The sequence below is a fragment of the Nicotiana tabacum genome, chromosome 9, assembly GCF_000715075.1.
Source record: "Nicotiana tabacum cultivar K326 chromosome 9, ASM71507v2, whole genome shotgun sequence".
In the NCBI taxonomy this organism is placed as follows: Eukaryota; Viridiplantae; Streptophyta; class Magnoliopsida; order Solanales; family Solanaceae; genus Nicotiana; species Nicotiana tabacum.
The window spans coordinates 11786969-11931147 of NC_134088.1; the positions used below are offsets into that span (position 1 = coordinate 11786969).

The window sequence follows — 144179 nt, forward strand, 5'->3', positions numbered from 1 at the left end:
ACATATACAATACTGAGTGATTGAGTATTATGAAAGTGTGAATACACGAGGCTTCCAGTATGGTGCATCACGTACAACATGTACATTGGCATGTAGATATAGAGAGATCATATTCCTTATATCATTCAGAATTGATCTATCTTATTTGTATTGAGTTTAACTGTTGAACTTGAAAGCATGCCTACATTTCCGTATTGTTATTTCTATTCTAAATTGAGCCTACCTAGTTCATTACTACTTTCAGTCCAAAGGTTAGATTTGTTACTTATTGAGTATGATTGTAATCACGCTACACTCTGCACCTCGTGTGCAGATCCAGGTGCTTCCGGTCACGACGGTTGCTGAGTTGCGGAGTCCGGACCTCCGGAGATTATCGAGGTGGCTATTTGGCATTCGTAGACCTTGACTCTCCTCCCTTATCTTTCATGTTATGTTTCAGTTTTTATTTTCTAGACGGTGTACCAGACTATATCTTTATGTAGATGCTCATGTACACGGTGACACCTCGGTTTTGGGAGAGATTATGTATTGAAATGACTTCCTATCCCGTTTTAAAAAGATTTTCCTTAAATTAAACTGTTTTCGTATCTTTCAAAGCTTTAAAGTGTTGGAAATGTCTGAGTAGTCGGCTTGCCTAATACTATGATAGGCGCCATCACGACAGGTTGATTTTAGGCCGTGACAAATATATGATAATTGTATATTAATTTATTAGTATTATATCAGGTATTGTTTTGGGTAATAATGTACCAGATACAAGTTAGATACAATTGTGATACAAGTATATGTTTTAGGCATTAATGTATCCGATAAAATTCAGATACAAATATGATATAGTTATCATACAATTTCTGCAACTTCTTCTTTTTTGAGTTTCAATATTAAATTTCACCTAAAACCAACTCTATACTTAACTAATCTCCCTCAAAATTAAGATATAAACGCCAAAGCATATTCTCAATCATTTGTAAGAATATCTTATCCAAATAAATTACAAAATCTGAAAATATGAATATATATATCGAATTCAAAACTTAAAGGTTTTATTTTAATGAAATGGCATTGGGAATAATTCTGGCAACAATTTGAATGTTTCTTTATTTTCAGTGTTGTCCAGTCTCCCAGCAAAAGGACGATGCTATTGACGTTTTTTAATAATATAAAACTGTCGCAATGGTGGGAAGAGAGACGATGAAGATTCTGGCGTAGATTAAGGGATTTTGATGTAGAAAAAGGAGAGAGAAGAGGAGAGAAAAAAAAATGATGTAATTGAATCTCTTAATTGAAGACACTAATAATGAGGTGGGAGTAGAGGCGGAGCTAGCCTATGAGGTGCAGGTTCGGCCGAACCCAGTCACTTTTACTTAAATATTGTATTTGTACTAAAAAAATCATTAGGTATGTATAAATATTTAATTGCGAACCCCGTAACTAAGATGAGTTATAGTTCCGTGGCAAATTTAGAACCAATTAACTTCAAATCTTGGCTCCGCCTCTGGATGTGAGCCTTTTAAGGAGTAATGTATATAATTTGTAAGAAAAATCTAATTACTTATTGACAACTACAAAACATAGAGAAAATAAGTAAATAAATTTCTATTATAGTATATATAGGAAAAACTCCCGTTAAAAATCTTCAAAATCAAATCTCCCTCAAAAATCATTACTAACAGTAACAGGCAACAGAAGCTATGTTTCCGTTCCCCTCCTCTTTATGCAGGTTGAACGGTTTTGCATTTTATTTATTTGTTTCGAACAGCACTTATGCACCCAAGTTATATGGAGTATTATTGATCAGAAGGGTTCGTTCAAGTTAGGCAACCTTGGCTTACGTTCTTTAATTATAATGTATTGTATTGAATTGTACTATATTGTTTGATAAATATAACGTTTGAATAGATTGTATCGCTTGCCGTCATTTCATGATGTCACGCACCAACAATATGAAAAATAAACTTGTAATATTATTAAGAAGAAATAGGATACTGAGTAGAATTATTATATAAAAAATTGGGTAAAAGATAAAATATGATTATTTAATAATATGAAAGGGCAAGATGCGAGAAAAAAGCAAGATAACTATGCCAACATATCAAATTCGTCGTTCCATAAAGTAGTACTTTTCGTTGTTACGTAACGACGGATTTAACGATATGATACAATAAAATTTAAGTAACAATTAAAACAAACATTATATTTAAAATAACAATACGATACAATACAGTAGGTAACAATCATCCAAACAAGCTGTAAATAAAATCGTAAGTCAATAGGAATTTCCCCCCTAAAAGAGTAGTTATTTTCTATAGGAAATAATTTTTTAATGTTTTATTGGTGAACGAAAAATATATTAAAAAAAAAGAGTAAATAGGAATAATAATGTTAGCATAAATCGGATAGAAATAGTACCTCAATATGGGTTGGAAAAGTCGAGGTAGTAGATGACTTCGCGTACCGAACCGTTAGCCCTAATCCCTAAAGGAAAAGGTGTTGTATTGTCATTAGGAAATAGAAATTGTACTCTACTTTAAACCCTATATATACATATAAATAAATCAAACAACCTATTATATGATAGCACTCATGCACGTACACATTATTTTCTCTCACTCGATAATAATTATGATGAGAATTATAAATTATAGGCATGTTATCATGTTTCTCCTCATAATCACCATATCTATTGCTGCAGTTCGCTGTTTCACTATTCCTTCTATGCTACTAGACTAGATAAAGCTGGCCCGTGTAATAATTTGTACAGTAATAGTTTATCCAAGAAGATATTGTTTGCATTTAAAGTAAAACTTCTTGCATTTGGAGACGGCAATAAATACTTGGTAGACTTTGGCCTCAAGGACAAAGCTATGTGCAAATCAAAGCTTTCAAGGCAATATAACATTCATCAGCCAAGCTAACATCTTTTTTGTTTCCTTTTTCTTTTGATTTATAGTTGGTGCAAATTTCATAAATACAACTATAGAACTAACCATAAAGTTTCAAGATTAGATAGATTTTGTGCTCCAATACTAATTGAAAAAGTATCTGACATAATCAACTTGAATAAATGGCCACAACAGATTCATACTGTGTGCATTCATTGAGGACAAAATAAAAAAGACAGCCCTATGCACTAAGCTCCCGCTATGCACGAGGTCGATTAGGGAAAGGGTCGGACCACAAGGGTCTATAGTATGCAGCCTTATCCTGCATTTCTGCAAGAAGCTGTTTCCACGGCTTGAACCCGTGACATCCTGGTCACATGACAATAACTTTACCCGTTACCCCCAAAATATTATTATGAGATATCTACACTGTGAGCACGTGATTTTTGTTTTCGCGACAATCACTCCAAAAAGAAACGAAAATAATAGCAATTGATCTTGCTGTACAATTTCTGGATTTTTACGTGGCATTTTGTTAATTATCTATGATTTTTGCCTATTTTCTTTTTTTTATTATTTTATTGAAACAAAACATAAAAAATGTGTTGTCATGTTAGTTTGAACCGTAATCCGGTCATTAAATGGAAAATCATAAAATATGCATTTTTTGTCCTGATTGTTGCCTTGGTTGATTTTACTTACTTTAAATATTTTAATATGCGTGTAATAATTACATTAAATGTTCATTAATAGTGTTTAATTTTATTTAATTAGGCTTTGTGTTTAAGAAAAATTAGAAATAAAAAGAAAGGGTGCAATTTGTTTTAAACAAATTTGGGCTGATTCCCCATTTCAAAATCTGAGGCCCAAACGAGCAGCCCAAGCCACCAGTCCAAACAGCCCATCTCCAGGCCACAAAAACGACGTAGTTTGACACCAAAACTACGTCGTTTCAATGCCAACCCATCTCGACCATCAAACCAAACTGATCCAACGGTCCAGATCTCTCACCCATAATCCCATTACTCGACCCGTTACCCGAACCAACCCTGACCCTTGCTAAGCCAAACGACACCGTTTCGTTTAAGCCTTCAGATCCAAGCCGTTGATCCCGATTGATCCAACGGCTGAGATCAATCCACCAATTCCATATATAAACTTTCCTATCATACCCTGCCCCCTATCCAAGACCCCCGCCTTCGTCCTCACCACAAACCCCGGAACCCTAGCCGCCCCCATTTCCCTTCACCAAAAACCCGGCGGCATGAACGCCGGTGGCCCTCACCTTAACACCATAGATGCACCTCACCATCCTGAACCCAAATCCACCAGCCACTTAGCTCGAATCCCCTCCCACCTTCTCGAATCTTCATTTGAAGATTCGAGTCGGAACCTGACTTACACCGATCTACCCTAGATTCATACCAGATAGTCCCCGGACCTCCCTCGTGACCAAACCATGCTTGGTTTGGTCCGAATCTAACCAAGGGAACCCAAAACCCAAATCTACCCTTAGGAACCCTAGAAGTTCTCATGCCTGGTTTGTGTCCGTTTGAGCCAAAGTGATTAGGTTCTAATGGACCTTAATCGAAGTGTTCTCAGTTGAGAACACTTCGATTAAAGTCCGTTCAACCCTAAGAAGGGTCTATTCAAACACGAGCTGGTTTTCTGATTTTTCTTTCAAGGACTTTAAGGTAAGTTTGTTTTTCTTTTTTCAGTTCATGTGTTTGTTAAAGGTCTGTTTGTATGGCCAAACGTCTTGTTTTAATTTGTGTTTTTGAATTTTACCAACTGTTTTTGCCCGCCTTGCCTGAACCTCTGTGTTTGATCGAGTCTTTCCTCTATTCACTGATAATGTGTATATGTGTATGTGCTGTGCAATCAATTGAACTTTAAATTTGACTGATTAATCGATTCCCCAGTACAATTTTTGTTTAAGTCAGTACAATTCGAATCATGTGTTTAATACTGTTAGATGTTCTGATCATGGCTTTCGATTGTACATGTTATGATTAGTATAGTCGAGTCGACATATGTCGTCGATTAATTTCAGTTGTTCGAATGGTAACAATTTGATCTATTGCATGCTGGGACTTTGTTTGAATCAAAGTAAGAATCAAGTATGGCTACTTATAGTTGCTGTATTTGAATCTGAAAATGAAAAGATTGGATTGTTAGCTGCAATCTGAATTGGTGGCATGTGCTTTTGTGCACAACATGTGCATAAAGGCCCTTTTGAGATGAAGAATAACTTGACAGCATGTGCTGTCAGGATTATATTCCTGCTGCCCATGTCTGCTTTTAGTTTAATAAGGTGATTAAAAGGGTTTGTCAGGGAATATCATGGGAGGGTTTATACTTAAATAGTTGAGTGGAAATTGAAAAGAGGAGAGACCACATGGAGGGGGGTTTCTGATGGCTTTACAGGCTGTTCAATATGGCCTGAGCTTAGGATAAAAGGGGGCAGAACTTCCATTAGCAAAGGGGGAGGAGACTGGATTTTGAGGGATTTTAGAAAGCATATATACGTAGAGAAATAAAAGAAGGAAGGCAGACAGATTGAAGGACTTTCTGGATTTTTAAATACACATACAGAGAGAGATAGATAGAGATAGAAAGAGAGCAAGAAATAAAAACAGACAGGCAATCAGAAACTTTTTGTTGTTTGTTTGAAGCTCATCTGTTGGCAATCTGTTAGGTAGTATTGCTTCTTCTAAGTTTCAATCGAGATTACTGGTAGTGTTTGTTGCATTGGTTTATCTCGGAATTGGATTGTCTGGAGTTCTGTTTCTACTACACTGTGTGCTGCTATCATTTGGCTACTTTCCCGTCAGGCTATAGTTCCATTCTTGCACTAGAACTTGTTCTGCTGTGTTGCTTTGATTGCTGCTGTTATTCTGACTCCTGCTGCTGCTGATCTTCCCTGTTATTCTCCTCTTCTTCTTTGCATTTCAGCATTCCAGGTACACATTTCGAGTCCCATATTGGCGTAGCTGAAACAGTTTGAAAGCATGAAATGAAAAAGGTTGAAGAAGTTCAAGTATTTGTTGTAATATTCATGGTATATTAATGGGTCTGTATAATTGATTAGTTTATAATTCAATAGTATGAAAGTATATGTTAACTGATACTCGATTGAGTTTAGTCCTTTGTGTTTTAGTTTGTAGTTGTTTGTTAGTACGGGGAATGTATACTCCAACCTTATACAATGCTGTTTTGTTTTATTTTAGTCCTTTTGTCGGGTCCCGTTAGGCAGTACATAGGATCACGTTCAAATCCCATTAGTAACAACGTCTAGTAGCTAATTCCTTTAATCTAGCCTAAATAAGTTTAGTTAAATTCAACTCAAGAAATGTTTGAAGTAGTTGTAGCGTTTCACCAGCTTGTATGTAATTTTCATTAGAATTAAAGGCAGGTTCCACGAGATACTGCATTCTTCATCTTGCAAACAAATTAACCAAATGAATCAAATGATTGACAGGAAATCCGGATTTGGTTAAAAGCATGCAAGTAAATTAGCACGTACCTTTTCCTTTTCTATTTTAGAGACAAACATAATAGAAAATGTAGCCACTTTAGGATATCTCTTTTAAAATAATGAGATGAGACCCGTTCAAAGAAAGATACACATTGCGAGGCCCTCAATAATTAATCATAATAAACATTTAGAATTTGGAGATGGGCGGTCTAGTGAATTTCCTTGCCTTCTCCAAAGACAATAACACGTTAGACTCTTTAGGCGCGGCTTAATTAAATTACATTCTTAAATTCGGGTGCACATTGATGTGACCCAAATCCAAATCTCAACGGAGTCAAAATGTATCGACAACCACGAGTGCATTGATTGTGACGTGGTTCGAGATGCATTTTCACGACGTTGCAATTCTATAAAAATAAATGATCATAATAAAAGCGGTTTAAATTTAATAAAAGCACGTAAGTCATAACATGTATCTAAATCAGATATTTAGCCATTATAACAATTTAAGCGACTGTGCTAGAACCACGGGATTCGAGGGTGCCTAACACCTTCCCTCGGGTCAACAGAATTCCTTACTTAGAATTTCTGGTTCGCAGACTTCATTTGGAAAAGTCGAAAATTTCCTCCATTTGGGATTCAAGATAAACCGGTGACTTGGGACACCAAAAGCCAAACCTTTCCCAAGTGGCGACTCTGAATTAAAATAAATAATCCCATTTCGAATATTGTCACTTAAATTGGAAAAACTCCCCTCGCGCATTTAACCCTTCGGGGCGGGGCGCGCAAAAAGGAGGTGTGACAGCTCTGGCGACTCTGCTGGGGAATTTTTTTTTAACCCAGAACCATTGGTTCAGGGTTCAAGAATTCGAGCTTAGAATAATTGTTATATTTGGCTTTATTATCTGATCTTTATTACATGTTTTTGCATAACGTGCTAAATGTTGTTTTTTACCGCTTTGATATTATCTGAACTGTATATAAACTGTGCCGAAACCCTTCTCTTCTTACCTCCGGGGAGAAGCTCGCTGGTCGAGACTCCCTATTCTGTTAGTGTCGATACCTGAAATAAGAAAGAGGTCGGACAAGTTACAAAGCCGGACGATCCCGCGGGTCCCCGATACGTAGCCCCCTCCTCGACTCGAGTTGTCCGCTCGGGTACACAGTCTAGAACAAATACCCAGGTTATAAACCTAGTATAATGAAACTTCATGCCGGATCCCTAGTAGGAACGCTTATTTGCATCATATTGCATTTGACTTAGGGGGCTCAACACAGGGGTTGGGTCCGTCTAGGACAGACAACCTGAAATGAAAAGACCATCCTGCTGCATCCTATTTGTTTTGCGCATTTATTTGCTTCAGTTCCGCATGCTGGCCGGTTTCTAAAAAAGGGGAAAAATAGAAGCGTAGGGAGATAATTACTTATTTTGAAAAATAAAACCAATGTCCGAGTAGTGTCAAAACCTCGCCGGAATTTTTCTAAAAAAAAAAAGAAACAAAAAAAACAAAATTTGTCTTCTAGTTTGATTTATTAAAAAAAATATATATATAAAAATTTTCTTTTAATCACTTTCAAAATAAAAAAAAGGGTATTTATTTAAAGGTAAAAAAAATGGAAAATTCATAATTCAAAAAAAAATGTTGTTTCTTTCGTAGTACCTCTTTTATAAATTCAGACTAATAGTCCAAATATTTCCTTAAAAAAAAGAAAAATAAATATTTTCTTTAGTCTTTATCTCTTTTCAAAAGAAAATAAAAAAAAACATATTCTTGTTTTCTGGGTTTAATTGATTTTCTCTATTCACGATGTACCGAACTACGCCGGTTTGATTCTCACACGGTGTGAGATACGTAGGCAACTCTCATCGGGTCCAACCTCCCATTTTGCAAAAAAAAAAATAAAAAAAAAAAAAAAGAAAAATAAAATCTCTTAAAAAAAAGGGGATCTAGATAATTTTTAATTTTTGAGTCTAATAAAGTTTTTTTTAATAATCACCCTAAATAAATGTGCAGGATGAACACAATGCAAAATGAACACTTTTCGATAATGACTAAAATCCCTGTCAAGTTGCGGCTATGGTGGAATGATCTAGGTGTTGAAGGACAAGACGAGGTCAAGAAATATCTGAAAGGTCTCACGGGTTTACTGGAAATCCTGCCTCGAGGGGATATCATAAGAGCTTTGGTCAGTTACTGGGACCCGGTGCACAATGTTTTCCATTTCTCCGATTTTGAACTCACCCCGACTCTGGAAGAAATGGCTGGGTACATCGGAAATGCTGAACTTCCATTAAAGCATAAATACCTGGTCGCCCCAAGGGTCGTCACAGTGCATCGGTTCTTAGATTCACTAAAGATACCTAGGACGGTCCACAACCCGGATCTGGCTGCCGGTTTTTGTACTCCATGCTTCATATATGATAGGTACGGTCATGAAGGAAGATTCAACAATCCAATCAACAAGCTGTGCATCAAAGGTATTCGTCAGAAGTGGGACAAGCACAGACGGGTAGCTTTCATGATGATGTTCCTAGGTCTTCTAGTATTTCCGAGGAAAGACGGAAACATTGATCTGAAGATATCCGGGGTCGTCAGCACTTTAATCACGCAAAATAACAGTACTCTCGCGCCAATGGTGGTATCTGATATCTTTCGAGCTCTTACAGCTTACAAAGCTGGGGGAAATTTCTTCGAAGGTTGCAACTTGCTGCTACAGATGTAGATGACTGAGCATCTCTGCCATCGTTCCGAGATTTTGGGCCATGGTTCCCCAGAAAAGACTTGCATAGAAGAATTTTACACGAGAACCAAAGAGATCGGTTTGCCCAAAGGAGTCATGGCATGGACCTCGTTCTTTCAAGCTCTTACTGCCAGCCAAATACAGTGGACATTGGGATGGTTGCCTATTGATGAGGTCATACATATGCGAGCAACTAGAACTCATTTCTTACTGATGGGACTTAAGAGCAATCAACCTTATGCGCCCTGCCGAGTTTTGAGACAGCTCGGAAGATGCCAGACAGTACCACATGAGGAAGATCTTAGCACTCAAACAATTGAGATAAGTCCTGACGGACAATTTCCAGAAGCGAAAATTCGCCAGATCTGGAGTGAGTGTCAATATTTGGAATCTGATACTTGCGTGCGGGATCGGGCCAAAAGTGAGGTAGCGCCGGGTTACCTTGCATGGTACAGAAGGGAACTCAAGCATGAAAGGCCGGCTAAGAGACCCCACATCCTGAAATTCGCCGAGTCATCAAAAAGGCAGTGGGATTGGTTGGCAAAAGAAAAAGGCTATCATATCGAAATCAGCAGGTTGAAGCAACAGGTGGAAAGCTTGAAATATGAGCACAACATGCAAGTCACTACCGATCTGGGGGAACGAAACAGGTTGACTCAGGAAAACGAGATGCTCAGGGCCCAGATCAAACGGATGAGGATGGACGTTGATAAACAGCCAAGGAATCGATCGGACGAGCTGTTGATAAAGAGGTTAAAAGTGAAGTCAGGGAATGGCAAGAGGGATTAGAGAAATCTAAAAACGTCGTAGCAGAGCTCAAGGCACAGTGGGATACAAGAGCAAATAAGCATCACCGATACTTGAATCAATTGAAAGGCGACCACGAGAAAACTGTTGCTAAAATAAAGAGAGAGATGGCTACACTTGAGATCAAAGCAGCTAATCAGGCCAAGGATTTCCAAATTGAGAGCAGATACTGGTACGACTTTTTAGCCCAGATGAAGTTAGAAGTACGGCGACTGAAGAATCAGCATATACAGGATGCTCAGGTATTCAAGATGTGTAGCGATCAGATAAAACGCCTACTCATAAAGAAGAAGAAAACTAGAGATAGGATCAAGGCCATTGCCCATGCCATCACCAGACGATGTCTACTATTTGAGAACATGACCAGCGTTACCGTCCTCTCGGCAATGATGAGTTATGTCAAGCAGACCATGCATGAGTTGGAGCAGCTTGAGAGGGATCTCACACCTAGGACCGCGGCGAGGCCGAATGATGCCCCGCGGGCACCAATGTTCAAAACCATAATGTACTCATAAGTCAAGCATCTTCTGCCTGTTTTTCCCATTAGTTTGTTTTAGTCTATTTTAGTCTAGGTTTATTTTCAAAGTTTGCTCTTTCTTTTGCAAAATGTAGTTTGTAATAGACCGTTTCAACAATAAAAGGTTGCTTCTTTTACGCTCATTTGTGTTTTTGAACTACGTAATGATCTGATTCACGTGGCATCGTGATACGTAGGCAATCCTCATCGGATCCGGTCGCGGTTTAACCAAAGAGAAAAATTGAAAAAAAGGGGGGAAAATAATAAAAAGCCTAAAAGAATGCCGGAATGACGCATGCTTTCGTCGCAAACATGTATGAATCCATTTAACTGTATAGGTGCATCATGCCCCAACGTGAGATTGCTTATCTGTTATTTGATTCGAATTAACCGTTCGTTTGTCATTGAGTTTCTTCCAGGTTTTGGAAAAGGTGGTTGGTTTGGTGAAAGTCTGGCCTCGCACTCATACTTCACGAGGTCAAAGAGGAGTGTTCAACTACCTGTTGTTAAGTCCGGAAGCAGTACTCACACTTACTTCACCAGGTCAAGAGGCAGTGTAGAAATGTCTTCAGAGATTCCGTTGCCAACAATCCCTGTTTCCGAGGAAAGTTCTATCTCGGCCGTCCTCACGCCCGAATCCGCAACTGCGGAGGAAAATAGAATCTTGCGGCTTCGTATGCTGGAAATGCTTGATGACTGGAATAATGGAAAAGAGCCACCAAGCATCGTTCCTGGATTCCCTGAGTTATTCTCCAGGACAAGCGGGACTTCTAATGTCCCCATAAGTTATCCTGCTACCCCATTCGGATACCCAGCCATTTCAGCCTTCTCTGCTGGATCGCCCTCTGAGTCTCATCCTCGGGTGCCAACGACGGATGTAAACACCAATATCTTTACTGCACCACCTTGCCCGATCACGACACAACCTGTTGCATACAAGCCGACTTTTGACTCGTCCTCGTTTACATTCCAAGCCCAATCCTTCTCGATGGAACCAACTAGGTTCGCTACCAGCACTAATCCTCCACAGCCTCAGTGCGAGCTTGCACCTGGGCAGGATCAGAACCCCAGAATTGTTGAACAAAATGAGATGGCCAAAAGAATGAGAAGCCTTAAACAGAGTTTGAAGAATATGCAAGGTTTGAGCGGACAGAAAAGCGTCTCTTACGCCGACCTATGCATGTTCCCTCACGTTCACCTACCAGTGGGTTTCAAGACCCCAAAGTTTGAGAAGTACGACGGGCACGATGACCCCATTGCTCACCTAAAGAAATATTGCAACCAATTAAGGGGAGCCGGCGGAAAAGAGGAATTGCTAATGGCATATTTCGGGGAAAGTCTGGTGGGAATAGCCTCGGAATGGTACATGGACCAGGACATGTCCCGATGGCATGTCTGGGATGATCTCGCTAGAGATTTTGTGAGACAATTCCAGTATAACATCGACATCGCACCAGACCGAAATTCTCTGTCGAACTTGAAAAAGAAACCTTCAGAAAGCTTCAGAGAGTATGCTATTAAGTGGCGCGAGCAGGCGTCGAGGGTGAAGCCTCCCATGGATGAAGTGGAAATGGTCACTACCTTTCTCCAGGCTCAAGAGTCTGACTATTTCCAAAACATGATGTCAGCCATGGGAAAGCCGTTTGCAGAAACAATTAAGATTGGAGAGATGGTGGAGAATGGTCTGAAAACAGGTAGGATTTTGAGTCAAGCAGCCATAAGGGCGACCTCCCAAGCCGTCCAAAGCGGGTCCGGAGGAATGGCAAGAGGGAAGAAAAAGGAAGAAACGGCCATGGCAGCCTCAGGAACAAGGGAATATCGTAATCCCCGACCCCGTTTTCCGGAAAGAACCCCACAACACTACTACCCCCACTCAAATTTGGCATATGCTCATCAACCCTATATGGTCATGAATGCCCAGCCTTATGTCCATCCGCCGCAACAAGCCAACCGAGGCCAAGCTCCACTTCCCAGAAATCAACCTCCTTACCGCAACCACTATAACCCACAACCTCCGCAGAATAACTTCCGCCCTCAGGAGCCGCCTAGAAGGCGGACTTTCACGCCCATCGGTGAACCATACTCTACTTTGTTCCCGAAGCTAGTCTAGTTGGGCTTCCTGCAACCAGTCCCTCAAACAAGGCAAAACCCGACGTCACCTTCTTACAAAGCTGGAGTCAGATGCGCCTATCATTCAGGGGCCGAGGGGAACGATACAAATGACTGCTGGTCGTTGAAAAGAGTGGTCGAGAATTTGATAGAGCAAGGGAAAATAGTGATAAGGGACGAGGAGGTCCCAAATGTGACTAACAATCCATTACCTGCTCACAATAACGGGCCGCTGATCGGGATGATTTGCGAAGACAAAGAATTTGACCCTGCTTTGAAAGCTATAATCGCCATTGTCAACGCAGGGAAAAAGCCTGAAACAGCCCAGAAACTAGAAAAAGGGGAAAAGGCCAATACTGCAAAGCGCAAGCCCGAAAAGAAGGTGGAGAAGAAAGCGGTACCGGTAAAGGATAGAGTTCTTACATCCCACGAGGTCGAGCAGAGAAGTCGCAGAACTTCGAGGTCAAAAAGGCAAAACCTATGTACGTACCAAAAGGGGCCTATGTGGTCCGGGAGACAATTCAACCACCTCGGCTGAATGAGCCAATGGTTATCAGACGCGTGCCACAAAAGCTGATGACAAACCCGTCCACAGTACCGTGGAACTATCAAAAGACGTTGGTAACGTACAAAGGTAAAGAAGTCACGGGGGAACTTCCCGAAAATACTTTCATTGGAAGGTATTCAAACGCCCAAGAGCTGAACAATGCCACACGAAGACGCTTCCCACCAAAGAAGCCTGTAAGCGTTGAAGAAGCGGAAGTATTCTTCCAACAAATGAAAATGCCGGATTACGAAGTGATAGATCAACTGCGCAAGTGCCCCGAGCAAGTGTCCATGCTATCATTGTTGATGAGGTCGGTCGAGCATCAAAAGATCTTACTGAAAACCCTGAATGAAGCATACGTGCCAGTTGAAACCTCAGTTGAACAACTGGAACAGATGACAGAAAGGTTCTTCGCCGTTAACCAAATCTCTTTCAGCAAGAATGACTTACCTCCAGAAGGAGCAGCTCACAACAAAGCCCTGCATCTAACCGTTAAATGCGAGGACTACTATGTCAAGAGGGTGATGTTGGATAGAGGTTCAGGTGTCTACATTTGCCCGCTCTCCACGCTACAAAGAATGGAAATTGGGACCGGAAGAATCCGACCCAATAATGTCTGCGTAAGGGCTTTCGACGACATCAAGAGAGATACCATGGGGGAAATAGACCTGTTGTTGGTCATAGGACCAGTCGAGTTTGAAGTAACCTTCCAGGTGCTCGACATGGATACATCCTACAATTTTCTCCTCGGCAGACCTTGGATCCATGCGGCAGGAGCTGTGCCTTCCACTCTTCACCAGATGGTGAAGTTTGAGTACGAAGACCGAGAGATCGTGGTCCATGGAGAAGACGAGCATGCTATTTATCGGGACCCATCCATCCCATATCTTGAACCAAGAGAAGGGAGCGAACACACGGTCTATCAAGCTTTCGAGATTGTACTAGCAGAGCAGCATGAAGAGGGAATACCTTGCCCCCAGCCTTTCTTGTCTAACGCCTCGGTTATGGTGGCCAAAGAGATGATCCGGCACGGATTTAGGCCAGGGAAAGGGCTTGGACGAACCCTTCAGGGAATAACAAAACCCATCACTTTGCCGACCACCAAGAAAACGTTTGGACTAGGTTTCAAACTCACTACAGGAGATGAAGAGTGGGCAAAGAAAAGGAAAAATGAGGGTTGGAAATTACCTCGACCATTGCCGGATTTATATGAAACTTTCATCAGGCCAACGTACACCGAAGAAGAAGACGATGAGATCTTCACGGCTGAGGAAATCGAGGAGATATGTGGGGCAATGAGAGAAATGCTCTACGAGACTCACATGGTTCAACCAGGTGAAGGCACAAGCACTACTGAGATGCTGTACGTGGGGCCGAAACGCCAAACTTCGAAACTGGGAGGCCACGCCATTCCCGACTAGACGGAAGTCCGGGTAGACCTGTCCTGCCACCTTTCCTGTGTCACAAGTTATCTCCAGGACATAACTTGAACGTTTTCTTCCTTTCAATTGTTGTTTTGAATTCCTAAGTTGTAAACATTGTTGTCTTCCAACTTCCCAAAGAAAATAAAAAAAATCATCATTGCTTTCCCATTTTTTCTTTTGTTCTGATTTTTGTTATTTTTCCTTTTATCTTTCCTTTCAGTTATAATAATGCGGCTTTAAATATAACATGCTTGCGGACTTCACGCCCAGATCACAACGAGCTTTTTAACTATGAATTAATGAACCCAGAACCAGAATATGATGAAGAAGAAACTTTTAGGGAAATAAACCGAGAGTTGGAACATTTTGAGAATAAACGTAAGCCAAATCTGAATGACACCGAACTGGTTAATTTAGGAACTCCTGAAGAAATCCGGGAGACCAAAATAAGCATTCACACGGACAAGAAAACATGAGAGGCGATAATTCAACTTCTTTTTGAATTTAAAGACGTGTTTGCTTGGTCATACGATGACATGCCGGGATTCGGTGTTGATCTAGTGGTTAATAAATTGCCAATTCATCCTGATTGTCCTCCAGTTCAACAAAAGCAACGAAAGTTCAAAACTGAGGTCAGTGACAAGATTAAAGAGGAAATCACCAAACAACTGAAAACGGGAGTGATTCGGGTAGTCCAGTATACAACATGGTTGGCAAATGTGGTTCCAGTACCGAAAAAAGACGGGAAAACTCGGGTATGTGTATATTACCAAGATTTGAACAGAGCGAGTCCCAAAGATAATTTCCCACTGCCCAACATCCACATCCTCGTTGATAATTGCGCCAAACACGAGATACAGTCTTTCGTAGATTGTTACGCTGGATATCATCAGGTATTGATGGATGAAGAAGATGCCGAAAAAACTACTTTCACCACGCCTTGGGGCACCTACTGTTATCGGGTCATGCCATTTGGTCTGACGAATGCTGGGGCTACTTACATGAGGGCCATGACCGCCATTTTTCATGACATGATGCATCAAGAAATAGAGGTGTACGTGGACGACGTGATAGTCAAGTCCAGGACGCAGGATAATCACATCCAAGACTTGAGAAAGTTCTTTGAGAGACTGAGGAAGTATGACTTGAAGCTGAACCCAGCCAAATGTGCTTTCGGAGTTCCATCGGGCAAGCTTTTGGGCTTCATAGTGAGCAGGAGAGGTATCGAATTAGATCCAACCAAGATAAAATCTATCAAGGATCTACCTCCCCCAAGAACGAAGAAAGACGTGATGAGTCTGTTGGGCAGATTAAACGATATCAGTCGATTTATTGCCCAGCTGACAAGCACGTGTGAGCCCATATTCAAGCTGTTAAGGAAAGATGCGGTGATCAAATGGACGGCTGAGTGTCAAGAAGCCTTTGATAAATTCAAAGAATATCTTTCGAATCCCCCAGTTTTGGTCCCTCCAGAGCCAGGAAGACCGCTGTTCTTGTATCTGACAGTCTTGGAAAACTCTTTCGGTTGCGTCCTCGGGAAACATGACATAACCGGAAAGAAAGAACAAGCGATCTACTACTTGAGAAAGAAATTCACCGGCTACGAGGCCAAGTATACTCTGTTGGAAAGAACGTGTTGCGCTTTGACATGAGTTGCTCAAAAACTGAGACATTATCTTCAAGCTCACACTACCTTCCTCATAAGCAGGTTGGATCCTTTGAAGTATATATTTCAGAAACCAATGCCTACTGGAAGACTGGCTAAGTGGCAAATCTTGCTTACTGAATTCGACATAGTCTATGTTACTCGCACGGCAATGAAAGCCCAGGCGCTAGCAGATCACTTGGCCGAAAATCCGGTCGATGAGGAATACCAGCCATTGAGTACCTACTTTCCAGATGAAGAAGTAAACACCGTAGAAGTGGTCTCGGAGGACGCTCATGTTTGGAAGTTGTTCTTTGATGTAGCTGTAAACGCCAAAGGTGTAGGGATCGGGGCAATTTTGATTTCGCCATCCAGTCAGCATTATCCAGCCACAGCTAGACTGCGTTTCTTTTGCACAAACAATACAGCTGAGTATGAAGCCTGCATCATGGGCATGCATATGGCGATCGATCAGGATGTCGAAGACTTACTGATCATGGGAGATTCTGACCTGATTATCCGGCAAGCCCAAGGTGAATGGGAAACTCGGGATGTCAAGCTTATCCCTTACCGACAGCACGTGGAGGACCTCGGCAAGCGTTTTAAAACAATAGAGTTCAGGTATATCCCGAGGTGTCACAATGAACTAGCGGATGCACTTGCTACTCTGGCTTCAATGCTACCCTACCCGGGCAACGCCCACGTCGATCCTTTGGAAATCCAAATCAGGGAAAGACACGGTTACTGCAACGTAATCGAGGCAGGATCAGATACGCAGCCTTGGTACCATGATATCAGGAGGTTCTTGAAGAAACCATTAGGCGACATGCAAGTGGTTTCTTTCTGAGCGGTGAATTGTTGTACAAGAGGACCCCGGACCTCAACCTACTAAGATGTGTCGACGCCGAGGAGGCAAGAAAGATCATGCACGAAGTACACGCAGGAGTGTGCGGACCCCACATGAACGGGTACGTCTTGGCAAAGAAAATCCTTCGAGCAGGTTATTACTGGATAACCATGGAAAATGACTGCTTTAGTTTTGTTCGGAAGTGTCATCAGTGTCAGGTGCACGGTGATTTGATTCATGCACCTCCGACGGAATTGCATCCCATGTCTGCACCTTGGCCATTTGTCGCCTGGGGCATGGACGTCATTGGACCAATCGAGCCAAAGGCTTCAAATGGACACAAATTTATACTGGTTTCCATCGACTACTTCACAAAATGGGTAGAGGCTGTCACTCTCAAGTCGGTCACTAAAAAAGCTGTAGTAGATTTTGTACACTTAAATCTTATCTGTCGTTTCGGTATTCCTGCGACTATCATTACAGATAACGCAGCAAACTTGAATAGTCACTTGATGGGAGATGTATGCGAGCAATTCAAAATAACGCATAGGAATTCTACTCCTTATCGGCCAAAGGCCAATGGCGCTGTAGAAGCGGCGAACAAAAACATCAAGAAGATTTTGAGGAAAACGATCCAAAGTTCCCGACAGTGGCATGAGCAGTTACCATTTGCATTGTTGGGATATCGCACTACGGTACGCACGTCAGTAGGAGCAACTCCTTATCTTTTGGTTTATGGGACCGAGGCTGTGATACCAGCAGAAGTAGAAATCCCTTCGCTTCGAACCATTGTTGAAGCAGAAATCGAGGACAGCGAGTGGGTCAAAACTCGATTAGAGCAATTGACTTTGATCGATGAGAAGCGAATGGCCGCGGTTTGTCACGGCCAGTTGCACCAACGAAGAATGGCCCGTGCTTACAACAAGAAAGTCAGACCTAGGAATTTCGAAGTAGGTCAACTGGTACTGAGGCGCATTCTGCCATATCACCAGGAAGCAAAAGGGAAATTTGGTCCAAACTGGAAAGGCCCATACATCATCAGGAAGATATTGCCAAGAGGAGCATTGTACCTAGGTGACATTGAAGGAAATGATCCCGAAACAGCAGTGAATGAGGACGCAGTAAAAAGATACTATGTCTGAGTGACGCCCCAACGATCCTGACACATTTGAAATGCTGAAGGTTTTATTCCCACTATCAACTCTCTCTACAAGCCTTTGAGCCGCTTACAAAAAAAAAACATTGATTGAGGCCTGAACTACGTTTGACTTGATTCCGAAAGGATACGTAGGCAGCCTCTCCCTGAGGTTCAGTCACACCAATAATAAAACCCCATTTACCCTGAAATTGAAACCGGGGCACATCAAGCGGTTTAGAAGTTAGTATCATCTACCTCTCTTTACCAAGCACAAGCCTTCAGATCAATTACCAAAGATAGCGGGAAGCCAAGAAGCGTCACGAATGGAGGCCGACACACTCTAAATTGAGAGAGATAAAATGAGAGAGTCTCGTCGGTGAAAACCTTCGGGCACCGCGAGGTGACGGGAGTAGAGAAACCAAAATGAGAGAGCTTGTTTAGTAAAAACTCGCAAAGAGTGCTATCAAGCGATGACAGGAAGAGAAATGAGAGAGGTCAGCCAGCGAAAACCCGCAAAGGGCGCTGTTGGCCGAAAGAATGACTCCACCCAAGGAGGTCTCGGCAAAGTTCCACCGGTTGGGGATCACAGATCCGTTTTGGTTCGGGGGAAACACAAGTTCATTGAAGGTCAGGCGTCCAGTCCAAAGAGCATGTCATGTCCATTTAAAGCCAGCATTGTCTTCCTCAGATAAGTCTTTCTCGTCCCGAAAGGGACACTCCTTTTCTGAAATTTGCTTTCTCCTTTCTTTGTTTTTCTTCAAATCCCTTTCATGTTTAACCCCCAGTTCCAGATATACCGGAAAGGACAGGTGGCAGGTTTGGTTTCACGGAATTCCGTTTCATGAAGGAAAACACCTCGTTTCGTTGGTACGTTTGTCCAAACCTGATGAATCATGATGTTTGACTGCGTTCGAAGTAAAGAGGAAAGAGAGAAATTTCCCCAGCAAGTCCGCCTCGTACAAATCCCCACAGGGTTTCCCTTTGTACAAATCCGCACAAAGAATCTACTGCGTAAATATTCCCCAAAGAGTCTGCCCCAACGAAATCCACACAGATTTTCTCTCTTGTACAGATCCCCACAAGGTCTTCCCTTTGTTAATAATAATAATAATAATAAAAAAAAAGATTTCCCCAGCAAATCCCCAGCGAATCCCTTTGTAAAAATTCCCCAGCGAGCTTACCCCAACAAATCCTGGAAAGTCCCCAACAAATCCTGGAAAGTCCGCTTTGAAACAAATCCCCAGCATGTTCCCGTTGTACAAAAATCCACACAAAGAATCCACTCTGTAAATATTCCCCCACAGAGCTTCCCTTTGTACAAATTCCCACAGAGTATCCCCAATAAAATCCCCGTTGAGAATCCCCAAGCAAAACGGGACACAAAAAGAGGAGCATTACAAGGCAAATCATCACGGAATTTGGAAATACAAGCCTGAGCAGTGCAAAAGGGTTTCGCCATTTGAATCCAATCAATGGCAGGATTTCTCAACAGAAATAAGGACGCAACAAAGCAATGGAAACAATCGAGGTCACCGAACCAACCGTCATTTCCGAACTAACAATTGTTCTTTGTTTGAGAAGTTGAAACAGGTATAATCCAAGACAACCGTGCAAGAAGCAGGTGTCACCTAACGAAGAAGGTACATGATTACAAGAAACAGTTTGGCAATAAGGAATCCACTCGAAAGGTAAGTTTCCGCGAGATTCCCTTTTATCTTCTACTAAAATAAGAAAATTCAAAAAAAAAAAGGTCAGTTAGTATCCTCGAACTTTGTCCCCAGCCAGTCAGCATTAGGGTTTAAACCCTAAACTAATCTTTTCCTTCAGTCAGCATTAGGTTTTTAAACCCTAAACTGAACTCTTTCCAGCCAGTCAGTATTAGGGTTTTAAACCCTAAACTGAACTTTTTCCATTCAGTCAGCATTAGGGTTTTAAACCCTAAACTGAACTCTTTCCTTTAGTCAGCATTAGGGTTTTAAACCCTAAACTGAACTTTTTCCATTCAGTCAGCATTAGAGTTTTAAACCCTAAACTGAACTCTTTCCAGCCGGTCAGTATTAGGGTTTTAAACCCTAAACTGAACTTTTTCCATTCAGTCAGCATTAGGGTTTTAAACCCTAAACTGAACTCTTTCCAGCCAGTCAGTATTAGGGTTTTTAAACCCTAAACTGAACTCTTTCCTTTAGTTAGCATTAGGGTTTTAAACCCTAAACTGAACTCTTTTCCTTTAGTCAGCATTAGGGTTTTGAACCCTAAATTGAACTTTTTCCTTTAGTCAGCATTAGGGTTTTAAACCCTAAACTGAACCTTTTCCATTCAGTCAGCATTAGGGTTTTAAACCCTAAACTGAACTTTTCCTTTAGTCAGCATTAAGGTTTTAAACCCTAAACTGAACTTTTTCCATTCAGCCAGCATTAGGGTTTTAAACCCTAAACTGAGCTCTTCCATGCAGTCAGCATTAGGGTTTTAAACCCTAAACTGAATTTTTCCTTTAGTCAGCATTAGGGTTTTAAACCCTAAACTGAACTTTTTCCTTTAGTTAGCATTAGGGTTTTAAACCCTAAACTGAACTTTTTCCATTCAGTCAGCATTAGGGTTTTAAACCCTAAACTAAATTTTTTCCTTTAGTCAGCATTAGGGTTTTAAACCCTAAACTGAACTTTTTCCATTCAGTCAGCATTAGTGTTTTAAACCCTAAACTGAACTTTTTCCATTCAGTCAGCATTAGGGTTTTAAACCCTAAACTGAACTTTCCTTTAATCAGCATTAGGGTTTTAAACCCTAAACTGAACTTTTCCTTTCAGTCAGCATTAGGGTTTTAAACCCTAAACTGAACTTTTTCCATTCAGTCAGCATTAGGGTTTTAAACCCTAAACTGAACTTTTCCTTTAATCAGCATTAGGGTTTTAAACCCTAAACTGAACTTTTCCTTTCAGTCAGCATTAGGGTTTTAAACCCTAAACTGAACTTTTTCCATTCAGTCAGCATTAGGGTTTTAACCTTGAACTTAACTCTTTCCTTTAGTCAGCATTAGGGTTTTAAACCTTAAACTGAACTCTTCCCTTTAGCCAGCATTAGGGTTTTAAACCCTAAACTGAACTTTTCCCTTTAGTCAGCATTAGGGTTTTAAACCCTAAACTGAACTCTTTCCTTTAGTCAGCATTAGGGTTTTAAACCCTAAACTGAACTTTTCCCTTTAATCAGGATTAGGGTTTTAAACCCTAAACTGAACTCTTCCCTTTAGTCAGCATTAGGGTTTTAAACCCTAAACTGAACTTTTCCCTTTAATCAAGATTAGAGTTTTAAACCCTAAACTGAACTTTTTCCATTTAGTCAGCATTAGGGTTTTAAACCCTAAACTGAACTCTTCCCTTTAGTCAGCATTAGGGTTTTAAACCCTAAACTGAACTTTTTCCATTCAGTCAGCATTAGGGTTTTAAACCCTAAACTAAACTTTTTCCTTTAGTCAGCATTAGGGTTTTAAACCCTAAACTGAACTTTTTCCATTCAGTCAGCATTAGGGTTTTAAACCCTAAACTGAACTTTTCCATTTAGTCAGCATTAGGGTTTTAAACCCTAAACTGAACTCTTTCCTTTAGTCAGCATTAGGGTTTTAAACCCTAAACTGAACTTTTCCTTTCAGTCAGCATTAGGGTTTTAAACCCTAAACTGAACTTTTCCATTCAGTCAGCATTAGGGTTTTAAACCCTAAACTGAACTCTTTCCAGCCAGTCAGTATTAGGGTTTTAAACCCTAAACTGAACTTTCCATTTAGTCAGCATTAGGGTTTTAAACCCTAAACTGAACTTTTCTATTCAGTCAACATTAGGGTTTTAAACCCTAAACTGAACTCTTTTCCTTTAGTCAGCATTAGGGTTTTAAACCCTAAACTGAACTTTTTCCTTCAGTCAACATTAGGGTTTTAAACCCTAAACTGAACTTTTTCCTTCAGTCAGCATTAGGGTTTTAAACCCTAAACTGAACTCTTTCCTTTAGTCAGCATTAGGGTTTTAAACCCTAAACTGAACTTTTTCCATTCAGTCAGTATTAGGGTTTTAAACCCTAAACTGAACTTTTCCATTCAGTCAGCATTAGGGTTTTAAACCCTAAACTGAACTCTTTCCAGCCAGTTAGTATTAGGGTTTTAAACCCTAAACTGAACTTTCCCTTTAGTCAGCATTAGGGTTTAAACACTAAACTGAACTCTTTCCTTTAGTCAGCATTAGGGTTTTGAACCCTAAACTGAACTTTTTCCATTTAGTCAGCATTAGGGTTTTAAATCCTAAACTGAACTTTTTCCATCCAGTCAGTATTTGGGTTTTAAACCCTAAACTGAACTTTTCCTTTAGCCGACATTTGGGTTTTAAACCCTGAACTGAACTTTTCCCCAGTTAGTCAGTATTAGGGTTTCAACCCTAAACTGAACTTCTCCCCAGCTAGTCAGTATTAGGGCTCCAACCCTTAACTGAGCATTCTTACCTTATGGCAATATTAGGGATCCAATCCCGAAGTTGCATTTTGTGGTCCAATCCCTTCATCAACTTTGTAAACTTCCCGGCAACTAACTCACGAAATTCTCCTAGTAGAACTGGGGCAGAAAATTTCGTTCGTTTGTTTTTCCCCGCAGGTCTGACCTCGAGACATATGGATGGAGACGACCCACAAGATGAGTCTCATCTCAGAATGAAAGAAGAAAAAGACAAAAAGAAGATGTGCCGAGATATTCGGAAAGGCGAGGGACGGATCGTTCAAAGGTTTGATCAAGGTCGCGAGTTCTACCAACCCCGTCTTACTCAGTGTCGCAGAAATAAATAGGCGCCTACAACTTGCAAGCATCAAGATTCAGATCGGAGTCTACAAGCAGAATCAGCTAAGACCCAAGATCAAGTCGCCAAAGGATCATAGATAGGAATCTTGTAACTAGCGGTTGACATGCATACGTAGTTAGTACAGTTTCAATTTTCCTTTGTTTGTAATAAGGGAGTCGGTAAGCAGCAACAGCAGCGGCAACAGCAGTAACGACAAGAATTGCAGTCCCATAGTAGTCCCAGCTACCTTCCCGAACTACATTGACCTGATTCCTGTTTAGCCCAGGATATGTAGGAAATCTTTGAAGCAAAGATTTGGTCAGACCTTTCAAAACATGCTTCACATGGAGTAGTCTAATATGAAAAAATCGCTCATATCTGCTCACTTTATCTTTGCATGAAAACTCTTCGTGTTTCCGAATAAAGAGGGGCAGCTGTGAGCACGTGATTTTTGTTTTCGCGATAATCACTCCAAAAAGAAACAAAAATAATAGCAATTGATCTTGCCGTACAATTTCTGGATTTTTACGTGGCATTTGTTAATTATCTATGATTTTTGCCCATTTTCTTTTTTTTTTATTATTTTATTGAAACAAAACATAAAAAATGTGTTGTCATGTTAGTTTGAACCGTAATCCGGTCATTAAATGGAAAATCATAAAATATGCATTTTTTGTCCTGATTGTTGCCTTGGTTGATTTTACTTACTTTAAATATTTTAATATGCGTGTAATAATTACATTAAATGTTCATTAATAGTGTTTAATTTTATTTAATTAGGCTTTGTGTTTAAGAAAAATTAAAAATAAAAAGAAAGGGTGCAATTTGTTTTAAACAAATTTGGGCTGATTCCCTATTTCAAAATCTGAGGCCCAAACGAGCAGCCCAAGCCACCAGTCCAAACAGCCCATCTCCAGGCCACAAAAACGACGTAGTTTGACACCAAAACTACGTCGTTTCAATGCCAACCCATCTCGACCATCAAACCAAACTGATCCAACGGTCCAGATCTCTCACCCATAATCCCATTACCTGACCCGTTACCCGAACCAACCCTGACCCTTGCTAAGCCAAACAACACCGTTTCGTTTAAGCCTTCAGATCCAAGCCGTTGATCCCGATTGATCCAACGGCTGAGATCAATCCACCCATTCCATATATAAACTTTTCTATCATACCCTGCCCCCTATCCAAGACCCCCGCCTTCGTCCTCATCCCCTTTCCCCACGAAACCCTAGCCTCCCCCTTTCCCCTTACCATTAATCCCGGCGGCATGAACGTCGGTGGCCCTCACCTTAACACCACAGATGCACCTCACCATCCTGAACCCAAATCCACCAGCCACTTAGCTCGAATCCCCTCCCACCTTCTCGAATCTTCATTTGAAGATTCGAGTCGGAACCTGACTTACACCGATCTACCCTAGATTCATACCAGACAGTCCCCGGACCTCCCTCGTGACCAAACCATGCTTGGTTTGGTCCGAATCTAACCAAGGGAACCCAAAACCCAAATCTACCCTTAGGAACCCTAGAAGTTCTCATGCCTGGTTTGTGTCCGTTTGAGCCAAAGTGATTAGGTTCTAATGGACCTTAATCGAAGTGTTCTCAGTTGAGAACACTTCTATTAAAGTCCGTTCAACCCTAAGAAGGGTCTATTCAAACACGAGCTGGTTTTTTGATTTTTCTTTCAAGGACTTTAAGGTAAGTTTGTTTTTCTTTTTTCAGTTCATGTGTTTGTTAAAGGTCTGTTTGTATGGCCAAACGTCTTGTTTTAATTTGTGTTTTTGAATTTTACCAACTATTTTTGCCCGCCTTGCCTGAACCTCTGTGTTTGATCGAGTCTTTCCTCTATTCACTGATAATGTGTATATGTGTATGTGCTGTGCAATCAATTGAACTTTAAATTTGACTGATTAATCGATTCCCCAGTACAATTTTTGTTTAAGTCAGTACAATTCGAATCATGTGTTTAATACTGTTAGATGTTCTGATCATGGCTTTCGATTGTACATGTTATGATTAGTATAGTCGAGTCGACATATGTCGTCGATTAATTTCAGTTGTTCGAATGGTAACAATTTGATCTATTGCCTGCTGGGACTTTGTTTGAATCAAAGTAAGAATCAAGTATGGCTACTTATAGTTGCTGTATTTGAATCTGAAAATGAAAAGATTGGATTGTTAGCTGCAATCTGAATTGGTGGCATGTGCTTTTGTGCACAACATGTGCATAAAGGCCCTTTTGAGATGAAGAATAACTTGACAGCATGTGCTGTCAGGATTATATTCCTGCTGCCCATGTCTGCTTTTAGTTTAATAAGGTGATTAAAAGGGTTTGTCAGGGAATATCATGGGAGGGTTTATACTTAAATAGTTGAGTGGAAATTGAAAAGAGGAGAGACCACATGGAGGGGGGTTTCTGATGGCTTTACAGGCTGTTCAAAATGGCCTGAGCTTAGGATAAAAGGGGGCAGAACTTCCATTAGCAAAGGGGGAGGAGACTGGATTTTGAGGGATTTTAGAAAGCATATATACGTAGAGAAATAAAAGAAGGAAGGCAGACAGATTGAAGGACTTTCTGGATTTTTAAATACACATACAGAGAGAGATAGATAGAGATAGAAAGAGAGCAAGAAATAAAAACAGACAGACAATCAGAAACTTTTTGTTGTTTGTTTGAAGCTCATCTGTTGGCAATCTGTTAGGTAGTATTGCTTCTTCTAAGTTTCAATCGAGATTATTGGTAGTGTTTGTTGCATTGGTTTATCTCGGAATTGGATTGTCTTGAGTTCTGTTTCTACTACACTGTGTGCTGCTATCATTTGGCTACTTTCCCGTCAGGCTATAGTTCCATTCTTGCACTAGAACCTGTTCTGCTGTGTTGCTTTGATTGCTGCTGTTATTCTGACTCCTGCTGCTGCTGATCTTCCCTGTTATTCTCCTCTTCTTCTTTGCATTTCAGCATTCCAGGTACACATTTCGAGTCCCATATTGGTGTAGCTGAAACAGTTTGAAAGCATGAAATGAAAAAGGTTGAAGAAGTTCAAGTATTTGTTGTAATATTCATGGTATATTAATGGGTCTGTATAATTGATTAGTTTATAATTCAATAGTATGAAAGTATATGTTAACTGATACTCGATTGAGTTTAGTCCTTTGTGTTTTAGTTTGTAGTTGTTTGTTAGTACGGGGTATGTATACTCCAACCTTATACAATGCTGTTTTGTTTTATTTTAGTCCTTTTGTCGGGTCCCGTTAGGCAGTACATAGGATCACGTTCAAATCCCATTAGTAACAACGTCTAGTAGCTAATTCCTTTAATCTAGCCTAAATAAGTTTAGTTAAATTCAACTCAAGAAATGTTTGAAGTAGTTGTAGCGTTTCACCAGCTTGTATGTAATTTTCATTAGAATTAAAGGCAGGTTCCACGAGATACTGCATTCTTCATCTTGCAAACAAATTAACCAAATGAATCAAATGATTGACAGGAAATCCGGATTTGGTTAAAAGCATGCAAGTAAATTAGCACGTACCTTTTCCCTTTCTATTTTAGAGACAAACATAATAGAAAATGTAGCCACTTTAGGATATCTCTTTTAAAATAATGAGATGAGCCCCGTTCAAAGAAAGATACACATTGCGGGGCCCTCAATAATTAATCATAATAAACATTTAGAATTTGGAGATAAGCGGTCTAGTGAATTTCCTTGCCTTCTCCAAAGACAATAACACGTTAGACTCTTTAGGCACGACTTAATTAAATTACATTCTTAAATTCGGGTGCACATTGATGTGACCCAAATCCAAATCTCAACGGAGTCAAAATGTATCGACAATCACGAGTGCATTGATTGTGACGTGGTTCGAGATGCATTTTCACGACGTTGCAATTCTATAAAAATAAATGATCATAATAAAAGCGGTTTAAATTTAATAAAAGCACGTAAGTCATAACATGTATTTAAATCAGATATTTAGCCATTATAACAATTTAAGCGACCGTGCTAGAACCACGGGATTCGAGGGTGCCTAACACCTTCCCTCGGGTCAACAGAATTCCTTACTTATAATTTCTGGTTCGCAGACTTCATTTGGAAAAGTCGAAAATTTCCTCGATTTGGGATTCAAGATAAACCGGTGACTTGGGACACCAAAAGCCAAACCTTTCCCAAGGGGCGACTCCGAATTAAAATAAATAATCCTATTTCGAATATTGTCACTTAAATTGGAAAAACTCCCCTCGCGCATTTAACCCTTCGGGGCGGGGCGCGCAAAAAGGAGGTGTGACATACACCACGAAAATTGAGCGTTTACAAAAGTCGTGCATTATTACTTTCCCATGGCAGAAACATGTAGTGTGTGAATCTCTCACATCACTCTATCTCCTAATGCTAATTGGAAAATGCAGTGTCACCTCGAATGCAGGATAAAAGCTGCACAAACTACTAACCTAAGTGAAATGTGTTGAAGATAAGAGATAAACTTAGAAACAATAAAGATAAAATGCAAGGAACTATTTTGCTATCTATTGTATGCAAAATAACAAAATTCAACAGTTGTTTATCTTATAAAACTTCGAGTTTCTATATAAAAATAAATAGGTAAATTCATCTTAGATTCACCAGAAAAATGTATGTTCAAGCAGGGGCGGACCTAGTGCATAGGCTACGGGTTCCCGGGAACCCAGTAACTCTTGCGTAGACCCTATATTTATATTAAGAAATTCACTAAATATTGATAAATATCTGACTGTGAACCCAATTATTATTGCATATTAATCTAAAATTACGATAGGAACCCATAAGCCTCAAATCCTGGATCCGCCTCTGTGTTCAAGCCTATTCAAGCCCAAGCCAATAGAACTACATTTCTCATATCTACCATGCCATATAGTTCATGATGGTTTACAATCTTAGCATTTTGTGAGCATGACTTCATGTTAAAGGTTTAGTTGAGATAAAACAAAAGGAAGGTTTAGCGGAACCCATAATTTTTTAATTTTTTCCCCAACATCAGCAGTTCTCCAGCAATGCAACAAATACATCTTAAATGGGAGAAATATTCTACTTCTCCACTCATTGATAAACAAAATTAAATGAAATAATGTTTTAAAAACCAACTCAAGCAGAAACCAAACTTAAACCTTCCAAAATAGAAATGGTTCAATAGGAAACCAAGAAAAGAAGAGCATAAGTACAAGAATTAAGAGGGATTTAGCTAGAAATCACTGAAACTGAAATTTGTAGCATTATTTTTACAAAAACTGCACCAATTACAGTTAAAGCTCCTATTGGAGATATTTGGACAAATGCACCAAGTAAACTAAAATTTTGAATGGTAATGAAAACAAAGAAAAATAGAAAAAAATACCGGAATCAAAAGGGATTTAGCTAGAAACTACCAAAATAGCAAAGTTAAAAATGGCAGCAAATTACATTTCTACATAAATGCACCAACTAAAGCTATATGACTGTAATTCTCCACCGAATTTTGATATTAAACCTAAATTACTATATGCAGATTAGTTTTGGCCATGAGTTAATCATGAGTTTTTGCAGAAATATAAGAGCAAGAAAAGGAACAAATTGTTTATTTTATTTCTTTAAATATCTTGCTTTAACATAGATCATGTTCACGTATCCACTGAATCCAAATTAAATTAAAGTTGAATACAGTAAGACATGCACAACATGCATATTCAAATAGGCCGTGATCAGCTCCTATCCGTAGATTGCCTTTGGGAGTTTGAAGACGCAACAGGACAAGCGAAATATCCGAAAGAGCAGCCAACATTGTTCCCAAGCCTACTAAGAAAAGGGGCATGTGTTTAGTCTCAAAAATCTTAAGAGGCAGGTCTCTAAAGTGGACCTTGCATTCTTTCAAACTGATCTTATTAGTAGAATTGGGTGGTAACTTAAGATGATAATACCAAAAGTTATTTTTGCAGCAAAAGATCAATCTCTTTGCGTGTTTAATGGAGAAGCTCATAAGAAATAATATATCAACTTCTAACCTCATAAATAGAAATTGTAGGATTTTGAAGACCCTTTTTCACACTACTAGAAATCCGGAAAAAAGCGATCAAAGTTGGTCGCTTACAAGTCACAAAGCGTCCAAACTGACTTGGTCGCTATTTTGTTGGTCGCTAATTAGTGACCAACTTTGGTCTCTAAGGTAAAAGGACCAAATATTCCGGGTAAACAATATACCGACCAACTTTGGTCTCTAAGGTAAAAGGACCAAATATTCCGGGTAAACAATATACCGACCAACTTTGGTCGCTTTAATATTTTAATAATATAAATTTAGCGACCAAAGTTGGTCTCTATAATTAAATTACATTTTTTTATTTATTATTATTCAAAATATAGCGACCAACTTTGGTCTGTAAACCAAATATTATATTTTAAAATCTGAAAAATAGCAACCAAAGTTGGTCGCTTTTTTTTTTTTTTTTTAAACATAAGCGACCAAAATTGGTCGCTAATTTCAAGATTTTTTTTTAATAGAATAACGCCAAAGTTGGTCGCTTTTTAGGAAATCTGGGTTAATTAACGACCAACCTTGGTCGCTATTGCCCAGAAAATATTTTTTTAAATAGAAAAGAGACCAAAGTTGGTCGCTTTTCTGGGTATAATTTTGGCAGAAACTGCCTGTTTTGGCAGCTATACCACCTGCCAGCATACCAAATTCCCTAAATAAGAATATAATTCAATTTATAAACTACAATTTCAATACCAAAATCTCCACAACAACCCAAAAACAACAACAACAACACAACAACAACAACAACAATAACACAATTCAAAAAACACAGTAAAACCAACAAATTAAAGTTCAATGGAACTAACAAATTAAACTAAGTTAACGCTTATTACACCTAGTTCAAAATCGGTTCTATTTGTCTAGTTCAAAGTATATAAAAGTCAAGGTGTGTTTTGTACAACATCATTATCATCACCGTCTGATGAACTTTAATCACCAAGACGGTATATAGAAGGGTCTACTTGTCTTGGACGGGAAAACGATCACGGGGAGGACGGGAGGAACGAGCACGGGGAGGACGGAAGGAACACTTACGTCTAAGTCGAGCCTCTGGCGATGACTCACGAGACCGGGGAATCGGAAAACCTCCAGAAGCTAGGAGAGATTTGAGCTGCTCTTGCATGCCCTGGTACTGAGCTTGCATGCCAATGTACTGAGCATCTTTAAGCTTTTCTCTTTCCTTGGCCGCTTCTAGCTCGGATGTGAGCTTTGTCACAGTCTCCCGCATAGCGGAGAGGCTCTCCCCATCAAGTTTCTCGCCTTGCGAGGAAGTCCCTATTCCTTGCATTCAACACTTATAGCGATGAAATTTCTTAGTAGGAAGCCCGTATACCTTCCCCCATTTTGGACTGCCAGCAGCCTCCGTCCACATTCTTTCAGCATCCTCGTTCGAAGGTTGGATTGGCTCGCCCGACTCATTAGGTGGCTGAACACGTATGAATTCCTCCACGTCAGCTGTGAAGCGACCCTATACGAAAAATTACATTGAATTAGTATTTCAAAATTTATATAAAAGTAAATTAAAATACTTAATGAAAAGTGAAAACTTACATGTACAATCGAGGCTCGGCCCTCGACCCACCTTTCTTGATCCGTCTCTTTCTTCTTCTTTACAATATGAGTCTCTTTGAACAGCTCATCTTGGTTCATTGGATGCCCCAACTTCTTTTCCTGAAAACTCATAAATTTTAGTTAATAAAAAGAATAGATATACTTTGAAAATTAAAATAAATTAAGCAATTACGTACCAATCTTCTTTTTATTGCCCCTAGGCTGATTGCACCTACAGTGTGCAAGGATCCTCCCTTCTCAGATGCACGAGCTATCTTTCCTTTTTCGCTCTTCTCTAAGAACTTTGCGGTAAGCCATTGCCTTTGCAAATCCTCCCATATATTTTGAAGCAACCAATCAAGCTTCTGGTTCAACTTTCTAGCTTTGGAAAAAATATGTGACAACCGCTTTGCGAGCTTTGTGATGAAAATTTGCAGCCACTTTCGCGCTATAGCGGTGTTCCCATACACACTTGCTCTGTATTTCAAAAGTTAAATATTATATGGGAATGTCATAAATATAAATAATTATACTACTTAAAAGAACATTTATACCTTAAATTGATTGAAAATTTGCTCCTTCAGCGAGAATGGGAATTCACTCCAAGTCGCATAAGGGCCATCATAAAGCTTTCTGGTGGCTTTGGTGATTATCCTCATAGTAATATTACTCGGGATGGACCTGCAATTTAATAAAAAAATACATTAATATCTTAGTACAAATTGTACAAAACAATAAACGTAAAAATAACAAATAACTTTTATCCATCACCCCCAGAGACTATGATGATCCTACCATATTGATCATAATTTACCTCCTCATCATCATCATCATCACCGTCCGAAGCATGTATATCAGAGGCATGTGTGGAAGGTGTAGGGGGTCAGAGCTACTATCTTACAGGCGAAGTCCTGAAATAGATGAAGTCACTGATGAAGATGGCTGCGATCCCTGTGACTGCGACATAGCTTGATGGATCGCAAGTGGCTGTGATACTGATGTCTATGACCTGAGTGGCTGTGACACGGATGGATGTGATCCATGTGGATGTGACATGGATGGATATGATCCATGCGATGCAGATGGCTGCGATCCACGTGGTCGTGAGGCAGCTGGACTATATGCCGGACGTATAGTCCTATGGCCCTGTGATGAAAGACCCGATGTCTGCACGAAGATGCAGGGCTGATGATGCCGTGGCAGCTCAGAATAGCTCTGGGGTGGAGGATAAGACCTAGGCATAGGCATAGGCATCTCTGAAGAGGGTGGAAAAGATGCAGTATTATCTTCTACCCTCCTCTTTGCCTTCCTAGCCTTTTCTTGACCCCGATAACCAGTAGAGTCATTGTTATCTCGACCCTTGCCTGTCATTTGCATAATATAATACATATTTAGATTGAAACATATAAGAAACTATCTATAAAACGAGAGTTATTAAAGAAACCAACTTTTTAAAGCTCATCGACGTATTGTTCCTCGTCCAAGAATTCTTTTTCCTCACTAGTTTGAGCTTCATCAATTGATTTTTCTTCCTCATTTTCTATAATTCTTACTTCATTTATATCAACTTCTTCTAATATGTGTTCAGGATGTTCCAAATCGTTTTTTAAAAGTTCGCCCACTATTTGGTGAACATTGGAGATATCGTTTTGATATGCAACATCTAACACATTCTCGACTTCCACCCTACATACAAGCTTAGTTTTTATTACAACCCACCAATCGGACTTATTCCGTCGCAATGGATAAGGAGCATAATACACTTGCCTAATATTATGTGCAATTATGAAAGGATCATAGCGATCATACTCCCTCGTTTGATAAACCTCAATTATGTTGTATTGATTGTGTACTCTTGTTCCTCTTGTTGGATTTGGGTAAAACCATTTGCATCTAAAGAGTATCAATTTCTTAAATGCCCAACATGTATATTCTAGTTCTATTATTTCTTTGAGCACACCATAATAATCAATATCTCCAACTTGGTTGCCATCACCACCTTGAACCCACACCCCGATGTTGTTGTTATTTTTATTTTTAGAGCAATACTCTGTATGAAACTTATAACCATTCACAACGTACTTAGACATTGTTGTGACCTGAAGCCCAGGTCCCCAAGATATATCTTTCAAAAATTTATTTACACCATTATTTGGATCATTTACCTACATATTGTTAAAAAAATTCATAAATTAGCATAACTTCCAAACATTGTTTACCTACATAGTGTTAGAATATTATAAGGATAAACTTACAAATTGTTTAAACCACGTATCAAATCTCGTATATACATCATCATGGCCAAATTGACCCATAAAGTGACTGTAATACATCAAATATTTTTAGTAGTTGCATTGAGATGTAGTCACAATAAATTTTATATTTTGATAACTACTAAATCAATACTTACTTGAGAAATGGTACAACTTCGGGACAATATAGCAACATATGAAGTGTAGTTGACTTGTACTCCATATCACTCAAACTTCTCTTTCTAACATCCTTAGAACATCGGCCTGGTTGATTGAATATGGACATAGGCAGATATAATGGATCATTCTCACCTTCGACCGTGTGCCTATTGGGCATATTCCTAGCACATGACACATTACTCTCAAAATAATAAGAACAAAAATGAGCAGTTTCCCTTGCAAGATAAGCTTCGCATATAGATCCTTCAATCTTATTCCTCTGCTTACCAAATTGTTTGCATTTGCCAATTGTCCTACATAATTTCAGGTTAGCCAAGAACATTAAAATAAAACAGAAAATTACATCAAACTTATAATATTACCTCTCAAAGGGATACATCCATCTGCATTGAACATGCCCTCCAAGTTGTGCCTCGTGTACAAGGTGGATTGGAAGGTGTTCCATCACATAAAAAAAACCACATGGAAATATCTTTACCATCTTAGTAGAAGTTACGCGAATGTTCTGATCCATCCGGAGTAGGTTTTCTTCCCTTAATGTGGAAGAACACAAGTCTTTGAAAAACAAACTAATCTCTGTGATGGGTTTCCAGATTCTTTCAGGCAAACCACAAAAAGCAATAGTCACTAAGGTCTCCATGAATACATGACAGTCATGACTTTTCAAATGGCTCAACTTCCCTACCTCCATATCAACTTTTTTTCCAAGATTCGACACATAACTCTCAGGCATCTTCAATTTCGTTACCCAATCACAAATTTGCAGTCTTTCCTCCAAAGTGAATGTGTAACTTGCTTTGGGCTTGAATATCTTACCATTGTTTTCTATCTGCAAGTACAATTCAGGCCGCCTGCAATATTCTTGTAAGTCCATTCTACCCTTCGGGTTAACCTTTGTCTTACCTTTAACATCCATCACTGTGTTGAACAAATTGTCAAAATAATTTTTCTCAATATGTATGACATCAAGGTTGTGACGGAGAAGATTATACTTCCAATAAGGCAACTCCCAAAATATACTCTGTTTCGTCCAATTATGAGTAACACCGTATCCGGGGAATCTATAAGGTGGAGCTTTAGTAACTTTACTGAAGGTCTGGACCCTCTCCCAAATTTCCTCAGCTGAAAGTATCGGAGGTGAAGAATAATATTCCATTTTCTTTTTGAATGCATTTTTCATCCTTTTAAACTCATGATCAGGAGGTGTCATGACCCCGGTTCGCCCTCCGTGAACCATCGTGATGGCACCTAGCCCTCTACAACTAGGTAAGTCTAAATTGTGGAAGATAACCAAAATGCGGAATATAAACAAATTAGAACAGAATGAAGAGTGATAAAAACAGTGTTAAAAAGTGCTGCTCAGCATACACAATACAACATTTCTCAGAACCATGTACACTATCCCAAAACTCGAAAACTCACGGAACCACAAGCCTTTGGATATCTACAATGTCTACTCCAGAACTATCTAACAAGGGAAAGAAATACATAAGGGAAAATGTTTTAAAGCTAGAATAGAAAGGGACTCCTTAGTCTGTGGAGGCAGCAGATGTATCTCGAAGTCTCTAGAGCAGTTGCCTCGCCTCACGCGTGATAAGACTGAGTCGCAGTACCTGGATCTGCACATGAAAAACATGCACAGAAGGGGCATGAGTACACCTCAGCGGTACTCAGAAAGTGCCAAGCCTAACCTCGATCGGGTAGTGACGAGGAAGGTCAGGTCCCTACTGAGGTTAAATAAAATATAAAGATCAACAGTATAGAACAGAACGGTATAAATAAGTACAACAGTAAAATAACACAGGATGTACAGGACAACAACAACTATACATAAGCAAGATAAACACAAAAAGGAAATACAACTCAGTACTGTCACACCTCCTTTTTCCGCACCCACTAGGGGGCGCAGGGGAGTTTTTTCCAATTAAACGACAATCGAAACGGGATTGGTTTATTTATTTCAGAGTCGCCACTTGGGAGATTTAAGGTGTCCCAAGTCACCAATTTTAATCCCGAATCGAGGAAAATAATGACTCTATATTATAGTCTGCGTACCAGAAATCCGGATAAGGAATTCTGTTAACCCGAGAGAAGGTGTTAGGCATTCCCGAGTTCCGTGATTCTAGCACGGTCGCTCAATTGTTATATTCGGCTTGATTATCTGATTTTATACAAGTATGAACTTATGTGCAAATTTTAACTTTTAACCGCTTTATTATTATTGTTTTTACAAGAATGTGAACATCGCTTAAAACACGTCTTTGGATTGCGTCACATGAAATGCACCCACAATCCGGAACGCATTTTATTTGATGTTTTGAGATTTGGATTTGGGTCGCATGAAATGCACACCCGAGCTTAAGAAAGTAAATTATTAAACACGCGCCTAAAGAGACTATCGCGTTATTATTTTGCGGAGGCCGTGAAATTCGCTAAACGACCCTCCTGAATTCTAAGTAATTTTAAACAAGTATTTACTGAGGGCCCCGCAATTTGTGTTGTTATTCGGCGAGGCTCATCTCATTCTTATTTTTTAAAAGGAATTTGCAACGTCATGGAAATGCATCTCATACCACGTCACAGTCAATGTACCCGTGATTAGAGACACATTTCGATTTCGTTGAGATTTGGATTTGGGTCACATAAATGTGCACCCGAGTTTAGGGAGATAACATTATTAAAGGCGCGCCTAAAGCAACTAGCGCATTATTATTTTCGGGTAGGGCCGCAAAATTTGCTAAACGGCCCGTCCCGGAATCTAAGCATTTAATACATATATTTTGTGAGGGCCCCGCAATTTGTCCCTTTTATTTGGCGAGACTCGTCTCATTTTTATTATTATTATATTTTTTTATTTTTATTTCGTTTTATTTTTTTATTTTTTAAAAAAGGGTAAAATTAAAGTTACTACATTTTTATTTTTATCTATTTAAAGAGTTAATTCAAAGTTATTAAAATATATTGCAAGCCATGTTGTACGTAACGCACTAGTGGTTTATGACAAGTTCTATTTAACTATGTTCCAAATTGGAGCTGGGTCACATGAGATGCACCCCCGGTTCCTTTTAATCTAATTAAATACGAACAACAATATTGCTACAAATCACTAATTTGACGCTGTTTATAAACTATCATTCTTTTTCCTCTTAATCTTGTTTAATGAAATATAAGTTGATAATCTAACAATAAATGACAACCATCTAACAATTAGGGATAAACGAAAATATAGAATTAATAACAGAACATAACATATACAGTCAGCGATAAACTAACATGACGAGATAAACTTTAAAATACGGCAAATGTATTACTACTACTCAAATTTACCGAGACAAGACATGGAAGCAAAGAACACACCGAGACAACAAAATAACATGAATACTCACGTTTAACAGCAACGTCGAGTTTCAACATCTCGAACTCGCCAACAACCTTGACGTACCGGACCTCGACGAAACAAAGTCGACCTCGACGGAACTCATCCCGGACAGAACTTCTGGGCTGTTTTGTTGAATGTTTTCGTTAGGTTTCAGCTTGTGCGTATGTGTGTTTTCTTGGTCAGTCATGGCAAGGGGGAAAGGTCGTTCATGGCTGGACGTTGCAGGCAGTCGTTTGGACGTGGGGGTGCGACTGGATGGTCACCTTGGGCAGTGACGACGCAACAAGAGCTGGGCTTCGTTCGTGGTCGAGGACTAAGCTGGTAGCGACTGGTTTTTTGGGTTTAACTTGCTTGGAGGAGAAGAACGAAACGCAGCAGCAGCATCAGCAGCTGCTGCTCGACAGGGTTTAATGGAGGATCGAGGAGTGGTCGTGTTTGGTGGGGGTGACGACGGGGTGCGAGATGGAGGTGGTTTTCGTCGATGGTTATGGCGCTTGGACAGTGGGTTGGGGACAGTAACGACGGAGAGGAGCTGTCGGGTTTTTTGCGTGGTTGGTTGACGATGGCGGAGGGTCAGTGATGGTGTTGATGGAGGAATCGCGTTCGGACAGTAGGGTGGTCGCTGTTGTCGTGGGACGGAGAGGGGATCGTTTGTGGTGGTGTCGGACGGTGGTGATGGAGGAGGAGGGTGGTCTTTGGAGTGGAGGTGACGGGGTAAAAGTCCTGCAGTAGGGTTCTTCTTCTTCTTTTGAAGAAGATGATCAACAGTAGTATATCTTTCCAAAAATCGAAAATACCCCCTTGTCAAATGTGTTTGTCCGTGTTTTGTAATGTTTTGCCAAGAAAAATGAGCCCCACGCGTGGTGGGGTTCCCCATGTGTCCTGGACACGGTTTATTATGGGTTAGGTCCGAAATTAGGCCTAAAACCGGGTAGTTTGAACCCGAATATTATTCTTTTGCCCGGACCCGAGAAATAGGAAAACGTTGCTTAACTAGTCCTATGTAAGCAAAATAGCTACTAAAATAAGACTAATTATTTAAAACAAAACTATATTATTTTCTTAATATTTTTTCAAGATTTAAAATAACTACAAAATATTAATAAAACTATTTTTTTTGTAATTTTCGTTTTTTATATAAAGATAAAACATAAAGTAATATTTTTGTATTTTTCCAAAATTAAAATGACTATAGAATATTAATAAAACTATTTTTTGTAATTTTCGTTTTTTAATAAAGACAAAAATAAGAAGTAATATTTTTTTGTATTTTTCAAAATTATAATGACTGCAAACATTAATAGAACTATATATATTTTTTTGTAATTTTTGAATTTATATAAAGTACCAAAATAAAGTACAATTTTTGTATTTTTCAAGTTTATGAGAGATACATAAACTAAAATTTATATATATTTTTTTGAAATTTTTCTTTTTGCAACGAAATAAAGTGAAAATAGTTAAAATAGCTATACTAGACCCAATTTCACATATTCACGCTAAAATGTGAAAATTCTCGGGGAGGGTCAAAAATCACGTGCTTACAGCTGCCCCTCTTTGACTGGAAACACGAAGAGTTTTCCGACAAAGAACGACTAGACGTGTTTTTGACCCGACCATTACTTGGACGGACTACACTTAAGGAAAGGGAGGGAATGTGACCGAGCCCTGGTATCTGAGCTGCCTACATATCCTTGGTTATACAGGAATCAGGCCACGTGTAGTTCGGGATGAGAGAGATAGTGAAGTGTACCGAGGTGAAGAGCCGATCGAGGTGCCGTTCCGTTGAGGTTCCGGTCCGCGGTCCTGTCATTACAACAAAAATGAAAACTGAAAAAGACTAACTAAGCCTATCAGCTACTAGTTACAAGGATTCCTATCTCCTAAGTCTTCTGAAACTTGGTCTTGAGTCTTGAATGGTGCTTCATACAGACTTTGGATCTAAACCTTGATACTTGCTAGTTGTAGGTGCTAGTTCTTGAGCAGACCACATTTGTTCTCCACTTCCGTATTTTGGGCTCTTCTCTTTCTTCTTTTTTTTCTTGTTTTGTTTTTTTTTGTTTTTGTGACCAGCTTCTGTTGATCATCCCAGACTATTGATTCGCGTTCTTGAGGCGAGCTTCTAACTTGGATTGAATGTTGGGGATTTCTGTTGTAATCCTTCTGCTTTCCAGTGGGTCACTGCTTGATCTTTGTCAGGCGGACTCCTGACTTCTTCGATCTTTGACATACCACAAACTCCGTTCTACAGGCGGGTCCCTGACAATCAAAACAAACAAAACAAACAAAATTTCCTAACCCAGTTTGCATTGGGGAGGTTTGTGAGTCGTTAGCAAAATCGTAGCCCACTGATACTACTGATGCAGTGCTGAGAGTGAACTAAACACTAGATTAGGATGTATTCCCTTGTTATACAGGTGGGCGCCTAACTTCAATGCTTGAAATATAAGGACTGGAATGTATTCCTCTGTTCTATGGGCGGGCTCCCAACTTCAACACTTGAAAAGTAAAGACTGAAATGTATGCCTCTGTTATCTGGGCGGGCTCCCAACTTCAACACTTGAAAGTAAAAACTGAAATGTATGCCTCTGTTATTATGGGCGGGCTCCCAACTTCAACACTTGAAAGTAAAACCAAAATGTATGCCTCTGTTATTATGGGCGGGCTCCCAACTTCAACACTTGAAAGTAAAACAAAAAATGTATTCCTCTCGTTATACAGGTGGGCGCCTGGATTTAGGAAAATGACTCTTTTTTCAAACGTTTTTCTTTTCTCTTTTTTTTTCTTTTTTTTTTCAATCGTTGTTGTTTTTGTTTTTTTTTTCAAATTCAAACATTTTTTTTTGTATCTTAGGAGAAAGATTCATCAGACTAAGATTTTGATCCTAGGAGAAGGTTCGTCAGACTAGGTCTCTATCTTAGGAGAAAAATTCATCGGACTAAGATTTTGATCCTAGGAGAAGGTTCATCAGACTAGGTCTTTTGTTTTTGGTATCTTAGGAGAAAGATTCATCAGACTAAGATTTTTTGTTTTTGGTTATCTTAGGAGAAAGATTCATCAGACTAAGATTTTGCTTGCTTTTTTTTTTTCAAAAACAACTTAGGAGGAAATGCATCTCCTATGGGTAAAACTTAACTTTGAGGAAGTGCTTCTCCTATGGGTACAATAAACTTAGGAAGTGCGTCTCCTATTGGGGATAACTGTTCTTAGGTAGTGCGTCTCCTACTGGGTGAAACTATTCTTAGGAAGTGCGTCTCCTACTGGGTGAAACTATTCTTAGGAAGTGTGTCTCCTATTGGTACAATGGATCTAGGAAGTGCGTCTCCTATCGGTGAAACTTTTTTAGGAAGTGCGTCTCCTATCGGCGAACTTAACTTAGGATGTGCGTCTCCTATCGGTGAAATCAACTTAGGAAGTGCGTCTCCTACTGGTGAAACTTTTTAGGAAGTGCGTCTCCTACTGGTACAATGGATTTAGGAAGTGCGTCTCCTATGGGTAAAAATAAACTTTAGGAAGGAAATGTATGCCTCTGTTATCTGGGCGGGCTCCCAACTTCAACACTTAAAATAAAAAGACTGAAACCAACATATCCTATTTGAGGGCGGATGAACTCGACATATCCTATTTGAGGGCGGATGAACCCGACATGTCCTATTTGAGGGCGGATGAACCCCACATATCCTATTTGAGGGCGGATGAACCCGACAGATCCTATTTGAGGGCGGATGAACCCGACATATCCTATTTGAGGGCGGATGAACCCAACATATCCTATTTGAGGGCGGATGAACCCAACAGATCCTATTTGAGGGCGGATGAACCCAACAGATCCTATTTGAGGGCGGATGAACCCAACAGATCCTATTTGAGGGCGGATGAACCCGACATATCCTATTTGAGGGCGGATGAACCCAACAGATCCTATTTGAGGGCGGATGAACCCGACATATCCTATTTGAGGGCGGATGAACCCGACAGATCCTATTTGAGGGCGGATGAACCCAACAGATCCTATTTGAGGGCGGATGAACCCGACAGATCCTATTTGAGGGCGGATGAACCCAACAGATCCTATTTGAGGGCGGATGAACCCGACAGATCCTATTTGAGGGCGGATGAACCCGACATATCCTATTTGAGGGCGGATGAACCCGACATATCCTATTTGAGGGCGGATGAACCCGAAATATCCTATTCGAGGGCGGATGAACCCAAAATATCCTATTCGAGGGCGGATGAACCCAAAATATCCTATTCGAGGGCGGATGAACCCAAAATATCCTATTCGAGGGCGGATGAACCCAAAATATCCTATTCGAGGGCGGATGAACCCAAACTATCCTATTCGAGGGCGGATGAACCCAAAATATCCTATTCGAGGGCGGATGAACCCAAAATATCCTATTCGAGGGCGGATGAACCCAAAATATCCTATTCGAGGGCGGATGAACCCAAAATATCCTATTTGAGGGCGGATGAACCCAAAATATCCTATTCGAGGGCGGATGAACCCAAACTATCCTATTCGAGGGCGGATGAACCCAAACTATCCTATTCGAGGGCGGATGAACCCAAACTATCCTATTCGAGGGCGGATGAACCCAAAATATCCTATTCGAGGGCGGATGAACCCAAAATATCCTATTCGAGGGCGGATGAACCCAAAATATCCTATTCGAGGGCGGATGAACCCAAAATATCCTATTCGAGGGCGGATGAACCCAAAATATCCTATTCGAGGGCGGATGAACCCAAAATATCCTATTCGAGGGCGGATGAACCCAAAATATCCTATTCGAGGGCGGATGAACCCAAAATATCCTATTCGAGGGCGGATGAACCCAAAATATCCTATTCGAGGGCGGATGAACCCATCTTCAAAAGCTTGGAATTGTCTTACCTCCGACTGTCTTTCTTAGAATCGTGTTGTCTTGCTATCTCTTAAAACTTGAATTGATTTCCTCGTTCCTTCGAGAAAATTTTCGACAAATGGCAGGAAATTTTCTGCCCCAGTTTTGGTGCTTTTCCTTGTGGCATGTTTTTTCGCCATTAACAAGATTTCCTTTTCCTGCTTCAAATCAAAGAAAATTTGTTAGTTTTAACACATTGTGAGTGGTCGTGCCACTCCTGCTGGGGATGGTTTCTCCCTTTCTCTCTCCCCCGCTTTGTGCTTCATTACACTATCAAAACTTGCTGGGGGTTATTTTGCTGGGAATGAATTTTCCTTTTATTTTCTCAACTGTTGTTTTCCTGTTTTCCTCCAACTACCCTTGGAAATTTGGTCCTCTTGGGATCTAGACCCATTCAACATTTGGTCTTGCGACCAACTTCTTTTTGCTTTATCGTCTTATCTTTGGCATGTCCTATTCGCATTTTGCTTTGCATCATTTTGGCAACTGGTAGTAAGATCTGAAAATCCTTTTCAAAAATAAACTGTTGGGGAGGTAAAATCTTTAAACCAAGAAATGAAAAAGTGAAGAATTTCAAAAATAGAAAAAGAAGAAGTCTTTCTGAACAAATGCTGGGGAAAAGGAAAGAAAAGAACTTATCTGAATGATATAACCGATCCCAACGATCATGTCACGCATTCCGGATTAATCAACCCAATCTATTTGTATCAATCAACCCTTCGGACGGCCTCATGTTACTGAGGATAAACATGCACTCAACTCTTTGCCAAATGCGGATCCTTCTCGCCAATCTTGTCTTGTCGCCTCATAGTGCCCTTAGAGGGGTTTTCACTAATAAGACTCTCTCATTTCTCTCAACTCTTGTCGCCTTATGGTGCCTGTGAAGGTTTTAACCGATAAGACTCTCTCATTTTATTTTATTTTTCAACTGGGGATCGGAGTGATGCCGATATGACTTTCTGTTGGGGATTCTTTCGGCTATCAATTCATTTCCAGCTTGTGATCTTCTTCTTTGCTGGGGATCAGAGTGTTATCCCCGACATCCATTTGCATTGACTTAGCACTTCTCAGTTACTGATCGGGAGGTCTTTTTGGACGTCAATATGGGTTTTCGTGTATGGTTAAAAGAAAAGGGGTAACAAGAGGTTCAAAATGATTTTGATGGGTAAAACATTACAACTCTCGGAATCAACTTCTGCCCCAGTTTTTCTTGCTTGGGGATTTTTGTTTTTTGTTACACTATGACCGAGCCGTGAGGCGCCTACGTATCCTTCTTTGAGGAATCAGGTCAAACGTAGTTATCAATTCCTTTGTTTGTTTGTTTTTTTTTGTGACTCTTCTTTTGTTTTTATCATCATTACTTTTTTCTTCTTCTCTTTTCTTTCATTTTCATTACTGATTCCAAAAGAGGGGTATGAAAAAAAATAAATAAATAAGGCTCAAAAGGGGAAGCAAAGGTTAAAGTGTTTGGATAGAAGAAAGAATTGCCTCCGTCATTTCATTCTCTGATAAATGCTAAATACCAACAAACAACAATTACAATCATACATAATATCTCTTAACTGTGTCAGAATTGATAACCATGTCGACGCATTTCCCTTCGATATTTGTTGATCACAAAGCGTCATTGGGCTTGCTCTGTTTAGATTGCAATAATCAACATACACCCGGATCAGGATATCGAGCGACCCGAATAACCTTATCATTCAGCTGTTTGGTTACTTCTTCCTTAATCTTCACACTTACGTCGGTTTTAGACTTCCTTAATTTTGCTTGACGGGGGGAAATGTCGGGTCAGTGGGCAATTTTTGAACCACTAAATTGGTGCTTCAACCCGGCATGTCGTCGTATGACCATGCAAAATGTTTTGAATTCAGTAAGTGCTTTGATTAGTTCTTCCCTGGTGTCATCCGCATCCCTAGATTGACGGTTTCCGTGTCAGTTGGGCCCTCTTTTTCAAATTGGCTCAACTCTCTGTTAATTTCTTCGAAGGCTTCATCCTTATCGTATTCCGACTTATCATCACAATCTTGTACTATAAGTTCGAAATCAGATTGATTTTTAGACTAGGTTGAAGATCCGTCGTGCATGCCATGTCATTAGAACCAGTATAAAGAAAACTGTTCAGGAGAGAAAAATAAGAAGAAAAATTAAAACAAAATAAGGAATGAGGAAAAAAACTTTCACTTTATTAAAATACGGGATAGCAAGGTTTCACACTTTGGCGAGCACAAGAAAAAAAATCTGGATTACAACTCTGGAATAATCCAGACAACAAAAAAAGAAAATCAGAGCCCACTACCAAGACTCCCTTCGTATAAGAAGAGGAGTAGCCATTCAATTGTTGATCTTTGCTTTCAAAATAAGGAATCTTTGCTTTCAGCCTCTGGTGTCTGAACCTCAATCTTGTTGGTGTCAATAAGATTCTGTACTGCATGTTTCAACTTCCAACACTTCTCGGTATCATGTCCGGGAGCCCCCGAACAATACTCACAGCTTACCGAGTGGTCCGTATTTTTGGGAAGGGGATTTGGCAATCTGGGCTCAACAGGACTCAACAAACCTAACTGCCTTAATTTGTGGAACACGACAGTATAGGTTTCCCCCAACTCAGTGAATGTTCTTTGGATTCTTTCATTTTTGAAAGCCTGATTTCCCCGAAAACCTGCCCCTGGAGGGTTCTTGTAGGCTCTTGGCGGTGGATAGGTGTTTTGCGGTGGTGTATGTGTGTTCTGGGGAGCCGACACGCGCCATTGCGGGCGAACCGGAGTCCGAGTATATGTTTGGGCTTGGTGCACGGGGAAGTGTGGTTCTTGAGGTGAATAGTGGTGTTGAGGTGGGCCGTATGGGTAGTTTGGTTTGTGGGGTCTGGGTTGGTTGTAGTATGGTTTACCAGACCTGGACCAACTGTTTGCCTCAATCGTGGCAATTTCTTCTTTCTTCCTCCTTCCCAGGGCACCTCCCGTGTCGTTCTGAATAGCCTGGGTCGTTGCCTTGAGCGCTGAGTAATTCAGGATTTTGTCAGACCTCAGACCCTCCTCTATCATGAACCCTATCTTTACCACTTCATTGAAGGATTTCCCAACCGTCGTCACCAAGTGACCAAAGTAAGTTGGATCCAGTGTCTGCAGGAAGTAGTCCACCATTTCTCCCTCTCTCATGGGAGGATCAACTCTGGCAGCTTGCTCTCTCCAGCGGAACCCGAACTCGCGAAAACTTTCCCCGGACTTCTTCCCGGTCCTCAACAATGTGAGACGGTCAGGGACTATCTCGAGATTGTACTGGAAATGACCTGCGAAAGCCTGCGCCAGATCATCCCAAGTATACCACCTACTGGATTCTTGCCTGGTGTACCATTCTAGTGCCGAACCACTCAAGCTTTGGCCGAAATAAGCTATCAGTAGCTTATCTTTGCCACCTGCCCCTCTCATTTTGCTACAGAATCCCCGCAAATGCGCCATGGGATCACCGTGCCCTTCATATAAATCAAATTTAGGCATCTTGAACCCAGCCGGGAGTTGGACGTCCGGGAAAGGGCATAAATCCTTGTAGGCCACGCTGACCTGGTTGCCCAATCCGTGCAGGTTCCTGAAGGACTGCTCCAGGCTCTTGAACTTCCTCGTCACCTCATCTTGTTCGGGGATTTTAACCGGCTTTTCAATCTCTGCCGGTACCTCTAAGTGCGGGTTGTAGGTATGGGGTTCTGGTGCATGAAATGTGGGCTCAGGGGGATAGTATTGCGTATCAGGAGCCTGAAACAGTGGCTCGCTGGTCGTTCTTTGCAGGGTGGCTGATGTGGGTCCCACAAAAGTGGGAACATTTGGTGTTGGGAGAGGTTGATGGGGTGGTGGAGCTTGGGAATCATGGGGGCTTCTCTCCTGATGATAACGGTGATTCGGGAGGCTTGTTGAAGGGCCGGAGTGGGGGTATTCGGGCACGTGCCCTAGTGGCTCAGGGCTCTTTTGTGCTTTGGCTAGAGCTAGCTGCATTGCATTCATCTCTAGTCCCATCCTTTCTATCTTTTCCATCGCTTCCTTTAACAACTGGCTCATCGGCCTTTCTTCCTCGGTACTATTCTCTGAAGTAGTCATGCTTGTTGTTATCGGTCCTTTGGATCTAGTTTGGTAAGGGTGTGTTGCCAGAATTCTTTAACAACTAACTGTTTGAGATTCGGAAAACAACAAACTTGTTAGCGTTTAGAGTTTAACAGATTTGATAACAACACATTGAGGATGCAATGCCCCTAGGGGGTTAACCGTTTCTAACATGCTTTGCTTCAAACAACATGCGTCATCCCGGCTTGCTTATTTGCCCCTTTGAAGTACTTTGGGAACCCCTGTATTTTATTCTATTTTGTATTTTCTTTTTCTTTATTAATGGCGGTCGAATCTTATGTGGATTTCCTACGTATCACGTCCCCGCGTGAATCAGACCTTGCGTAGTTCGGACCAATAAAAGATAAACAATACTCAACATTTTTCATTTTCATATTAAAACAAACTGGGTTTCAAAGGTTTGAAGATGACCTACAAACTCGAAAATCGAACAACCCACGTGTTCTAATTAAAAGATTTACAAACTCCAAAGCAAATGGCCAGCTGCCTTTCTCCGTTCGACAAATGCAACCGAACGATTATTTCTGCAAACGTGGCCCCTTCCAATTTTCACATGAATTTTGAGGCCGGAGAGGATTATTTTGACACTTTACAAACTTGTCCATTCTTTTACGAAAATAACCTTTCGACAACTGAAAGATACTGTAACGCTATTTCGGCAAGAACGGTTTAAGACGCGGCCGAATCTGGCTCGGCTTATTATGACAAAATTTGAACGGTATTCACCTGACCGTCGACTCTTTTTTTCAAATTATAATAAAAACTTGGTGGTGCAAAACACGGCCCTTCAGCGTCTCGGGGACGAAGCTTTTTAAGGCTGTGTGGGTCAACTGGACCAAACTCCTAGACATGACCCAAAAGTGGCTGTTTATGCAAAGTCAGCTTTCCGGCGTCCCTTTCGGGAACATTCGGCTATGTCTTGATAAAACAGCGTCACCCGACTTCTTTATGACAAAAATTAAAATTTGGCATATATATTTTTTTTATGATTATTATTTGTTTGTTTTTGGCCTTTTTAGCAAAACGGTGGGGTTGGACCCGATGAGGGTTGCCTACGTATCTCACATCCGGTGAGAATCAAACCCGCGTAGTTCGGGCAAAAGAACTACTTTAAAAGAAGAAAGGAAGCATTTTTTGATTGATTTTCTTTTTACAAGAAACACTTCTAAGATATATTTTGAATTTTCATTTGCTCTTTTTTTTCTTTATTCTAAAGAAGAAGAAGAAAATATTTTTTTCGGAATTTTGCTTTTAATAAAAGAAATGCTTCTCAAAATGTTTTTTTTTGGATTTTGAATTTTCTTTTCAATTTTGAAAAAGAATCAAAATATTTTCGGATTTGTTTTTTTTATATATATATTATATATTTTTTTGAAAACAATTAGAAAGACTTCCTAGAGAAGCCAATAATGGAGAAAATATTTTTGGATTATTTTAATTTTGTCATTTTCATAAACAAATAAATAACACATATTTTAAAAACAAGACTCTTTTTTTTCATTTTTATGGCAAGACAAACAATTTTCTTTTCTATTAATGTTTTTTTTTTAATAAAACAAACTAATAAGACATATATTTTTTATTTTATATTCTCAAAATTTCGGCAGAGTTTCGACACTACTTGGACATTTGTTTTTTTTTCTTTCTAAAAATAAGTAGTTATATCTCTACACTGTCATTTCCTCATCTTTTCACGATTTTCTAATTTGTGGAAAATGATGACAACATACAAAATCTTTTGAATTTTCATGCCTTGTTTTTATATGTATTTTTCTTTTTTTATATTTATTGTTATTTTCAAAATGTGGCATGGGAAACATAAGGATTTCCAAGACATCTTGGATTTCGCAAATGTTCCCCATGCGCTTTTTCCAACATATGAAGCGTGGGGGACATATGGGAATTCCAAGACTTCTTGGATTCCACAAATGTTCCCCATGTGTTTTCCCAAAAAGCAAGCGTGGGGGACATAGGGAATTCCAAGGCTTCTTGGATTCCACAAATGTTCCCCATGCTTTGATTAAAATAACATCATGCTGGAAATGACCAAATGACCCATTTGCCCTTGACTGAATACAACATGTAGCACATAGGATGCCATAAGATGGTCTATTATTTTCAGGTTGTTTGTCCTAGACGGACCCAACCCCTGTGTTGAGCCCCCTAAGTCAAATGCACATGATGCAAATAAACGTTCCTACTAGGGATCCGACATGTGGCTTTGTTATACTAGGTTCAGAACCTGGGTGTTTGTTCTAGACCTGGCTTACCCGAGCGGACAGCTCGAGCCGAGGGGGGGCAGCGTACCGGGAATACAGAAGCTTCACCGGCTTAGCAACTTATCCGAACCTCGTTCTAAATTGGGATTTGACACTATACAGAAAAGAAGTCATACGAAGTACGCCCTTCTTCATGATTTAGAAGACTTAGAGAGAAGATGGGTTTCGGCACAATTTATATACAGTTCACATAATATCAAAGCGGTAAAAGCAACATTTAGCACATTAGGCTCAAAACATGTAAAAAATCAGATAAAGCCAAATATAACAATTTATCTAAGCTCGAATTTCTAACCCTGAACCAGTGGTTCTGGGTTATCCAATCCCCAGCGGAGTCGCCAGAGCTGTCACACCTCCTTTTTCCGCACCCGCTAGGGGGCGCAGGGGAGTTTTTTCCAATTAAAGGACAATCGAAATAGGATTGGTTTATTTATTTCAGAGTCGCCACTTGGGAGATTTAGGGTGTCCCAAGTCACCAATTTTAATCCCGAATCGAGGAAAATAATGACTCTATATTATAGTCTGCGTACCAGAAATTCGGATAAGGAATTCTGTTAACCCGGGAGAAGATGTTAGGCATTTCCGAGTTCCGTGGTTCTAGCACGGTCGCTCAATTGTTATATTCGGCTTGATTATCTAATTTTATACAAGTATGAACTTATGTGCAAATTTTAACTTTTAACCGCTTTATTATTATTGTTTTTACAAGAATGTGAACATCGCTTAAAACACGTCTTTGGACTGCGTCACATGAAATGCACCCACAATCCGGAACACATTTTATTTGATGTTTTGAGATTTGGATTTGGGTCGCATGAAATGCACACCCGAGCTTAAGAAAGTAAATTATTAAACACGCGCCTAAAGAGACTATCGCGTTATTATTTTGCGGAGGCCGTGAAATTCGCTAAACGACCCTCCTGAATTCTAAGTAATTTTAAACAAGTATTTACTGAGGGCCCCGCAATTTGTGTTGTTATTCGGCGAGGCTCATCTCATTCTTATTTTTTAAAAGGAATTTGCAACGTCATGGAAATGCATCTCATACCACGTCACAGTCAATGTACCCGTAATTAGAGACACATTTCGATTTCGTTGAGATTTGGATTTGGGTCACATAAATGTGCACCCGAGTTTAGGGAGATAACATTATTAAAGGCGCGCCTAAAGCAACTAGCGCATTATTATTTTCGGGTAGGGCCGCGAAATTTGCTAAACGGCCCGTCCCGGAATCTAAGCATTTAATACATATATTTTGTGAGGGCCCCGCAATTTGTCCCTTTTATTTGGCGAGGCTCGTCTCATTTTTATTATTATTATATTTTTTTATTTTTATTTCGTTTTTTTTTATTTTTTTTTTAAAAAAGTTTAAAATTAAAGTTACTACATTTTTATTTTTATCTATTTAAAGAGTTAATTCAAAGTTATTAAAATATATTGCAAGCCATGTTGTACGTAACGCACTAGTGGTTTATGACAAGTTCTATTTAACTATGTTCCAAATTGGAGCCGGGTCACATGAGATGCACCCCCGGTTCCTTTAATCTAATTAAATACGAACAACAATATTGCTACAAATCACTAATTTGACGCTGTTTATAAACTATCATTCTTTTTCCTCTTAATCTTGTTTAATGAAATATAAGTTGATAATCTAACAATAAATGACAAACATCTAACAATTAGGGATAAACGAAAATATAGAATTAATAACAGAACATAACATATACAATCAGCGATAAACTAACATGACGAGATAAACTTTAAAATACGGCAAATGTATTACTACTACTCAAATTTACCGAGACAAGACATGGAAGCAAAGAACACACCGAGACAACAAAATAACATGAATACTCACGTTTAACAGCAACGTCGAGTTTCAACATCTCGAACTCGCCAACAACCTCGACGTACCGGACCTCAACGAAACAAAGTTGACCTCGACGGAACTCATCCCGGACAGAACTTCTGGGCTGTTTTGTTGAACGTTTTCGTTAGGTTTCAGCTTGTGCGTATGTGTGTTTTCTTGGTCAGTCATGGCAAGGGGGAAAGGTCGTTCATGGCTGGACGTTGCAGGCAGTCGTTTGGACGTGGGGGTGCGACTGGATGGTCACCTTGGGCAGTGACGACGCAACAAGAGCTGGGCTTCGTTCGTGGTCGAGGACTAAGCTGGTAGCGACTGGTTTTTTGGGTTTAACTTGCTTGGAGGAGAAGAACGAAACGCAGCAGCAGCATCAGCAGCTGCTGCTCGACAGGGTTTAATGGAGGATCGAGGAGTGGTCGTGTTTGGTGGGGGTGACGACGGGGTGCGAGATGGAGGTGGTTTTCGTCGATGGTTATGGCGCTTGGACAGTGGGTTGGGGACAGTAACGACGGAGAGGAGCTGTCGGGTTTTTTGCGTGGTTGGTTGATGATGGCGGAGGGTCAGTGATGGTGTTGATGGAGGAATCGCGTTCGGACAGTAGGGTGGTCGCTGTTGGTCGTGGGACGGAGAGGGGATCGTTTGTGGTGGTGTCGGACGGTGGTGATGGAGGAGGAGGGTGGTCTTTGGAGTGGAGGTGACGGGGTAAAAGTCCTGCAGTAGGGTTCTTCTTCTTCTTTTGAAGAAGATGATCAACAGTAGTATATCTTTCCAAAAATCGAAAATCCCCCCTTGTCAAATGTGTTTGTCCGTGTTTTGTAATGTTTTGCCAAGAAAAATGAGCCCCACGTGTGGTGGGGTTCCCCATGTGTCCTGGACACGGTTTATTATGGGTTAGGTCCGAAATTAGGCCTAAAACCGGGTAGTTTGAACCCGAATATTATTCTTTTGCCCGGACCCGAGAAATAGGAAAACGTTGCTTAACTAGTCCTATGTAAGCAAAATAGCTACTAAAATAAGACTAATTATTTAAAACAAAACTATATTATTTTCTTAATATTTTTTCAAGATTTAAAATAACTACAAAATATTAATAAAACTATTTTTTTTGTAATTTTCGTTTTTTATATAAAGATAAAACATAAAGTAATATTTTTGTATTTTTCCAAAATTAAAATGACTATAGATTATTAATAAAACTATTTTTTGTAATTTTCGTTTTTTAATAAAGACAAAAATATGAAGTAATATTTTTTTGTATTTTTCAAAATTATAATGACTGCAAACATTAATAGAACTATATATATTTTTTTGTAATTTTCGAATTTATATAAAGTACCAAAATAAAGTACAATTTTTGTATTTTTCAAGTTTATGAGAGATACATAAACTAAAATTTATATATATTTTTTTGAAATTTTTCTTTTTGCAACGAAATAAAGTGAAAATAGTTAAAATAGCTATACTAGACCCAATTTCACATATTCACGCTAAAATATGAAAATTCTCGGGGAGGGTCAAAAATCACGTGCTTACAAGTACCAATAATAATAATCGGGGATCTCCCAGGATACCGTCCTGTAGTCCCATATGTACATATCCAATGGGTCTCTCGGGATTCCGTCCTGTAGTCCAACTCATAGTACGCGGGGATCTACCGGAATCCCATTCCGTAGTCCCAAATGTAAATACCCAGTACTGGGGGAATCTACCGAGTGCATTCCCGTAGTTCCATATAACTGTGAAGGGGGATCTACCGGAATCCCACATCCGTAGTCCCAAAATAAACATACAAGGGGAACTACCAGAATCTCACATTCGTAGTCCCAAAATAAATACACAACAGCAACAGGAAAATATACAGAAATGACAAAAGTTCATATTAAAGGCAGCAAGTGATTCTAGTCTAGTATGACGCACAAAATTTTGGTAAGGCAGGTTGAGCAAATAAAGCAATTAAGTCACTTAGACATGTTTTCCTAAGCTAATAACAATCTTAATAGTGCAAGTAATAGAAACAGGAAAGGAAACATACTAGTAATTACTTAAAGAAAACCGGATTTCCAACAATTAGCACAAGTATGCACTCGTCACCTCACGTACCAAGCATTTCAATTACGAAATCCTAAGGGGAAGGTCCCCCACACAAGGTTAGACAAGCCACTTACCTCGAACCGGCTCAATAATCAATTCGAAACCACACTATTGCCACGAGTACTCAACTCCAAATGACCCAAATCTATTCAATTCATTTTCATAACGTAAATAACACTTCAAGTAATTGATTCTACAAAGAAATTCTAAGCTAATACGTGAAATTAGGTAAAATGACCAAAATACCCCTCGGACCCATGTCTCGGAATCGAGTAAAATTTACATTTTTAGAATCCTCACACTCTCCCGAATTCATGCATACCAAAATTATCCAAATCTAAGGTCAAATTCCCAATCAAAATTCGAATTCTATGTCTAAGAACTTTCTTCCAACTTTTCCCCAATTTTCATCTCCAATCCGAAATTAAATGATGAATTCATGTTTGGATTAATGGGTACAAGAAAAAAGGAGTTAAGAATCATTACCAATCGATATCTCTGAAATTCCCTCAAAATCTCGTTCAAATCCGAGCTCCCAAGCTTACCCTTCTGGATCAGCCTTGTCATAGGTGATGAAATAGATTAGAATCCCTCAACAAATCGATGATAATAACCTTCCAAACGAAAAAATATGGATATCTGTAGATGAGGACTGCCTGGGCCAACTCTGTACTATTTCCACCTTCTTCGGATCCACCTTTATCCCTTCACTCGATATTACATGACCCAAAAATGCCACGGAATCCAACTAGAACTCACATTTTGAGAACATTGCATATAACTTCTTTTCTCTCAAGGTCTGAAGCACTATCCTCGGGTGCTGCTCATGATCTTCCCGACTACGGGTGTACACCAGAATGCCGTCAATAAAGACAATAACGAACGAGTCAAGATAAGGCCGGAATATACTGTGTATCAAATGTATAAATGCTACTGGGGCATCGGTTAGCCCAAATGACATCACAAGAAACTCGTAATGACCGTACCGAGTCCTGCTAGTAGTCTTTGGGATATCTGGCTCCCGAATCTTCAATTGATGATAATCTAAATGCAAATCGATCTTGGAAAACACTCGGGCACCCTGTAACTGAACAAATAGGTCATCAATACGAGGTAAAGGATACCAGTTCTTCACTGTAACTTTGTTCAACTGGCAGTAATCAATGCACATACGCATAGAACCATCCTTTTTCTTTACAAACAAGATAAAAACATCCCAAGGTGACATACTAGGCTGAATGAAGCTCTTATCAAGAAATTCCTGTCACTGTTCCTTCAACTCCTTCAACTTAGGAGGATCCATAGGATAAGAAGGAATAGAGATGGGTTGAGTTCCCAGTAACAAATCAATACCCAAATCAAAATCTATGTGGGGTGGCATGCCCGGAATATCAGCTGGAAACACATCAAGGAAATTCCTCATTAGTAGGACTAAATCAACTATAAGGGGTATCAATACTGACATCTCTCGTATAAGTTAGGTACGCGTCACACGCCTTCTTAGCTATTCGCTAAGCTTTAAGAAATGAGATAACTCTATTGGGAATATAATCTAAAGTAACCCTCCACTCTAATCGCGGTACACCTGGTATAGCCAGCGTCACAGTCTTGGTGTGACAATTAAGAATAGCATAAAGGGGAGACAACCAGTCCATGCCCAAGATAACATTAAAATCTACTATGCTGAGCAGTAATACATCGGCTTTGGTCTCAAAACCACTAAGACTGATCAAACACGACCGATACACGCGATTCACAACAAGATAATCTCCTACAGGAGTAGACACATAAATAGGGGAACTCAAAAAATCCAGAGATATGCCCAAATGCGGGCAAAATAAGATGACACATAAGAATAAGTGGAGCCTGGATCGAATGGAACCGATGTGTATCTATGACAGACCGGAACAAAACCTATAATGACATAATTGGAAGTAACAGTCTCTCTATGAGTAGGAAGGAATAGTATCTGGCCCGGCCTCCCCCTCTAGGGCGACCTCTACCTACCCGACCTCCATCTCTAGCTAGTTGAGTAGGTGGAGTGGCAGCTGGTGCTGTAATCATAGCTTGGGAACCCTATGGAGCACGTTGTGGCTGAGAAGTGTGTGGAGGTGCACCCCTCCCAAGTCTGGGGAAAATCCTCACCAAATGGCAAGTGTCGCCACACTCAAAACAACCTCGATGTTGATGTAGCTGTGGGAACTGTGTGGTATGGGTACTTTGAGACCCCAGATTCCGAACACTTGAAACATTGTGCGAAGCCTAAAACACAAACTGAACTGGCTGACCCACAAAACCTCTACATGTCATACCCTGCCTCCAAATAAGGACTAGTGGATCTCTCTGGTCTATGAGGTCTTATCGCCTCCCTGTACTCTCTCTCTCTCCTTACCTCATCTATCCTCTCTCTCCTAGACCTACCTGTTCTCTACTCGGTGAGCGATCCTTACCACCTGCTGAAATGGGACCACAGGCTGTGTCGCCATGATACCTAGAACCTGACCAATGTGAACTTGCTGCTCTGGAGTATGGGCGGCAGGAGTCTAGGTCCCTTCCCTAGTCTGTGAAGTAGCTGGTACAACCGGAATCAACCCCACCTGAACCAATGTACCAAACATGCTCAGGAACTGTGCTAAGGTCTCTTGAAGTTCGGAGGTAACAACAGGCGTAGTAGGCATCTCAGGTGTCTGCGCTCCGACTGGAGCTACTGGTGGCTCCTCTGTGGCAGCTCGCAGGGTGCTCTGGTTGTACCACATGCGCGTCCTCGGCCTCGGCCTCTACCCCGGCTCCGACCTCTGGCGGCTTTAGCAGGGGGCACGGGTGCCTAGTCATCTCTGGTTGCACGTGTCCTCACCATCTTGAGAGAATAGAAGACATAATTTTAGAATTTTGAAGTCAATAACTTTGCATGATAAAGGAATCAAATGAATTGAAATTTTCCTAAAAGTTCCATAGCCTCTCGGAAATAAGTACAGACGTCTCCGTACCAATCCGCGAGACTCTAATAAACTGGTTTGTGACTTACGACTCCTATGAACCTAGAGTTCTGATACCAACTTGTCACGACCCAAGTTCTCCCTCCGCGAACCGTCATGAAGGCAACTAGTCTCTACGACTAGGTAAGCCTAACATTTTTGCAGAAATAAGACAAAAACATGAAAAATAACAATTTAACATGTAAATTTGAATAAGGAATTTAGATGCCGCTCGGCATATACAATAATCACTCTTGAACAGAACATATACGCTCCCAAAACCCGGAATATCGTAAGTCACAAACTACAGAAAGAAAACAGTATTTCTATACTCTAGAGTCTAACAAAAGGAAATACAAGGAAGTGTTGATATGGGGGAAGAGTAGATAAGGACTCCGAGGTCCGCCGACGCGGTAGATATACCTTGAAGTCTCTACAACTAGCTCGCCTCACTGATAATGCGGCTGATAAATGGTACCTAGATCTGCACACGAAAAACATGTGCAAGGGAGGGCATGAGTATACTACAATCGTAGCCAATAAGTGCCAAGACTAACCTCGGTCAAGTAGTGACGAGATCAGGTCAGGGCCCTACTGGTATATATATAATAAAATATAACAGAATGAGATATCGCAGTAAAAATAAATACTGAAATTTAACAAGAATGTATGCATAGAAGAACAACAGCTCCAACGCAGAGATAACATCAGGGGATCTACCAGGATACCGTCCGTAGTCCCAAACGTAAATGTGCAGGGGGATCTACCAGAATACCGTTCCGTAGTCCCAAACGTAAATGTGTAGGAGGATCTACCGGAATACCGTTCGATAGTCCCAAAGTAAATATGCAGTGGATCTACTAGAATACCGTTCTATAGCCCCACAGTAAATATGCAGGGGGGTCTATAGGAATACCATTTCATAGTCCTAAAGTAAATATGCAACTCAACTACAAAAATAACAATTACAACAAGAAAACCACAATTTAGGCTAAGTCTGAGTCAAGGAAGAACGAGAAATTTCACTAAACATGCTACACAGAATTCAGATAGGCAGTTAAGGTACATAGGCATGTTTTTCTAAACTAAACAGGATAATTATATAGGCTAGTGTAGCTCAATTTAAGGAAAACAGATATTTTACTTAATAAAAATGGAGTTTTTCAATAAATAGCCCGTGTATGCACTCGTCACCTTGCATACACAGTGCTTATATATATCAAACAGTACCAAATCCTAAGGGGAGTCCCCCCACACAAGGTTAGGCAAGTCACTTACCTCAAACCAAGCTTAAATCAATCCGAAATAATGCTCTTTCCATGAATATCCGGCTCCGGATGGCCCAATTCTAGCCAAATCAATTACATAATGTTAATATAGCTACAAACAACTAGTTTAGCTAATGAAATCAAAACTAAGGCAAGAAAATAGAAAAATGCCCAAAAATCCTCCCCAGGCCCACGCCTCGGAATCGGGTAAAAGTCACAAATTATGAACACTCATTCACTCACGAGTTCACTCGTACAAAAATTATCCAAATTCGATGTCAAAATCCCAATCAAAAACCAAATTCTTAGTTGAAGAACTTCTACAATTTCCCCCCAATTTTCTCAACCAAATTCCTTAATTAGATGATGAAATCAACCTTAGATTAGTGTAATATAACCATAGAGGAGCTAAGAATCGTTAGCCAAAGCTTTCTCTGAAAAACCCTCAAATAATCGCCCAATCCGAGCTTTTAAAGTTCTAAAATTGAAAATGGGATAAAACCCTCCACTTGGCCCTTTTACTGTCTCGCTTTTGCGAGGGACCCACCGCATCTGCCAGAATTCCATTCCAGGTGCGTATTTCACTTAAGAAAGCTGGGTCCGCATCTTTGGAATGGAGGGTCGCACCTGCGTGTGCGCGCCTACGGCTTTTTGGTCGCTTCTACGGTCTTTTACCGCTTCAGCGGTCTTTTCACCGCATTTACGGGCATCGCAAATGCGGAATGAACCTTGCACATGCGACCCCTAGCATTACTCCATTTTTCCTCTTCTGCGCTTCTCCCTCCGCACATGCGATCCCGCACCTACGGCCTCCCTACTGCAGGTGCGAAAACACCAGAAGTCTGAAGACTTCAGCAACAACATACATTCAAATCTTGGTCCGTTAAGTACCCAAAACTAACCCGAGGCCCCCGAGACCTCAACTAAACATACTAACAAGTCCTAAAACACCATACGAACTTAGTAGGTCTCTCAAACCACATCCAACGATGCTAAATATACAAATCACCCTCCAATCCAAACTTAATAAACTTGAAACTTCCAAATTCGACAACCGATGCTGAAATCAACCAAACCATGTCTGTTTGACCCTAAATTTTGCACACAAGTCACATGCAACACTGCAGACCTATTCCAACTACTGGAATCGAATTCCGACCCCAATATCAAAAATTCCACTACCGGTCCAAAACTTCAAAAATTCAACTTTCGCCATTTCAATCCTAAATAAGCTACGAACCTCCAAAACACAATCTGGACATGCCCCTAAGCCCAAAATCACCCACGAAGCTAATAGAATTGACAGAAGTTCATTTCGGAGCTATCTTCATACTGTTCCGACTATGGTCCAAATCTTAAGACTTAAGCTCCCATTTAGGGACTAAGTGCCCCAAAACACTCCGAAACATAAAATGAATCATCCCGACAAGCCACAATAGCAGCAATAGATAACAAGGAAGCAGTTAATAGGGGATCGATGCGCTAATTCTCAAAACAACTGGCCAAGTTATTACAAATCGTGATGGCACTTAACCCATCCCACTGGGTAAGCCAATTAATAATAAACCATGATATAATAATAATGATAAGAGTAAAAAATGAAATAACTAAATTTTATATAATTTTCCAAGGAATGGTAGTATAAATCATGAGCTTCTAAGACTTAGAGTTTACAAAAATGGTATGAAATAAATACATCAGCTGTTCGAAATATACATAAACAGGTTTATAAATCTAAAGATACCAAGAACATGAGGTAGCTATAATTGGAACACATGTACATCTTCAGTGCCATCTCTCGCCACTCGCAGCAACATCAGCTCCAAAATTTACACGCAAGGTGCAGAAGTATAGTATGAGTACAACCGACCCCATGTACTCAATAAGTAATAAACCTAACCTTAGGTTAAAAGCATTGACGAGCTTAGACAACGATTAGAGTCCAACACCAATAGCCAAGAAAAACTCATAACAATAATGAAAGCAGCACAAGTAATAACTCAAAGATGTGAAACTCAGCTCATTCACAGCTACGGGAAAATAGACATGCTTTTCAAGTAAAACAGTAAAACCCAAAATTTTCACCGAAATTACCAAAATATGAGTAAATCAGAAAAACTATGATTTGTCCCAAAAAACTTTCAATGACATATAAGATATTTCATTCTTAGATAGCATGAGAAAGTACATCTCTATGCCTATATGTCAAGGTGCATGTGAAATCATGAATGTAACAAAATCGGGTAGTACGAGGAAACACATCTTTATGCATGTATGTCAAGTATGTATGTCGAATGCAATGCATCACAGTAATGAACTCATTTTAAGGCCCCGGGAAATTTCGCTAAGTAATTTAGGATTTCGTGGTGCCATGTAGGCTAATTATAATGTTTTATGTGCTATTAACATGATGTGCATCAATTGGATTTGGTAAATAAGTGTATAAGTCTTATAATAAGTAAGGTGGGGTCCAAGGAGAGGCCTAAGTGTAATCCAAATGGGAAAATTTCATAATAGGCTAAGATTCCAAAGGTACTTGCACTAGTCCAGATTTTGAACGAGCATATCTATATATATATAAGGTTTTATGTGATGAACAACCTATCATATGAAAGTTATTCGAGTCTAGTTTCCAACTCTTCAAACTGTTTGTCATTTGGACATTCCTACACAAAGTTATGATCAAATTACCAAAGACTGGAAAAATGCGATCATGTGTCGAATCTGCGATCGCAAATATGTCGCATTCTTGACTCTGCGATTGCAGATCTATCGCAGAATGGGCCAGTGTTGCCCAGTTTTGGGTACCTATTTTTCGATGAATTATGCGGCCCACATTCTTGTTTTTCGGTCCATTCTGCAATCGCAGACCCGGTTTCGGGGGTTTACCCCATTTTTATAAATAGGTTTAGGGGCTTCATTTGGGGTCATTTTTTACTGATTTTAGCGAGAGATGAGAGCATATAGAGAGAGAAAGGAGGGGCCTAGCTTCATAATCATCCAAATCTTTATCAAGTCTTCAAGAATCAAGGAAGATAACCATAGATTGTCCTCCATCCGGGTAAGTCCTACTTCCAAAATTTCATGCAAGAAGTTAAAGGTTCAAATATGTTATGAGGGTTAGAAATAGGCCATGCATGTGTGACTAAGTTGTAGTATGTGATGTTAAAGAACTAATATGGGTAGTTCATGTTAAAATTGGTTAAGGTAGGAAGGAATTGATATTTCTAAACCTTGTAGTCTACTTCACATGTTAGGTGTTTGATTAAATTCCTAAGAGAGTTACACCATGGGTAATCTTCCTAATTATTAATTGATTTCCACTATCTCCTTATAGATTGTTATAGCTAGAGATGTTGGTGTATTGTAGAAACTTAAGGGAAAGCTCTTTGAGGTATGTATGGCTAAAACCCTCTTTTATTAGAAATCGAGCTCCGTTGGTGTATGTGCAAATGTGGTAAGGCTGAAATTGGATTGATGAATTGATTATTATTTCACATGAATTGGTTTTGCAACTGTGTATACGTGATAAGGGTGCCTCAATATGTTTAATATATTATTCTTGCTAATTTAAAGATGTGTGAAGAATATAAACCATGTGTTGGAATGCCTATACCTCAATGTCAGGATTTAAACTGAGATTGTCATGCCAACTATGTGAAATTTTATCTATGTTTACACTTGAATTGCTCTTGTTTGTACTTGTTATCCTAAATTGCAATGTTTGTATTAAAAGTGGACATGATGTGATAATTGTGGCCCCAAGTGCCGATGAACTGATACATGTGAAGCCAAATATTGAAGTGAGATGGTTAACGAAAAAGGGTAACGTCTTGGTGAGATGGCTTAGCCGATCGGGCCGTGATCAAATGCCGTGTTATACACACATGGTGGTAATGTAATGATAATTGAAATTGGAAAGTGAGAATGAAATAAGGGTAACGTCTTATAAGACGGCTTAGCCGATCAGGTCGTGATCGGACTCCGCTCAAGAAAGTGGTGGTATTGTGAATGATGATGAACAATATTAAAAACCCCAAATTAAAACTATGAAAATTATGTGAAAGCTATGTGATTCCTTTTATTTGATGATATAGTGATTGTTTAAAGCTTTTGTTGAATCCTTATGATTTCTTTGTCCTTGTATGGTTGTTCTTTCTAATGAGATGGTGTTTAGTTATACATACTAGTGCTATTCGATGGCACTAACGTTCCTTTTGCCGGGGGTGCTACGTCTTTAAATGGATGTAGGTGTTTCTATAGCAGGTAGTGTTGCTCGCAGCTAGTGCTGCATCATCCTTTCAGCTGACTTGATGAGCCCCACTTCATTTTGGGGTCCTGTTTCATCTGTTTATCATGTAGTTTGTATTTGAGGTATAGCCGGAGCCTTGTTTCCAGCATTTCCATACTATTCTTCAATTTTATTTAGAGGCTCCGTAGACAGGTTGTGGTTGGAGTTTGGTAATGGGGAATTGAATTAGAAATATTCATATTTGGCAAAGATGTATAAAACTTGTAATATTTATTTTTGAAAATTATGAATGAAGCTGCTAATGGAAATGAAATGGAAGTCGTTAATGATATGTGTTCAAAGTATGATTAATGGAGTCCATCTTCTCCTTATTCATGAATTAGTTTGGGTAGAGTAAAACCTAACATGCTTGCACAGTCGGGTTTACTCGGTTGAGCACCGGTCGCGCTCATCAGTTTTTAGGGCGTGACACTTATGTACTCACACTCTCAGATTACTCAATCTCACTGTCCTGTACTCCCACTTATCATGCTCAATCACTCAACACACTTAGCCACTCAGCATTGTACGGTACCTGCACTTACTGTTGTTATGTTAGACTTCGCAGGGGCAGATCCTGCCCAAGCGCTAATAAAACCTGCTGCGGAGCGCAGCTCGATCCCATCATGAATCAATAATACTTGCTGCGACGTGCACCCTATCCAATCATGAATCAAAAATACTTTATGAGGCATGCAACCCGATCCCATCATGAATCAATAATACTTGCTGCGACGTGTAACCCGATCCCATAATGAATCAATAAAACCTGCTACGGTGTACAACCCGATCCCATTATGAATCAATAAAACTTATTGCGGCGTGCAGCCCGTCCCAAATCTCAATTATCAGTCTATTGAGTCTCTATGAATCACAAATCTCATGTTAATCAGCCCAAACAATGATAATATGAAGTGACAACAACGATAAGAAAGACTGAGATACAATATGCAAATGAATGAATATGATTGACTATGTAATTTTAATTTAAGCAAATAACTCAACAACAATAATGACCTTAGTGTACCGACCTCCAGACAACTCAAAATTAGCCAACAACAACTCAAGAATATCAAATAATACCAAAGGAAACAAACCCAATCGATAAAGTTCGAATCTTTAATCAAAAGTCCAAAGTCAACCAAAAAGTCAAACCTGGGCCCACACCTCGAAATACGGCGAAACTCACAAAATCTGAAAACCATTCAATTACGATTCCAACCATACTATTGTCACTCAAATCCAACTCTGAATTGATGTTCAAAACTCAAAAAATCACTTTATGAAATTTTAGACAAAAACCGCCAAATTTCACTTTGAAATCATCAATCAAATGCCAAAAACGAAGATGGATTCATAAATTATAACCAAAGCCGAGTATAGAACACTTACCCCAATCCATGTGGTAATACTCGTCTCCAAAATCGCCCAAATCTGAGTTCCCCAACCTAAAATATGATCAAATGAACAAGCCCTCGATATTATATATTTCACCTAGTTGTTCTACCTCGTTTCTTGTGACAAATGATACCAAAACTCATTTTTTATGCCTCTAATGGATTCCTTGTGAAATTCTAGTCAAGTTAGAATTTTGAATACCATTTGACCTTATAATGAAGGAGTTATGTTGGTTTCAATATTTGGAAATAGTACAGATTTTTAAATAGGAATTCAGTGGCAATTTCGTATTTCATCTGAAAAAATCTAGCAACTAAATTCTTAGTAAAATAACCACAAATTCTTCATACGATGTTGAAACTTGATGATTTTAGTTTTTAGGATTCCAAATTACGACACAAATATAATGGTTTAGTCGAAAAACGAATCAAAGGCCGTTTGCTCAATATGATAACCTTTATGCTCAAATCAACGTCGAAACCGAAAAAATCACCATGCAACCCAAACTTATCCAAAACTCATTGAAATTTAACCAAACTTTTTGGGCATGTCTAAAATCATCATAAAAACCTATTGAAATAATTAAAACCTGATTCCGAGTCCGTTTACCCAAAAGGCAAACATTGGTCAACTCTTCCAACTTAAAGCCTCTAAAACGAGAATCATTCTTCCAAATCACTCTCGAACCACTCGAAAATCAAAATCAACCATACAGAGAAGTCATACTACATAATATGAAGCTACTCAAAGTCTCAAACCATCGAATGGAATGCTAAAGTTCAAAACAACCGGTTGGGTCTTTACATTCTCCCTCAATTAAATATACGTTCGTTCTTGAATGTGCCAAGAGTTGTTCCAAACGGCTTGGTAAACATGTCCAACCTCAACAAAGCCTCAGAAGACATAGCAGGTCTATCACTGGCCAGTGCCGCAACAATCGTTGAACCACCCCAACTGGTGGGGCTGGTGGAGTCTGATACTAAGGAGCCATATGCTCCAAGGTGTGCATAGCAGCAGTCTGTACTCCTCACCAAGCCTGAGAGATGGTTGGTGCCACCGGGAATATACCGGTCTGGGCCACACTCTCCATAAGTCCTACCAATGGACTAAAGCATCCTGAAGCACTGGAATGGCTATGAACCCTTCCGGAACGTGAGCTAGTCCAACGGGTACAGTTTAAGTTGGAACCTCCTCCTCAAAATCTACCTGAGGCTCCACTGCGGGTGCTTCTGCTTGGCCCATGGTCGTAGCTACCACTAGGGGATCCGACTCTTGTCCGGTTGTAGATGCGGTGCAGGTTCTTGCAATTTGCGAGAAAACAAAAATAGAATGGTTCTAACATCAATAATAGAATAAAATAGCACGATAGAGAAAAAATAATGTGAAGTTTTTCCTAAACCCCATAGCCTCTGGAAGATAAGTACAGACGTCTCTGTACCAATCCTCTGGACTCTACTAAGCTTGCGGGTGACTCGTGAGTGCTAGGCAACCTAGTGATCTGATACCAACTTGTCACAACTCGAAATCCCAACCTCGGGGTTGTGATAGTGCCTAACATCCACTTGCTAGGCAAGCCGGCGTGAGATAGTAAAATAGCCAAATTTTAAAAATTTAAACAAATGATGATAAATAACGAGAGATAGAAATTCGATCTACTGCAACACCAGCATAAGTCATATAATAATATCTACTCCCAAAGATCAGGAGTCATGAGTACACGAGCAACTAGAAGTTCTACAACAGAGTCTGAAATAAATATAAATATTTCGAAGGAAATGAACAATAAAGAGGGAGGGGGAGGGGGCGGACTCCAAGATCTGTAGACGCCAATAGATCTACCTCAAGCCTCTGAATGCAATGATCCGAGCTCATGCACCCCTGGTACCAATATCAAAATCTGCACAAAAAGTGCAGAAATATAGTATGAGTACAACCGATCCAATGTACTCCATAAGTGTCGAGCCTAACCTCGATGAGGTAGTGACGAGGCATTGACATGACACTCACATAATTAAAAATGTACAAACATATATATATATATATACACACACACACACACACACAAAACAACAAAATAGAGATTATTACTGTACAATTGGGAGGGGACATGCGAAAGGGGGAAAAGATATGATAACTACGACAGGTATGACATCACGTGATAGCCAAATAACTCATCAACCAATGAAGTCAGATAAACAAATGGTATAAGAATAGCACTGCATCACTCTTCGTGCTTTTGTTCTCATCCTTACCATAAAATGATGATGTAAGTAAAACGAAATGGCACGCATCACCTTTCATACTTTTACTCTCGATCTACTGATGTAATAATGAATAATTGAGAAGAATGGCATGACATCACCCTTTGTACTTTCACTCTCGATCTTACCAAGTAACAATGAATAAATGATATAAACGACACGACATCACTATTCGTGCTTTAACTTTCTTCATCTCTATGTATTAATCAATAAATGAGATAAATGCAATGACACAACATCACCCTTCGTGCTTTAACACTCTTCCTTATCATGTAGTAAAGATAATATAAATTTGAGAGATAAAAAACGCGGAGAATGTATTTAACGTCAAATATGATGCCAAGATACTAAACTTCAACTTCCAAAGTACTCAAAAATTACTAACTAAGCAATAATTACGGAAGGAATGATCAAATAAGTAATAATCTAACCTACGCATGGATATCATAAGTAAAAGGTACCAAATCACAAGGAAACAAGTTCCACCCGCATGTTTTATCCCAACAACAATGCATAAATGCTCGTCATCTCACATATACGTTGTACCCACAAGTTAATCACGTAGCAAATAGGCAAACAAATCCTAATCTTTCAAGTCAAGGTTAACCATGACACTTACCTTACTCCACAATCAAATCAAAGCTCAACCGGGGCCTTTCTCTAAAATCTGCCTCCAAACCAATCAAATCTAACCAAAATCAACTCAATAACAGAAAACCATGCTAGGGAAATCAATTACAATACTTAAGGTTAAAATCTTTACTCTTTTCCATAAAAAGCCATCAAAAGTCAACCCCGGGCATGCTTGGTCAAAACCTGAGATTCAGACCAAAGCCCGATTACCCAGTCACCCCCGAGCCTGGTTATGTAATTAGTTTCGAAATCCAACATCAATTTGAGGTCTAAATCTCGATTTTACAAAAACCTCCAAGTCTTTCCAAATTTCCTATTTTTTTTTACCATGGAAATCCTATATTTAATGTTGAAATCGCTTGAAAAGTAATGGTAATTGAAAGGAAATAGATTAGGGTTGCTTACCAATAAATTTAAGAAGAAACCTCTTGGAAAAGTTGCCTCTAGGGTGTTTAAGGTTGAGAGTTCGAAAGAAATGAGCTAAATCCCGTTTCCCCCCTCTTTTACCAGTTGCGGATGTCGCAACTGCGATATTTGTTCGCAATTGTGAACATCGCAAATGCAAGAATGAGGTCGCAAATGCGAGCTCTTATCAGAAGGTCAGTCATCGCAAATGCGATATTTTTTGTTGCAAATGCGAACCCATGCCACTCGCAAATGCAGACCATTCCTTCGCAGATCCCAATGTAGCCCAGAACACACTGAGTCGCAAATACGACTTTGCCTTTGCAAAAGCGGCAGCAGCAAGTTCGCAAATGCGAACATTTTCCTCTTAAATAGACTGTCACGATACAAAATATACTAAATAGACTGTCACTATACAATTTATATACAATAGGCTGTCACTATATAAAATGTATACAAAATAAATTATCACTATACAAAATATATACTAAATAAACTGTCACTATACAAAATATATATACAAAATAGACCGTCACTATACAAAAAATATACAAAATAGATTGTCACTATACAAAAATATATACAAATACACATTTCAGGCTATTAGATGTAATATGTTTGGGCCGGAGGGAAATTTCGTGTCCATAGGGAAAAACATGGGCTATTAAAATTTTGAGGGGCTATAGAGAGTCATTTTCTGTCACGGCCCCAATCCCCGGTCGTGATGGCGCCCAACACGATGCTAGGCAAGCCCTATGTAGAATTCATTACCAATTAATAGGATTTAATGCCAAATTAACATGATTATAACTCTGTAGTAGTAGATAAACAGTATGGAAAGTCCATAAAATATCCATATAAATCCCACCGATCTAGTGTCACGAGCCAAGAGCCTCTAATACAAGTCTGTGTAGCAACCTATAAATAGAGTTGTCTAAAATGCGGAAAATAAAGAGGATAAGGGGAGAAATCGGGTCCTGCGGACGCCATGCAGCTACCTTGATGACTCCGGAATAAGCTGAACAGCAGTAGAAAGCTCAAACTATGCCTCCGGGATACCTGTATCTGCACACATGCTGCAGGGAGTAAAGTGAGTACTCCAACTCAGTGAGTAATAGCAATAAATAATGACTGAAGGAAAGAAAACTCGTAAAACACTACGCAGTTCTCTATTAAAACAGTGAGAATATCAAAAACAGCAGCTGAATGAAGAAGTCAGTTAAAAGTCCTTTAATCCAGTATTCATACTTTTGCAGCCTAATCCACCGCATCTGCGACTTTCACTTAAATGGCCATTTCCGCATCTGCGGTTAAAAACTCACACTTGCGCTACCACAGGTGCGCCCACTTCACCGCTTCTGCAGTTCCTGATGATTTTCTTCTTGGCCGCATCTACGGTTGCCTTTCGCTTCTGCGAGCATCACACCTGCGGCCTCCCAACTGCAGGTGCAGATATGACAGCAACAATATGCTTTAGTTATCCCAACTCAACTTCAAACCTTCCGCCAACCATCCGAAATCACCCCGAAGCCCCCGGGACCTCAACCAAAAGCACTAACCAGTCATATACCACTACCCAAACTTATACAAATCTTCGAAATACCTCAAACAACATCGAATCCATCAAATCACATTGAATTCAAGTCTAAGGTTCCAAAATCTTCCTAATTCCTCTTTTAATCAAAAAGTCTAACAAACCATGTTCGAATGACCTGAAATTTTGCACACATATCCCAAATGACATAACGGGCCTACTTTAACTCCCAGAAATCCATTCTGACCAATATATCAAAATCTCATCTATCAACCGGAAAATGTTAAAATTCCAATTTCGCCAATTCAAGCCTAAACCTTCCACGGACCTCCAAATCACATTCCGATCACGCTCCTAAGTCCCAAATCACCTAACGGAGCTAACCAAATCATAAAAATTATGATCCGAGATCATATACGAACAAGTCAAATCTTGGTCAAGCCTTTCAAATCTTAAGCTTCAAACTGAGAACTATTTCTTCAAAATTCATTCCGGTTACCCTGAACAAAACCAAAGATTTACATAAGTCATAATACATCACACGGGGCTAGTCATGCCCGAGAACTGGCGAGCGAAGTGCAAAAGCTCAAAACGACCGGTCGGGTCATTACAAAAACAGGAAGAGTCTACATAGTCTATTACAGAACTAAAATAAGAGAAAATGAGATATAGGGAGAAGCATGGGCTACATGGGCTATGAACGCCGAACAACTATCTAGTGAATCTCCAAATCTGCATGAGCTGGAAGAATCAACACTCGTTAGCGGGACCTGAAGCGCCTGAATCTGCACACAGATTGCAAGGAGTAAAGTGAGTACTTCAACTCAGTGAGCAAAGGACCGCAGGTGCGAAAATCCTGGGTCAGAAAGTATAAAAGGTGTTGTATTCAGACCTTAGTAGATGCTCGTGACTTGTGACACCCCAATGTCGGGCTTGTGTATTTATTCTGCACTGTTCATTTAGACTTATATTATGAGATATTGATTAATTAAAGACTGAAACAATGACTTTTATTGAATGATGGTTAATTCGAAAATTGTGTCGGCTGGCGTAGTTTCACGATAGGCGCCATCACGATCGGGTCAGTTTTAGGATCGTGACAAAAAGTTAACTTGTATAAACCATTCCTTATTTAAAGTACGTTTGTTGTTTTTGTCCTTTACGCTAGGGTTGAGACTTTGTTCCATGAAAGTCATGCAATTATAGCATAATTAACCGGAGTCAATTATTGCATAATATGCTCTATGCAACCGCAATGTTCCTGCAAATTTCAATTCAATTATAGCATAATTAATTGGAGTCAAACTAAAACTAATAAATATCGTTATTCATCAGAGGAATCTTTATGACTTCATTTGCATGACAGCTAATTGTGACACCAATAACTCATTTAGATGAAGTCAAAAAGAGCATCGTGCAAGATTCAAGGGAGGCAAATTATTACATGGTTCTTCTAGGCATTGATGAATTAGAAAAATACTTTTATTCTCATGATAAGCAAATTGTACGACTGAATATTAATTTCAATTGGAGTCCTTACATTGTATTGTTTTCTTAATTAAACATTCTGCGGTACGTTCAATCTCAATCACAGTACTAATTAAATTCGTTTATTCTCGATATATCTTGCATACTAATGAAAACACAAGATTTTATGTAGTTAGAGGACGAGTATATAATTTGTAGGGTGTGTGTTTGTGTGTAACTTGTTATTCAATTCAGCTAACCAAATTCAATATTTGAGATCAGACTACTTGAGATATTTCAGTATTGATTGTATCTTTATAAAATTTAGTGTGACAAGTACCTAATTAATAAGATTCCTCTGATGAATAACGGTATTTATTAGATTTAGTTTGACTCCGGTTAATTACCCTATAATTGAATTGAAATTTGCAGGAACAATGCGGGTTGCATAGAGCATATTGGTAAGGAGATCTTTGGCGAGTTAAAGAGGACACTCGTAACAACAATATGAATTAATGTATGTAATTCCATTATTATTTTATGTATTAAGTTATTTGTAGTGAAGTATCACCATTTTGTCTCTCACAAAACATCGTGCATTTACTTTTCAAGCATAAAATTATCTTGACTCTTGCCTGTTGGAAGTATATAACTACGTACGAAGGACTTGATATAAAAAGAGTAGTTTTGCTAAATTAATCTTTTCATATTAATTTATAATAAATCCATGGGTAGCCTTGAAAGAAGTTATCACTTTGAATTCAAAGAATTGAACTTAAATTCCGGTACATGACTGGGATTTCATGAGTGAAGAGCTTAATTATTGTCTTCCTTTTAGCTACAAAATATTCGTTAGGAGTTCATATTCCAATGTTTAGTCCTGCTCTATCTTATATAAAGCTATTGAATTTTTTTTTAATAAATATTGTATGACACGTTTCATATAACTTTTTTTTATAGTGCGATGCAGATGTGTTTGCTCGAAAAATTAAAAGAAACATTCACAACAACAGCTAGAGCTACGGGACTTGATATGACCTATTTGCATAAATATCCCAATTATTTATGTTAAATATCTGGAAGTGGAAGTGTTATTAGGTGTTAAAAGTCTAAACGTTATTCTAATTCATTCAAATTCTAAAAACGATACAAAATTATCTCTTAGAATTTGTTATTGCACAAATACAAATTAGAATTTTACATCGAAATTCTGATTGAATGTGTTACTGGACTACTATTCCTAATTATAAATAAATGAATAAAAATATACTTTTATTTAAAAAATCAATTTGTTCAAAAGAATTTCGGATATGTTTTTGATTTGCATTGATTTAAATCACACTGTCAAACAATTACAAAAGTTAAATTGTATTTGCCACTACATGATTTTTCACATATACCAAAAGCATAGTGACGGAAGGGAACATACACTACAAACATATATCATAACATACCTGTATCTCTTATATAAAATATTTATACTTACATATACTCTATAACTAACAAATTAAATTTGACGTTGCATAATACGTGCAATGCACGTACGCTAAAACTAGTTTTAAAAATATTATGAGGTCAATGCTAGGTGCCTTAAAGGTTGAATTTGAAGAGTTTAAATCCTGAATCTGTCCTTGAAAATGATGACTCATTGCTAGAATTTTGGAAACATAAATTTACCCTCGATTTAAAGGATATGATTTTTTTAGATAATGCAAAAGTCATTCAATAGAATATATTTCAGTTAACTTATGAAATTAATCAGGAATCGATAGGCCCTAAGATTCTTAGTGGTTCACTTTGTTTGCTACCTTAATTTTGATCTTGTTGGTGATAGTTCGATTCACTACCTCCTAATTTCCTCCTCCACTTTCCTTTTTTTTTTTTAAATAAAGAGAGATATGATAGGCATTCATCTTTTAAGAACCTAATTTAATAATATATTAAGTTTAACCAATCATTTTTGCAAAGTTATGTACATAAGACTAGCATTTTAATTAAGCTTTTTGAAGCTCAAATATTATACCCTAAGATTACCATCCAAACATCTGAAAGTATGTGATAAAATATTCTTTTTTCTTGATATATATTTTTTACACAAAAAAAAAATAAATAATAACGTAAAGAACGTGGTAATTAACAGACTTGTATCGATTTGATCTGTTACAGATTACTTCGATATATTTTTATATCTAATCCGGCTGTCCAGATGCTCATCCCTTACCTAGGAGTGGAACTACAGTTGATTAAGGGTGGTCAGTTGAACATCCTTCACCGAAAAATTATATTGTGTATTTGGATAGGCCATTCGCCACTTGGGGAATGGACGTTATCGGACCTCTCGAGTCTGCCGCATCAAATGGGCACAGGTTCATCTTAGTAGCAATCGACTATTTTACCAAATGGGTCGAAGCGACATCATATAGGGTGGTCACTAAAAAGGTTGTGGCAGATTTCGTCCGCGACCGCATTGTTTGTCGGTTCGGAATTCCGGAATCAATCATCACCGATAATGGTTCCAATCTCAACAGCGACTTGATGAAAGCAATGTGTGAAACATTCAAAATCAAACACAAGAACTCTACAACCTATAGGCCTCAGATGAATGGAGCTGTGGAGGTCGCCAACAATAATATCAAGAAGATACTAAGGAAGATGGTCGAAGGGCACAAACAAGGGCATGAGAAATTATCATTCGCCTTATTGGGATACCGCACCACAGTGCGCACATCGACCGGAGCAACTCCCTACATGCTGGTTTATGGTACAGAGGCGGTCATCCCCGCCGAGGTAGAAATTCCCTCCTTAAGGATCATACAAGAAGCAAAGATGGATGATGCAGAATGGGTAAAAGGTCGCTACGAGCAGTTAGCCCTTATAGATGGGAAAAGGATGAATGCAATTTGCCATGGTCAGTTGTATTAGGACAGAATGTCCCGAGCCTTCAACAAAAGAGTTAAGCCAAGGAAGTTTACACCGGGGCAACTGGTGTTGAAGAAAATATTCCCATATCAAGATGAACCCAAGGGGAAGTTCTCTCCCAATTGGCAGGGTCCGTACATGGTTTACCGGGTTCTAACCGGAGGAGCCCTTATTCTTACGGAAATGGATGGAGAAGTCTGGCCGAAGCCAATTAATTCAGACGCAGTGAAACGATATTACTTGTAGCCACTTATAATTCCCGTAATGATGTAATTTGAACTATGCCTGACCAGATTCCTGTTTAAGAGGGGATAAGTAGGCAGCCCTATGGGTTCGGTCACAATTTAATAAAAACCCCATTTCCCTCCCCCCCACTGTCGGAACTGGGGCAGAATTTTGAGGAGGACCCTCAAAATTCCGAAGTTGATTGTAGTCCATGCATTGCCAGAAGCGTCAGCCCAGTAAACTGGGGCAGAATTTTGAGGAGGACCCTCAAAATTCCAAAGATGATTTCTTTTGGTCATTCAGCACAGCTGTCAGAAATGTCCGCTCAGCAAACTGGGGCAGAATTTTGAGGAGGACCCTCAAAATTCCGGAGCGAAAGAGGTTGCAATGTCTTGAACCACGTCGTAGTCGTTGGTTCATATAAAGAAAACTATTTTCGATTATATGTTTACGTTATATTCACTAAATCATGCATAACTATTATCTGAATTGCTGTTGTTTAGCAACACTACCCCAATGATGCACAACGCCAAGAGCCCGGGGAAGACGAACTAACCTTTCCCCCTTTACAGAACTCATGATTTTTCTTTGGATGCAGGTGCTCGACTTGTAATATCGCCAGGTATATTTATGTATGCATACTTTCCCAAGAATGCGACTTCTCAGAATCAACACTTGCCCGCAATTGATATTCGTACACAATCTTCCCAGCAGTCATATTGTCATAATCAGCTATCATCTAAGAGATCTTGCTACTAATTTCCCTTTTACATTCGTTGCACTGCATAAGACTACTTATCTGCCTTTCGGGACTAAGCTCTGTCTCCATCTGCATTTTGCATAAGGCTACTTTTCTGCCTTCCGAGGTTAAGCTCTACCTCCATCATCATCTGCATAAGGCTACTTATATTCCTTTCGAGACTAAGCTCTGTCTCCATCTGCATTTTGCATAAGGCTACTTTTCTGCCTTCCGAGGTTAAGCTCTGTCTCTATCTGCATTTTTGCATTGCATAAGGCTAATTTTCTGCCTTCCGAGGTTAAGCTCTACCTCCATCATCATCTGCATAAGGCTATTTATCTGTCTTTCGAGACTAAGCTCTGTCTCCATCTGCATTTTGTATAAGGCTATTTTTCTGCCTTCCGAGGTTAAGCTCTACCTCCATCTGCATTTTTGCATTGCATAAGGCTACTTATCTGCCTTTCAAGACTAAGCTCTGTCTCCATTTGCATTTTGCATAAGGCTACTTTGCTGCCTTCCGAGGTTAAGCTCTACCTCCATCATCATCTGCATAAGGCTACTTATATTCCTTTCGAGACTAAGCTCTGTCTCCATCTGCATTTTGCATAAGGCTACTTTTCTGCCTTCCGAGGTTAAGCTCTGTCTCTATCTGCATTTTTGCATTGCATAAGGCTACTTTTCTGCCTTCCGAGGTTAAGCTCTACCTCCATCATCATCTGCATAAGGCTATTTATCTGTCTTTCGAGACTAAGCTCTGTCTCCATCTGCATTTTGTATAAGGCTATTTTTCTGCCTTCCGAGGTTAAGCTCTACCTCCATCTGCATTTTTGCATTGCATAAGGCTATTTATCTGCCTTTCAAGACTAAGCTCTGTCTCCATTTGCATTTTGCGTAAGGCTACTTTGCTGCCTTCCGAGGTTAAGCTCTACCTCCATCATCATCTGCATAAGGCTACTTATCTTCCTTTCGGGACTAAGCTCTGTCTCCATCTGTATTTTGCATAAGGCTACTTTTCTGCCTTCCGAGGTTAAGCTCTACCTCCGTCATCATCTGCATAAGGTTACTTATCTGCCTTTCGAGACTAACTCTGTCTCCATCTGCATTTTGCATAAGGCTATTTTTCTGCCTTCCGAGGTTAAGCTCTACCTCTATTATCATCTGCATAAGGCTACCTTTCTGCCTTCCGAGACTAAGCATTGTCTCCATCCTGCATTTCTCTGCATTGCATAAGGCTACCTTTCTGCCTTCCAAGACTAAGCATTGTCTCCATCCTGCATTTCTCTGCATTGCATAAGGCTATCTTTCTGCCTTCCGAGGTTAAGCTCTACCTCCATCCTGCATGGCTGAAATATCGCCACTTCATCTCTCTTGCACGGCTGAAATATCGCCACCTTTTATTTACGTCTTGCATCAGTTGAAATATCGCCACCTTCTACATTTCATGGGCTGAAAGATCGCCAAATTGTCCAAAGGCGTCATTGTTCGGAGGCATCATTCTCATAGCCCGAGAACGCCATGCCATGGCCTGAGGACCCCATTTTATCTTTTGCATATCATTATTCAAAGGCATCATTGTTCGGAGGCATCATTCTCATAGCCCGAGAATGTCATTTCATAGCTTGCAAATCCTTTATCATACGCTTCATGGCCCAGGACATCATGGTTCGAGGACGTCATCCTAACCGTCCAAAGACAGCATTCATGGTCCAATGGGAACTTGCATCACGTTTAAATTTTACGCACGATATGCGCTCGTATTGCTTACTTGCACCGGCTGGCAACGACCGTCTCACCAGGAGCGATCCCGCTCCAGTTCACGCAGCTTATTGGACTCTGACCATCCTTCCCAATCTAAACATCGCGTTCGTCCGTTTCAAATCTCCATCGGCATATTCTGCCGATGGATCCTGAACTACATATGACCTGATTCCTGTAAGACCAGGGATATGTAGGCAGCTCAAGAGCCAGAGCTCGGTCGGAATTCTTTGCAAATCATTTTCTTTAGGTCAAAATTGGTCATCATATCTTTACCCGATAATTCTTTCATCCTTCCCGGGTAAAGAGGGGCAGCTGTTGATACCCAATTTTTCCCTATATATTTTTACACTCAAAATACTTTCAAAATAATATATATGCATATATAAGCATACCCAAGTGTTTTGGTATTTTTTCTAAATTTTTAGAGTTTTTCAAAACCAATTTATTGTCTATTTTTTAGCAGTACAAAATCCATAATTATTCCCAAAATCATCAATTTTGGTGAATAATTTATTTTATTCCCATATTTATACCAAAATATAGTTAAGGTAATTTTTGCACGTTTTTACAAATTTATTTGCCATTTTTAAAGTTAAATTGCATATAATTGCAATTATGGCTGGATAGGATAAATGAAATTTGTATCTGGATGCTGGATCATGAACGATAAAGTAGCTAAGGCATCAACAAACTCGTTCTGGACTCTGGGGACGTGCTGAAATTCGGTCTCTGTGAACCTTTTCCTCAACTCCTGTATGTGATGCAAGTAGGGAAGTATCTTAGAGTTCTTGGTTGTCCACTCTTCTCGAACCTGATGTATGAGCAAGTCTGAATCCCCTATCACTAGCAACTCCTGAACGTTCATGTCAATGGCCATTTTGAGCCCCAAGATGCAGGCTTCATATTCGGCCATATTGTTGGTTTAAAGGAACCTGAGCTTGGCGGATATCGGGTAGTGCTGGCCGGTTTCTGATACTAAGACTGCTCCTATGCCAACTCCTTTGAAATTTGCAGCTCCGTCGAAAAACAGCCTCCAACCATCATAGGATTCTGCAATATCTTCTCCTATGAAAGATACCTCTTCATCGAGAAAATACGTTTTTAGGGGATTGTATTCTCCGTCCACAAGATTCTCGGCGAGATGATCCGCCAAGGCTTGCCCTTTGATTGCTTTCTGGGTCACATAAACAATGTCGAATTCACTTAGCAGGATTTGCCACTTGGCGAGCTTGCCAGTGGGCATGGGCTTCTGGAAGAGATACTTCAGAAGGTCCATTCTGGATATGAGATAAATAGTGTAAGCACAGAAGTAATGCCTCAATTTATGCACGACCCAAGTCAGAGCACAACTAGTGCGTTCTAAAAGAGAATACTGGGCCTCATACAGTGTGAACTTCTTACTGAGATAGTAGATGACTTGCTCCTTTCTCCCTGTTTCATCATGTTGTCCTAGAACACAACCGAATGCTCCATCCAATACCGTAAGATAAAGCAATAGGGGTCTTCCTGGCTCAGGCGGAACCAAGACCGGTGGCGTTGACAGGTATTCCTTAATTCTGTCAAAAGCTTTCTGACAATCATCAGTCCATTTGGTAGCAACGTCCTTTTTCAACATTTTGAAGATAGGTTCACAAATGACCGTTGGACTGAGCTATGAACCGGCTGATATAGTTGAGTCTCCCCAGGAAACTTATCACGTCATTCTTGTTCTTTGGCGGTGGCAATTCTTGGATAGCTTTGACCTTTGATGGATCCAGTTCTATTCCTTGACGACTCACGATGAAACCCAATAATTTACCAGCAGGAACCCCGAATGCACACTTGGCGGGATTCAGTTTCAGATTGTACCTCCTCAGTCTGTTGAAGAACTTTCTTAGGTCTTCCATATGATCCCTGGCTCTCTTGGATTTGATGATGACATCATCCACATACACCTCGATCTCCTTGTGTATCATGTCATGAAAGATGGTAGTCCTGGCTATCATATAGGTGGCCCCAGCATTCTTCAAACCGAATGGCATCATTTTGTAACATTACATTTCCAATGGCATGATGAAAGTCATTTTCTCTGCATCTTCCTCATCCATCCATATCTGATGATACCCAGCGAAACAATCAGCAAAAGACTGCAACTCATGCTTGGCGCAGTTGTCAATTAGAATGTGTATGTTCGACAAGGGGAAGTCGTCTTTGGGACTGGCCCAGTTAAGATCCCGGTAGTCAACACAAACTCTAACTTTCCCATCCTTTTTTGGCACTGGCACGATGTTGGCTAACCATGTCGGATACTCTACTACCCTGAGAACCTTGGCTTTGACTTGCTTGGTAACCTCTTCTTTGATTTTCAAACTCATGTCGGGTTTGAATTTCCTGAGCTTCTATTTTACCGGCAGACATGTTGGATCTATTGGCAGTTTGTGAGCTACAATGGATGTACTGAGACCAGTTATATCATCATACGACCAGGTGAATATGTCCTCATATTCCTTTAGGAACTCCGTGTACTCTTTCTTTTCTGATGGTGACAGGTGAACACTGATGCGCATTCCTTTGGCATTCTCGGTATCTCTCAGATTAACGACCTCAGTTTCGTCCAAGTTAGACTTAGGCTTATTCTTAAAATTCTCAACCTCTCTGAAGACCTCTTCGAGTATATCATCCTCTTCTGAATCTATATCCGTTTGTTGCGTTGTCTCGTTGCAAGTCACAATCGTTGGTTCATCGTCAAGGCAAGCAATAGTAATGCTTTGTAAAATAAAGTGAATGATAGAAAAATAATAAGAGTGGGATATATAATAAACTGAAATGCTTCGATTGAATTCATAATTGTTTTTAATGTCAGAGCTCTTTTCAAAATCAAAGATAATGCGGAAATTAAATCAGCTAGTAAAAAGTAAAATGTGATGCATGGTGCTTTTGTTTAGCCTTTTTATACCCCGAGACTTTCCGGGACCTGGTGGTTCTGATTGACCAATTGTTGAGGCGCTCTCCTTGGTTCACAGCCTGTATAGAAGGGCCTTCCTCCCTTTCCTCCTCGAAAATAACATAGTAGTCCATATCATCGTCCTCCAGGAACAGATTCTTCATGGCTGCTAATGCTTCATCTTCCTCTGATTCATATATGATGTCTGTCGGTTGGAAAGTCTGTTCCAAGTGAGGTATCGGATGCTCCAGTGGATAGTAGGGACCGCGCCATGGTGGCGACCAGTGATTGAACTCCTCCCAAGTGTACTCATACCCCAAACCAAATGTAGTACCATGTTCCTTCAGCTTGATGGGCTTGGTGATTCCCTTGAGGTTTTTGCCGAGTCCCTTTCCAGGTTCGTATCCACACCAATTCAAGATACTTTCAATCTTGTTATCCCACCATTTATCCTTGTCTACGGCGTTGACCCGCTCGATGTGGTGGTATGTTTCTCCACCTATTTTCCTTCTGCCTCCAACCATTGGGATGGTCTGGCGGCTATATATAGGGTTGCTACCATCGCCATGAATAATCACCTCTTGGTGATTCCACTCGAATTTCACTGCCTGATGCAGGGTCGATGCTACCGCTCCAGCGGCGTATATCCATGGTCGTCCCAACAGCAAGTTGTAGGATGCTGGAACATCTATCACTTGAAAGTCAACGTCGAACCAAGTTGGTCCCATTTGCAAGCATAGGCTGATCTCCCCAATAGTAGACCTTTGGGACCCATCGAAGGCTTTGACATTGATGGCTCCATCTTTGATCTCGTACAGGCTCTTTCCCAATGTTCTGAGAGTTATCAACGGACAAATGTTGAGGTTGGAGCCTCCATCGATCAAGACTCTAGTGATGAAGTAATCCTCGCACAACACGGTGATGTGCAGGGCTATGTTGTGACTCAGTCCTTCCGGCGGTAGCTCGTCTTCGTGGAAGGTGATCTTGTGTCTTTTCAATACTTGCCCCGCCATATTTGCCATTTCGCCCCCAGTTATGTTGCTAGGCACATAAGCTTCGCTTAATATCTTCATCAAGGCATTTTTGTGTGCGTTAGAGCTCTGCAGAAGAGCTAGGATGGAGATCTGTGCTGGTGTTTTGTTTAACTTCTCGACGACTGAATACTCCTTAGCTTGTATTTTTCTCCAAAGATCATCGACCCGGTTTCAATAGTCCGTCCAGAGGCTTGCTTACTGGACTAATCTAGGTGCTCTAGAGTGTAAACCCTGCCTGTTCTGGTCATACCCTGCGCAACAATTGCTTCTCCCATCTTGGTCTTCCCTTTCCTCCTCGCCTCAGCTGTGTAATCCCATGGTATGGCATTTGAGTGGAACGGTATTATGTCTGACATTGCTATAGGAATAGGTACCCTTGGTGGTAACACAACAACTTCGAAAGGTGTAGGTGCCTTCGGGACTCCAAACTCAACTTCAATTGGTCCGGGCGCCTTTGCAGAAGGAGGTGCTTCAAATTCGAGAGGTATAGACATGTTTACTTCATCGCCCTTGGAGGGGTGATTCTGCATAACGATTGGGTTAAGTGTGACCGCCGATTCTTTGGCTCATCACCCTCAGCAATTAATTCTATCGAACCCTTGGGGTCCCAGTCATCTTCGATCTCGATCATGTGAATGTCTCCAACTTTGTGATCAGGCAAAGGGTTGATGCAGACATTAGGAGCAGGCTCCTTTGCTACGATAACCTTATTGTAGAGTTTGAATCTTGTCTTTCAACGAGCGGCACTCGTCAATGGTATGTCCCTTCATGCCAGAGTGGTACGCACAGGTCTTATTAGGGTTGACCCACTAGAAAGGATTTTCTGGAGTTATGGAAGGGATAGGGGAGATGTAACCAGCAGCTTTAAGTTTCTCATACTGCTGGTCAATTGGCTCAGCGATGGCTGTATATTGTCTGGGAGGTCTGCGGTCAAAATTTAGCCTGGGTCTAGGGAAATTTTGGCGAGTGGGAGGTGATTGGTAGTGAGAGGGTTGGACATTATAAGCTTGGTAAATAGGTGCAGGTTGAGAGTATCTGGATGAAGTGGGCTGATATGTGGGAGGTGGGGATGATTGGTAAGAGGGTGCGGGTGCCTTGTAATTTGGGATAGGCTGATATGTAAGTGGAGGTGACGGGTAAGTGTGGTATTTTGGTGGAGATTTGGCTCTCTGTGCGACCATCACGACACTCACGTCCTTCTTCTTAGACGTGCCACCAGACTGTAAAGCCTTGTTGGTGGCCTGCAATGCTTCAAGATTAGTAACCATACCATTCTTAATGCCTTCCTCAGTTCTTTCTCCCAGCTTGATGATATAGGAGAATTTCTGGCCTTCGATCAGCATCAACCTCTCATAATATTGTGGATCCTGAGCCCGGACGAAGAATTTGTTCATCTGTTCCTCTTCTAAGGCTGGCCTAACCTTAGCAGCCTCTGCTCTCCAACGAGTAGCATACTCGCGGAATGTCTCGGTAGGCTTCTTCTTCAAATTCTGGTTGTAGAATACATCCGGTGCATTCTCTGTATTGAATCGGAACCTATCCATGAAATATGATGCCATACCTACCCAGTTTGTCCATCTCCTGGGGTCCTGGTTGATATACCAGGATAAAGCATCCCCCTTCAGACTTCTCATGAAGAGTTTCATACGGATTTTCTCATCCCTTCCGACTCCAACCAACTTATCACAATATGTCCTCAAATGGACTCTGGGATCTCCCGTGCCATCGAACATTTCGAACTTGGGAGGTTTGTACCCCTCCATAAGTTCAACATCTGGCTGAATGCAGAGGTTCTCATAATTCAGCCCCTCTATACCTTTGCTTCCTTCCATGCCCTAGACTCGGCTGGTCAACTTCTTGAGTTCTGCTGCCAAGTTTCTGATGAGAGAGTCCTTGTCAACAGACTTAGGTGTACTTGGTCGGGGTGTAGTGGGGTATAGTGTCTATGTATATGGGAGTGTTGTGGAGGTGGTCGTTTGTGGTGTTCAGTGGTTCAGGAATTAGTAGTGGAGTGTTGTTTGAAGTGTGGCATGTGTTGCAGTGTTGAGCATGAGTGGGTTGTTTCTGTAGTTGTGGGGTGTTCTGTGGAGGTGCGGGATTTTGAGTATTTGGAAAGTTGACATCAGGAGCGGTGAGAGTGAATGATAAATTTGCCAAGTTCCGAACTTGATCCAGTTTCTTGGAACTTCAACAATTTCTGCTCAAGTTGGGCAACAGTTTCCTTAGCAACCGCGGTACCCTGAGGAATCTCAATTCTTTTGATTTCCTTTCTGGCTCTTGAATCTCCCATTCTGCCTTTGTTCTTGTTCCGGATAGTACTCGGAGGAGGAGGAGCTGGAGGGCCCTTGGATCTCGTACTGTATGATGATGGTGCCAGAATGCACGAACTAACCTTTGGGGAGGGGAATAAATAAAGCAAAACAAAAAAAGGTAACAAGTTAGTGCGGATTATGAGAAGAAAATGTTGCAATATTTAAACACATTGTGCAAGAATATAAATCGCTTCCTAATTTGGGTGCCTCATTGTGCCCGAGGTAGGCTTAACGATAAATTAATTTGGAGAACTTATAATGGTAAATGCCTCATTTTATTGATAAAAATAAGACGAATCCAAAACGACAATAAATAACGGAAAGTAAAAATGCCATTAGTGGCCATTGGCCTTATTACATCATTAAAAACAAAATAAAAGACTCCTAACTACTTGGTCCCAGAAGGACCTTCCCTAGATTCGGCATCTTTGTCTCCCTCGAACAGCTTCACCAGCTCGTGCAGTCCTAACAGCAGATAAGCTTGGGCCAAATGTCCGCCTGTATTCCCTTCAGCGTTTCGACAATCTTCAATCCTCTTGAGGAACTTTCCTTCTTGCTCCACTAGACCCCGCTCTAAATACCCTAGTCGCTTGTTGGCGCTAACAGCCATATCCTTCCATTCCTCGATTAACTTCTGATGGGCTTCTTGTATTTCCCGATGCTCACTTTCACACTCTCGAATTCTCTTGCGCAGTTGATTGTACTTAACCCGTGCTTCAGCTTTCTCGTCAATGATTCTGTGTTCGTGAATTAACCCGGGCTGACCCATACCATTGTGATTATCTTCCAACCAACCCGAATAGTGCGACATACAACCGACGTGATACCTGTTTGGCTCAATAGATTCTTTCCCCAAGACGAGCTTGCAATGCCACATGTGCCGAGCTTGGCATTTGTGAGGGCTATCATCGTCCTGGAAATCAGCCCTAAAGTGACTCATTTTGTCGACCCTCGGTATGATTTGCTTTCCTCCAGCCTGCCTCATGGCCCGGAGGGGAACATAGGGATAAATTCCTCTTAGGCCAATGAGTATGAGAAATGGTGCGTCTCAGGATCGAACAATGAATTCTTCTGTAGGGAACCACTCAACCATCCACTGTACCCAGTCTTTGTTAAGATTCTCAAATAATTCCACCCGTCCTTCGGCGTCCTCTGGCCGAGCGAACATATTGGGCATATAATTCATACGCCTTGGCTTGTGGAAGGCAATGTAATCATCCCAGTCTCTGCGTAGGAGCTCCTGCCGGTATTCTCCTTTCTGGAGGTGCTCCATGAGCCAAAGCTGAAGTAATAAATTGCATCCCTCAAAATGACTGGCCTTTCGCTAATAGTTGTCCAGGGCTCGGTATATCTCAACAACAATCATGGGCAATATACTGAAAGGCTGCCCGCCAATTCCTTCCATCAGAGTCTTAGTTACTACGGCCTGTCTGGTGTGGATCCTAGCCTTCTTCATAGGGAACACTATCATCCCCAGGAAGCAAAACATGAATATGAAGACCCTTCTATGAATGTGCGCCAGTGAGGTGAGGGAAAATTCGTCTGAGTAAGTGCGGTATGACTTGTTATGACCATATCTCTCGTATAGATAGTCGAATGGGATGTATGAGTCTTTCAAACAGGTCAAGTTTGGGTTCTTCTTCAATTCCATCATCTTAAGGAAACCCCTACCCTTGCGATTCTCTGGCATAAGCAAACCCGAAGTCTCCCAAGGGTACCAGCTAAACCTCCTATTTCTTCGATCAAAGGAGTCATTTCAAGGTCCCTTAAGCGAAACACGAACCTGTCACTATCCCAGAACAGTGTTGCAGCCTCTATGATTTTGTTATCAGGCTGGATTAGAAGAGAAGGCAGATACCCTAAGTATTTGCGGACGAGCGTCTGATCACTGGATTGGAGGTCTTCCCACCAATCTAGCAGCCTTGGATGAATGTTGGTTACCATGCCAAATCTGGGGACTTCGTGCCTCATTTTCTGCAAAATAGAGTGTTAGACCCTTACCCCACCAGACTCGACTATTTAAACCAATAATTAGCATAGCAAGCATTTATTCTCCAAATAAATGCATATAACATGTAGGTGTCAGTTTGGATTTCAGGGAAACCCGATGGACTTTGGACAAGGCTATCTTAATGAGTCATTACGCGGACAACATAACTAACTCGGCTAGGTTTGACCATGATGCATGCACAATTAAACAGAGTAAGGTTTCTATTGGGGTATTAGACAGGTACCCTTGAGCGGACAACTCAAGAGGGAAAGAAACGGAACCTTCGACTGCACCGCTAATCGACTGGTTTTACCGCAAATACGCCTTTGCCAAATTTGAAGGGTGATAACATCGGAAGAGCGCAATCACTCATTATAAGCGTTGCTATGGTATTTGTTTGGCACGAGTGGAATATGATGTTGAATATGCAGTTTACAAGAATGAAACAAATTGACATGTATTTCCATGTTCATAAGATAAAGGATTACAATAATTGCAGTGATTACAACAGTATTGAAATAAAGCAGTAGAGCAAAGTAGTTAAAAAAAAGAAGAAGACATGAAGAGCCAAGTTAGTTTCGTAGTGAAAGAATAAAGGACAATAAATAAAACAATTAATGAGATAATAAAGTCACAAGCAACATGCAATGGTAAAAGCCTAAAGAAATCCCCAGCAGAGTCGCCATGCTGTTGACGCCCCCATTTTTCTACCTTTGGGGTTGAAATCGGGTGTACGACATTGGGAAGGACAACTCTATTCCCTTTCGAGAATTGGGTTATGAAGTTTTGAAGAGTTGCCACCTCATGATTATAGTGCATTAGGACACTTTTAGAGAGGTTTGAGATGAAGAGACCAGAGATTAGGGTAAGGGCTAGAAATTATCCCGAGGGGAAGGTGTTAGGCACCCCTCAGGATCCACAAGTGTGGTTCCCGGCCATGTTGCAATTGTGACTTTAAGAAGACAAGTAGAAAAATAAAGTAAAGGGCTTCACATAGCTTTGCAAACAGGTTTAAGAGTTGAAGAAGTAGAGAGTTTAGAAAATTAGTTTAAAAAGAAAACATAAAAAAATTAACAAGTAAAGAGGAAAGGGGTTCCTAGGTTTACCGATAATATGAATTACTTCAATGCAATATCCAGCAATCACTCCTCAAAAGAGGGGTTGCACGTGATATTATCGCACTGGTCATCATATCCATATTCTACCTTTCCCACCCCATTAAGGTATTAAAGCGCGGATGGTATCGTTGCTTATTGCATGCTAGTACCCGTCCCAATCCTATCAGTCCCGGAGGCATTTAGGACTACTAATCCTAAAGGGAAACGGATTTGGGGCCTTTTGAGAGTTTCAAAGGACAAAATACTAAGGCGTCAATCAAAACACGTAATACAAGTACAAGTGGAGGCAGATAAACAAATAAGGCTCAAGTAAACCTCCTTAAATCAGATAGGCCATAGAGTTTAGCATGTCTTCCATGTACTGGTTTGGCCTTAAAAAATTAAAGCGATAAGCGGACTAATTCAACACAGACTTTTAGACAGGAAGTCTGCATTAGGTTCGCTCGAATACAGTTGCTTAAGACTGATCCAATTTATTAATCAAACTTTTGTCTATGTGTCGAATAGAACTACTGATTTCGAAAACAAACTGATAAAAGAGTTGCCATTTTTTTTTTGACAGAGTAAAAATAAGTTTCAGAAAAGGTGCAGATTTACTACAAAAAAAACCTTTGTCAACTTTGAAAAGGTTTATCAGATTTATCAGGAAAGAGATGGGTTTCAAAATGCGGACTGATTACCGGAAAAAGGTTTGCCAATTTTGTTCAGGAAGAAACGAGTTTTCAGAAAAGGTATGCAGAAGACTACCAGTTTTAGCAAACAAGACGAGTTTCAGAAAAGGTTTGCGCATTTCAGAAATGTGATATGGCTTTAAACGAGTGAGACAGTTTATATCCAAGATTCCCTATAGGCATGCTTTCTACAAGTTTTTACTGATTTTAACACCTTTCAAACTTTAATAGGAGTCCTATGAACATGATATCTATGTACAACTTTATTATTAAGCCTAACTGTTTGCCTAATGGCATTTACATAGAATCATAGGAATCTATAGACATGATATCTACGTGTGGAGTTGCGGAAATCAGAAGTAACACCCCTATAGGCATGCTTTCTACCCTTGTGCATAAAAGTAAACCCCCCTCCCTTCTTCACTAAATCCCCATGAGTTTAATACAAATTATTACAAACCAGTGAATCGGACTGAAATTAAAAGTACATCAGAAACTAACAGTTGCATCCGAGGAACCTAATTCAGACTTAATGTCTAACAATTTGGGATGAACCACTTCTGGGATCAAGATTTCCAAAGCCTTCTCTTATCTAGGGTGTTTCAGAGATCCAAGGAATTTCAAAAACTCCAGGCAGTGCTTACACCCGAGATATTAATCAGAAAAGAGTTACAGTGCAGTGGAAGAGCCAGCCCTCAGGTGTCCAAGTTCAGAGGGAGCTCATGGATTCCAAAGCAAGGCTCACAAGAGGGGGGTAGAACTTAATGTTCTAAGAATGAGTGCAAGTGCAATAGAGGGGTTAGGGAGTGCCAAGGTAGGCTGGTAGTCATACCTAGTCACAAGGTAGACTGGCACACCCCTGACCAAGCCTGTTCAGCCAACAAATATGAGCACAGACCTGTTGAAGGTCAGGATATGGTCCAGACAATGATTAGGACATTGTTAGACCATAGTCTTAAACTCAGAATACATGTAAAGGGGAATGGGAAATGGAAAGAGTTTAGGACTCAAGGAGTCCAGCCCATACACATGAGCAATAATGTCAAGTGTTGTCATGCTTTCTGGACCATAACTCATCATACAAAGGGAATTGGGGGTGGGAATTCATGTAAGCACAGAGAAAAGAAGTAAGTAAACTTGCAGAAATTACAGCATCGAAACAGTAAGACAAACAGAGGAAAGGCTGAAGGATAAACATGTAGTGGAGAGACAGAAACTAAACAAAGATAGACATACCAGTTGCAGAAAAAGTAAGCAAAGAGAAAAGCAGGATTTCTTTCAACCAAACCACAATCAGAGCAGAAAGCTTCATGCTTGTGAGTTCAGAGAACTCGAATGTTTAAGAAATTCTAAGTGTATTTGAGAGAAGTAGTGACTTGTTCTGCTAGAACTTATTCTTGAAAGAGAAAAAGGTACAGGTATTTATAGCTTTGAAAACGAGTAGAAAACAAGGTAACAAATAAGGTTTCAACACAAACATGGAAATAATCACAGTCAAAATCAATTTATTACAGGTTTTTCCCTTTAATCAAAGGATTACTGCTCAACGGACACTAACAGGATTAATATAAGGAAAGAAGATCAATTTGTAATCAGAGTGATTGTTACCATAAAAGGAGCAGTAAAACCATATAGTAAGGGATTAAGTCTAAATACAGGAGTGTACTTATTTTTGGAAAGGATCTGGTAAGGCCAAACAAAGAAAGAAAATCAATTAACTCTTAACGGGCGAGTAAAAATCAGAATTTCACAAGGAAAAGTTTTGAAAATCAATCACGAGTTTAAAAAATCAATCACAGCAGGGACTCAGTATATAAATGAAGTACACAAGTAATAGACATGTGAGGCCAAGCTATGGCAAGAAGAGGTAGCATACAGTAATAGCATGATAGTCACTTAGGTCAAACTTCATTAGCTTAGTAATAGAGAAAAGATCGGAAGCATGCAAGAGTTAGGTGAAAACCTCTCTGAAAACATAGTTGAGTTTGACAAATAGCAAGAGCTCAGAACAAAGGAATCACATAAAGAAAACGAGATGCTGAAGTAAAGAAATCAGACGGAGCGATTTCAAACAGGCGAGCTGCACAAACAAACTCAAGAACTCGAACAGACCCCAAAGAACTAGGGTTTTCTAAATCAGTAGAGTTTAGAGGCGATAAGCAAGGGAAACAAATAAACAGTCTCAGAATCTCAAATAAAACCTCAAAAATTAGGTTTTCAATACTAATCTGGTGTAAACAAAGTAAATCAAACAGATAGACTCAGAAACTCAAACAAATCCCCAAAAATTATGTTTTCAACACCAGTCGAACTTAGAGATGATAAGCAGATGAATCGATCAAAACATTACAAACGGACTCAGAAACCCTAGTTTGAAATCAAAAGATTTGGAAAAGGAAATTTTGGGAAAAAGCATAAAACACCAAATATGGCACAGATCAAGCACAGATCTATACAAGTAAACGAAAAAGAACCTCGAATAGGCTAAGTTTTCTGAGAACCCTAGAAACGAGAAAGGCTTGGAAGAAACAAAATCAGATCTGGAGTCGATCAGGTCGGAATCAGGCTCAGGAGGCTAAGACACGCCGGAGATGGCTGGAAACCTTGAATCGACGAAGGTCTGGGCGAAGACCCTTTGGAGTCTGCCTTGAAACTTTAGGTATCAAGCACATGAGAGTAGTAGGGGGTGAGTATAGGTCGTCCATGGTCAGAACAACCATGGATTCCGGTGGATTTGGGGTTGAAGGGGGGTAAAAGATGATTAGGGTTCCGAGGAACCTTCGAGAGAGTTTTGGGAGAGGAGAGTATCCAAAGGCGGATATCAGAATAAAATGGGGGGATTAGGGTAGGGTTAGGTGAATTAAAAAAAGGTAAGGGGTGATCGTGGCCGATGATCTAAATGATCAATGGCCTGGATTGAAAGAAAGGGCCAGGCGGGTTAATTAGTTGGGTCGGGGGTCGGGTTAAAATTGAAATTGGGCTGGGTAATTGGGGTTAGGATTGGATCAATTGTGGGCCAAAATTTAAATGTAAATAGACTGTAATTGCAATGAAATGAGGCTAAATGTTAAATAGCCAATTTTCCCTTTTATTTTATAAAAAATAGAAAAAAAGATTTCAAAAGCAAATTGAAAGTATTGAGCCAAAAAATAATATATAAATATCAATTTAAAAATATTGGAATTAATATTACAATTATAAAAGTCTATTAATCTTAAAGTGGGCTATAATTGCAATTATATGTAATTTACCTTTAAAAATGCCAAATAAATTTGTAAAAACGTGCAAAAATTACCTTAACTATATTTTGGTATAAATGTAGGAATAAAATAAATTATTTACCAAAATTGATGATTTTGGGAATAATTATGGATTTTGTACTGCTAAAATAGACAATAAATTGGTTTTGAAAAACTCTAAAAATTTAGGAAAAATACAAAAACACTTGGGTATGCTTATATATGCATATATATGTTATTTTTGAAAGTATTGTGAGTATAAAAATACATATAAAAAAATTGGGTATCAACACCGTCTCTCAGACTGGAGGGGGAGCCCAGACTCCTGCTACTCACACTCCAGAGCAGGTAGCTCCCCAGATTTAGACTCTAACGGTTCACCTAGTTGAAGCAGTTCAGCTGGGTGTGGTAGCTCAGACCGGTGATGGAGCGGCTATATCTGCTGATGCTTTGTGGAGGTCTGATAGGTTCACCAAGCTCTTCACTACTATTTTCAGCGGTGCATCTACTGAGGATCCCCAGGATTATCTAGATAGCTGTCACGATGTTCTTAGGAATATGGGGATAGTTGAGACCAATGGGGTCGATTTTGCCACTTTTCGCTTGTCTGGATCCAACAAGACTTGGTGGAGGGATTTCTTTTTGGCTAGACCAACCGGATCTCCAGCTTTGACTTGGGAGCAGTTCACTCGGCTATTTCTAGAGAAGTTTCTCCCCATCACTCAAAGAGAGGCATATCGGAGGCAGTTCGAGCGTCTTCAGTAGGGTTCCATGACTGTTACCCAGTATGAGGCCAGATTTATCGACTTGGCTCGTCATGCTCATGTCATACTCCCTACCGAGAGAGAAAGGGTGAGGAGGTTCATTGATGGACTTATTCAGCCGATTCATTTTCAGATGGCTAGGGAGACTGGGAGTGAGATATCTTTCCAGGAGGCGGCCAATATGGCCAAGAGAGTTAAGATGGTTCTGTCGCAGGGAGGTGGTCAGGGGTCGGACCAGAGGCCTCGTCATTCAGGTAGATTCAGTGGTACCTCGTCTGGAGGTAGGGATTCATATGGTAAGGGCCATCCTCCCAAGCCTTTTCAGTCAGCACTTCAGGTTACTCATGGTGCTTTCGGTGGCTGTGGTTCTCAGATGCAGTATTCTGATCAGCTGTTATACAGTGCACCACCAGCCCCTATCAGTGCACCACCGCTTCAGAGTTTCTAGGGTCGTCAGCCTCAGCAGTTGAGGGCTTGTTTTACTTGTGGCGACACGAGGCACATTACTAGGTATTGCCCTCGAGCACCGAGTATCTCTCAGCATCAGGGTTCTCGTGCCATGGTTCAGGCACCGAGTGTTCCACAGCCCATCCAGCTAGCTAGAGGTGGGGGTAGAGGTTCTAGAGGTTGAGGTAGAGGTATTAGAGGTGGAGCTTAAGCCGCTAGAGATGGAGACCAGCCAGCAGCAGGCCGACTCAGAGATGTAGTTCAGGGTGGTGAGGCCCAGCCCCGATGTTATGCTCTTCCAGCCAGGCCCGAGGCTGAGGTTTCTGATGTAGGTATTACAGGTACGGTTCTGGTTTGTGATAGAGATGCTTCAGTGTTGTTTGATCCAGAGTCTACATACTCGTATGTGTCATCTTATTTTGCACCATATCTGGTCATGCCTAGTGATTCTTTGAGTGTTCCTGTTTATGTGTCTACACCGGTGGGTGACTCTATTATGGTAGATCGAGTCCATCGTTCTTGTATAGTTCTGATTGGAGGTCTTGAGACTCGTGTAGATTTGCTTCTTTTGGACATCGTCGATTTTGATGTCATATTAGGGATGGACTGGTTATCACCTTACCATGCTATCTTGGACTGTCATGCCAAGACTGTGGCCTTAGCCTTATTAGGTTTACCTCATTTAGAGTGGAGAGGTATTCCCAGTCATTCTACCCGTAGTGTTAATTCTTATGTGAAGGCTCGGCGTATGGTCGAGAAAGGGTATTTGGCCTATTTGGCATATGTTCGTGATTCTAGTGCTGACGTTCCTTCTATTGATTCTGTGCCCGTTATTCGTGAGTTTCCTGATGTTTTCCCTTCAGACCTACTGGGTATACCACCCGACAAGGATATTGACTTTTGCATTGATTTGGCTCTGGGCACTCATCCCATTTCTATTCCGTCGTATCGTATGGCCCCGCCTGAGTTGAAAGAGTTGAAGGAGCAGTTGTAAGACTTTCTTGAGAAGTGTTTCATTAGGCCGAGTGTTTCTCCTTGGGGTGCGCCAATGTTGTTTGTTAAGAAGAAGGACGGCTCGATGAGAATGTGTATTAATTACCGGTAGTTGAACAAGGTAATCAAGAATAAGTATCCATTGCCGAGGATTTATGATTTGTTTGATTAGCTTCAGGGTGCCAAGGTATTTTCAAAGATTTACTTCAGATATGGCTACCATCAGTTGAGGATTAGGGCATTCGATGTCCCTAAGATAGCTTTCCGTACTCGGTACGGGCATTATGAAAACTTGGTGATATCATTCGGGTTGACAAATGCCCCAGCAGCTTTTATGGATTTGATGAACCGAGTGTTCAGGCCTTATTTGTATTCGTTCGTGATAGTCTTCATTGATGATATTTTGATATATTCCCGTAGCCGGGAGGAGCACGAGCAGCATCTTAGAGTGGTTCTTCAGACCTTGAGAGATAGTCAGTTATATGCTAAGTTCTCGAAGTGTGAGTTCTGGTTGAGTTCAGCTGCATTCATGGGTCATGTTGTATCAGCAGAGGGTATTCATGTGGATCCGAAGAAGATTGAGGTAGTCAAGAACTGGCCTAGACCAGCATCAGCTATAGAGATTCGGAGTTTCTTCAGATTGGCAGGCTACTATCGTTGGTTCGTGGAGGGGTTTTCATCTATCGCAGCCCCGATGACCAGGTTGACCCAGAAGGGTGCCCAGTTCAGATGGTCGGATGAGTGTGAGGCGAGCTTTCAGAAGCTCAAGACAGCTTTGATTACAGCACTAGTGTTGGTTTTGCCCACATGTCTAGGGCCTTATACAGTCTATTGTGATGCATCTCGTATTGGACTCGGTGCAGTGTTGATGCAGGATGGCAAGGTCATTGCCTATGTTTCACGGCAGTTGAAGATTCATGAGAAGAACTATCTGGTTCATGGTTTGGAGTAGACAACCATTGTTCATGCGTTGAAGATTTGGAGGCATTATCTGTATGGCATGGCATGTGAGGTGTTCACAGATCACGAGTTTTTAGTATTTATTCAAGCAAAATGAGTTGAATTTGAGGTAGAGGAGGTGGTTGGAGTAGTTGAAAGATTATGACATCACCATATTATATCATCCGGGAAAGGCCAATGTGGTGGCCGATGCTTTGAGTAGGAAGTTAACCAGTATGAGCAGTCTTGCTTATATTCCGGTTGGTGAGAGACCGCTTGCCTTGGATGTTCAGGCTTTGGCCAATCAGTTCATGAGGTTGGATTTTTCTGAGCCCAGTCGAGTGTTAGCTTGCACAGTTGCCCGTTATTCTTTATTAGAGCATATCCGAGATCAGCAGTATGATGATCCCCATTTGTGTGTCCTCAGAGACACGGTGCAGCGCGGAGGTGCCAAGCAGGTTACCTTAGGTAATGATGGAGTTTTGAGATTGCAGGGTCGAGTTTGTGTGCCTAATGTGGATAGGCTTCGAGAGTTGATTTTAGAGGAGGCTCATAGTTCCCGGTACTCTATTCATCTGGGAACCGTTAAGATGTATCAGGATTTGCGGCAACATTATTGGTGGCGGAGAATGAAGAAGGATATCGTTGCATATGTAGCTCGGTGTTTGAATTGTCAACAGGTTAAGTACGAGCATCAGAGGCCCGGTGGTTATTGAGCTTCCCGAGTGGAAATGGGAGCGAATCACTATGGATTTCATTTTTGGACTCCCATAGACTCGGAGGAAGTTTGATGCAGTGTGGGTTATTGTTGATAGGCTGACCAAGTCAGCACATTTCATCCCTGTGGCAGTCTCCTATTCTTCCAAGAGGTTAGCTGAGATCTATATTTGGGAGATTGTTAGTCTTCATGGTGTGAACGAGTCTATCATTTCAGACCGAGGTACGCAGTTTATCTCATATTTCTGGAGAGCAGTTCAGCGAGAGTTGGGCATGCAGGTTGAGTTGAGCACAGCATTTTATCCTCAGACGGACGGGAAGTCCGAGCGGACCATTCAGATTTTGGAGGATATGCTCCGAGCTTGTGTCATTGACTTTGGAGGCTCGTGGGATCAGTTTTTGCCTTTAGCAGTGTTTGCCTACAACAACAGCTACCAGTCAAGTATCCAGATGGCTCCTTGTGAGGCTTTATATGGTTGGCAGTGTCGGTCTTCGGTTGGATGGTTTGAGCCGAGAGAGGCTCGGTTGTTGGGTACGGATCTGGTTCAGGAGTCCTTGGACAAGGTCAAGATTATTCAGGATACGCTTCGTACTGCTCAGTCTAAGGAAAAGAGTTATACAAACCGCAAAGTTTGTGATTTGGCATTCATGGTCGGTGAGTGGGTATTACTTCGAGTGTCGCCTATGAAGGGCGTGATGAGATTTGGGAAGAAGGGCAAGCTTATCCCTAGGTCCATTGGCCTGTTTGAGATTCTTGATCGAGTGGGAGAGGTGGCTTATAGACTTGCGTTGCCGCCGAGCTTATCATCCGTGCATCCAGTGTTTCATGTGTCCATGATTCGAAAATATCACAGCGATCCATCACACGTGTTAGATTTCAACACTATCTAGTTGGACAAGGACTTGTCTTATGAGGAGGAGCTGGTGGCTATTCTAGACCGGCAAGTTAGTCAGTTGAGATCGAAGACTTTCCCTTCTGTTCGTGTTCAGTGGAGAGGTCAGCCTCCTGAGGCATCGACCTGGGAGTCTGAGTCCGATATGTGGAGCCTTATGCGTAGTCTGAGTCCGATATGTGGAGCCGTTATCCCCATCTATTCCCCGACTCAGGTACTTCCTTCTTCTGTCCGTTCGAGGACGAACGGTTATTTTAGAGGTGGAGAATGTGATGACCCAAAGGGTTATCACTTGTTTTAAAATGAAATTATACATTTGGAAGCCTTAAAAACCTCTTTTAGCATCACCTCTATTTGCGTGCACCGTTCGGACACGTAGCCGGAAAGCCTAAATGTGAAAGTCTGTGAAAAATGATAAATTTTGACTATAAAATGAATTAATTTGACTTTGGTCAACGTTTTGGGTAAACGGACCCAGACCCATAATTTGACGGTCCCGGAGTGTCCGTAGGAAAATAGGGGACATGGGCGTTTGCCCGAAATCGAATTCCGAGGTCCCAAGCCCGAGAAATGAATTTTTGAAGAAAATTATTTACTGAACTTGTTCATAAGATTTGGAAATGAATTTTGATTAGAACGTGTTGGTATCGGGCCCGTATTTTGGTTCCGGCACCCGGTATAGGTCTTATATATGATTTAAGATAATTCTGTGAAGTTTGGTGAGAAACGGAATCCGTTTGATGTGATTCGGACCTTAAATGCAAAATTTGATGTTTAAAGAAGTTTTGAGAAATTTCATTGATCTTGAGGTTTAATTCGATGTTCATGATGTTATTTTGGTGATTTTCTTACACGAATAAGTCTGTAGGATATTCTTGAGGTTGTGTGTATATTTAGTTGGAGCCCCGAGGGTTCGGTTGAGATTTGGATAGGCCACGGAGTGCATTTTTTAACTTAGAAAATTGCAGGTTTTCAGCTGTGTATAGCAGGCCTGCAGACTTCGCATTTGCAAAGCCTGGCTCGCAAATGCGAGCGGCTTGTCACAATTTATAAGAAATCCCAGGCGAACTCCCTCTCGCAAATGCGAGATTATCTTCGCAATTGCGAAGTTTCCCATTTGGTCGGTGATCGCAAATGCGATGTTGTGGTTGCAATTCCCAAGTCGCATTTGCGATCAACAGTCCAGTTTTCCCTGAAGGGTTCACAAATGCAAGCCCTGTTTCACAATTCCCAAGTTAGCAGAGGTCGGGGTTCGCAATTGCGAACCCCTGTTCGCAATTCCCACATCTGAGACCTGCAACTTTTATACTTAGACGATTTTAAACTCATTTTTCACATCTTTTCAAAACACAAACTCCTTTGGGCGATTTTCCAAGAACAACTCTTCTTCCAAATCGATTGTATGTTAATTTTAACTCATTTCCTTCAATCATTAACATCTTTTATCATGATTTCAACTCAAAATCAATGATTTTCATGGGGAAAATTGGGTGTTTTGGGTAGAACCTAGGTTTTTCAAAAATTGGGAATTTGGACCTCGATTTGAGGTCCAATTTTAAAACAAATTATATATTTAGGTTCGTGGGGGAATGGGTAATCAGGTTTTAGATCGAACCTAGGGGTTTCACCATGTGGGCCGGGGGGAAATTTTTGACTTTTTGGGAAAAACTTTAGAAAAACTCATTTTCATGCATTGAGGTTGATTCATTTAGCGTTTATTAATGTAATAAAGTAACCTGTGGCTAGATTCGAGCGAATTGGTGGTGGAATCAAGGGGTAAAGCTATAATTGAAACGTGAATTGTGTTTGTGGCATCGAGGTAAGTGTTTGGTCTAACCTTAGCTTTAGAGATTAGGTGTTGTGTCTTATTTGCTATATGTTAATTGTGGAGTACGACTTATAGGCATGGTGACGAGTATCTATACATTGGTGTCAAGCATGCCCTGAGTCTTGTATTATAATTGTTATGACTCTATTGTGGTTTATTCCGCTTCATATGTTATTATCACCATTGTTCCCTTGCCGGGATATTTGTTTGATATTAATGATCCCTTGCCGGGATATTTGTTTTGATATTATTGTTCCCTTACCGGGATGTTGTTGAAATATCATTGTTCCCTTGCGGGGAAGTTGTTATATTGCTCTTGTTCCCTTGTCGGGATTCCTTGTGAATATTGTTGACTTTTAAATGGGAGTGGGTGGTACGCCTACCACAAGATAAAATGAAATGGGAGCGGGTTGTATGCCTACCACAAGATATAATGAAATGGGAGCGGGTGGTACGCCTACCACAAGATATAATGAAATGGGAGCGGGTGGTATGCCTACCAAGAGATATAATGAAATAGGAGCGGGTGGTACGCCAACCATAAGATAAGTGAAATGGGAGCAGGTGGAACGCCTACCACGAGATAAATGAAATGGGAGCGGGTGACACGCCTGCCACGAGATACATGAAATGGGAGCGGGTGGCACGCCTGCCACGAGATACAGGATATGGGATCGAGTTGCACGCCTGCAACAAGATGTGAAAGGAAATTGAAATCTGCCTTTGTTTTCCTTATTCTTGTTAGTGGTTGATTTTGATTCCTTTATAATTCTCTTGCTATTTTGTTTTACCTGTTATTCCCCAAAACATGTTTCCCCCTCCTATCTTTATTTTTTTATTTATGTATTTCTTTTCCGCTGTATATATATTTGAACTGCACATGTTTATTTGGTAGTCTGGTCCTAGCCTCGTAACTACTTCGCCGGGGTTAGGCTGGACACTTACCAGCACATGGGGTCGGTTGTGCTGATACTACACTCTGCACTATGTGCAGATCCTAGAGCAGCTTTTGGACAATAGCTTGGAGGCTTCCTTCAATCCATCCGGAGACCCAAGGTAGACCTGCAGGCATCTGCAGGCCCTGGCGTCTCCCTCTGTCCCTATTTCCTGTTTCATTTTCCTTTTATTCAAAAACAATGTACTGTTATTTCTTTAGACTTTGTATGTAGCAATCTTAGACAGTCTGTGATACTGTGACACCAGGTTTTGGGTGGTTAAGGCTTAAGTATTTGTAATAGATGCAATTTCCATATATCTTATTGTTGTCTTCCACTTAAATTTGAATTTCCGTTGTTACCACGTTATCATCTTATATTTGTTAAAAATAAATAATTAGTTAATGAAGTAATTAGATTAAAGTTTTAACTTGCCTAGCTCGCATTAGTAGGCGCCATCACGACTCCCGAGGGTGAAAAATTCGGGTCGTGACATAGTTAAATCGAAATATCTTCTGGTCTGAATTGTGCTAAAGATAGTAAAAACTTCATGAAAATATTTTTACTAAATCAGTACTCCTGCGACTACAATTCCTCCATGAGAATTAAAATTGAGGTAAGCAAGATTACAGACTTTTAATAATAGCTTACTAATAATTACTCTCACTTCACTATTTTATTCAATAGTTACTATATATTAATTTTGCTCCGTGATAATTACAAAATTAATATAAGAGTAACTTAAAGATAATATATATATAAATGATAACAATGACTAGTTAAAAACTATTATTATAGCACAATATAAAATATAAATAGAAAGTTCCAAACCAAGAATGCATTAAAACTGAGGTAGTATTATAATATATATATCAAGCTTCATCAACTATCCCAACAAAAAAAGATTACTCCATTATGAAGTAAGAAAAAACTATTAGGAACAAAGAACTTATGAAGAAATATTATTATTCTAAAAGAAAGACAACTAGTAGAAAATACTAAAGAAAAGAGAGACCAAAGAATAGTTCTCTCCCGTAAGACTCTATGTCTTTTCTTCAAAATTCACACTCTATTTATAGGGTTTTCTTGCCTAAGGTTCTCCATAGGTTCAACTATGAAAATTGTAGGTGCAACTATGACTTTATCAATTGAGCTTCATTTTGCAGAGAAAGACTATAGTTTCAACTATAGTTCTCTAGTTGCAACTATGTGATTTCCTTCATGATTTCCAATTGCCACTATCGCAACTATGGTTATATATTTGCTTCTTCATTCCCGGTTGACTACTCAATTCTAACTCTTTTTTGCTTTTTTTTTAATTTTCATACGCTCTTCCTCCTGCGAAGTATGTTAGAAATATGGGAGAACATGGTATATTTATTCATGTTTTATTTAAAATATTTAATATTTACATATAAAAATATATGAATAAATTATATCCATCACATATGAGAACCACGACCACCTGAGGCACAGTGAGAAACCTGAAGTGCTGACGGAAAAGGCCTAGGAAGATGGCCTCTACCATACGAATCCCCGCCTCCAGACGAGGCGCCACTGAATCTGCCTAAATGACGAGGCCTCATGTCCAACCCCTGATCACCTCCCTGCGACAGAACCATCTCCACTCTTTTGGCCACATTGGCCGCCTCCTGAAAAGAAATCTCACTCCCTGTCTCCCTACCCATCTGAAGTCGAATCGACTGAATAAGTCCCTCAATGAACCTCCTCAACCTCTCTCTCTTGGTGGGAAGTATGATAAGAGCATGACGTGCCAAGTCGATGAATCTGGTCTCATACTGAGTAACGGGTCATAGAACCCTGCCGGAGATGATCAAACTGCCTCCGATAGGCCTCTCTCTGAGTTATGGGGAGAAACCTCTCCAGAAATAGCTGAGTAAACTGCTCCCAAGTCAAAGCTGGTGATCCAGCTGGCCTAGCCAAACAATAATCTCTCCACCAAGTCTTGGCGGATCCAAACAAGCGGAAAGTAGCAAAGTTGACCCCATTGGTCTCCACTATCCCATGTTCCTGAGAACCTCATGACATCTGTCTAGATAATCCTGGGGATACTCAGAAGGTGCACCGCTGAAAGTAGTAATGAAGAGCTTGGTGAACCTGTCAAATCTCCACAAAGCATCGGCATACATAGCTGCTCCATCACCGGTCTGGGCTACCACACCCGACTGAACTGCTCCAACTAGCTGGGCTGCTGGAGTCTAAAACTGGGGAGCCATCTGCTCCGGAGTGTGAGTAGCAGGAGTTTGGGCTCCTCCTCCAGCCTGAGAGACGGCTGGTGCTACAGGAAGCAAGCCTACCCGGGTGACGCTCTCTATAAGGCCCACTAGACAGGACAGAGCATCCTGGAGTACTAGAGTAGCAATAAACCCCTCTAGGACCTGAGCTAGGCCCACTGAAACTGTCTGGGCCGGAACCTCAGCATCAAAGTCAACCTGAGGCTCCACCGCTGGTGCTGCTGCTCTTGGCTGAGCTCTGCCCCTACCTCGGCCTCTAGCACGGCCTCGAGCTCGCCCTCTGCCCCTCGTAGGAGCTTCTGTCACACCTCCTTTTTACACCCTGAGGGTATATGGGAGTTTTTCCAATTAAAGAGACATAATTCGAAATAGGATTATTTTAATTAATTTATCAGAGTCGCCACTTGGAATAATTTATGGTGTCCCAAGTCACCGGTTTATTTTAAAATCCCAAATCGAGGAAATTTGACTTGATTTAAAAGTCTGCAAACCAGAAATTCTAAGTAAGGAATTATGTTAACCTAAGAGAAGGTGTTAGTCATTCCCGAGTTACATGGTTATAGCACGGTCGCTTAAACTATTAATAATTGACCTATTATCTGATTTACTATATGTTTTAAACCTATTGTGCATTTTTAGCTTATTAACCACTTTTAGTTATTTTAAACCGCTTTCAGGAAGATTCAACGTTATTTAAAACATGCCTTAAACCACACTACATGAAATGCACCCCGCGGTTCGCGACACGTTCCATTAACATTGTTGAGAAATTTGAAATGGGTTACATGAAATGTACACTCAGAATTTAAAAATCACAACTACGTTACGGAAACCATACTCATAGCTATGATGTATTATTTAAAGAAACGCGCCTAAGCAACTACGAAGGTTCGAATTTAGAAAAAATATTTGTGAGGGCCATGGATAATTTAATTGATGGCACGCGTCGAAAATATTTTTTTTTCTATAAGAGTTAACTAGTTTTTTGAGGGCCTTGAGTTAAGGGCTTTGTTTGGTATGACACACCTCAATTGATTTTAATAGAAGTTTATTTAATTAGGGCCATCTAGGGATATTCCTATTTGAAACTAATCTAAGGTTAAACCTAAATCTATTAATCATCAGTGAATTTATGGTGCGTTCACTAGACCTTTACTCATTTGGACAAGTGAAATTGGATCAGAAGTAGCCCATTAGGTCATGGTCAAGGATCCATCAGCATCTTTAAAGCTGCCTTGGGCTTGGAACTTAGCCCATAAATGAGGAACTTAGGAAGCCTTTGCTGCACCTGGATTCGGACCACGTTTGGCACGTACTGGGCTTGTGTTAGGTGGACCCATTTACTATATGTTTTTTAATTGGGCCTATCCACCTTTGCATTTATATACATTGGTCAAAAATGCTGTAAACAAATTTATTCTTGAATGATAAGAAACAAAATAAAACTCGAGTTCAAAATCAACTGCACTACTTTGATTTGCAAGACATAATAGATATACATATATACCATAACTCATAAAAGAAACCTTGTAGTTGAGCCAAAACTATTGGGCTTAAGGCCTAGACCCAATGATCCAGGCCCAGACCTGTCAAGACTCATTTTCCATCTGGGCTTACTTTCAGGTCTGGCCCAACTTGAATCAGAAAAAAAAACCTTTTGGTCTTAAAGATTGGACTCATAGCTTTGGCCATTATCCCACTATACTTATGAAAACATGATAATAAGATGACTGTAATCCTAAAGCAGCTGTTTTAAATCATGAAACAAGAAATTGATTTATTACAAAACTCCAACTAAAATGAGATACTTTCCAAAATTACATTATAGCCTATTAATACATGAAGTACCTATAGAAATGAAACTAGTCTATTACAAGTTCTGTAGGATTAATAACCTAAAGAAATGCCTTGCCTCTTTTGAACTTGACTTGTCCATCAAAGCTTGGTATTTTCTTGTATTTAGAACTGCAGAATCCAAATCTCAGCTTTTAAGCCTGCTAATTTGGTCAACTAGTGACAAAATCTGCAGGTACTAGCCTCAAATTAGCTGACAGCCTTGTGGCCATTTTCATACCCATACAATAAAATAACACACAAATTTTAGCATGCTATTATATCTGATTCCTGGCATTAACATATACTGATTTGGCCAATCAATGGCCAAATATACAAATTATAGCCTACTTGACTTCAAACAAAAGCAAACATTACAATGAAGCCATTTATAAGCAAGGAAGACAAGAAACAACAACTTTAATAGCTAAAGTGGAAGGGAATCAGCATGGTGTTCTCTCTAAACAAACCCAGATTTTGACATTTCTCAAGAGACTACGTATACCAACTACATAAGTGTTCATATCAATAAAGTCATACAAAGGAAAACACTCATTGGGGATGGCTTTTACCAAAGAAAATTCAACTAAAAACCAATCATACAAGGAAGATAAGATTAAATGTTGTCCTTAAGAAAGATAACAAGCAAGTGTATGCAGCAAGAAAAAGAAATCCAAACATGGGCATAATTAGGGAACTAATAAGTTGAATAATTTCATTTTTTATAAAAATTATAAAGAGTTACAAATGTTTTGGGCGTACCTAACAGCAGCAGCAACAACAAAAAGACAGAAGAATAGCTTCTGAAACTTGAAAGAAATAAAGAACAACAAATAGACAGACAACAGCAACCAAAACCTCAGGCTTTCAAACCCAAAAAATAGCATCTTGAAACGAGGAATACCCAGCTAAATCACCCAAGAAAATTTTCTAGTTCAAACCATTTTCAATTTGTGAACTAAAATAAGTAAAAAAAATTTGGAAATATTTCTAAGGTTTTCCAGAATCTAGAAAAGGAACTTTTTGCAGAAAATAAGGCTAATGAGTGTTGATGATTACTAAAATGATTATCTATCTTTTTTGTGTGAAGGAGAGGTACTATATATAGGCATATACACTGCCATGTGCTGAAGGAATAAAAGAATCATTCCCTCAACCACAAAAGGAATATTTTTAACAGAAATTGACAGCTGGCTCTCCCTCATTGGTTTCAGTACTTTGTACTAACCAAATGAGGCCAACTGCCCCCATTCTAGAACATTTCCATCATAGACCTTATCCTATTTCAGAATTACCACACCCTGTTATGACCCCTTAAGTTTCTTTTTGTTCATTTGACCCCTTTAAGTATCTATTGATTTGCTGACTAGGGAAAACACAAACAAACATGGCAAGACAAATCAAACGAGCAAAATTAAGCAGTTGGACGAATCCGAATACTAAGGGAAACCTACACTTAACTGATTTCGAGATGAATCCATGATTTAAACAAACATAACTCTAATTAAACTAAAAGAAAATCATGCAATCGAGTACTGAAATTTAAAACATGCTTTTAATCAATCAAGAACTAGTAAACAAATAAACAGTCATGAATAAAGAAAGAAAAAAAAATAAAACCTAAACATGCGGCTAATAAAAACCATTAAACATGCAGAAGAGAAACAAAGATAAAATTTAAACAAATAGAAGAAAGGAAGGAGATTTACCTAAAATTATTTCAAGACTAGGTGAATTTGAGAACTCGTCCAAAATCCTTCAAAGTGTAAATGGACTTTGACTACCATTAATCGAATGTTCTTAACAAGAACAGTCGACTAATGGAGGTTTTAGGTCCACTTGCCCAAATCTTGACCAAAAAATCAGAAAAGGGGAAAAATTAGGGTTCGATGATTCTGAGATTTAAGATTCGTGGAATTTGGCTGGGATTTTTGGGGAATAAATGGTGAAAGAGGGGTGAGGGAAGGTTGAGGACTGTATGGTATGAATTTGGGGTAATTTGGGAAAGTTAGGTTTTTTTAGTCCTGACTTTGATCTAAGATTCGAGTAAATCTGAAGAGATTCGAGGGAAGCCAGCTGGAGATTGGGATTGAGGAGGTGAAAGGGGGTTCAGGGTGTAAATTTGGGGAGCTTTAGACTAACGGAACCACTGTGAGGCGATTTTCACCGGTGGTTTGTGGCGGAGGCGGCGAGGAATATAAGCGGCTAGGGTTCGTTCTTGAGAGAGAGAGATGAGACTGAATGAGGGGTCTTTTGGGGGTAGGGGGCTCGTTCTGACAATTATATGTAAAGTGATAGATTAGTTCCGGGCTGTTGGATCACGAGATCCAACGGCTGTGATTAATCATTCACAAAACGGGGTTGTTTGGGGACTGGAGAAGCTGGACCGGGTGAGGCTCTTTGGGCCTGGGTTAATTGGACGGGTTTGGGGCAATTTGGGCTGGTTTGGATCAGATCAGGTATGAGATTAACCTAATTAAAAAAATAAAATCCCCCTTTTCAATTCCTTCTTTTATTTCTAATTTCTTTTACTTTTTCTTTTAAATAATAATAAAATCCTAAATTATCTAAAAATGTGAAATTAAACCAGTTATCTAATTATGAAAATTATAAACATCTCTTAATTCTAAACTAGTAAACTAAAAATTAAAAGACAAAATGTAAAAATGAGCTATTTTTGTAATTTAAAAATTTCGATAAAATAAATAATTACTGATTAATTCTAAAAATATAAAAACAAATCCTAAATACAATGCATGTTATTTTTGGCATTTTTCACGATTTAAATAAAAATTAAAGATGCACAGACATACAAATAATTAAGAAAATTCTACAAAAATTCCTAAAATGGCAAATAATTAATAGAAAACCTATTTTTTTGGGATTTTATAGGAGTATTTCGTATAGGGAAAAAATCACATGCTCACAGCTGCCCCTCTTTGCTCTAAAACACAGAGGGTTTTCGGGCAAAGACAAAATGAGCAATTGTAAGGGATTTTTGCCCGTTTGAAACTCCATGGGAAGCATTTTTTGAACAAGCCCGACCGAACGTTGCTTCAGAGGTTGCCTACATATCCTTGGCTATAAAGGAATCAGGTCAGTGTAGTTCTGGATGTTTTAGTAGTTGGGACTACCGGGAAACTGTGATTTCACTGTTGTTGCTGCTGTTGCTGCTTGCCGAGCTCCTTATTGCACCAAAATGAAAGATGAAAAGCTAAACAAGCCAAACCTATTAACTACGAGTTACAAGATTCCTATCTATAAACCTTCTAAAGCTTGATCTTGAGTCTTGGATAATTCTTTCTGCAGACTCTGATCTGAATCTTGATGCTCGTTAGCTGCAACCGCTGGTTCGTTCTTCTTCAGCTTTTCATATCAAGGCGGGACATGCGAAGCTTGTGACTTCAATCAAAGTTTGAGTAGTTCGCATCTTTTCTCCGCTTTTGCACCTTGAGTTTAACTTCTTTTCTTGTTTCTTCTTTTCTTTTATTTGGGTTGAGACTTCTTCTTTTGGTCATTTCAAACCTTATGACTCACGGTGAAAACCTATTTAGGCACCAAAGACAACAAACAAACGAAATATTTTTGCCCCAATTTTCACTAGGAAAATTTCGTGAGTTATTTGTAACAAAATCTAAACTATTTCTTTATTGAAAGCAATAAAATCAGGATTGTGTATATTTGGGAAAATGAGACTAGGGAGTGGAGACCTTATATCTAAAAATAAAATCAACTAGGGAGTGAAGACCCTATGTTGAAAAAGCGACTAGGGAGTGGAGACCCTATGTTGGAAAAACGACTAGGGAGTGGAGACCCTATGGCTAAAATAACTCAACTAGTGAGTGGAGACCCTATGTTGAAAAAGCGACTACGGAGTGGAGACCCTATGTCTAAAATAAACTCAACTAGGGAGTGGAGACCCTATGTTGGAAACGCGACTAGGGAATGAAGACCCTATGTCTATAATAAACTCAACTAGGGAGTGGAGACCCTATGTTAGAAAGGCGACTAGGGAGTGGAGACCCTATGTCTAAAATAAACTCAACTAGGAAGTGGAGACCTGTCACAACCCAAAATCCCAACCCGGTCGTAATGGCGCCTCTTGTGAGGACAAGGCCAGCCAATCAACAAAACAATACATCTCTTTATAATTACTTAGCAGGAATAAGTCTAAATCATGGGCAATATAATCTTAAATGCGAAATAAACGTGATAGAACAAGGAAAACCATCCCAACTCAGCCCAAAATCGGGGCTTATGAGTCATGAGCTACTACAGAGTTTACTAATATTTTACAAAGTCTGGAATTATCATAAATAACAAAGATAAGGGAGAAAACGGGGATGCGGACATCAACAGCTACCTCGTTACTCCTAGTCACCGCCTGGTCTGGAAAGAATCATTGCTCAGGAGCTAATTCAGCTCTGCCTGTATCTGCACGCATGGTGCAGGGAGTAATGTGAGTACTCCGACCCAGTAAGTAATAAAAATAAATAACGACTGAAAACATGAAATCTCATAACGGCACAATATAGCGCTATCCCAAGCAGTAAAATCAGTTATACAGTAAAATAGTGAGTATCAGATAATTCTTCTTTTAAAACAGTGAAGCCAATTAATTTCCACAGTAAGGATAAATCAAAGGCTTGCCCCTCGGGCTCAATATGTAAATCTCAGTATAGTATCAGCCCCTCAGGCTCACTCCCAACTCACCAGCATACAACATCAGCCCCTCGGGCTCACTCCCAACTCACCAGCACACAATATCAGCCCCTCGAGCTCACTCCCAACTCACCACACACAAGCAACGGCCTCTCGGGCCCTCTCCCAACTCACCTGGGTTCCCTGCGCTCACTGAGGGTGTGTACAGACTCCGGAGGGGCTCCTACAGCCCAAGCGCAATATCAATAGGCCTGAAAGCCTTCACACATCACACATGAGGCCTGAAAGCCTCCTCATATAACACTCGAGGCCTAAAGCCTCCTCATATAACACTCGAGGCCTGAAAGCCTCCTCACATCACTCAACATATCCTCACATATGGCCCTCGACCTCAATCAGTCCAGAAAATAACCATAAGCCTCTTGGGCATCAGTAAAACAATAATGCCCAGCTCAACCTCATTATGAATATCATTAAATCTCGAGTTGAGTATAAACGTAGCTGAGTTCACAAAATAATATAATTCAATTGGACTGAGTTCAAATAATATTTCAATTCGTGAGGAAAATAGTGATGTAAATTCACAAAAGATTTCAGATAATCTTCACGAAGCCCAAATATGGCAATAAGCCCCAATCATAGTGAAAAACAATAAATCTTTATCAATTACGCGGTAAAAATATCAACTGGGATGGACCAAGTCACAATCCCCAATAGTAAATGACCCCGCGCTCATCATACAACGCGTGTCTCATCTTAACATAGTAGTATGTTGTGCAATCCGGGGTTTCAAACCCTCAGTGCATCATTTAAAATCATTACTCACCTCTAGATCGCTATGCCCTTGCCTCTCTAATTGGCCTCCTCGTGTGACGAATCTACCAAAAATCACACAAACATCGATGAAGTTCGATTTCTAAAAGATGGGGTTTTAACCATACATATCTGAAATTCGCCCCTTAATGATACTATAATGATCCCATACAGTTATGTAACTTCAATCTACAATACAACACTCAATAGGGCCAATATTAGTACTAGATCCCATAAATTATGCCATTTAGGCATATTATCAAACATCTTGTAGGCATAAATATTTACACCTCTTAACTATAGCATTGGTTCCTCCAACTATCACCATTAACCAACAATTCATCCCACTATTATTCTTTAACAATTTATACTCCTAACATCACATGTGTGATCAACCATTCACACCCAAACCAACAAAAATTCCATCAAATAAACACCTTTAAATCCCTACCATGTTCATGTATTTAAATTGGGAATTTATGGCTTCCAACCACCATACAATAAGTTGTAATACTTGATTCATACTCATATTTTCATAATATATCCATATATGTGAGTCTAAGGTGTAGGATTTACCTTTTGGAAGAAATCTTGCAAAACCCTTCTTTGAGTTCTTGAAGGAATTTCTTGAAAATCTAAGGATTTTCAAGACCAATCCATGTTAATATAAGTGTTTAGGAGTAGTAATCAACTCAAAGTACTCCAAAAATCTTACCTTGGATCATAGAAATGAAGAGTGGGATGAAATCCCCTTGAGAGAGCAAGCCCTTGCTCCAAAAATGGCTTGGGAACTCTCTATTTCCGGTCTTGGGGTATTTAGGGGCCTGCTACTAGCGCGGCCGCGCATCTGGGTGCTATTTTGCCCAGTGTTTTGTCTTGGGCACGCATATTTTAGCGCGGGCGCGCATCTGGGCGCGCTAGTGACACATGCCCAGTAAAACAGTCATAACCATTTTTATACACCTCCAAATGACAAACGGTTTGTTGCATTGGAAACTAGACTCAAAGGGATTTAATTTGATAGGTTCTAGGTCACACAACTCCTTATATAAAGGGAGATATGAGCATCCAAAGTGAGGTCTTACGTGCACTCATTTACAACTTTCGTCTATTATGAAATTTTTCCAACTTCAAAAGTTTCCGATGCCGAAACTTATCAAATCACGTCCGATTGACTTCAAATTTTGCACACAAGTCCAAAATGACATAACGAAGCTACAGAAATTCTCGGAATTCCATTCCGACCGTCGGATCAAAATTTCACCTATCAACCAAAAATCGCCAAAATACTAACTTCGCCAAAATGAGCTAATTTCTTCACCGGACCTCCAAAATTAATTCCGATTGCGCTCCTAGGCCTTAAATCGTCCCCCGAAACTAACCGAATCATCGGAATTAAATTCCGAGCCCTCTAACTCACAAGTCAATGTCCGGTTGACTTTTCCAAACTAATTCTTCCTTAAAGAGACTAATTGTCCCATTTCATACCAAACTCGATCCGAATTGACTCAAATTCACCAAGTACACATATTGAAACATGAATAAGCATTTAACGGGGAATACGGGATGAAAATACAGGAAACGACGGTTCGGGTCGTTACATTCTCCCCAACTAAAACAAACGCTCGTCCTCGAGCGAGTTAAGAAACATACCTGGAGTTTCAAATAGGTGCGGGTACCTGCTCCGCATCTCCTGCTCGGTCTCCCACGTAGCCTCCTCCACGGGCCGACCTCTCCACTATAATTTCACCGATGCTATATCTTTTTATCTCAATTTTTGAACCTGTCGACTCAAAATAGCCACTGGCTCCACATTATATGTCAAATTTTCATCTAATTGTACTGTACTGAAATCTAAAATATGAGACGGGTCCCCAATATACTTCCGGAGCATGGACACATGGAATATCAGATGAACACCCAACAATCTAGGCGGCAAAGCAAGCTCGTAAGCCATCTCTCCAATCCTCCTAAGTACCTCAAATGGTCCAATAAACCGCGGACTCAACTTCCCTTTCTTTCCGAACCTCATAACACCCTTCATTAGCAAAACCTTCAGCAAAACCTTCTCGCCCTCCATAAATGACACATCTCGGACCTTCCGGTCCGCATAACTCTTCTGATGCGACTGAGTTGTGCAAAGTCTTTCCTAAATCACCTTCACCTTTTCTAAGGTAGCCTGGACAAAATCTGTCCCCAACAACCTCGCCTCACCGGGCTCAAACCAACCCACTGGAGTTCTACACCGCCTCCCATATAAGGCCTCATACGGTGCCATCTAAATACTGGACTGATAGCTGTTGTTGTAGGCAAACTCTACAAGTGGTAAAAATTCAACCCAAGAACCTCCAAAATCAATCACGCAGGCACACACCATATCCTCCAATATCTGAATAGTACGCTCGGACTGTCCGTCCGTCTGAGGATGAAATGCTGAACTCAACTCCACTTGAGTGCCCAACTCGTGCTGAAAAGTCCTTCAAAACTGAGAAGTGAACTGAGTACCTCTATCCGAAATAATAGTAACTGGAACACCATGCAACCGCACAATCTCCTGAATAAAGATCCTAGCCAGCCGCTCCACAGAATATGTGGTACACACCGGAATGAAATGTGCTGACTTGGTCAGCCTATCCACACAACCCAAATCGAATCAAAATTCTTCAAAGTCCGAGGAAGGCCACTCACGAAATCCATAGTAACTCTCTCCCATTTCCACTCAGGAATAATCATCTGCTGAAGCAAACCGCCCAGTCTTTGATGCTCATATTTCACCTGCTGACAGTTGAAACACCGAGCCACATATCCCCCACAATGTCTTTCCTCATTCTCCTCCACCAGTAATGCTGTCTCAAGTCCTGATACATCTTCGCAGCACCCGAATGGATGGAATACCGCGAACTGTGGGCCTCATCAAGAATCAAATCTCTAAGCCCATCAATGTCGGGAACACAAATACGGCCCTGCATCCTCAATACACCATCATCACCTATAGTCACATCTTTGGCATTATCATGCTGAACTCTGTCCTTAAGGACAAGCAAATGCGGATCATCATACTGGTGCTCTCTGATGCGATCATATAAGGAAGATCGAGAAACCACACTAGCCAATACCCGGCTAGGCTCAGAAATATCTAACCGCACCAACTGATTGGCCAAGGTCTGAACATCAACTGCAAGAGGCCTCTCCCCAACTGGGATGTAAGCCAAACTCCCCATACTGACTGCCTTTCGGCTCAACGCATTGGCCACTACATTGGCCTTTCCCGGATGATATAGAATGGTAATATCATAGTCTTTAAGTAACTCAAGCCATCTCCGCTGCCTCAAATTAAGATCTTTTTGTTTAAATAAATGCTGAAGACTGCAATGATCAGTGAATACCTCGCAAGATACACCATTAAAATAGTGCCTCCAAATTTTTAAGGCATGAACTATAGCAGCCAACTCCAAATCATGAACAAGGTAGATCTTCTCATGGGGATTCAACTGACGAGAAGCATATGCAATAACTCTACCCTCCTACATTAGCACACAACCAATCCCAACTCTGGAAGCATCACAATATACCGCGTATGAACCTGTAGCTGATGGTAACACCAACACTGGAGCTGTGGTCAGAAGTGCCTTGAGCTTCTGAAAGCTCTCCTCACACTCGTCGGACCATACAAATGGGGCACCTTTCTGAGTCAACTTGGTCAAAGGCGATGCAATAGAAGAAAACCCCTGAACAAATCGGTGATAATAACCTGCTAGCCCAAGAAAACTCCGAATCTCTGTGACTGAGAATGGTCTAGACCAACTCTGCACTGCTTCTATCTTCCTTGGATCAACCTGTATACCCTCGCTGGACACTATGTGTCCCAAACATGCCACAGAACTTAGCCAAAATTCACATTTGGAGAATTTTGCATAAAGCTTCTCATCTCTCAATCTCTGCAACACTACATGCAAATGTTGGGCATACTCCTCCTGGCTACACGAGTACACCAGGATATCATCAATGAATACAATAACAAATACATCCAGATAAGGCTGAAATACACTGTTCATCAAATGCATGAACGCTGCTGGGGCATTGGTCAGCCCGAAAGACATAACCAAAAATTTATAATGACCATATCTAGTCCTAAAAGCAGTCTTGGGATTATCCGACTCCCTGATTTTCAACTGGTGATAGCCCCAACGGAGATCAATCTTAGAAAATACCCTCACTCCCTGAAGCTGATCAAATAAGTCATCAATGCGAGGCAAAGGATACTTGTTCTTCATTGTTACCTTATTCAACTGCCTATAATCAATGCACATTCTCATTGTGCCGTCTTTCTTCTTCACAAATAAAACAGGTGCACCCCACAGGGACACGCTAGGCCGAATGAACCCCTTATCTAGGAGTTCCTGAAGTTGCTCCTTCAATTCTTTCAGCTCTGCTGGTGCCATACGATATGGCGGAATAGAAATGGGTTGAGTGCACGGCACTAAGTCAATGCCAAAATCAATATCCCTGTCCGGCGGCATGCCCGACAGGTCTGCAGGAAATACATCAGGAAAGTCCCTCACAACTGGGACAGAATCAATACTAGGAGTCTCAGCTCCAACATCCCGCACAAAAGCCAGATATGATAGATAACCCTTCCCAACCATAAGCTGGGCTTTCAAGAAAGAAATTACTCTGCTAGAGACATAATCAGTCATGCCACGCCACTCGATCCTCGGAACACCCGGAATAGCCAAAGTAATTGTCTTAGCATGACAGTCTAGAATAGCATGATATGGAGATAATCAATCCATGCCCAAAATAATATCAAAATCTACAATGCTCAATAGCAGTAGATCAACTCGGGTCTCCAGACCCCTAATAATCACAGCACATGACCGATACACACGGTCCACAACAATAGTATCACCCAGTGGGGTAGACACATGAACAGGTAAAGTAAGAGACTCCCGGGGCATACTCAAATGAAGGGCAAAATATGAAGACACATAAGAATAGGTGGATCCCGGATCAAATAAGACAGAGGCATCTGTGTGGCAGACTGAGATAATACTATAGTGAGATTAAACTCACTCCTTCATAAGCTTGTGGAAACACAATTCATCTAAAATTTTAACTCTTCCGTATTTTCTTGCATTCACTCACATAATAGTTAAGCCTACTCTCTAGGGAACCAAATTTTTACTAAGTCCCAAATTTTTCAAAAATTTCGGCAGAGTCTCCTTTGTAATTGGGCCTATCCACCTGCCAGAGAATCACCAAAACCATCCTAACAACACATCCACAACTTGACAAATCATCACAACGTATATCAATTACATTAATATCAATATTACATGTATTATACTATCAAAATTGATACAATGGACATTTGTTACACCTATTTGAATCATAACACATAGAAAATACCTTTCAATCCTCCATTATTGGGCTATTCAACCGAGTAAGAACATATTCTTTCTTTAATGTTTTAGACCTTCAAGGTGGTCTCCTTGACTTAACGATTTCGTCATAATACATTTACAGAAGCGATCTCAGCTCCCAAACTTATCTAACTAGTATGACAAATAGCTTCCCCTCATAAGCCAATTACCCACTAGCTTTACCTTTAGTTAATATTTTTGTATACCTTCCACTGCCATACACATTACACCATCACTTAATCTTCCTGAGTCTAAACTCATACCGTAACATGAAATTTACTTCACTTCAAATAGGAGACATAAAAAGATCCTTCACGCACCCATAACTTGGGACTACACATCCTATCACAATGGAAATCATACATTCAATAGTTCATCTATCATCCAATAGACCTTCCTCGTCACTTCCAAGTCATATAGATACATATCGCAGTACTATCATACTCCTCACGTAGCTATCCGGCCATGATTCCCACTAATAGAGGCAATACCGAACATATAAGTTCAAAATACTTGCTCACACAATAAGCACCTCGGTGCTAAAGCCATTGGCAAAGATCCGGCCTCAAGTCCTCCAGACTGGCCTAAAATCAAACTCAAAACGACCACATCTCGCCCTTCGATCAGGGAATTACAAGCCATCAAGGCACATCTAATACTGAGCATTCGTTCGCGCATACGAATACGTGGAAGGAATTGTAAAAGTTACTTTTTCAAGATGAATCAAGGACGCACGATAAGAATTCAAGAATATGAAGTTTTTCCTAAAGGTTCTGCAGTCCCTCGAGGATAAATACAGACGTCTCCGTACCGATCTGCGAGACTCTACTAAACCTTCTCATGACTCGCAAGACCTAGTAACCTAGGCTCTGATACCAACTTGTCACGACCCAAAATCCCAACCCGGTCGTGATGGCGCCTCTTGTGAGGACAAGGCCAGCCAATCAACAAAACAGTACATCTCTTTATAATTACTTAGCAGGAATAAGTCTAAATCATGGGCAATATAATCTTAAATGCGAAATAAACGTGATAGAACAAGGAAAACCATCCCAACTCAGCCCGAAATCGAGGTGTCACAAGTCATGAGCTACTACAGAGTTTACTAATATTTTACAAAGTCTGGAATTATCATAAATAACAAAGATAAGGGAGAAAACGGGGCTGCAGACGTCAACAGCTACCTCGTTACTCCTAGTCACCACCTGGTCTGGAAAGAATCAGCGCTCAGGAGCGAACTCAGCTCTGCCTGTATTTGCACACATGGTGTAGGGAGTAATGTGAGTACTCCGACCCAGTAAGTAATAAAAATAAATAACGACTGAAAACATCAAATCTCATAACGGCACAATATAGCGCTATCCCAAGCAGTAAAATCAGTTATACAGTAAAATAGTGAGTATCAAATAATTCTTCTTTTAAAACAGTGAAGCCAATTAATTTCCACAGTAAGGATAAATCAAAGTCTTGCCCCTCGGGCTCAATATGTAAATCTCAGTATAGTATCAGCCCCTCGGGCTCACTCCCAACTCACCAGCAAACAACATCAGCCCCTTGGGCTCACTCCCAACTCACCAGCACACAACATCAGCTCCTCGGGCTCACTCCCAACTCACCACACACAAGAAACGGCCTCTCGGGCCCACTCCCAACTCACCTGGGTACCCTGCACTCACTGGGGGTGTGTACAGACTCCGGAGGGGCTCCTACAGCCCAAGCGCAATATCAATAGGCCTGAAAGCCTTCACACATCACACACAAGGCCTGAAAGCCTCCTCATATGACACTCGAGGCCTGAAATCCTCCTCATATAACACTCGAGGCCTGAAAGCCTCCTCATATAACACTCGAGGCCTGAAAGCCTCCTCATATAACACTCGAAGCCTGAAACCCTCCTCACGTCACTCAACATATCCTCACGTATGGCCCTCGGCCTTAATCAGTCCAGAAAATAATCATAAGCCTCTTGGGCATCAGTAAAACAATAGTGCTCAGCTCAACAACATTATAAATATCATTAAATCTCGAGTTGAGTATAAATGTAGCTGAGTTCACAAAATAATATAATTCAATTGGACTGAGTTCAAATAATATTTCAATTCGTGAGGAAAATAGTGATGTAAATTCACAAAAGATTTCAGATAATTGGCACGAAGCCCAAATATGGCAATAAGCCCCAATCATAGTGAAAAACAATAAATCTTTATCAATTACGCGGTAAAAATATCAACTGGGATGGACCAAGTCACAATCCCCAATAGTAAATGACCCCGCGCTCGTCATACAACGCGTGTCTCATCTCAACATAGCAGTATGTTGTGCAATCCGGGGTTTCAAACCCTCAGTGCATCATTTAAAATCATTACTCACCTCTAGCTCGCTATGCCCTTGCCTCTCTAATTGGCCTCCTCGTGTGACGAATCTGCCAAAAATCACACAAACATCGATGAAGTTCAATTTCTAAAAGACGGAGTTTTAACCATATATATCTGAAATTCGCCCCTTAATGATACTATAATGATCCCATACAGTTATGTGACTTCAATCTACAATACAACACTCAATAGGGCCAATATTAGTACTAGATCCCATAAATTATGCCATTTAGGCATATTATCAAACATCTTGTAGGCATAAATATTTACACCTCTTAACTATAGCATTGGTTCCTCCAACTATCACCATTAACCAACAATTCATCCCACTATTATTCTTTAACAATTTATACTCCTAACATCACATGTGTGATCAACCATTCACACCCAAACCAACAAAAATTCCATCAAATAAACACCTTTAAATCCCTACCATGTTCATGTATTTAAATTGGGAATTTATGGCTTCCAACCACCATACAATAAGTTGTAATACTTGATTCATACTCATATTTCCATAATATATCCATATATGTGAGTCTAAGGTGTAGGATTTACCTTTTGGAAGAAATCTTGCAAAACCCTTCTTTGAGTTCTTGAAGGAATTTCTTGAAAATCTAAGGATTTTCAAGATCAATCCATGTTAATATAAGTGTTTAGGAGTAGTAATCAACTCAAAGTACTCCAAAAATCTTACCTTGGATCATAGAAATGAAGAGTGGGACGAAATCCCCTTGAGAGAGCAAGCCCTTGCTCCAAAAATGGCTTGGGATCTCTCTATTCCCGGTCTTGGGGTATTTAGGGGCCTTCTACTAGCGCCACCGCACATCTGGGCACGCTAGTTTGCCCAGTGTTCTGTCTTGGGCGCGCATATTTTAGCGCGGGCGCGCATCTGGGCGCGCTAGTGACACATGCCCAGTAAAATGGTCATAACTTTCTGTATACACCTCCAAATGACGAACGGTTTGTTGCTTTGGAAAATAGACTCAAAGGGATTTAATTTGATAGTTCTGGGTCACACAACTCCTTATATAAAGGGATATATGAGCATCCAAAGTTAGGTCTTACGTGCACTCATTTACAATTTTCGTCTATTATGAAATTTTTCCAACTCCAAAAGTTTCCGATGCCGAAACCTATCAAATCACGTCCGATTGACTTAAAATTTTTGCACACAAGTCCAAAATGACATAACGAAGCTACATAAATTCTCGGAATTCCATTCCGACAGTCGGATCAAAATTTCACCTATCAACCGGAAATTGCCAAAATACTAACTTCGCCAAAATGAGCTAATTTCTTCACCGGACCTCCAAAATTAATTCTGATTGCGCTCCTAGGCCTTAAATCATCCCCCTAAACTAACCGAATCATCGGAATTAAATTCCGAGCCCTCTAACTCACAAGTCAACATCCGGTTGACTTTTCCAAACTAATTCTTCCTTAAAGAGACTAATTGTCCCATTTCATACCAAACTCGATCCGAATTGACTCAAATTCACCAAGTACACATATTGAAACATGAATAAGCATTTAACAGGGAATACGGGATGAAAATACAGGAAACAACAGTTCGGGTCGTTAAAAGACCCTATGTTGGAAAGGCGACTAGGGAGTGGAGACCCTATGTCTAAACTAACTCAACTTGGGAGTGGAGACCCTATGTCTAAAATAAACTCAACTAGGGAGTGGAGACCCTATGTCTAAAATAACTCAACTAGGGAGTGGAGACCCTATGTCTAAAATAAACTCAACTAGGGAGTGGAGACCCTGTTTTGGAAAAGCGACTAGGCAGTGGAGACCCTATGTCTAAAATAAAATTAACTAGGGAGTGGAGATCCTATGTTGGAAAAGCAACTAGGGAGTGGAGACCCTATGTCTAAAATAAACTCAACTAGGAAGTGGCGACCCTATGTTGGAAAAGCGACTAGGGAGTGGAGGTCCTATGTCTAAAATAAATTCAACTAGGGAGTGGAGACCCTATGCTGGAAAAAATGTAACTAGAGATTTTTTTTTTCAATCCGCTAGGCAAGCGCCTAGGGCTAGTTTTTTTTATTAATAACAGAAAAGAAAAATACAACAATTAGGAAATTGTCATTGTCTTCCTTCAATGAAAGGAAATAGACTTTGCACTCTAATGTAACGTACTATCAAAATTGAGCATAATACTCAAATTGATATCACATTATGCCTACTAAAACTTTGTAATTGTAAAAACAGCTGAAGTGAGTCCATGTCGCCGTTGTATCTCCATTCCAAAGCGTCACAGTTCCAGTGTGAAATTTGATTTGCGTAAATAGCCCCTTTTCAGCAACTTCACGTAGACTCCACCAATTTGGTAGCTCGGACTGTAGCATACGGTACTGTAGCATACACACTGTAGCCATCCGGTACTGTAGCACATGATCATGTGATGTCCCCTTGATATTCCCACACTATTAAGGGGTCCAAGGTCCTTGGCATTTGCACCCAAAGTAAGGCACATGCCTACAATGATTCCCATGCATTGTCCCTTTCTTTAATGATCCATGTTTCCAAAATATTCTGTCATGTGCACTCCAGGTGTGCCTTATTTTTTCTAGTTTGTCCGTTTAAGATTGTATATCCTCTTTCCATTTGTTGAAGCATGCTGTCAATTTAAAAAAGCATATGTCCAGCTTTTCATGCAAAGCTCCACATGCAATGTTTGAAAGCATTCGGTCAATAATATCGCAAAGATTCCATCAGGACCTTTTTTCTTGGCATGTAGCCAGGCATGAATAGCCTATGCACTTGCCAGTAATAAAAAATCCAAAAGTAACGGCTGTACTCTTCTGCCAATAAATAATCGTTTGAATGTGAAATCCCAACGCCTCTTCTTTTTGATGTATGCAACAAGAGTGGTCCAATTTTTTGTGCCAGCTTTTGGTTTTGTCGAAGATTACACCCAGTGGTGTTATCCCAATGCGCATGCCTTCATATTCTATCAAGCTGCTGGTTGCGTGCTTACAAAAAGCTCGAATTTTGCTTCTAACGATGACTCCTCGATCCCCTGCATTTGTATTAAATTAAAACTCCAGGCGTGCCTGCCTTTGTCGTTCCTTTTGTCTTGATGGAAAACAAGACATTCCCAAGTCATGGCCCATATATGCATTTTAATTCTTGGCTTTTTTAAAGCATAGGATAATATACTCGTAGTGGCACCTGCACGAGAGAAAAGATAGTTTAGAAATACCAACCATTATATCCTCCTCCCTTAGGATTTGAATATATTGGTCGATTAAGTTGACATGCCTCCTGCTTTTCCTTTTCTCTTTGATTCTTATCTCCTGCCCACATTCACCCTTAGACTTGGACATTGCAGCTTATCTTCATTAACTAACCTCCTTCCCTGTGCATCTAGATGCCAGAATTGTTGGCATTCTATTTCTCCATGATCTAAAGCATAATTAGCCAAGTGATCTGCCAGCTTGTTGCCCTCCCTATGAATATGAGTAACTGTGTAATTGCCCCCATTCATTAGTTGCATCATTTCCTCTACCTGCTCAGATATGATCTATGGTGGTTTCCAGATCCCATCCGTTATCTTTTTTAATAACATTGAGTCAGTTTGAAGCCATACATGAGAGTATTGTTGAAATCTGCAGAACCTTAGTGCTTCTACCATGGCCTTCTCTTCAGCTACTGTGTTTGTTGTCTCCTCAATCTCCTTCCCTACTGACTTGACTATGTCACCATTTTCATTTCTTATACAAAAACCTATTGAGCTCCTGCCTAGATTTCCCCTCGATGCACCATCCATATTAACTTTTAGCCATCCTGCACTTGGAAATTCCCACATGACTTTGGTAACCTTAAGTTTAGGAGTGAAATTTTCCATCATAGCTAATAGATCTTGCCATTTGTGAGGTACCATGTCCATCCCAGGCTTTCTCACTTTCACCAATGCCTGGAGATTTGATGAAACTTGATAAATCACCCTGCTAGTTGTCACAGCATCACCATACTTCATACTATTTCTTCTTTTCCAGAGTTCCCAGACTACACATGAGGGGAGTGCTTGCATTACTGGTTTGAGCCTTAAGCACACATTTGCAGTCCAACATTTTGTGATTGCTTGGTGCAATGTTAATCCCTCCACAACTATTCCTTCCCTCGATAGAAAATACTTCCAAGTTGTCTTTGCAGTTTCTGATCTAAAAAACAAGTGCTGAAGAGATTCCTCGTCAGGCTGTACACAACACCAATATTTTGATGGCATACAGTAGCCTACCCCTTTTCATGAAATCATCTAAAGGTAACTTTTCTTTCCATACTTTCCACATGAAAAAAGCTATTTTAAAAGGCAGTCCCTTTACCCAAATCATCCTATAAGCTGTTCTTGGTTCGTGTCTTCTTCTCGTATAATCCCATGCTGACTTAACACTGAAATATCCTCTTGTTTCCAGCATCCAACAAGGCATGTCAAGAACCTGCTGAGGTGAAGGTGGTTTGATTTTCTCCAGAATGTGTACTGCTAAGTCTTCAGGAAGCAGTTCAAATAGCCTGTCCACATCCCACTCACCATCTAAGGTAACATCATATACATTATGTACAGTTTCATCAATGCCAAAGTCCTGAGGAACTAAAAAATATAGTGCCCCAAGACCTGTCCAGTTTTCAAACCAGAATAGTGAGGATCCCCTTTTTGTTTGCCAAAAGATTTGATGTTCAATCAGATCTCTGCATTCCAACATTTTTCTCCAAATGTGAGACCCCTTCTTCCATGGAATAATTACAGAATTCAATTTCTTACAGTATTTCTGACATACGAAAGAGCTCCATAGGCTTGGTTTTGTTCTGAAATTCCACCACAACTTGCTGAATAATGCCTTTGCTACATCATGCAGTAACCTGAAACCTATTCCTCCTTCCTCAACTGGCATGCATAATGTATTCCATGAAGCCCAATGCCTACTAGTTCCTCCTACAGAGCTGCTCCAGAAAAACTGAGCAAACAATTTGTGCAACCTATTTATCACATAATTTGGAGGGTTTACAGCTGATAATAGATGCATAGGCATGCTTTGCAGTACATGGGATATGAGATTGGGGACCCTAGGTTACCATATTTTTTGAATTTTTCTTCTTATCTTTTTTCTTTTTTTATTTCATAGAATAAGTGAATGCGGGAAAGAATTTTGGAGGGGACTTCCCTTTATGTATTGTTGCTGCAAAGCGGCTTCTAGCCCTTGCGCAGTTTCTCTTTGGTTACACCTGCTTCTTGCAAGGTCGCTTTGGATTGCACATGTTTCATGTTTTCAAACAAAGAACAATGGTTAGTTTGAAACGGTTATTGGTTTTATGGCCTTGATTGTTTTGATCTTGGCCCAACTCTTCTGATGAAAACCTCTACTGCTCGCTGGCTTTCTGGCTATCGATCTCTCTTCTGAAACCAGGGGCCTTGACTTTCCAAAATTTCACATGATGGTTCACCCGTGTAGGGTTTTGTCTTTTTCATCTTATTCTGGCTTTATGGGCACTTGACATTGGATTTCTTTCCTTTTCAATAAATTTAAACTTGGAGCATCGGCCATCATGGCTAGTCGAGATCGACTTGATGCACCTGCTGAGGCAGGGTGTTTTTCTTTGAATTTGGCTTTTGTTAAGCAGAACCCTGTAAAACCAATCTTGCCATCTTTTCTTTGTATCAGGTTCAAAGAGGGATTAGACCAAAAGGGACTCAAAAAAAAGTAAACAAAGGACAGGATAATGAATTTAATGAGAAACGTCCCTTTTGGGGGAAAGAAAGAAGGACTTATCTGGAGTGCATGCAGACTTCACTAGACATGACATGCTTCTTAGACTGGATACCCGATCTGCGCAGCCATCCAATCTCGCAAAAACCCTTCATAATCCATATCTCAAAATCAAGAAACCTTGCTAGGACTCTTGTCAGTGCCGATGGTTGTAAGGAATTCTGTCTTTACGATCAATGGCGCCCTTTGCGGGCCTTTGCCAATGGACCTCTCTCATTTCTCTTCTTACTGTCGCCTTATAGTGCTCTTTGCGAGTTTTCACTAACAAGACTCTCTCATTTTTAGTTCCCTGCTTACCATCGCCTTATGGTGCCCGTGTGGGTTTTCACCAACAAGACTCTCTCATTTTATTTTCTTCATTTTGATTATATCGGATCCAAGCAGCCACATTCTCCGATTCTTGAACATTCTCCCCACTTGATCAAAAGGACTTGAACAAGATTTAGGGTAAAAAGAGTTTGGATTGAAATACAACTTTGGAACCTTTCTGGCGAACCGTCGCCGAACCATCATCACATATGCCCCAGTTTCACTTTTGGGGGAATTTTCTTTTTTGTTTTGGTGTGACTGAACCCCAAAGAGAGGCTGCCTACGTATCCTTTCAGAATCAAGTCGAATGTAGTTCAGAGAAACTTTGTTTTTGATTTTGATATAAACTTTTTTTCTACAAACATTTTCAGGTTCCAAAGAGGGTAATCAAAGAAAGGTAATCGGCTCAAAAGGTTAGCAAAGGGTAGAAGTGTTTGGGGTAGCGAGAATGAAGGCCTTCGTCATCCCAATTGGATAATATTGTTGCTGTAGAATGACTAAACATAATACCTATTGACTGCGTCTGCATTTACAGCTGTTTCGGGATCATTTCCTTCAATGTCTCCCAAGTACAATGCCTCTTTTGGCAACAGTTTTCTTATAACGTATGGACCCTTCCAGTTTGGAGCGAACTTTCCTTTTGCTTCCTGGTGGTGAGGGAGAATACACCTCAAAACGAGTTGCCCCACTTCAAAGTTCCTAGGTCGCACTTTCTTGTTGTAGGCGCGGGCCATTCTTTGTTGATACAACTGCCCGTGGCAGACTGCGTCCATTCGCTTTTCATCAATCAGGGTTAACTATTCTAGACGGGTTTTGACCCACTCACTGTCCTCAATCTCAGCTTCAATAATGATCCGAAGAGTTGGGATTTCAACTTCTGCGGGTATCACGACTTCAGTGCCATAAGCCAATAGATATGGGGTTGCTCCGAATGATGTGCACACAGTTGTGCGATATCCCAACAATGAAAATGGAAACTTATCGTGCCATTGCCTGGAACTTTAGATCATCTTCCTAAGAATCTTCTTGATGTTCTTGTTTGTTGCTTCAACAACGCCATTAACTTTGGGTCGATAAGGGGTAGAGTTCTGATGCATGATCTTGAATTGTGTGCATATCTCCCTCATCAAATAACTATTCAAGTTCGCAGTGTTGTCTGTAATGATGGTCGTAGGAATACCGAAATGGAAGATGATATTGGAATGCACGAACCACCACTGCTTTCTTAGTGACGGCTTTGAGGGTGACTGCTTCAACCCATTTTGTGAAGTAGTCAATGGCAACCAGTATTAATCTATGCCCATTTGAAGCTTTTGGCTTGATTGGCCTAATGACATCCATACCCCAAGCAACGAACGGCCACGGTGCTGACATAGGATGCGGTTCTGTAGGCGGTGCATGAATCAGGTCACCGTGCACCTGACATTGATAACATTTTCGGACAAAACTGAAGTAATCTTTTTCCATCGTCATCCAGTAAAAGCATGCTCGAAGGATCTTCTTTTCCAGGATGTATCCATTCATGTGGGGTCCACACACCCCTGTGTGCACTTCATACATGATTCTTCTGGCCTCTTCGGCATCCAGACATCTTAGTAAGTTGAGATCTAGAGTCCTTTTGTACAAGACCTCGCCGCTCAAAAAGAAACCGCTAGCAAGCTTTCTAATGGTTCTCTTTTGGTCTCCATTGGCTTGCTCGGAATATTCCTTTGTTTTCAGAAATCTCTTGATGTCATGATACCATGGATGAACATTTGGTTCCACCTCAACCGTATTGCAGTAACCATGCCTTTCCCGGATTTGGATTTCCAACGGATTAATGTGGACATTGCCTAGATATGATAACATCGAGGCCAAAGTAGCGAGTGCATCGGCTAACTCATTGTGGAAACAAGGAATGTACCTGAACTCAACTAACTTGAACTACTTGCTAAGATCATCCACATGTTGCCTGTATGGAATAAGCTTGACATACCGAGTTTCCCATTCTCCCTGAGCTTGTCGGATGATCAGATCTGAATCTCCCATGATTATCAATTCTTCCACATCTTGGTCGATTGCCATATTCATGCCCATAATGCAGGCTTCATACTCGGAGGTGTTGTTTGTGCAGAAAAACTGAAGTCGGGCTGTGGCTGGATAATGCTGGCCAGTGGGGGAGATCAGAATTGCCCTAATCCCAACACCTTTTGCGTTCACAGCTCCATCGAAGAACATTTTCCAAGCGTTAGTTTCTTCTGATGTTACCTCAACTTTATTCACCTCCTCGTCCGAGAAGTAAGTACTCAAAGGCTGATATTCATTATCAACAGGGTTTTTAGCTAAGTGATCTGAATCTTGGGCCTTCATCGTCGTGCGGGTGACAAAGACTATGTCAAACTCAGTGAACAGGATTTGCCATTTCGCTAACCTCCCTGTGGGTATGGACTTTTGGAATATGTACTTCAACGGGTCTAGCTTGGTGATGAGATAGGTGGTATAGTCCAATAGGTAATGCCTAAGCTTCTGAGCGACCCAAGTTAGGGAGCAACAAGCCCTTTCCAACAAAGTGTATTTGGCTTCGTAGCTAGTGAACTTTTTGCTCAGATAGTAGATTGCATGCTCTTTCTTCCCGGTCACATCGTGTTGCCCGAGGACATAGTCGAAGGAATTCTCCAAGACTGTCAGGTACAAAAACAAAGGCCTCCCAGGTTCGGGCGGGACCAAGACTGGCAGATTTGACAGATAATCTTTAATTTTGTCAACGGCTTATTGACATTCATCGGTCCATTTAATTATTGCATCTTTCTTCAGTAGCTTGAATATGGGCTCACAGGTGGAAGTCAACTGAGCGATGAATCAGTTGATGTAATTCAACCTTCCCAAAAGACTCATAACCTCTTTCTTGGTTCTCGGAGGAGGCAAATCCTGAATAGACTTTATCTTCGTTGGATCTAGCTCGATGCCCCTACGACTGACTATAAATCCCAAGAGTTTGCCAGACAAAACCCCAAATGCACATTTAGCCAGATTTAGCTTCAAATCATACTTACGCAGCCGATCAAAGAACTTTCTCAGGTCCCGAACATGGTCGTCCTGTGTTCTGGATTTGATGATCACATCGTCCACATACACCTCGATTTTTTGGTGCATCATGTCGTGAAAGATGGCAGTCATGGCTCTCATATAAGTTGTTCCAGTGTTCTTCAAACCAAAAGGCATGACACTATAACAATAGGTGCCCCAGGGTGTGGTGGAGGTTGTCTTTTCCGCATATTCTTCATCCATCAAGACCTGATGATATCAAGCATAACAATCCACTAAAGATTGTATCTCATATTTGGCACAGTGGTCAACAAAGATGTGAATGTTCGGCAAAGGGAAGTTGTCTTTGGGACTTGCTTTGTTCAAATCTCGATAGTCAACACATACCCGAGTTTTCGCATCTTTCTTTGGCATGGGAACCACATTAGCTAACTATGTGATGTATCGGACCACTCGGTTCATCCCCGCTTTCAACTGTTTGGTGACTGCTTCTTTGATCTTGTCACTGATATCAGTTTTGAACTTTCTTTGCTTTTGTGGGGTAGGGGGATAATCGGGGTAAGTCGGAAACTTGTGGACCACCAAATCGACACTTAATCCTAGCATATCATCGTAGGACCATGCAAACACATCTTTGAATTCGAACAAAAGTTAGATCAATGCATCCATGGTTCTTTCATATGTGTGAATGCTTATCGTGGTTCTTGGACCTCTTCAGAACTACCCAAATTAACTGGCTCGGTTTCATTTAAGTTTGGCTTAGGTTTATTCTCGAATTGTTCCAATTCTCGGTTTATTTTCCTAAAAGTCTCTTCTTCATCATATTCCGGTTCTTGATTCATTATTTCACAATGAGACAGCGCGTTTGGATCTGGGCATGAAGTCCGCAAGTATGTGATGTTATTTAAAGATGCATTATTAGAACTGAAAGAAGAAATAAAAAAAAGTAACAAAAATCAAAAAGAATAAAGAGAGATTCATGAAAGATGAAATATTGATTTCATTTCATTGAATTTTGAAGATAACATGGTTTACATTGGAATTTAAAGATAGTAAACTAAAAGAAACATCCGAATTACACCCTAGAATAACTCATGATGTAGAAAAGGTGGCAAAACTGGACTACCGGGATTCCCGCCTGACTGGGAACGGAATAGCCTTCCAGTTTTGCAACTTGGCATTGGACCCTATATACAGCACCTCAGCGTTGCTCGAGCCTTCTCCTGGCTGGACCATGTGGGTTTCATACAACATCTTCCTCATGGCTCCACATATGTCCTCAATTTCCTCGGTCGTGAAGGCCTCATCTTCTTCTTCTTCGTTGTACTTGGGCCTGATGAATGTTTTATAGATATGCGGAACCACCTTAGGTAAAACCCAACCCTTGCTCTTTCATTTATTTGCCCATGTTACATCAGTTTCCGTGGCGTGAAAACCCACATCGAAGAACTTCCTGCTAGCAGGTAAAGTGATAGGTTCTGTGATAACTAGCAATGATGCCCCGAGTCCCTTCCCAGGCTTATAACCATGCTTGATCATTTCAGTAGCGACCATGATGGATGTATTTGACAGAAAAGGCTGAAGACACGGGCTTCCATTCCCACATTGATCTGCGACCACCACCTCGAAAGATTGATAAACTATATGCTCGCTACCTTCCCTAACTTTGAGACACGGGACTGACGGGTCCCGGTAAATTGACTGCTCGTCCTCTCCGTGGACTACAATCTCATGATCTGCATATTCAAATTTCACCATCTGGTGGAGAGTGGAAGGTACGGCCCCTGCCGCACGAATCCAAGGCCTTCCCAAGAGGAAATTATAAGAAGTGTCCATATCTAGGACCTGAAAGGTCACCTCGAAATCCACAGGACCAATAGTCAAAATTAAATCGATCTCACCTATGGTGTCTCTCTTGATGCCATCAAAGGCACGCATACAGACATTGTTAGGCCTAATTCTCTTAGTCCCAATCTCTATTCTTTGCAAAGTTGAGAGAGGGTAGATATCAACTCCGGATCCACTATCCAGCATGACTCTCTTCACATAGTACCCCTCACACTTAACTGTCAAATGAAGGGCTTTGTTGTGGGCGGCCCCTTCTGGGGGAAAATCATTCTTGCTAAAGGAAATCTGATTGACTGCAAAGAATCTTTCCGCCATTCTCTCTAGTTGTTCAACAGTGGTTTCAATCGGAACATAAGCTTCATTGAGGGTTTTTATCAACACTTTCTGATGCTCGGTTGAGCTGACCAGTAGAGACAGGAGTGATACCTGTGAAGGAGACTTCCGGAGTTGGTCTATTACCTCATAGTCTGTCGTTTTCATTTTCCTGAAGAATTCCTCTACTTCTTCGGCACTAACTAGCTTTTTGAGCGGGAAGCGCTTCTGCTTGGCATTGTTCACTTCCTCCAGATTGAGGTATTTCTCAATTGGGTTAGTTTCATTTGCTTCTCCTAGGACCTCTTTTCCCTTGTAGGTTACTACCACCTTTTTGTAATTCCATAGGATGGAAATAGGGCCTATCATGGGCTTCTGTGGTGGGCAGCCAATAACCACAGGCTCATTCAGCCTTGGTGGAATTACTGGTCCCCGCACCACATAAGTCCCTTTGGGTACATACATCTTGGGTCCCTTGTTCAGCTCGAACCTCTTAGGAGGACTCAACACCAATTGTTCTTTCATGTGAGCTCGGGGAACATAAAGAATGGCATCTTTAGGGGTTACTTCACCTATTTTACTTTCCACAATCTTTTCTTCACTTCGAGGAGCGGAGTTATTATTTATCTCCCCCTTACCTTGCTTTGCGGCAGCGTTTGTCTTCTTCTCGACATCAGCGATTCCATTGATGGCTTTCAAAGCAGGATCAAACTTCTTATCTTCGCAAATCATTCCAATAACCGGCCAGTTGTTATGAGCTGGTAATGGGTTGTTGGTCATATTAGGAATTTCTTCATCCTTTATCACTATTCTTTTTTGCTCTATGAGATTTTCAACAGTCCTTTTCAGAGTCCAACAGTCTTCAGTGTCATGCCCTTCCGCCCCTAAATTATAAGCACATCGAGTATTAGGTCGGTAGGAGGGTGACTCTGGGTTTTGCCTGGTTTGGGGTAGGGTTGCAACAAACCCATTTGGACCAGTTTAGGGAAAAGGCTAGAGTATGATTCACCAATAGGCGTGAAGTTTGTTCTCCTGGGTGGATCCCGAGCACGGGCATTATAAGGGAAGTTATTTTTTGGAGGTCGGGGATTATACTGAGCTTGGTGAGGAGGGTGATTTATAGGAAATGGAGCTCGGTTTTGGTTGAACTATTGTTGTGGACGAGCGTATGGCTGGGCGTTCATTATTGCGTACGGCTGAGGAGCCATAACATAGGCCACATCCTGATGAGGATAATAATGTTGTGGGGTGCTTGGAGGGAAGTAACCTCTGGGTGGACGGGGGTTTCTCAGACTCAAAGCTGCCATCGCCACCTCTTTTTTCTTCTTTCTTTTCGCTACACCTCCTGACCCTCTTTGAATTGCTTGGGATGTAGCTCTTATGGCAGATTGGCTCAATACGCGCCTGTTTTCAGACCATTCTCGACCATCTCACCAATCTTGATGGCCTCAGCAAACGGTTTCCTCATTGCAGACATCATATTCTAAAATAGTCAGCCTCTTGGGCTTGTAGAAAAACACTAACCATTTTTGTTTCATCCATAGGGGGCTTGACCCTGGCCACTTGTTCGCGCCATTTAACAGCATATTCTCGGAAACATTTCGATAACTTCTTCTTGAGATTCGAAAGAGAATTCCTGTCCGGAGCTATGTCTATGTTATACTGAAACTGCCTGACAAAATCTCGAGCCAGATCATCCCAAATATGCCAACGAGATATGTCCTGATCCATGTACCACTCAGATGCAGTGCCAAATAGACTCTCTCCGAAATAAGCCATTAGGAGATCTTCTTTTCCGCCTGCCCCCCCTTAATTGATTGCAATATCTCTTGAGGTGGGCTATGGGATCCCCGTGCCTATCATACTTTTCGAACTTTGGGGTCTTGAAACCCAGGGGTAAATGCACATGTGGGAACATACATAGATCAGCATAAGATACGCTCTTTTGTCCACTCAAGCCTTGTATATTCTTAAGGGTCTGTTCCATGCTCCTCATTTTCCGAGTGATTTCCTCCTGCTCGGGGTTCTTTGTAGCCTTCTCCTGTCCCGCGGTAAACTCATACCGGGGTTGTTGAGGGTAAGAATTGGTGGTGAAATAAGTAGGCTCTGGTGGAAAAGATGGTACTTGGAAAGTGAAAGATGATGGATCAAAGCTTGGCCTGGGCATAGTCGTTTGTACCGCAGCCAATGTTGGTGGTGCTGTAAATATATTAGAGGCCGCTCCTGAAACCACCTGGGGGGAAAACCTCAGAAGGTGTTCCGGTGAAGTGAGCTGATATGGTGGGGTATCCAAGTGGGGTATTCGGGTAATTTATTGGGACATTGGAATTTCCACTTGCTCTAGGAAGAAACTCGGGGAAACTGGGTATGGCACTTGGCAGCTCTCTACCATTGGACCAGGCATCCCACATTTCTAGCACGCGGAGGCGCAGTGCCCTATTCTCTTTAGCTGCTACTGACTCTGAGGTTGGAATAACCGATAGCAGGCTATCCTCTGATATGGGAATTGTTGGTGGATGACCTTCTGATGACATTTGTACACTGCCCTTTGATATTGTAAAGTACGGGTGTGAATCCAGGTTACCACAAACCAACCACCTTAAAACAGAACCTAACTCAACAGTAGACAACAAACCGGATAGTTTGAAGCAATTAACAGATAGGAAATCGCACATTGGGGTGTGATGCACCTATATAGTTAAATATGTTTCTACATGTCTTGCAACAATTGCATGTCTCATCCCAGCTTTGTTTATCTCCCCGATCGTCTCTCTTGCTCTCTTTTGTACTCTCATTTTCTCTCTTGTTCTCATTTTCTTTTCCTTGTTTTCTCTCTTTTCTTTTTGTTTTTTCTTTTGGTTTTCTCTTTTCCACATTTTCTCTTTTATTTGAGTTATTTATAAAAATCATGACCGGATCCGATAAGGATTGCCTACGTATCACGACGCCGCGTGAATCAGATCATTACGTAGTTCAAGGAATAGATGCATTAAAATAAATAAACATAATTTTGGTTTTTCTTCAAATTTCATTAATAAATACTCCTAAACTTTTCTTAAAACTGGAAACTGAAAATACAGATTGGATACAAAAATTAAGAATACATAAGTGCTTCTACTCTAGGGGACCGTGGGACATCAGTCGGTCTTGCCACGAGCCTATGTGCAAGATACCCTTGGAGACGCTCCAGGTCACTCATTATTTGGCGAACAAAGGTCATTACTGCAGCAAAGAAAGTGGTTCTAGTCATGTCTTCACATTCATGGCACTTCATGATGATGTAGTCAGCAATTGCTCTAACCTTTTCCCTAATGATACCCTTTTCTTGGAGCAAACACCCTATTTGCTGAGACCTAGCTTCTAGTACTTGGGCATCATGATGATTTTGACTCTGCAGCTATTGCATATCTTCAAATTTGTGACTGTTCCCTCATATTTCCTTTTCAACTATCGTACAAACTCTGCCCCTCCCTCTGCGTTCTTTGTCAATTATGCCCGAGCTCTTGCCAGATTAACCTCAGATTTTTTCAAGTCTTCCTGATACTCAGATATTTTCCTTCTAAGACCATGAGCCTTTCATTTATTCGGCTCCTTTCCTAATTCTCAGCAGCTATTTTCATTTTTTGGATCTGGGCTCGAAGGGCTTTGTTTTCTTGATACAACTTCTTCTTTTCCCCTTCATCAGCAACAGCTTGTACACTATTGTCAAATTTGAGGTCCCTGATTTGTCCCTCCAATTTGCTTATCTTGGCCCTATAGCTTGCCTCTTTTTCCAACCAATCCTATTGCTCCCATGAATCGTCAGTGAATTGCTGGACGTGGGGTTTTTTAGCAGGCTGTTCAGGCTCCTGATGGACTTGAAACCTTTTACCAAACCAAGTCATGTAATTAGGGTCTAATTCGCCGCTAGATTGATCCTGTACCAGAGACTTTGGCTCCAGAAATCTACACTGATTCCAAATTTGACAAACTTTTCCTTCTGGGAACACAGCTTTTGGACCCAATTCGACGACTTGTCGGCTCAGATCTTCGTCATGTGGGATAGTTTGGTACCTGCCTAGTTGGCGTAACACCCGGTGTGTAGCCTATGGCTGAATTCTCCGGAGACCCATTAAGAGAAGATAGCACACCTCAATAGACATATAAATGACTTCAGTGACCAGGAGCCAACCGAATGTCCACTCAATTTTGTTTGAAGTTAAGGAACTCAAATACGCAAACCAGGCCTATGTACCTTCTGGAAATTCACAACCAACCATCCGGTTTTCATGTTCTTCAATGCAGTTCAGACCAGTCATACCATAATTTATGTAGCACAGGCGGTGGCGGAGATGTTCTTGTATCCAAAGTTGTAGAAGCACGTTACAGCCCTCGAAGAATTTCCCCCCTTCTTGGCAGACAGTTAGAGCTCGATAAATCTCCGCTAAGATCATTGGAACAAGGGTTCCATTAGCTTTTTTAATCATGACATCGGCCATTCCCACAAGACCCAATTCTATATTTCCATCCTTTCTTGGGCAGATTAAAACACCCAGGAAGGCCACTATAAAAGCCAGTCCCCGACATGTTCCCCATTTATCTTTGTTTCCTACATGAGTTAGGCCGGTATCTGGAGCCTCAAAATCGTGGGGATCGCACGCTGGTACAAGAAGTAGAATGTATAAAATCTCTCAGATAGATTTCCATCTTGAACCTCCCGATTAATGCTCAGAAGGTCCAAAAACTTATGAGGAGTCACTGTTCTTGGTGCCACCGGGTAACGACTTCTGAGATTCCTACTAAGTCCGGCATAGCCTGCTATTTCCTCAAGCATGGGGGTTATCTCAAAATTAGAAAAATGGAATACATTATGCGTCGGATCCCAAAAAGGTATCAAAGCCTCGATTATATCCAACCTCGGTTTGATTTTCAGAAGACCAACAAGACCGCCCAAAACTTTTACCACAGTATCTCTGCTGACTTTTCCTAAGTCATTCTACCATATATGGAGTCCCAATGGGATTTCTTCAAGGACTGTGAAGGGTTCATTTTCAATTGTGCTCATCCTGCACATTTATTAGAGTGATTGGTTAAAAGACCATGATTTATTTTAACTCAAGAGAAAGTTATCAGTTTTTCTTTCAAAAATTTTCATTTCAAAATAAAAAACCGCCTTTGCAAATACGGCCCTTTAGCACCTAAGGAAAGAAGTTTTAGGGTTGTGTTTGCTAATTGGCCAACATTTGAAAAAGGAACCATAGGTGGCTATTCTCGCAAAAGCAGCCTTCCGGTGCCATTTTGGGGACATTTTGGCTATTTAGACAAGAATGGCATCACCTAACTTATTTATGACAAACAACAAATATTTTTTGTTATTTTTGGGTTATTTTTGCAAAAATGGAGTTGGACCCGGTGAGGATTGTCTACGTATCCCACATCCGTTGAGAATCAAACTTGCGTAGTTCAGGCAATTTTGAAATAATAAAAACAATACCAAATACTTTTTTTTTGAAGCAAAAATTCCTTTTCTTTTTTTTTTCCAAAATTTTGGCAGAGTTTCGGTACTTTTTGGACACCGATTTTTTCAAAGACAGGTAATTATCTCTCTCTTACCTCAATTTGATTTTTTCTTTCCAACTTTTCTCCATTATTCATAAGCCGGTCAGCATACAATCTGAAGCAAATAAATGCACAAGTAGCAAGTAGAATGCATCAGGATGGTCTTTTCATTTCAGGTACACCTGTCCTAGACGGACCCAACCCCTGTGTTGAGTCCCCAAAGTCAAATGCACGTGATGCAAACAAGTGTTCCTACTAGGGATATGGCATGAGGCTTTGTTATACTAGGTTTAAAACCCTGGGTGTATTGTTCTAGACCTGGCTTACCCGAGCAGACAACTCGAGCCGAGGGGGGGTAACATACCGAGAATACAGAAGCTTCACCAACTTTGCAACTTGTCCGAACCTCGTTCTAAAATTGGGATATGACTCTAACAGAAAAGAAGTTACATGAAGTGCATACTTCCCAGATGATTTAGAAACTCATAGAGAAGAGGGTTTCGTAATAATTTATATACAGTTCAAACAATATCAAATCGGTAAAAATGACATTTAGCACATTAGGCTCAAAACATGTAAAAATCAGATAATAAATAAAGTGTCACGACCCAGATTTCCCATCCTCGAGAGTCGTGATGGTGCCTACTAATGAGAGCTAGGAAAGCCAATCCTTAATTGCTTACTTCTTTAACAATTATCAGTAATATCATTAAAACAACGGAATTTAATAAACATGCGGAAGACTTAAATTGAAGAAACTAAATGATAGTACGGAAATCAACATATGCCTCTACCTAAGAACTGGTGTCACATTACTCACGAACTACTAAGAGTACTAAATACAACCGTTTGAAAGAAATATAGTACTGTGTGTCCCGAATACATGAGCTAACATAATTGAATGTAAGATAGAGGAGACGCCAGGCCTGTGGACGCCTACAAGGCTACCTCGGTGTCTTGGTGGACTGAAGGCTGACTCCCGCGGTACTGCTATTGTCCAATACCTGGATCTATGCAAAAGAGCACAGAGTGTAGTATCAGCACAACCGACCCCATGTGCTGGTAAATGCCTAGCCTAACCTTGGTGAAGTAGTGACGAGGCTAGGACCAGACCACCAAATAACCTGTGCAGTTAAAATATATATAAATGTACAACGGAAAAGAAATACAGGAATTAACCAGTCAATGCAGGAAGGGAAAACATGCTGTGGGGAGATAACAGTTTCAAATAGAAATCCTCAATAAAAGGAAGAAGCAACAAAGCCAGAATATCAACAAGAATCAAAACTCAACAATTTGCACGGCATCACCCTTCGTGCTTTTACTCTCGTCCTTACCCAAGCAATATTTATAATAAAACCCCTTCGTGATTTTACACTCTTTCCTCACCACATAGTCAATGTATATCGGTATGGAATGGTATATCGTACGGCACGGCATCTCCCTTCGTGCTTTACACTCTTTCCTAACAATAACAAACAATGCACGGCATCACCCTTCGTGCTTTAACGCTCTTCCTCACCCAAACAACAATCACAAACAAAGGGGCAAGGGAGTAGACAAATAATGGTAGGAATCCCGGCAAGGGAATACAATTAAACAGCTAAGTCCCGGCAAGGGAACAATATCAATAAATCTCAACATCCCGGCAAGGGAGATAATCAACAAAGCAACAAACATCCCGGCAAGGGAGCAATTTAATAACTCTTTCTCTTTCTCTCACTTTTTACTTCACAACTCACTTTACCACTTGAGCCAATGCTCCAAAGGGTTCAACTATCTCATATACTTTCACAATTCGTATTATAACTCAATCCAATGCTCCTCGAAGTTCAAAGATCACAATTTCTTTCACAAGCTTTTTACAACATGTAGAAATCATCATTAAGGCAGGAAAGATACAACAAAATCAGAATATCCGCAATATAAAGACTCACGGTCATGATAGACACCAACGTATAGATACTCGTCACCATGACTATACATCGTACTCGACAATTAGCACGTAGCAAATAAGACTCAACTCCTAATCCCTCAAGCTAAGGTTAGACCAAACATTTACCTCAAACTTCCATGGCCAAATCAATCCTCAATTACCGCTTTTCTTCTCGAATTCGGCTCCAAATCGATTGTATCTATACAATAATGACTTCAATACATCAATAAATTCTAAACAATGCAAACTTAATGCCTAATTATAGCCTTCCAAGCATTCTTCACAAAATCTCAAAAATCAATCCAGGCCTGCTTGGTCAAAACATGAGGTTCGGACCAAAATCAAATCACCCATTTACCCACGAGCCCGAATATATAATTTCTTTTCAAATTCGACCCCAAAACGAGGTCTAAATCAAGAAAAATCAAAAAGCCCTAACTCTACCCAAATCCCCAATTTTCTACCCTAAATCACATGTTTTAGACCTAGAATTTCAATAGATGTTGATGGAAAATAAAGAAAACTAGTTAAAGATTACTAACCCAAGAGTTAATGGCGAAAGGATGCTTCAATGGTCACCCTAGAACTTTGGAGAAGAAAGAGTTTGAGAAATGTTATGAAAATCCCGTTTGCATTCTGTTTTGAAGAAGTAAAATAACTGGGCGAATTTGTTCTACGTGATCGCGGAAAAGAGATTGCGATTGCATTGGGTAAGGTCTGTTGTGCACTGAGATCGCGGACATAAGGTTGCGATCGCATAGAGTGGAGTTTCTGAGCATTGCAATCGCGGACAATAACACACGATAGCATAGAAGAAAAGTGGAAGCTGGGCTTTATACAACGCGTTCGTAGAGGGGATAATGTAATTGCATAGAAGGATTTGTGAACCCTTGAAGTTTAATCTATGCAATCGCGGCCTTCCTTATGCGATCGAATAGAAGAAATCACTGGACACCAGAAGACAACTATTTCTGCAACTTTTCCAAAGTTCGAAACTTCCCGAAACACATCTGAAACACACCCCGAGCCCTCGGGGCTTCTAACCAAATACATGCACTAACTCAACAACATCCTATGAACTTATCCGAGCGATCAAATCGCCAAAATAATATTAAAAACAGTGAATCAAACCTCAAAATCAAGAGCTTTTCCTCAAACTTCATTAAGTTTCAAATTTAGGATTTCAAGTCCGAATCATGTCAAACGACGTCCAATTTTAACCAAACTTTACAGAAATATAGTAAAGCATATATAAGACCTGTACCGGGCGCCGGAACTGAAAAACGGGCATGATACCAACACATTCTGATCAAATTTCATTTCAAGATTCCTTAAACATTTTCAGAAAACAATTTTACAAAAAAATTCATCTCGGGCTTGGGACGTCAAAATTTGATTCCGGGTATACGCCCAAGTCCCATATTTTCCTACGGACCCTCTAGAACTGTCAAATCATGGGTCCGGGTCTGTTTACCCAAAATATTGACCGATGTCAAATTTATTCATTTTAACATCAAAACTTAGCATTTTTCACAAAATTTCATATTTAAGCTTTCCGACTACGCGCTCGGACTGTGCTCGCAAATCGAGACGACTCTAAATGAGGTTTTCAAGGCCTCGAAAGCACATAATGGATAAAAAAACAGGTGATGACCCTTTGGGTCGTCACATTTTCCACCTCTAAAACAACCGTTTATCCTCGAACGGACAGAAGAAGGAAGTACCTAAGTCAGGGAATAGATGAGGATAACGGCTCCGCATATCGGACTCGGATTCCCAGGTCGATGCCTCAGGAGGCTGACCTCTCCACTGAACACGAACAAAAGGGAAACTCTTAGATCTCAACTGACGAACCTGCCGGTCTAGAATAGCTACCGGCTTCTCCTCATAGGACAAGTCCTTGTCCACCTGGACAGTGCTGAAAGCTAACATGTGGGATGGATCGTCGTGATACCTCCGAAGCATGGACACATGGAACACTGGATGCACGGCTGATAAGCTTGGAAGTAATGCAAGTCTATAAGCCACCTCTCCCACTCGATCAAGAATCTTAAACGGACCAATGAACCTAGGTATAAGCTTGCCCTTCTTCCCAAATCTCATCACGCCCTTCATAGGCGACACTCGGAGCAATACCCACTCACCAACCATAAAAGCCACATCTCGAACCTTACGATCTGCATAGCTCTTTTGCCTGGACTGAGCTGTACGAAGCCTATCCTGAATGATCCTGACCTTGTCCAAGGCCTCCTGAACCAAATCCGTACCCAACAACCGAGCCTCTCCCGGCTCAAACCATCAAACCGGAGAACGACACCGCCTACCATATAAAGCCTCATAAGGAGCCATTTGGATACTTGACTGGTAGCTGTTGTTGTAGGCAAACTCTGCTAAAGGCAAAAACTGATCCCACAAACCTCCAAAATTAATGACACAAGCTCGGAGCATATCCTCCAAAATCTGAATAGTCCGTTCGGACTACCCGTCCGTCTGAGGATGAAATATTGTGCTCAAATCAACCTGTGTACCCAACTCTCGCTGAACTACTCTTTAGAAACGGGAGGTAAACTGCGTACCTCAGTCCGAAATGTTAGACATAGGCACACCATGAAGACAAACAATCTCCCGGATATAGATCTTAGCTAACCTCTCATATGAATATGAGACTGCCACAGGAATGCAATGCGCTGACTTGGTTAGCCTATCAACAATGACCCAAACTGCGTCGAACTTCTTCCGAGTCTGCGGGAGCCCAACAACGAAATCCATAGTGATCCGCTCCCACTTCCACTCGGGAAGCTCAATCCTCTGAAACAATCCGCCAGGCCTCTGATGCTTATACTTAACCTGCTGACAATTCAAACATCAAGCCACATATGCAACGATATCTTTCTTCATTCTATGCCACCAATAATGTTGTCGTAAGTCCTGATACATCTTAACGACGCCTGGATGAATAGAGTACCGGGAACTATGGACCTCCTCTAGAATCAACTCCCGAAGCCCATCAACATTAGGCACAGAAACTCAACCCTGCAATCTCAAAACTCCATCATCATCTAAGGTGACTTGCTTGGCACCTCCGCGCTGCACCGTGTCTCTAAGGACACACAAATGAGGATCATCAAACTGCCGATCATGGATACGCTCCAATAATGAAGAATGAGTGACCGTGCAAGCTAATACCCGACTATACTTAGAAATATCCAACCTCACAAATCGATTGGCCAAAGCCTGAACATCCAAAGCAAGCGGCCTCTCACCGACTGGAATATAAGCAAGACTGCCCATACTGGCTGACTTTCTACTCAAAGCATCGGCCACCATATTGGCCTTTCTCGGGTGATATAAGATAGTGATATCATAATCCTTCAACAACTCCAACCACCTCCTCTGTCTCAAATTCAACTCCTTTTGCTTGAACAAATACTGAAGACTTTTGTGATCAGTGAACACCTCGCATGCCACGCCATACAGATAATGCCTCCAAATCTTCAATGCGTGAACAATGGCTGCCAACTCTAAATCATGCACTAGATAGTTCTTCTCATGAATCTTTAACTGCCTCGAAGCATAGGAAATGACCTTGCCATCATGCATCAACACTGCACCAAGCCCAATACGGGAAGAATCACAATAGACTATGTAAGGCCCTGAACCTGTGGGTAAAACTAACACCGGTGCCGTAGTCAAAGTTGTCTTGAGCCTCTGAAAGCTTGCCTCACACTCGTCCGACCAAATGAATTGGGCACCCTTCTGGGTCAACTTGGTCATCGGGGCTGCGATAGCTGAGAATCCCTCCACGAACCGACGATAGTAGCCTGCCAATCCGAAGAAACTCCGAATCTCATTAGCTGATGTTGGTCTAGGCTAGTTCTTGACTTCCTCAATCTTCTTCGGGTCAACCTGAATACCTTCTGCTTATATGACATGACCCAGGAATGCAACTAAACTCAACTAGAACTCATACTTCGAGAACTTTGCATATAGCTGGCTATCCTTCAGAGTCTAAAGAACCACCTTGAGATGCTGCTCGTGTTTCTCCTGGCTGCGGGAATATATCAGAACATCATCAATGAAGACTATCACGAATGAGTCCAAATAAGGCCTGAACACTCGGTTCATCAAACCCATAAAAGCTGTTGGGGCATTTGTCAACCCGAATGACATAACCTAGAACTCATAATGCCCGTACCGAGTGCGGAAAGCTGTCTTAGGGACATCGGATGCCCTAATCCTAAACTGATGGTAGCCAGATCTCAAGTCAATATTTGAAAATACCTTGTCACCCTGAAGCTGATCAAACAAATCATCAATCATCGGCAGTGGATACTTATTCTTGATGGTGACCTTGTTCAACTGCCGGTAATCAATGCACATTCTCATTGAACCATCCTTTTTCTTAACAAACAACACCGGCGCACCCCAAGGCGAAACGCTTGGTCTAATGAAACCCTTCTCAAGCAAGCTTTGCAACTTCTCCTTCAACTCCTTCAACTTTGGCGGGGCCATGAGATATGGCGGAATAGAAATGGGTTGGGTGCCCGAAGCTAGATCAATGCAAAAATCAATATCCCTGTCAGGTGGCTTCCCCAGCAAGTCTGAAGGGAAAACCTCAGGAAACTCACGAACCACGGGCACAGAATCAATAGAGGGAACCTCAGCACTGGAATCACAAACATAAGCCAAATAGGCCAAACACCCCTTCTCGACCATACGTCGAGCCTTCACATACGAAATAACACTGCGGGTAGAATAACCAGGAGTCCCTCTCCACTCTAAACGGGGCAAATTCAGTAAGGCTAAGGTCACAGTCTTGGCATGACAGTCCAAGATAGCGTGGTATGGGGATAACTAGTCCATCCCCAATATAACATCGAAGTCGACCATGTCTAGAAGAAACAAATCCACATGAGTCTCAAACCCCTAATCACCACAATACAAGAACGATGGACTCGATCTACCACAATAGAATCACCCACCGGTGTAGACACATATGAATACGTAGACCCCGGATCAAATAATACTGAAGCATATCTATCATAAACCAGAATAGTACCTATAATAACTGCATCTGAAGCCTCAGCTTCGGGCCTAGCTGGAAGGGCATAACATCGGGGCTGGGCCCCACCACCCTGAACCACATCTCTGGACGGCCTACTGCTGGCTGGCCTCCACCTCTGGCGGCCTGAGCTCCACTTCTAGGACCTCTACCTCCACCTCTAGCACCTCTACCCCCACCTCTAAATGGTTGGGCGGCCTGTGGAACACCTGGTGCTTGTACCATAGCACGAGAACCCTGATGTTGAGAGTTACCCGGTGCTCGAGTGCAAAATCTGAAAATGTGACTCGGATCACCACAAGTGTAACAAGCCCTCGGCTGCTAAGACTGCTGGCTTTGTCGACCTGAATGACCACCTCGGAAACTCTGAAGCGGTGGTGCACTGATGGGAGCTGGTGGTGCGCTACAAGGCTACTGATCAGAATAGTGCGTCTGAGAACCAAGACCACCTGAAGTGCCATGGGAGACGTGGAGAGCTGACTAAAAGGGACTATGAGGATGACCTCTACCATATGAATCTCTACCTCAAGACGAGGTACCACTAAATCTACCCGAATGACGGGGCCTCTTAGCCGACCCATGACTACCTCCCTGTGACAGAACCATCTCAACTCTGTAGGCCACATTGGCCGCCTCCTGAAAGGTGATCTCACTCCCGGCCTCCCTAGCCATCTGAAGACGAATCAGCTGAATAAGACCATCAATAAACCTCCTCACCCTCTCTCTCTCTCTCGGTGGGAAGTATGACAAGAGCATGGCGAGCTAGATCGATGAACCTGGTCTCATACTGGGTGACCGTCATGGAACCTTGCTGGAGGCGCTCAAACTGCCTCCGAAAGGCCTCTCTCTGAGCCACGGGGAGAAATTTCTCCAAAAACAATGTTGTGAAACTGCTCCCATGTCAAAGATGGAGAACCAGCTGGTCTAGCCAAGCAATAATCCCTCCACCAAGTCTTGGCGGATCCAGACAGATGAAAGGTAGCAAAACCAACTCCATTGGTCTCAACGATCCCCATGTTCTGAAGAACCTCGTGACATTTATCCAGATAATCCTGGGGATCCTCAATGGATGCACCGCTGAATGTAAAAGTGAAAAGCTTGGTGAACCTATCCAACCTCCACAAAGCCTCCGAAACGTAGCTGATCTATCACTGGTTCGTGCTGCTACACCCGGCTGAACTGCCACAGTTGGTTGAACCGCTGGATCCTGAACCTGGGTAGCTACCTGCTCCGAGTGCGCGTAGCAGGAGTATGAGCCCCTCCTCCAGCCTGAGAAGTGGCTGGTGCTACTGGAAGAAAACCTGCTCGGGTGACACTCTCCATGAGACCCACCAATCGGACAAGAGCATCCTAAAAAACTGGGGTGGCAATAAACCCCTCTGGGACCTGAGCTGGGCGTACCGGAACTGCTAGGGCCGGAACCTCCTCCTCAAAATCAACCTGAGGCTCCGCCACTAGTGTTGTTGCTCGGGGCTAAGATCTGCCCCTACCTCGACCTCTAGCATGGCCTCGGCCTCGCCCTCTTTCCCCTCGTGGGAGCTGCTGTTGGGGGCTCGGGCTGCTAAGTGGTAGATGAGGAAGCACGTGTTCTCGCCATCTGCGAAAGAACAAAGTAGAAGTTCAATTAGCATTTGAGAAACAAAACTGCACGACAAGAAAAAACAAATGTGAAGTTTTTCCTAACTCTGCAGCCTCTGGGGGATAAATACAAATGTCTCCGTACCGATCCCTCAGACTCTACTTAGCTTGTCTGTGAGTTGTGTACCTATGTAACCTAGAGCTCTGATACCAACTTGTCACGACCCGGATTTCCCACCCTCGGGAGTCGTGATGGCGCCCACTAATGAGAGCTAGGCAATCCAATCCTTAACTGCTTACTTCTTTAACAATTATCAGTAATATTATCAAAACAACGGAATTAAATAAACATGCGGAAGACTTAAATTAAAGAAATTGAATGATAGTACGGAAATCAACATATGCCTCTACCCAAGAACTGGTGTCACATTACTCACGAACTACTAAGAGTACTAAATACAACCGTTTGAAAGAAATATAGTACTGTTTGTCCCAAATACATGAGATAACAGAATGGAATGTAAGATAAAGGAGACGTCGGGCTTGCGGACGCCTGCAAGGCTACCTCGGTATCTCGGTGGACTGAAGGCTGACTACTGCGCTATTGCTGCTGTCCAATACCTGGATTTGTGCAAAAGAGCACAGAGTGTAGTATCAGCACAACCGACCCCATGTGCTGGTAAGTGCCAAGCCTAACCTCGGTGAAGTAGTGACGAGGCTAGGACCAGACAACCAAATAACCTGTGCAGTTAAAATATATATACATGTACAGCGGAAAAGAAATACAGGAATTAACCAGTCAATGTAGGAAGGGGAAATATGCAGTGGGGAGATAACAGTTTCAAACAGAAATCCACAATAAAAGGAAGAAGCAACAAAGCCAGAATATCAACAAGAATCAAAACTCAACAATTTGCACAGCATCACCCTTCGTGCTTTTACTCTCGTCCTCACCCAAGCAATATTTATAATAAAAATGTGCACGGCATCACCCTTCGTGCTTTTACTCTCGTTCTTACCAAATCGATCATATCATAATAATGTGCACGGCATCACCCTTTGTGCTTTTACACTCTTTCCTTACCACATAGTCAATGTATGTCGGTACGGAATGGTACATCATACGGCACGGCATCACCCTTCGTGCTTTACACTCTTTACTCACAATAACAAACAATGCAAGACATTATCCTTCGTGCTTTAACGCTCTTCCTCACCGAAACAACAATCATAAACAAAGGGGCAATGGAGTAGACAAATAATGGTAGGAATCCCGGCAAGGGAATACAATTAAACAGCTAAGTCCCGACACGGGAACAATATCAATAAATCTCAACATCTCAACAAGGGAGATAATCAACAAAGCAACAAACATCCCGGCAAGGGAGCAATTTAATAACTCTTTCTCTTTCTTTCACTTTTTACCTCATAACTCACTTTACCACTTGAGCCAATGCTCCAAAGGGTTCAACTATCTCATATACAATCACAATTCGTATTATAACTCGAGCCAATGCTCCTCGAAGTTCAAAGATCACAATTTCTTTCACAAGCTTTTTACAACATGTAGAAATCATCATTAAAGCATGAAAGATACAACAAAATCAGAATATCCGCAATATAAAGACTCATGGTCATGCTAGACACCAACATATAGATACTCGTCACCATGCCAATACGTCGTACTCGGCAATTAGCACTTAGCAAATAAGACTCAACTCCTAATCCCTCAAGCTAAGGTTAGACCAAACACTTACCTCAAACTTCCACGGCCAAATCAATCCTCAATTACCGCTTTTCCTCTCGAATTCGGCTCCAAATCGATTGTATCTATACAATAATGACTTCAATACATCAATAAATGCTAAACAATGCGAACTCAATACCTAATTATAGTCTTCCAAGCATTCTTCCCAAAATCCCAAAAATCAACCCCGGGCCCACTTGGTCAAAACACGAGGTTCAGACCAAAATCATATCACCCATTCATCCACGAGCCCGAATATATAATTTGTTTTCAAATTTGACCCCAAAACGAGGTCTAAATCAAGAAAAATCAAAAAGCCCTAACTCTACCTAAATCTCCAATTTTCTAAGCTAAATCACATGTTTCAGGCCTAGAATTTCAATAGATGTTGATGGAAAATGAAGAAAACGAGTTAAAGATTACTAACCCAAGAGTTAATGGCGAAAGGATGCTTCAATGATCGCCCTAGAACTTTGGAAAAGAAAGAGTTTGAGAAGTGTTATTAAAACCCTGTTTGCATTCTGTTTTGAAGAAGTAAAATAACTGGGCGAATTTGTTCTACGCAATCGCGGAAAAGAGATTGCAATTACATAGGGCAAGGTCTGTTGTGCACTGCGATCACGGACATAAGGTTGCGATCGCATAGAGTGGAGTTTCTGAGCACTGCGATCGCGGACAATAACACGCGATCGCATAGAAGAAAAGTGGAAGCTGGGCTTTATACAACGTGTTCGCGGAGGGGATAATGCGATCGCATAGAAGGATTTGTGAACCCCTGAAGTTTACTCTATGCGATCGCGGCCTTCCTTATGCAATCACATAGAAAAAATCACTGGACACCAGAAGACAACTATTTCTGCAACTTTTCTAAGTTCAAAACTTCCCGAAACACATCCGAAACACACCCGAGCCCTCGGGCTCCTAACCAAACACATGCACTAACTCAACAACATCCTACGAACTTATCCGAGCGATCAAATAGCCAAAATAACATCAAAAATAGTGAATCAAACCTCAAAATCAAGAGCTTTTCCTCAAACTTCATTAAGTTTCCAATTTAGGATTTCAAGTCCGAAACACGTCAAACGACGTCTGATTTTAACCAAACTTTACAGAAATATCTTAAAGAATATATAAGACCTGTACCGGGCGCCGTAACCAAAATAGAGGCTCGATACCAATACGTTCTGATCAAATTTAACATTTTCAAAAAAAAAATTACAAAAAAATTTATTTCTCGGGCTTGGGACCTCGGAATTCGATTCAGGGCATCCCAAGTCCCATATTTTCCTACGGACCCTCCAGAACTGTCAAATCACGGGTCCGGGTCCGTTTACCCAAAATGTTGACCGAAGTCAAATTTATTCATTTTAACATCAAAACTTAGCATTTTTCACAAAATTTCATATTTAAGCTTTCCGGCTACGTGCCCGGACTGCGCACGCAAATCGAACGATTCTAAATGAGGTTTTCAAGGCCTCAGAAGCACAGAATGGATAAGAAAACAGGTGATGACCCTTTGGGTCGTCACATAAAGTCAAGTATAATAGTTATTCTAAGCTTGAATTCTTAAATCCTGAACAAAAGTTCTGGGTTCTTTTCTCCAGCAGAGTCGCTAGAGCTGTCATACCTCCTTTTTACACTCCGAGGGTATATGAGAGTTTTTTCAATTAAAGTGACATTATTCGAAATGAGATTATTTTAATTAATTTGTCAGAGTCGCCACTTGGAATAATTTAGGGTGTCTCAAGTCAAAGGTTTATTTTAAAATCCCAAATCGAGGAAATTTGACTTGATTTAAAAGTCTGCGAACCAGAAATTCTAAGTAAGGAATTCTGTTAAGCCGAGAGAAAGTGTTAGGCATTCTCGGGTTCTGTGGTTCTAGCACGATTGCTTAATCTATTAATAATTGGCCTATTATTTGATTTACTACATGTTTTAAACCTATTATGCATTTTTAGCTTATTAACCACTTTTAATTATTTTAAACCACTTTTAGGAAGATTCAACGTTATTTAAAACATGCCTTGAACCACGCTATATGAAATGCACCCGCAGTTCGCGACACGTTCCATTTAAAATTGTTGAGAAATTGAAATTGGGTTACATGAAATGTACACCCGAAATTTAAAAATCACAACTACGTTACGGGAACCGTACCCGTAGCTATGATGAGTTATTTAAAGAAACGCTCTTAAAGCAATACGAAGGTTCGAATTTAGAAATAACATTTGTGAGGTCCACGGATAATTTAATTGATGGCACGCCTCGAAATCTTTTTTCTATAAGAGTTAACTAGTTTTGTGAGAGCCATGAGTTAAGAGCTTTGTTTGGCATGGCATACCTCAATTGATTTTAATAGAAGTTTATTTAATTAAGGCCATCAGGGGATATTCTTATTTGAAACTAACTTAAGATTAAACCTAAATCTATTAATCATCAGTGAATTTCGGGTGCGTTCACTAGACCTTTAATCGTTTGGACAAGTGAAATTGGACCAGAAGTAGCCCGTTAGGTCATGATCAAGGAACCATCAGCATCTTTAAAGCTGCCTTGGGCTTGGAACTTAGCCCAGAAATGAGGAACTTAGGAAGCCTTTGCTGCACTTGGATTCGGACCACGTTTGGCCCGTACTGGGCTTATGTTAGGCGGACCCATTTACTATATGTTTTTTAATTGGGCCTATCCACCTTTGCATTTATATACATTGGTCGAAAATGCTATAAACAAATTTATTTTTGAATGAGAAGAAACAAAATACAACTCGAGTTCAAAATCAACTGCACTACTTTGATTTGCAAGACATAATAGATATACATATATACCATAACTCATAAAAGAAACCTTGTAGTTGAGCCAAAACTATAGGGCTTAAGGCCTAGACCCAATGGTCCAGGCCCGGACCTGTCAAGACTCATTTTCCATCTGGGCTTATTTTCAGGTCTGGCCCAACTTGCATCAGAAAAAAAAACCTTTTGGTCTTAAATATTAGACTCATAGCTTTGGCCATTGTCCTACTATACTTATGAAAATATGATAATAAGATGACTATAATCCTAAAGCAGCTGTTTTAAATCATGAAACAAGAAATTGATTTATTACAAAACTCCAACTAAAATGAGATACTTTCCAAAATTACATTATAGCCTATTAATACATGAAGTACCTATAGAAATGAAACTAGTCTATTACAAGTTCTGTAGGATTAATAACCTAAAGAAATGTCTTGCCTCTTTTGAACATGACTTGTCCATCAAAGCTTGGTATCTTCTTGTATTTAGAACTGCATAATCCAAATCTCAGCTTTTAAGCCTGCTAATTTGGTCAACTAGTGACCAAATCTGCAGGTACTAGCCTCAAATTAGCTAACAGCCTTGTGACCATTTTCATACCCATACAACAAAATAACACACAAATTTCAGCATGCTATTATATCTGATTTCGGGCATTAACATATACTGATTTGGCCAATCAATGGCAAAATCTACAAGTTATAGCCTACTTGACTTCAAACAAAGCAAACATTAAAATGAAGCCATATATAAGCAAGGAAGACAAGAAACATCAACTTTATTAGCTAAAGTGGAAGGGAATTAGCATGGTTTTCCCTCTTAACAAACCCAGATTTTGACATTTATCAAGTGACTACATGCACCAACTACACAAGTGTTCATATCAATAAAGTCATACAAAGGAAAACACTCATTTGGAATGGCTTTTACCAAAGAAAATTCAACTAAAAATCAATCATACAAGGAAGATGAGATTAAATATTGTCCTTAATAAAGAGAACAAGCAAGTGTATGCAGCAAGAAAAAGAAATCCAAACATGGGCATAATCAGGGAACTAATAAGCTGAATAGTTTCATTTTTTATAAAAATTCTAAAGAGTTACAAATGTTTTGGGCGTACTTAACAGCAGCAGCAACAACAAAAGGACAGAAGAATAGCTTTTAAAACTTGAAAGGAATAAAGAACAGCAAATAGACAGACAACGACAACCAAAACCTCAGGATTTTAAACCCAAAAAACAGCAGCTTGAATTCAGGAATACCCAGCTAAATCATCCAAGAAAATTTTCTAGTTCAAACCATTTTCAATTTGTGAACTAAAATAAGAATTTTTTTTTTGGAAATCTTTCTAAGGTTTTCCAGAAACTAGAAAAGGAACCTTTTGCAGAAAATAAGGCTAATGAGTGCTGATGATTGCTAAAATGATTGTCTATCTTTTTTGTGTGAATGAGAGGTACTATATATAGGCATATACAATGTCATGTGCTGAAGAAATAAAAGAATTATTCCCTCAGCCACAAAAGGAATATTTTTAACAAGAATGGACAGCTGGTTGTCCCTCATTGGTTTCAGTACTTTGTACTAACCAAATGAGGCCAGCTGCCCCCATTCTAGAACATTTCCAGCATAGACCTTATCCTATTTCAGAATTATCACACCCTGTTATGACCCCTTAAGTTTCTTTTTGTTCATTTGACCTCTCTAAGTATCTATTGATTTGCAGACTAGGGAAAACACAAACAAACATGCCAAGACAAATCAAACGAGCAAAATTAAGCAGTTGGACGAATCTGGATACTAAGGGAACCCTACAATTAACTGATTTCGAGATGAATCCATGATTTAAACAAACAGAACTCTAATTAAATTAAAAAAAATCATGCAATCGAGTACTGAAATTCAAAACATGCTTTTAATCAATCAAGAACTAGTAAACAAATAAACAATCATGAATAAAGAAAGAGAGAGAAAAAATAAAACCTAAAATTAAAACTAAACATGCGGCTAATAAAAACCATTAAACATGCAGAAGAAAAACAAAGATAAAATTTAAACAAACAGAAGAAAGGAAGGAGATTTACCTAAAATTATTTCAAGACTAGGTCAATTTGAGAACTCATCCAAAATCCTTCAAAGTGTAAATGGACTTTGACTACCATTATCGATTGTTCTTAACAAGAACAATCGATTAATGGAGGTTTTAAGTCCACTTGACCAAATCTTGACCAAAAAATTAGAAAAAGGGAAAATTAGGGTTCGATGATTCTGAGATTTAAGATTTGTGGAATTTGGCTGGGATTTTTGGGTAATCAATGGTGAGACACGGGTGAGGGAAGGTTGAGGACTGTATGGTATGAATTTGGGGTAATTTGGGGAAGTTAGGTTTTTTTGGTCCAGACTTTGATCTAAGATTCGAGCAAATCTGAAGGGATTCGTGGGAAGCTAGCTGGAGATTGGGAATAAGGAGGTGAAGGGGGGTTCATGGTATAAATTTGGGGAGCTTTGGACCACTGGAACCGCCGTGAGGCAATTTCCGGCGGTGGTTTGTGGCGGAGGCAGCGGGGAATATGTAGGAGGTTCGTTCTGACAATTATATGTAAAGTG

General features: G+C 40.6%; 1 protein-coding gene across 1 annotated transcript; it reads right to left on the minus strand.

Annotated features, from left to right (window-relative positions):
* Positions 1-122154: 122154 nt before the first annotated feature.
* Positions 122155-125456, minus strand: LOC142163789 (uncharacterized). The gene is made up of 4 exons (XM_075220928.1): positions 125169-125456; positions 124447-124644; positions 124190-124326; positions 122155-123862 (listed from the first exon to the last, which is right to left on the minus strand). Exons 1-4 carry the CDS (start codon positions 125454-125456, stop codon positions 122155-122157), a joined length of 2331 nt encoding a protein of 776 aa, XP_075077029.1.
* Positions 125457-144179: the final 18723 nt, after the last annotated feature.

Excerpts from the sequence above, each read along its gene's own strand:
- LOC142163789 (XM_075220928.1), bottom strand. The coding sequence starts at position 125,456 with ATGTCATCAGAAGGTCATCCACCAACAATTCCCATATCAGAGGATAGC. Across the intron at positions 124,645-125,168 it reads TCACCGGAACACCTTCTGAG|GACATATCTCGTTGGCATAT; the intron begins GTTTTCCCCCCA and ends TACATGGATCAG. Across the intron at positions 123,863-124,189 it reads AAACCCCCGTCCACCCAGAG|GCAAAACCCAGAGTCACCCT; the intron begins GTTACTTCCCTC and ends ACCCCAAACCAG.